The sequence below is a fragment of the Thermobia domestica genome, chromosome 6, assembly GCF_964235325.1.
Source record: "Thermobia domestica chromosome 6, izTheDome1.hap1.1, whole genome shotgun sequence".
NCBI lineage: Eukaryota > Metazoa > Arthropoda > Insecta > Zygentoma > Lepismatidae > Thermobia > Thermobia domestica.
In genome coordinates this window covers 248,370,137-248,514,315 of record NC_137459.1, presented here as the reverse complement: position 1 = coordinate 248,514,315, position 144,179 = coordinate 248,370,137, and the positions used below count along the sequence as shown (strand labels likewise).

General features: G+C 35.9%; 1 protein-coding gene across 2 annotated transcripts; it reads left to right on the top strand.

The window, feature by feature from the left end:
- The first annotated feature begins 41,524 nt into the window (after nucleotides 1-41,524).
- On the top strand, nucleotides 41,525-133,938 carry Crk (Crk proto-oncogene, adaptor protein). 2 transcript variants are annotated; one of them, XM_081762737.1, is made up of 7 exons: nucleotides 41,525-42,204; nucleotides 63,648-63,878; nucleotides 67,287-67,409; nucleotides 73,271-73,475; nucleotides 112,135-112,263; nucleotides 127,031-127,138; nucleotides 132,819-133,938. In XM_081762737.1, exons 3-7 carry the CDS (start codon nucleotides 67,303-67,305, stop codon nucleotides 133,035-133,037), a joined length of 768 nt encoding a protein of 255 aa, XP_081618863.1. In that variant the 5' UTR covers nucleotides 41,525-42,204; nucleotides 63,648-63,878; nucleotides 67,287-67,302; the 3' UTR covers nucleotides 133,038-133,938. The 2 variants fall into 2 exon arrangements, with proteins under 2 accessions (XP_081618863.1, XP_081618862.1); XM_081762736.1 differs by lacking the exon at nucleotides 63,648-63,878 and having other exon boundaries at nucleotides 41,527-42,204.
- The last annotated feature ends 10,241 nt before the right edge of the window (nucleotides 133,939-144,179 follow it).

The window sequence follows — 144,179 nt, the reverse complement described above, 5'->3', positions numbered from 1 at the left end:
TTTTAAACATATGTTTATTTGTATTTTATATTATTTTTGTAAAAAAATTGCTAGAACAACGTGCTAAATTGTCAAAAAAGTGCTCCCCATTCAGAAGGCTATTTTCTTCTTATGTGAATGTTTTGATTTTTCGTGGCTACAGCAGGTCAATGTGGTGATCTACAATTCATTTTCTCTCTTTTCCCCCTTATTTTTAACGTATATTGTATTGTTCAAATGCTTCTCAGTTAACTTGCGAGAAAGTGTAGTCGTCGAATGTTGGATTACTTGTAAAACTGATATTAAAAAATAAATAAAATAATCATCACGGAAACAAATTTTTGTGTTGTATTCAGGAAACAAACAAAAGGTTATTTGCTAAATTGAGGTTCTGAAATTAAAATATCGCAGGCACTCATTGATACAGTACATGTTGGCTCTCAGTCTCCGTAGAACTTGGAGTCGTTTAACATGAGTTTTACGGGAAGAGAAAAGGATATGATTTGGTGCAAATTTATTAGAGTAACTCAAACTCCATCAGATAACAAAACGATCATACGAGCTCGTTGCAAAACGTGTAAGGAAGAAATGGTTGGTTTAGTTCAAAGAATGAAGAATTATAATGAAAAATGCAATGCTGTGAAAAAACTGGAAACCAAAACAAACTGTAAAAGTGTTGATCCGAAAATTGCTTCTGATGATTCAAACGTCAGTGGTGTGGCTGAGATGCAACTGGAAACTTCAGGTAAGAATTAATTTTCTATCGACAATATATTTTTCATTATATTATGAAAATTTTATTTCTTTCCTCTTCCCCACCTCAGTCCCCACTTGGCATAGCTTGTATGAAGGAACCAGGCGAGAAAGCGCAAGGTATGGCAGTCGCCCGGGTAACTAACCATTAAAGTGTGATACTTATTGTAACATTAGTGCCGAACGTCAGTGTCTGGGACAATTTGATCTCAATTTGTTCGTCTGTCTATATGTATGCATCACGCTACAGGACGCAATTTTCGGTCTTTTAATATTAAATGTTGAAGATAGAGGCACGAGACGTCGGATTCTCCTGTATAGATTTTGACTGTGATCTCACGTAACATTTCAAAATTAGTGGTTCGGATCCCACTTTAAACAAAAAGGCCTGTCTCACATAGCCTTGCCACTGATGCAAGACTGTAATCAATCAAACTAAACAAACTAATTTTATGCGTTTCGAAAAAACTTGGATTGCAGGATAAATTTGGCTCCAGCTCAGCTTTTATAAAATATTTTTAGATATGGCGCATTCAGAGCACAAGGGATCCAAGTCCATTTTCAGAAAGGTTCACTTTTGCTCAGCAAACGTAGTATCTTAGTAGCGTAGGGTACGAAATAAATGAAACAAAAAAAAAAAAAAAAAACACGTCAAAGCATAGACTAGAGTTTCATATGACAACCGCTAGACAAGGGCGTTGATGGAATGGAAAGGAAGGTTAATTCTCCCCCTCCTTGTTCATAAATTTAAGATATTAACATTATATTGTGTACGTTGCAGCGTGGAAATGATTAACAAGTCAAACTCCGAATACCATATACCATACTATAGTCAATGATGCATAATTACGTTAAATAAATGCAGGGTGTGTCCGAAAGAATACACCGACGGAAAAAGTCATATTTTCACAACCACGAATTCGAGATGAAAGAAAGAAAAACTACATGACAAGATGCAACCTAGAATTTTAGGATAGGTGCTGATTGCCACGGGTGCTGACTGCCACAGCCAATTATTGGTGCTGACTGCCACGACTGTCGCTGATTGCAAATATGAAGGTGCTGACTGCCACGACGGCGTGCTGACTGCCACTAGCCTGGGAGAAACTGTATTTGAAAATAGAGGAATTAATCCCTCATACTAAATTTATGATTATTAATTAATTTAGTAGGGATTAATTTAGTAATCATCACAGCAAATCTATGTGGCATCCTATAAGTTACAAAGCTCCTCACTAAGTGGAATAACATACACTTGAATGTTTATAAAGGGATTGTCTTTTCTGTTATATGTACAATTTGCACATTTCTTTGTTTATATTAATTGTTTTATTGTATTATTTAATGGATATGAGGGTCTGAAGCCAGCTGACAAGGGAAGTTTGGGAGAAGCACTCGCCTACAGAGAAATAAGCATGTCATTTGAAGGAACAATTCATGCTGATTACAACAGGTAATAAAACTCCTGTACCTTAAGAACTGTTCGAGATATTCAGCTTGGAAATTTATATGAGAAAATGACTGGATGCACGTTTCAATGCGATAAGTATTCTCACCCATGGCGAAGCCTGATGGTTTGAACTTGCTATTCCTTGGTCACTGGGGTCCATTCACAGACAAATTGTCCATTACAAGTTGCATGACGGATGGCAAAGACCTCATGGTTGAGAAGATACCAAAGAATTGCACACGATTTGTGCAATCATTTGATGTGTTTTGATTCCGATCAATCAAAGATTATGGCAGGAGATTTGTACATAGTATGAATCTTCTTCATCTGGACGATATAATGTACCAACGAAACAATCAAATAAAGTTCGTGTCCATACGAATCACTTCCGATCACCGCGATACATTGGATTGTTTCAGTTTGCGTTCTGCAAGTCAGGTTACGAATAAATTATAGGCCTATAACTTTTGAATCACTTGTCGAATTTTCTTTTTGCTTTGGTTCTGCGAACTGTTCTCTTGACGGATGCAACACAATTGCACATATAAAATGTTCATGGTGTAAGGGAGCATTTTACCTGCGTCATTTCTTCATAAAACAGAAGAAATACAGTGATCAATTTTCATCTCTAACCTATGATTATTGTGAACAATGTAATGGCTAATTGTATCTAACAAACCCGTTAGTTATTGCAAAACACATTTTTTTTGTTACTTCCGATAGCTTTCAATTCGTATGTCAATATTCGTTACTAATTATGTTGTACAGTCCGCGGCATAAAATTTGTTACAACAATTCTAAGTCCAAATGAATTACAAACTCTTGCCCAGTTTTCTTATGCATTCCCGCAATACATGTATCAATCGATTAGTTGCTTCTAGTATTTATTCCAACTCCTCCCCGTCCTCCACCTCTCCTTGTCTAAAGCAGTGTGTGTGACGTAGTACACTCTTTCCATTCAGCTGAAAAAGAAACAGGAATCAAGTTTACAACGTTATAGCTTTAAAAGTCTTTTCCATTCGCTTGTTCTGAAATATTTTTAAGAGCCTAAATTAAAGGAAAGTCACGCAATCTTCCCAGAGCTTCATAAATATCTTTAGTTTCATTCTTTTCTTTCTTTAAAGAAGGCAAGCTAGTAAGATGCTCCCTAAGAAATCTATGGAAATTGCCAAGAGCTCTAAAATATCTACGGACAGAAACGAGTTTTATTCAATGATTCATTGAATTTCTTTTCAGTAAGTGCAAGGAAATGTTTCAGGGGCGTCATTTGGGCAGGACAGGAGGGTGTAATTCCCCCTCTCTTGAGCTTCATAAATACGTATTTTTTGATCAAATGTATAGTAATACACTAATAAAAAGTGAAAATCTTATGTCGCCGGAGAATCTCTTCCTCCCCCCCCCCCCCCGAATAAAGTCTAAAGGACACTGGTTTTAACAACAAACCTATAGAGTTACGATAGCACATTGCTAAAGAGCTTACATTTGGTTTCAAGAGTCGAAGGTTTGATCTCAAGCCATATGACTTCCTGGGTGACATTGAGAGAGAGAGAGAGAGAGAGAGAGAGAGAGAGAGAGGGATTCAAGTATGGAGACAGAGAGGGATGATTTGTATACACAGATTTAGAATTGGGGAAAAAATGATCGGACAGCATTCGTATTATGACGAAAATTCTGATTTTATGAAAGATAAGAAGGGAAGTTTTCGAACTGCGAGGATCACATTAGGCAATTGTCGAATTAATGTGGAGAACTCTTTTTAGAGCATCAGATGATTACGAAAGGAGAGAAAGATCTTCAGAACTGAGGAATTAAGATTTAAAAAAAAAATCTGGTTTCGAACCACGAACCTTGTAGTCATCGAACCATGACTTTATCCATTCTGCTACGGAGGATTCTATTACTCGTTCACATACGTTTGCCTTAGCTGCGTTGAAAGCTACCTTAAGGGGATATTCCAAAAGTTGACTCGGTAGATGCGCCGTTCAGTTAGGACGTAAACCTCTTGTAACTTAGTTACAATGTGCAAAATGAACTTTCTCTTCTTCAGGACACTTTTTAAAGCTTTAAAATTTGTTACTATTGTTTTAATTAAGTGACATTTGATAGAACCATCTGATAAAGTAGTGCCAAGCCCTGTGCGTCATTGTCTGTTAGGTGAATGGTTAATGTAAGTTACTTTTAAGTGGATGGTCCGAGCTTCCAATCAAGACCATTCTTATTGATTATTTGATTTGAACTACGCTCATACTGTATATTCCACAAGTTCAAGTTTGAAGTAATGTAGTCACAGCTAGTTTAATTCGAAATAATTTTCCAATATTATATTTGTTACTAAATTTACATGGCACTCCTCACTTGTTTGTAGCCCTGCATAAATGCAAAATTGTTTTAAAAGTATATTTTATTTTCAAGTATATTTATTGATTTTTTTAAAAATTGTCCTTCAAATTTATTTTATAATTATTTTCTATTTCTTAATTATAACATATTTTCTATTTATATTGTATTATATGTTACACGTTTATTATTTACATTTTATGTCTTACCTTTGAAGAGGAGCTCTTGACAATTCAGAGCAGCAGGGACATACACAGGATGCAGGCCTTGGCAATCCAGAGCTTTTGCCCCCACGAAATCACTACTTTTTTGTTTGTATATATATATATATCTAATTTTATAGATGGTGATAGCAGGGGCGGATCCAGGGGAGTGTGTTTGGGGTGATCGCATCCCCCAGAATAGGGAACTTCTTATACTTTTTATTTTAAAAATAAAACATATCCTAAGTATTTTTCATCTTTGTATTATAAACGTAAATTAAAACCTAAAGTAGATAGGCCTTACTTTCTTAAGAAAGTTAATTCTACAGAAGAGCTCTTTCTCATTTTCTATTTTTTCTTTTCTTTCTTTTCTTTTCTTTCTTTCTTTCTTTTTCTTTTCTTTTTTTGCAATCCGCTCTTACCTTGATTTGACTTCGAACGACCGCCCCTCTCAAACAATCATCCTGGATCCGCCCCCGGATGATAGACATTTTAGTAAAATATGCCCTCAATCGCTGAAATAAATTCCTGTCAAGCTTTCGATCGCTGAAATAAATTTCTGTCTACGGCCCTGCAAAACAGTGACGATTTTAGGGAGTGATCAGTTAGTAATGCCTCCCTGGAGCAACGACACTTCCCCAGAAGTCATATCTCCGATAATTCAGAATGTGATTTGTGCATTATCACTTTTCACTCTCAGTGTCTTGAAACGCACCAAAAAGGAACTGTTCTGAAGTATTTACTGGTTCTCCCTATGACTCCATTTCAATATGGCCAACCTTGGACATATACACATCTGAAATATCATCTTTTATGTCAGTGATCCCGAAAACTATCCATTCGACACAAATATAGGATATTTTTGATTCTTTATTCCTTATCACCCTCCCATTGTCAACTCGAAGCCAACCAAGGCTTATTTTGGACTTACGCAGCATCCACAGTGTCACTTTTCATCTTTGCATATGAATTCGACACTAATTTCGTTCGTATTTGACTACTTTTACATGTCACCTTCATCTATTGGTAGGGATTTTTTCAGTATCTCGCCCCCACAACAATGGAGAAATTTCAACCAACTAAGTATAATTATAAATTAACATCTGAAACACAACAGTACGGGTGATCTTTTTCGCAGAGGAATTCATTAACTACTGTTTAAATATCAATGTATTGGCTTTTTTTTGCTGTCCATGCTGAAGATTGCCAAAGGGCTAAACTTCATCTGCACTATTGTGCAATGAATATAGGTTTTAGTGGTTTAATTTACTGAATACTCGCTTAGATGTTGCTCTCGTCACAGAAAAAGTGATATACAGTTATAAAAGAAAAATGAAATGAAATATCTAATTTTTACGTCCCACGATTATGCCGACTATGCTAATGGAGAGAGTAATGGTGAGAAATAAATGAAATTGTTTAATGAAAAAAGTGGGAGGAAACGGGAGAAACCCGAGGACACTCCTGCACACGGTTTTGTCCATAATAAAGTTCATTCGGCGTGAGCTGGGATCGAACCAACAACTCCATGCACCATAGGTAAAGTTATAAAAGAATAGGCGTCTAAACAAATACGGAACACTACTATCAATGAGAGTTATATAAGATTAGATTTTTAGTTATTTCATTCTAAGTTAAAATTTCAATCAATCTTGTTCTTCATTACTGTTCGAAAACTTAAAGTTGTTGCTGCAAGGACGTGATAAATCTTTTCAGTAGACTTCGCAGTCCCCTCCACAGCTTCTTTTTCATGTAAGGCAAAAGTAGTCTCATTTTAGACATCGAGGAAAAATAGTGGAATTACGAATTTTCAATGGGCCCCGTTTTACTCTGGGCTCCCTCAACGCACTGCCGTTAGTTACGTCACTGTTCAGGATGCATGATGCAGCTTCTACTTTTAGGAATACTTTCTAAGGCAGTACGAGTTTTTTTTAACTGCTGTGTGAATTAAGTTGCTAGAAGTGTCGGTTAAAGGAAACTAAAGATCCTACACTCAAACACAAATAATCTCTTTCGAAACTCTAATGGAAAACGAAACGAATCGTCCTAAACATGTTACTCTTTTGAAGAGAAAAAGAGCAAAGCAATGGTTGCACATACGCTTAATGGTGTTTCTTGGATACAAATTTATAACTTACGAAAGTCATGTACACGTCATGGTTTGATAGATGAAGGGTTAGTAAAAGGAATTCTTACGCTGGTGGTCGTGGATTCGAATCTCTGCTCTTCTTGTTACTTTTTTCTCTTAGCTACACTTAGTTTGTGCATTCCAAACCTCGAATTTTGATTTGGATTATTTATGAATGCAGATAGAGAATTAATTGTAGTCGAAATTAGTTTCAAATATGAGATTATAATTACATATTTTGTCTTTAACTTATTACGTATCAATTTTTATATCAAATTTTCCAGTCTTTATTTAATTCATCTTCCGGTGTAATACAATGAACATTTGCAGAGCGACGTGAGTAGGACTAAAGTACTATATTCCATTGTTACTCTAATATACCTAGGTATTTGCTCATATATTTATAAATTGTTTACTAAGTAAAAACTTATGGCAGTCCACATTATGTGTCATATAATAGACCGTACGAAGGCGGACATAGCAGAAGGCGTATTGCAAATATCCCTGGTGATAAAAAGTAGGGGTCTTCTTCACTAGATTCGAACCAGTGTTACAGGCGGTTTTGGTTTACATAGCAAGCATAATACCACTCGGCCACCAAGTCTCGCACGTTAGCTTCTTTATAAATGCAGAACATACTGAGACACTTACATTCACTGGTGTCGCGTAATGTATTTCATAAAATTTTGTTAATAAGTGGGTCGAATTAGGTAGCCCTCAAGAGGGCTGATGGTGTTGTGGGCGAGCATTTATAGTCCCCTTGGGACTCGATTACAGCTGCCATACGCCGTGGCATTGAATCCACCAGGCGAGAGATATAGCGTTGGGTGCAACAGATCGACCACGCATCTTCAACACGCTCCCAAAGATCATTAGATGTTCGTGGAGGATTGTTCGACCAGGTTTCCCGCAATGTTCTTGCAACAGAGGCCCGCATATTTTCAATAGGGTTCAGATCTGCTCCATGAGGAACCCAGTCAACTATTTCGACATCAGGTTGCCTCTGCAACCATGCCTGAACCACATTTGAATTATGTATCGAGCTATTGTCCTGTTGCAAATATAATATGCCGTCACCTACATGAGCTTTTATTTCCGGAAGCGTTTCATCCAGATGTTCCACATACTTGTCGGCGTTTAGGCGACCAGGAATCCTGTGGATTCCTCCGAAATTTGCAGCCTTGCATATCCATGCCCAACAGTGGACAGTTACATGTCCCATTCGACCAGAACGGGAAACGTATTCAGAGGTATACCTTTTTCCAGGGGGGCGGTAAACACGCTTCTGCCCGAAGTTTGCACTGGAAAATATTTTTTCGTCTGTGAAAATGACCTCGTCCCACACACGTGCAATATTTAACTGTGCAAACGCCAGACGGTCAACCATGTGGTCTTCTGTTAGTCTCTCCTTAACAGCTGCTCTGTATGATCTCAAAGGATTTGAGTCTACGACGGACAGTCGTAACATCGCCTGGGAAATTGGTTTCCTCTCGTAACTGTCGGGCAGACATGAAAGGGTGCTCACGGCATTGGGCAATTACACTCTGGTCTTCTTCGGCAGAGGAAACTCTTTGTAGCCCACTTCCTCTTTTACATCTTACATTTCCTGTTTCCTCATATCTCCTCCCCCACCTCCATGCTGTAGCACGGTTAACGCCATATCTCGCGCCTGCCTTGCTATAGTTCGTGCCCGCATGCTCAATTAAAGCAATCACGCTGCTTTTAACAGAAGCTTCGTAGTGATCCATTTTCACACCAGAAGCAAAATGATAGCGTTGCTTAGATGTTTGAACGGAATGTGCTTCATGTGACGTCACGTAACAAGGCGGAGTTCCCTCTCATTGCTGTAGACGATATCGTACGCCCTCTGCTGGGTGTTTCGTGACGGAAAAAGTGCTTTTAAGCAGTTCATGGCGACCGCTTTGAAATCAAATGTAAAGTATAAGAATTAAATTTGTCATATCTGTAGTTTGGTGTAGAGACAAAACAAAATTGGAAACCAAAGGTTTAAGAACAACTCAGATTATTAATATAAAACAAGTCAAAGATTATTAACTTGTATTATCATACAAGAAATGCGAGAATTTTGAAACAAAGAAAAATAACTTAGAAATTTGCAACTGAAGACAAAAAAAACTAACTTAAACACACTAAAGGGTATGAGTAGGGGGATTAATGGGGACGTCAGCAATGAGGCTATATGTCCCCGTCTCGATTAACGCGAGGGATGGATTTTACCATTTCATTTTGACGGAATAACGTAGACGATGGAGAGGAGGGGGAAGATACATAACAGCTATAAATATAAAAATAAAAGTGACAATGTTCGATGGTGAATAACTCTTGAACTACCCGATCGTTCTCAATCACATTTTGAACATAGATGAAATTCGAACCTGGGAAGCTTTTTGTTATTTCATTTTGATATTAGAACTTGCGGAAGAGGAGGGGAGGGTAAATATATGAAAATGAATAAAACTTAATAACTCTTGAACAATCCGACTGATCCCAATCAATCAAACATTCAATATAGATAAGGTTCGGACCTGGGATGTTTTCATTTTTTGCCTTGACGGCACAACGTAGGGGAGGGGAATGGGGGACTATGTAAAAAAATAAAAATAAAATTGCTGTCTTGGTGACTTCATCACGCTTAAACCACCGAACTGATCTTAATCAAATTATCAACATAGATGAGGTTCGGACCTGGGGTGGTTTTTATCATATCCCTTTGATGGTAGAACGTAGGGTAGGAGGAGGGGAGGGGAGATAACTATAAAAATGAATAAAACTTAACAACTCTTGAACCACCTGACCGATCTCGATCTAATTTTCAACATAGACGACGTTCGGGCCTAGAAACTTTTGTTTTAATATTTTCACTTTGACGGTAGAACATAGGAGAGGATAAGAGAAGGGAGATTAATATATAAAAATAAATAGAACAACTCTTGAACCATCCAACAGATTTCGATCAAATTTTCAACGTACATGACATTCGGGCCTTGGATAATTTTTGTCATACCGTGCCCCCAACATGGAGAGGGGAGAGGGATACATAAAATCATCGAAAATGACCAATATCAAAGAGTGCTTTAGTAATAGTAAAACCATAACATATTACTATTTCTCTTTAATTTAGCCCAGCGAAATCGGGGTGCGACTTAGATTCGAGGACGTCTTAAGTTCGAGTAGTTATCGAGAAATAATTAAAGATATTAACGTGTTATTGAATTACTTTGCTGATAATAATAATAATAATAATAATAATAATAATAATAATAATAATAATAACTATTATTATTATTATTATTATTATTATTAGTAGTAGTAGTAGTAGTAGTAGTAGTAGTAGTAGTATTAGTATTATTATTAGTAGTATTATTATTATTGAAGATTTGATCATTCAAAATATTGAAAGATCAAAATATTCATATACCTTAAGACAATTAAACGTGTGTCATCGCCGACTAATGATCACCAAAAATTCTAAATTTAAACAAAATATTCACACATGGTTCCGACTTGAGAACCTCCAGATTATTAGCTAGCGCCTTGAGCACAGATCCACGCTCTATATGCGTTAAATGGTATGTTTTAGTATGTTTAAAATAGATTTACTTGCCTCCAGTTACAAAATTCTAAGTTAGTATTATTCGTTCTTTCAAAATTTCTTTCGATTTTTTTAATCATATAAGTCAATAATCTTTGGCATAGTTTATATTAATAACGTGGTTGTTCTTAAACCTTTCGTTCGCTATTTGGTTTCATCTCCACACCAAACTACAGATATGATATGTTTAATTCTCATACTTGTCATTTGGTTTCAAAGCAGTCACCATTATCTGGTAAAGCAATTTTGTTCGCCACGATTCATGAGTTTTGTAGCAAAACACGTCAAGAAATAAGTTAAATGAAGGCTGCAAGAGTTTATATCAAAGTTGAGTATTGTGAGCTAGTGCCAATCATGTAATAACGTCTCGTATTTGAAAATAATGTTAGCTACTTTTAATTCACTAACTGGTATTAGATTTAATTCAAGCTTAAAGAATTGGAATGAACAAACTCAGTGTAGCTTAAAGAAACAAAACGTAAGAAGAACGGACGAGATTCGAACCCTGGACCACCAGTACAAAAATCCTGTTCACTAACCCCTCACCTAGCAAGCCATCAACTTCTATAAGTTTTAAATTTGCAAGCAAATGATACCATTATACGTTTGTGCAATCAATGTTTTGCTGTTTTCCTCTTCAAGAACGTAACATGTTTACAACGATTCGTTTCGTTTTCCATTAGAGCTTCTAGAGAGATGATTTGTGTTTGAGTATAGGATCTTTTGTTTCCTTTAACCGACAGTTCTAGCAAATACAACTCAATTGAAACCTGTAAAAAAACGTACTGTCTTAGAAAGTATTCCTAAAAGGGATAAACTCCATCGTGCACCCTGAACAGTGACGGGAGTGCGTTGAGCGAGGCCAACAGCAAAATGGGGTCCATTGAAGATTCGTAACTCCACTTTGAAGGATTTTAATTAATTTCACACTTTTTCCTCAATGTCTAAAATGTAACTACTTAGCCTTAGATGAAAAGGAAGTTGTGAAGGAGCTATAGACTGTGAAGTCTACCGAAAAAATTTATCACGCCCTTGCAGCAACTATTTGCAGCAACTATTTCCAGCAAAAGGGAATAAGTACATCAGACCTAAGTTTTCAGAAACGCTAAAAAACCTTCCCGAGGCGTATTTGTATTTGTTTCAACACGTGTATAACTGATTAATTGTAGCAAAAGAACTGAAAAACTCTAAGACAAGAAGAAGAATCTTGTATTGTAGCACTGCAATTGGTGAGAAAAGCTTAAAAGTGGAAAAAATATTTTTATGTACTTATTCCCTTTTTCCAATCAGTGGTTCAATTATGAGCCTATATTTTTGAGGTGTTAAAAATAATAATAATAAGAAGAAAACTTATTAACTGGTAGGTTACGCTGGACTCTTAATTGTGTATATGAAATAATGGAACGTGGGGTTATACAGAGGATTTTGGATTTCTGTTGGCGATCAATTAATCTTTACCCTAGTAGGGAATACTGGTTGGTCCGGATTTCGAACAGTAATGAAGATCAAGATTGATTGAAATATCAACTTAGAATGAAATAAATAAAAATCTAATCTTATACAACTCTCATTGATAGTAGTGTTCAGTAATTTGTTTAGACGCCTATTCTTTTATAACTTTACCTATGGTGCATGGAGTTGTTGGTTAGATCCCAGCTCGCGCTGAATGAACTTTATTATGGACAAACACAGTGTGCATGAGTTTTCTCGGGTTTCTCCAGTTTCCTCCCACTTTCTTCATTAATCGATTTCATTCGTTTCTCACCATCACTGTCTCCATTAGCGTAGTCGGCATAACGTGGGACGTAAAACTTAAATATTTCGTTTCGTTTTTCTTTTATAACTGTATCTCACTTTTCCTGTGACGAGAGCATCCTCTAAGCGAGTATTCAGTGAATTAAACCACTATATTCATAGCACAATAGTGCAGATGAAGTTTAGCCCTTTGGCAATCTTCAGCACGGACAGCAAAAAAAAGCCAATACATTGATATTGAAACAGTAGTTAACGAATTCCTCTGCGAAAAAGATCACCCGTACTGTTGTGTTTCAGATGTTAATTTATAATTATACTTAGTTGGTTGAAATTTCTCCATTGTTGTGGGGGCGAGATACTGAAAAAATCCCTACCAAGAGGTGAAGGTGACATGTAAAAGTAGCAAATACGAACGAAATTAGTGTCGAATTCATATGCAAAGATAAAAAGTGACACTGTGGATGCTGCGTAAGTCCAAAATAAGCCTTGGTTGGCTTCGAGTTGACAATGGGAGAGTGACAGGAATAAAGAATCGAAAATATCCTATATTTGTGTCGAATGGATAGTTTTCGGGATCACTGACATAAAAGGTGATATTTCAGATGTGTATATGTCCAAGGTTGGCCATATTGAAATGGAGTCATAGGGAGAACCAGTAAATACTTCAGAACAGTTCCTTTTTGGTGCGTTTCAAGACACTGAGAGTGAAAAGTGATAATGCACAAATCACATTCTGAATTATCGGAGATATGACTTCTGGGGAAGTGTCGTTGCTCCAGGGAGGCATTACTAACTGATCACTCCCTAAAATCGTCACTGTTTTGCAGGGCCGTAGACAGAAATTTATTTCAGCGATCGAAAGCTTGACAGGAATTTATTTCAGCGATTGAGGGCATATTTTACTAAAATGTCTATCATCCGGGGGCGGATCCAGGATGATTGTTTGAGAGGGGCGGTCGTTCGAAGTCAAATCAAGGTAAGAGCGGATTGCAAAAAAAGAAAAGAAAAAGAAAGAAAGAAAGAAAAGAAAAGAAAGAAAAGAAAAAATAGAAAATGAGAAAGAGCTCTTCTGTAGAATTAACTTTCTTAAGAAAGTAAGGCCTATCTACTTTAGGTTTTAATTTACGTTTATAATACAAAGATGAAAAATACTTAGGATATGTTTTATTTTTAAAATAAAAAGTATAAGAAGTTCCCTATTCTGGGGGATGCGATCACCCCAAACACACTCCCCTGGATCCGCCCCTGCTATCACCATCTATAAAATTAGATATATATATATACAAACAAAAAAGTAGTGATTTCGTGGGGGCAAAAGCTCTGGATTGCCAAGGCCTGCATCCTGTGTATGTCCCTGCTGCTCTGAATTGTCAAGAGCTCCTCTTCAAAGGTAAGACATAAAATGTAAATAATAAACGTGTAACATATAATACAATATAAATAGAAAATATGTTATAATTAAGAAATAGAAAATAATTATAAAATAAATTTGAAGGACAATTTTTAAAAAAATCAATAAATATACTTGAAAATAAAATATACTTTTAAAACAATTTTGCATTTATGCAGGGCTACAAACAAGTGAGGAGTGCCATGTAAATTTAGTAACAAATATAATATTGGAAAATTATTTCGAATTAAACTAGCTGCGACTACATTACTTCAAACTTGAACTTGTGGAATATACAGTATGAGCGTAGTTCAAATCAAATAATCAATAAGAATGGTCTTGATTGGAAGCTCGGACCATCCACGTAAAAGTAACTTACATTAACCATTCACCTAACAGACAATGACGCACAGGGCTTGGCACTACTTTATCAGATGGTTCTATCAAATGTCACTTAATTAAAACAATAGTAACAAATTTTAAAGCTTTAAAAGTGTCCTGAAGAAGAGAAAGTTCATTTTGCACATTGTAACTAAGTTACAAGAGGTTTACGTCCTAACTGAACGGCGCATCTACCGAGTCAACTTTTGGAATATCCCCTTAAGGTAGCTTTCAACGCAGCTAAGGGAAACGTATGTGAACGAGTAATAGAATCCTCCGTAGCAGAATGGATAAAGTCATGGTTCGATGACTACAAGGTTCGTGGTTCGAAACCCGTCGCCGAAACCAGATTTTTTTAAATCTTAATTCCTCAGTTCTGAAGATCTTTCTCTCCTTTCGTAATCATCTGATGCTCTAAAAAGAGTTCTCCACATTAATTCGACAATTGCCTAATGTGATCCTCGCAGTTCGAAAACTTCCCTTCTTATCTTTCATAAAATCAGAATTTTCGTCATAATACGAATGCTGTCCGATCATTTTTTCCCCAATTCTAAATCTGTGTATACAAATCATCCCTCTCTGTCTCCATACTTGAATCCCTCTCTCTCTCTCTCTCTCTCTCTCTTCAAAGGTTCAAAAATTTCCGGAAATTTGACAACACTAGTTCAGACATACTTGTACTTTGCCCAGCATTAAACTCTGATCTTTGTTCCGACGCAGTTCGCCGCCTGTTCTGTTTTACCAGTCTGCCCAGCCTACGACGTTCGACATCTGTAATGAGGTGGGGCACCCAACCCCTCGACATTTGGACGTCTTTTCCCCTTGGTTTCGCCACTTGCTGAAGACAATCACCATAGCACTCCTCGAACACCTGACAAGTCCTGCAGTTTCCGAAATTCTTGTGCCGAGTGTTTCTGATCGAGCACTTTCTTCAAAATAATATTAAAAATTATAGAAAAATTTTCGAGACATTCGAGTCGAGTCGAGATTTTTACCAGCTGTCTCGACTCGACTCGAGTCTCGACTCGAAAATTCGAGTCGAGAAATGCGTTTGTCTCGACTCGTCTCGAATTTTACAAAGTGTGTCTCGACTCGAATCTCGACTCGAATTCGAGTCGAGTCGAGTCGAGATTCGAGACATGTCTCGACTCGAGCGCATCCCTATCTATGATAAGAACCCTTTGTAAAGAAGTCAACTATATACTATTCACTTCGCACATATGATGATCAATAATAATAAGATGAAGTCCAGTTTCACGTAAAAGTCTTTTGTTCTAGGTAATACTTCAATAAATTGCAGTTTCACTGAAATTATTCTGTATGTATTTTGCCATTCTCCATAGTGTCAATAAACATTACGAAACGATGTGTTAATCATGCGTGATAAGTTAGAAAGTAATCGTATTACAAAGGAAGTTTTTCCACACACACACTTGGTCTAGCAACAATACATGAAAAGGGATGTTTCCATGTCGTATCCATGTTAAGAAGTATGACAATTCCTTCTTCTAACATACATTTATAAAGGTCCATATTACACTGAGAAAAAAAATGTAGGTGGCGTACTTAAAAACGTAGGTTACATTCGTAATTCCTGTAGTTTTTGGACTTAATGTACAACCGTATATAACGTCCTGCAGCAAACGTATAGCTGAAAAAGTATGTATTATACGTTCTCTCCGCATAAGTGCAATGACGTCATTCGTGTAACGTCATCTGCAGTAACAAGTATACGGAGGTGATGTCTAGCTTTGTGATGTCAGGACCGTATGTAACATGTGGGTTAATAATGACGACACACACTGACTATCAGGACGGAGGATAATTTCAAGAAGTATGCAATATACGTTCTGTACGCATCTTTCCTGCGTTCAACCCCCAGACAGCATCTATATTGTACTTGTGCCCCGTACGTACGACTTGATACAGAATACGTATTGTACGTATGTATTATACAGATTTTCCTTATGTCGCACACAGCTTGTCCAGATACAGCATAAGAATATTCGTATGCACCATACAGAGTGCACATATGTAGCTTACAGACTCTCTGCATGCACCATATAGATCAACGTTTCCCAACCGGTGTGCCGCGAATAAGTCGCTGGTGTGCCGCGAGGAAATCGAAACAAAAGTGTTAATTCTATAGGAATCAAATTGCAAGACATAAGGAAAACTGTATATTTGTATTTCACATTACTATGAACCTCTACTATGAATCTACAAAGGTTTCATACTGTGTTACTTTACTGTACGTTTTTAACCTTGAGAAAAGTTTTTGTTATCATTGTCATGACCATTATTGCTTCATTGTTGTTGCAGTTTATTTCGTAACTTGAAATTTTAAAATATCATTCAATCCTTTTGACAAAGCAAACATGCGTAAAAATTACCTTCATTTGTATTTTAAAAGTACAAGAGATTTGTTTATTAGTTCATTATTTAGTGATCTTCCTTTTTAGTGAAAGATTGGATACAGTTTTCGAAAGAGAAAGTGGATTTTTAAAAAAACCCGTGTCCTATATTTCACTGCAATTGTTTACTATTTTTATATTAGAATGAACAATAAGCATAATGATTCACCACAAAGGAGAACCAGTCATCAAGCTTCCTTCTCTCTGAGAAGATCAGTAGGCCTAATAACAGAAAAAAATCACGGTATTTCATACATAATAATAATAATAATAATAGCTATATATATATATATGAGTCTGTCGCGAGAATTCAAGTTACACTTGTAGTGTGCCGCAAGTTGAAAAAGGTTGGGAAACTCTGATATAGATTATACGTATGTCGCGTACAGGCTGGCCATATGTAATGTATGGATTGGATGTATGTAGCTTATATATTGTCCATATGAAATATACGGATTTTACCTGTACCACATACGTATTGCCTTGTTGTAATATATGGACTGGACATATGCAGGATCTAGATTGCACGTATAGTGCACCATTATTGAAATGCTGCAACATACGAGAAATGCATGACACATTCTTACTGTAATGTTGTCACATATTGTTTTTCTCTGTATGAAAACAAAAATAGCTTAATATATGCTTGATCTCCTTTGTGCCAATAATAATAAAACAACAATATTACACTTTTCAAATCTTAGTTTGGAGCAGTGAAACTGTTCAGAGAAATGTATTTACCTGCAGGGTGTCCTAAAAGTTTGGACTTCCTGCTAATTCGTTGGAAAGCTACTGCAAAGCCGTGTTGAAAAGTGACACAAGCGTTAATTTTAAAATTATTGGCACAAAGGAGGTTAACCATATGTTAAACTATTTTCGTTTTCATACAAAGTAAATCAATATGTGACATATTACTGCAAGAATTTATCATATGTTTTGCAATAAGTTGCAGCACTTCAATAATAATGCGCAATGCACAGCCATGTAAGTCCTATATTGAAACACAAACAAGATTTACGTACAGTCATTTATTAAGCTGTTATCATCTATTGCTTGTACTATATAAAGATGATTTTACCTCATTCTTTTCCTTAATAGTATTCTCCTCCAAAGTGCAGAAGTTGTTACCACAAGAGGCCTGAATAGGATTTTCCAGAAATAACTTCTCTGTACGTTTTAATTAACAGATAACTTATTTTTTAGGGTAGCTGCGCCAAAGTTCTCAGGCCGATACCTAATAGCAAGTGTAGAATATGCTTAAACTTACCGCTGTATTAGCTGTCACAACGTGGCGACAGCGGAGCAAAACTAGCGACAGACAGTGGCCTGCAGTGTTTCTTCCAGATCTGTTTTTCGAGGGGTACTGCCCCCACGGAGCTCGGAGAGTGTCCCCGGAGCAGACCAAAATAATTCGTTTATAGCATAATTATAAATAGAATAATAGTATCAGCTGTTCCCCCCCGGAGTACTAAGTGTGCCCCCCCCCCGGAACATTATTTCTGAAAGAAACACTGGTGGCCTGAAGCCCAACACTGACAGCCAGAACGACTGCAACAAAGCGAGGCATCGAGAGGATATTCTCTCCTGGTATGAGAGCCATGCGTCTTCGATCCAATGTCACAGCTCATCAACTGTAGCTAGCGGAGTTCGCAGGATGAAAACCATCGACCAAACATATTTATCCTTCCCTGCTCTACACATTCTGCAAATTTGGACTTTCCTGGATGTCTCCTTCTTAGTGCACCATTTTAAGCAACGAGCAGTGTAACAGTCTCATACATTACTTAAAGAAAGAGCGATGATTCTAAGAATTGTAAGAATTTCAAGTTTACAATTACATATATATATATATATATATATATATATATATATATATATATATATATATATATATATATATATACAGATGGTGATCAGAAAAATGGAAACACCTGAACGAAATTGCAACTTACCAGATTAATATGGTGTCGGGCCACCTTTCGCCTTCAGAACACCCTTGATGCGACGTGGGATGGAGGCATAGAGGTCGTGAATGGTAGCAAGTGGAATTTTACACCATTCCTCGTGCAGGGCATCGGCCAGTTCTGTGAGAGAGGATGGAGGTGGAAATCGTCGCCGGAGTCGTGTTTCCAAGACGGACCACACATGTTCAATTATGTTGAGATCTGGGGATTGGGCGGGCCAGGGGAGGTGTTGAACTTCATCCCGATGTTCCTCAAACCACGCTGCAACAACGCCAGCTGTGTGAATGGGTGCATTATCATCCTGGAAGATGGCGTCATTGTCCGGGAACAACATCCGGACCATAGCATGCAAATGGTCTCCTAAAATTGCGACATAATCGTTGGCAGTGATTCGTTTGCTAAGTGTGACCACAGGACCCAATGAAAACCATGATATGGCGGCCCACAGCATCACCGAGCCGCCGTCATGTTTCACAGTTGGGCGGAGACACTGAAGATCATAAGCCTCTTTGGGCGTTCTCCACACATAAACACGGCCCGTAGTTGGGAATAGGGTGAAGGATGACTCATCCAACCATATCACACGTTTCCAGTCCTCAACGGTCCAAGTTGCATGCGGCGTGCGAAAGCGTTATGGTCCCTGATGAGCGGTTTGGCCCGTGCAACACGACCCCGTAAGTTCTTGTCATGTAATTCGCGGCGGACTGTGATTGTCGAAACAGGGTGGGGGAGGTGCTGATTGAGTTCCTCCGTCACTTGCTCCGCAGTGGCACGACGGTTCTGCGTGTCAATGCGCTTTAATACCCGGCGTGGCCTGTCACTCATGATTTTCTTCCGCCCACTGTTCCGCTTTCCCGATGTAGTTTTCCCGTGTGTTGTGTAGGCCGTCATCACCTTCGACACTGTCCCACGCGACACACATAACACAGTAGCTACTGCCGTCACACTCACTCCACATAACCGCGCACCAACAATTTGCCCCCTTTGAAAATCTGAGAGGTCTCCCATTTTACACTATCTCCGTCTGCTGCATCCACTGGACACTGCTGTTCCACTGCGAATGACGTAGTATGGAGACTGACCTAACACACCACCACCAGCGATCCGGCGCTGCGGGCGCCACGGTACCACTGCCAACCCCTACATCTGACGTGTTGCCAACTACAGGTGTTTCCATTTTTCTGATCACCATCTGTATATATACAATAATTGAAAACGGTTATATCAAACTTTGTGATTCAGAGCACGAAAAGAAGTATAGCTAACGGAACACTGATTTTGATCAGATAATAACTAGTAAATTCAACCGCACTCAGTACCGTTAGTTGCTTGGTATTGTCCATGTGTCAGAGATCATCGCATCTCATTTCGTGTAGATTTTTGCATTTGTTTAGCGCTAAAAATATATTTTGTCGCTAATCGAACCCAGTACCATATATATACCGACAGGACTACGTTAATCACAAGGTTACATGAGTGAAACACTAAACTATTCGATCGACAACTGCGGCCTTGTCAACACTAGAGAAACGGAGCATAGTTCACACAAAGTATAGCGATGTATGAAGACTCCTTTTCATACGATTTGGATAAAGATACATCTGAAGAAAGCAACATAGAAATATATAATGACTTCTCTGGATAATTTGGATTAGTCCAGAACTCAAACAAAAATAATCTTAAAATATGTTCTGTACACATATTATGTTGGTAAGTCAAACATTTGTTTTTTGTTTCTTCCTTGCTTCGGATTCCCAATAAAGTTAATACTGAAAAGCTGAGTTATAGATTCTGTGCTAAAACAACACCCTCACCAGTCATGGTCAGTATACACATTGTCACATATACAGAACAATACATTAGTTATTAATGCATGTCAGAAATCAGAGTGCTTAGTACAGAATTTTACTTTATCCATTCGGAATTGCACAATGATAAAAAAAAATATTGAGAGGGATAATGTTCTTTTTTATAGAGAAAAAGAGTTGAAAGGACTTAACACTAACATTTTCTTTAAACAGACATAATATTTTATTTTAATTTATGAAACAAAGAAATTTGTAGTGCAGTATCATTATTAAAGTTACATATTCGTACAAAAGAATGTAAATACAATGGGGTCGGTCTTCAGAAAGGACGTCCTTTTAGCCACAAATTACACTGCTTCTTTTCGCTGTCTTCCAAGCACAATCCTGGTTTCGTTTTGATGCACGAAATATCTGAAACAAAAATCCAAAAATATTTAAAATGTTGCATTCAGTATGCTTAACTTGGTTGTACTTAACGAAATAAAGAATCGTAACATATTTGAGACAAAATGGACAAAATCTGTTCGGTCAGGTGTGGACTTTTGGGTTTTGGGTAGAAAAACGATGAATTTTGGAAAAGTTTTTATTGATGCTGAACAACTCAAATAGTATTACTATGCAAAAGTAAGTGGGTACCCCAATGGCGTTCGGGGGTACCATGGGGTCCTAATGTCTGCATTCTTAGATAAATGGAAATATATATCTCTAAAATGTAAACAACTGATATATGTTTACCGAAAACCGCAACTCGGTAAGCCTTATGGATACCGAGATATAGGAAAATAAAGACTGACACCATAGAAGTGTGGGGTTTGCGCACTAGATGATGCAGTTTCGAAAACGTAATTACTGATGGGTAACAACAACTTCGAAAGTAGTTTCAATTCAATACACTACACACACGGCCTTATGGGGTTTTGGGTACCATGGCATTCGCAGAACTCCCATTTCTAAACATTCTAAAATATGTCTTAATAAAGTTTTAAAGAACGTTATAGGTGTGTGTTTACCGAAACCGCAAGTTGGTACACCTAACAGTTACCGAAATATGGTGAAATAAAGAGCGACACCATAGGTCTGTGGGATTTGCATACTAGACAGTACAATTTAGAAAATTAATTAGAATATGACTAACGGCTATCAAGACATTGTCAAATAAAGGGAGGATCCATACAGTTATGGGGTTTTCGTGTTAAGTGGTAAAAGTTCCGAAACCGGTCATGGAATGTTAATAGGCACCAGTAGTAATTTCATCCTAAAGAAATTAGGTATTTCCATGGAGTTTTAGAACATCATGGGGTCTACCAAGGTTCAATTTTAAAAGCTTTGAAAAATATATCTTTACATTTGTTAAGAGTATTAGAAATATGTGTTTACCCAAAACTTCCAACCAGTACATCTAACATCTAGAGAGACACCGTAAAATAAAAGCGTATTACATCTTGAAATTTCAGAAAACAATTATTGGTTCCAACATGGTACTTCTATGGGTTAAGCGAGTACCTCACACTCGTCAGTACAATTTCGATCGAAAGATTAGATCAGCTCTAAGTTCTCTTCGGGCAATTCCAAGCGTTCACCGAGCTCTGAAAAAGAGTGTAAATTCTTTATCAATATGTAATATAGAAACCGAGATATAAGGAGTTATATATTTTATGACGTCGTAAATATAGAGACCCACATGGATTTTTACTTTTGGATCTTTACTGTAAGAAGAAGAAATTTCAGAAAACTACTGTATATACCTTAATAGACAACTAAATGGGCGGGGGCACAGTAGCTTAGTGGTAGAGTGCTTACCTCTGGTATATTGGGTTCCTGGTTCGATCCGCGGCCAAGTCAGTTTGAAGTGGAGATCGTATTCGTGGATTTTCTCGGGGTACTCCCGTTTCCTCCCACCTTTGCATTCCATCAATTCTGTCATCAGGATTCACTTGCCTTAATCATCGTCTCCCTTGGACTAAAAGGAATTATCGTGGATCACAACACTGAAATATTTCCTTTTATTTCATTTTAAAATTAAATGGGTAGTTAAGTATGATCATATCATTATGGATTAAGTGAATACTCCAGTATAGTTTCTGCAAAAGAAGACTAAGTAAACACCCTACCACTAAGCTGCTGTGCCCCGCCCATTTAATTGCCTATTAAGGTAAATACAATACTTTTCTGAATATTTTCTTCTTATAGCAAAGACCCAAAAGTACAAATCCATAAAGGTCTCTATTTATACGCCATAAAATATATAATTCCTTGTATCTTGGTTACTAGATTAGATATTGACAGGGAATTTTTACTCTTTTACACAGCTCGATGATCCTTGGAATTACCCGAAGAAAACCTAGAACTGAACTAATCTTTCGACCGAAATTGTACTGAGGTTCTCATTTAACCCATAGAAGTACCATCTTATTTAATTTTGTTGGGGCCAATAATTGCTTCTGAAATTTTAAGATCTCATACGCTTTTATTTCACGGTGTTTCTCTAAATGTTAGATGTACCTGCTGGAAGTTTTGGGTAAATACATATTTCTAATACTCTTTACAAATATCAAGTTATATTTTCAAAAGCTTTTAATATTTAATCTTGGTAGACTCCAAGATGTTCTAACACCCCATGGAGATATCTAATTACTTTAGGATGAAATTGCTACTGGTGCTTATTAACTTTCCATGACCGATTTCGGAAATTTTACCATCTACCACGAAGACCCCATAACTGTATTGGTCCTCCCTTTATTTGACAATATCTTAATGGCCGTTAGTCATGTTTTAATTCATTTTCCAAATTGTACAGTCAAGTATACAAGCCCCACATACCTATGGTGTCGCTCTTTATTTTCCCATACCTCGGTATTCATAAGACTTACCGAGTTGCAGTTCTCGGTAAACAAATATCAGTTCTTTACATTTTAGAGATGTATTTGCATATATCTAAAATACAGAAATTAGGTACCGCATGGTACCCCTGAACCCCATTCGGGTACCCCTTACTTTCGCATAGTAGAGTAAAAACATCAGTGGTCGTCACTTTAAGGTTGAAAACTTACTCTTTTGTCTCTTCTGTGAGCATCGTGAATCTGTCGGAGATGTACCATAGTTGGAAAGACACACTGATCATTATTATATAGGATGTTTCAAAACAACGCCGACAACGTTTGGGAGGTGGTTCCTAACACCAAGATAAGACAAAAAGCATAGACCAACCTGGTGCACAAATGCTTCCTTTCGAAGTTATAGGCTGCCGAAAATATGGAAAAATGAACTTTTAAAGTCCATAGCACCAAAACTATTGGACCTAGCGTAGTCGGGTGAAGACTTCACTTAGAAACTAATATGTGTGCTATCCAAAAATACATGTTTCAGAATCGTGCGACACTCACGCAACAATTTTTATGGAAGATGTTTGGCAACGGGCATATGACTTGAAATACCATCAACTACCTCTATAAAAACTGTTGCGGAAGTGTCGCAGTATTCTGAAACTTGGGTATTTGGATAGGGCACATATTAGTTCCTAAGTGAAGTCTTGATCCCACTACGGTAGGTTACACGGTTTTGGAGCTATGAACCTTTCAAATTTATTTTGTCATGTTTTCGGCAGCCTATAACTCCCAAAAGGAATCATTTGTGCACCCAGGTTGGTCTAAACTTTTCGCCTTTTCTTGGTGTCAGGAATCACTCCCAAACGTTGTCGGTGTTGTTTTGAAACATCCTGTATATGACCATGTAGTCAGAATTCAAAATTGAGTAGCCCTTGAAGGAAAAACAATATTTTTAAATCCCTTGTATTGCACCAGTAGTCGTCACCCCAAAATCGAAATGCTCTAGTTGTCGTCAAGGTTTTGTACCAGTGTTCGCAACTCAAATAACTTGACATAATTTATACAAAAACGCACTGTTTATCAGTTGAAGGTTAAGAATAGAGTATAAAGTACTAAGCTTAATAACTGTGCATCACTTTTAGCACTCAAGAAAGAAAATAAAAACGTTTTCACATACTTTCTAAAGCAATTTCAGAAAGAAAATAGTAACTGAATTCAAAAGTTAACTGTATATCACTTTAACGTTAAAAGTACAATATTAAATTCTATGTTTAATAACTATACACCACTTTAAGACTCAACAACAAAAATAAACATGATTGTACATACGTTTTTAAAACACTTTTTTAGGAACAAAAACAGTTAACTGAATTCAAAATTTAATTGCACATCACCTTAAGCATAAGAATACACTATAAAATACTGAGATTAATAATAATGCATTACTTTAATTTTTTTTTTTTTTTTTTTTTTTTTTTTGATAACACGATCTGGCCTAAGGATGCGTACGAGAAAAAATTTGAGGCTATGCCGCGAAAGTTATGTCTCATCTCAAAAAATGTATCTGTTTCTATTGGAAGAGCTCTGTCTCGTCTCGAATTTCGTAACAAAAATTCTGTCTCGTATCGTCTCGTGCGCATTTCTAATCAGGCCCGTAGCCAAGAACTTCATTTCAGAGGGGATTCGATAGGTCTTTGCGATATCCGAATTTAGATATAGATAACCCATATCGACAAACTATTGAAACTTGTTTGAAATATCGAAAAATACACCAATATCGAAATATAAGCAATATCAAAAATCGAAAATATAGAAATATGAAAAACATCGAAAATATCGATATATCGAGCAAACATTTCGGTTCGTTATTTTGATATTTGAAAATATCAATCGTTCGATCGAAACATCGCACAGCCCTAGGCTCCAACTGTGGCCACCTTTAAAATTAATGTGAAAATTGCTAAGTAATCTTCTTTAAGTACCGTAAGATTTTGAGGATCAACTTTGCACAAAATACGAAAAAAATTGCACAGTCCTCTGTCGGGGGACTGTAAGGAGAAAGTTTCAACTGCCAACGTCAGATAGAACATCTAACTGGAGTTTGGTTATAATGTTTGCGGTTAACATCAGTTTTAATTACCTGAAGGTTTTCTTGTATGGTATGGAAAGCAGTCACTGTAAAGGCCGACAAAATGTGAAAGATATCACCTACAAGAATTTCCGTCAAAGTTAAGTCGGTTTCGTAAAATATTACTGTGTGTAATGGGACTTTTACGCAATAGTTGAAACGGAAGTGTGAAACGTTTTAAAGTCACGTATGAAATAAAACTGGCAGAAGGCTGTTTGAGCCTCTAATCGGGGTTACTTTCACCGGTCCAAAGTAACCCTTGTAGAAGGAATGTTAGGATAGATCAAGGCCCGCTTCTTCTTCGTGGAAATTCCCTTCTTGACGGAAGGAACCATACAAAAATAACAGTCTCTGATGTGGTCGCTTGGCTCCCTCCAAATCATGGGCACTGCAAAAGGCATTGAGCGCCCCTTCCCATTAATCCAATTTCTTAGATTGCTGGCACAAGTGTTACACACAATGTGGGGTGCCCAAGATTTATCTTGGTTTCCAATTTTACAACCAAAGTAATATTGATAGGCTTTTCTTATTAGTGGTGTTATAGTCTGCTTTTGTGAGGAAAATGTCACTTCCCCACACACGTAGCAGAAGCTATCCGCACTGTTTACACAATTTCGCGGCATTTTTGTTTATTCAAATCCTCAAAATGACACTTGAAATAGTTCCGACAACTATTTAAAAATATACATTCGAAATACCAGTATTTTTGCGTACTTGTAGTTGTATTTTTATGTCCTACACTACACAAACGTCACACCCAAAACTGAACTAAACCTGTCTTTTCTAACAATAGCAGAACACTACTGAGTACTGAGATAAGGAACACAATGAAACCAAGCGTTCATATAGTTTCTCCAGTGTTGCCGGATCAGTGTAACATTTTACCCCAAACGAAGCGAATATATTTATTTTTAAAGCGTTATTATTAGACATGCCTGTAAAACAAAAAGTAGAGCTAATATTCGAAAATAACTTTCAAATTCGTGATCAGCACCACAAAATCAATAAAAATTAGCTGATTTTGTTCAATTTACATTTTCGTTGTTGAACAGTGTAATCAATTATTTAAATTACAAAATAGCACTTAAAATGCAATGTAAACTTGAATTATTCCTTATTAATTGTGTCGTACTTTATTAGTGTGAAGTGAAGTGAATATAATGAGATTAGGAACAGAGGTGAATGTAATAACAAACTGGATATACTGAAGTAAGTGTAGAAATAAAACAACAAATAACTGGATAATTAGTGTAATTGAATTTTCTATATAAATTTTATGAAGTCTTTAGTGAAAATTCCATTTTTCCATTTCTCGCACGAAGTCAAGGGGGTAGAAAAAATATATTTTCTTGTTTTTTACTTGATTATGTAGGCTGTTTTATAATGTTCAAGTTACTTTCTACACAAAGAGCTACAAAGTTTGTAGTTCTAAATAGCTATTTCTAATATTACTGTGTACTGCAACACTAGAACTGGATTTTTAAAAATATAATTTTAATTTTCTCGTTTCCAAGTGATTTAAGCAGCTTTAAGATTCTTTAATAGTGTCCGTGTGACCTTGTCCAATACAGTTAAAGATATGTACCAGTATATAAAATGGTAAAAATTGTACTTACAAATAGTCATTGTGAGCAGTACAAATTTTACAATTTTATATGTTTTAATTCTGATTTCAGTGGTTGAAAATTTCTTCACCAGACCAAAATTCAGCACAGAACTGACACGGGATTAATTAATCTAAAGATGTAAACTAAGATTCCTCTCAGATGGAAATTTCACTCTCACGAAACTGTTTACACCTTCATTGTATTATTTTTATTATTATTATTATTATTATTATTATTATTATTATTATTATTATTATTATTATTATTATTATTATTATTATTATTATTATTATTATTAACCAATCAAATAAAATTATTGTTACATTACAAACATATTATCTTACCTATGTTACATTCCCGTGTCTATTTTCAAGGCAGCAGTTTGCCCCCCCTCCCAGCTGAAAAATACTTCCGACGCCACTGATAGTATGAATACAATATTTACCAACAAAGAATAGAAGTCTTCTTCTACCTAGATCAAGTCTATAGGCCTAACGCCTAAATGCTTCATTAAACTGGTAATTTTTCCTAAGTTCCTCGCTCGTTATTCCTGCTTCATCTATTGTCAAATTTTCATCTAAATTTACAAACAAATCTCCTTCTTCATTCATAAAAAGTAGCTTAGACATTAAATCTTGGTTTAACGAATACCTTAATCTATTCTTAATAATTTCAAGTTTTGAAAAGGTCCTTTCGCAGGTTACCTGCATACAAGGCGAAGTTAATATAAACTTGTAAACTGTATACAGATAGGTAAAAACAATGTTCAAGGCACATGCTATGTATCTAGAAAATTTTTTCTTCACTGAGCAGTTAACATAGTTCTCTTCGACTTCTTCTGACTCTGAACCGCCATTGTCTTTTTCGTCTTCATTTAAGTTATTAACATATTCTATTTCATCATTTTGATTCTTCTCAGACTTAACAAAACTGTCGTACTTCTCAGCAAACTGTTTCAGTTCTATCATCCTCTTCAGTGTCACTAGTAGAACAACATACTTTTGTCTTGTAATTTTTTTTTTTTAATTTTCGTAATGCTTTCGTTCCATATATGTAAAGAATAAGAGAAATTACATTTTTTTTTTTTTTTGCACAGAGTGATGATAATCATATGTGCCCTATAGGACACATTGGAACTCTACCAATGAAAAGTGAGAAACGATGTTCTGGTAGAGGTCTGTCCCCCTTTGCTCGCCACTACATACGTCTATGTGTATCTATACAATGCAATAACAATATCCAATACCTAAAACATGGTCACATCTTCATAAAACAAAAGTGAAGAGATTGAAAACATGAGATATCTCTAGATTATAGATAATCATCTTTTGTAACGATGGTTTTCGTAGTGTCGTATACGACACATGCTAAAACAAAAGGTCTCCATTTTCCCCTATACAATAGAAGAGCAAAATAATGAAGTTTGTATCTATTTCCAAGGCTTTAAAAAATACTAAATCAACATATATCACAAAAAATAACGCGTTAAAGAAAGAGAAGTAGAAGACTTAAGTAATTGTGTCATTTTTCTGTTTCTGATGTATTTTCTAACCTCCAAAAACCCTACATAGTACCAACCGAAAGTATTCTTCAATTGTCAAGCTTTTGACAAATGCAGCGTCTACTTTGGCGACAAGGAAGAGAAGCAAAATACGCGTGTCTTATGTGCCATATTGATGCTCTATCAGAACAAACAATGCCAGTTTTGTGTGTCGTATAAGGCACTCGGCGTCCAAAGAGGTTATAAGAACACCTCTATCAATTTTGGTTAGGTGACAAATGGTGTGTAAGACTTTTGTTAGAAATTCGTCAATATCTGCGATTTCAGGGGACTTTTTTTGGATGAAGCTATAAGCAATCTTTCAAAATATCATTGTTTGGATTAAATCTTTTTTCAATACTTGACCTAACACATTTGATAATACGGAAATATATTAGTTTAAGTTTTTGAACTGGTGTAAGTACTTAATTTCTGAAACTTCGTCTTTAACTTTTCCACTTTTTCTTCTTCGAAATTCTCTTCTCATCGAAGTCTAGTGAAACTTTTATATTATCCACATCCTCTAAAGCACTATTTATAGCAATTGCTTACTTTTTTGATTTGTCAAGGAGAAATTCGAAGTGCTCTGAATTCCTTTAGCAGTGATTAGTTGTAACAAAGTTTGCAGCAAATTCTAAACTGTACAGCAATCAATTTCTGTAATCTGTACGTATTTGAAACAAGGGATGTGACCAGCAAAATATCGAACATGACAAAGGACATGAGAACATTTTCGAATTTGGACTATTGATTTATCATATTTCTGCCCGCGAACTTTAATTTGCAATCGAAGCTTCCATTCTGTATTTCCCCATCTTGAGTCGAACTCGGGACCATGCGCAGTGTAGGCACGCGCGATAATTATTCAGCTAAACACAATACTAATCAGTGAAAATATTTTTAATTTTCAACGTTACTTGTATTTTCACTATTGAAAGGGGGCCTTCCTAAACAGAAAAAAATGGTACCAAAATTCCTAGTAGTCTAAAATTTCACAATAATTCTTTCTCACACACAAGAAATGAATGAAAATATAAATATTCAGTACGGAATAATAAACGGGCTCAGTAGGGGCCCCGGTGCGTTCCAACGCTTACATTGTCGCTATTCTTTACTGAGCACCACTAAGTTATACAAGTTTCACATTTTAGGTCTACATTTCATCAGTCCACCAGAATTGCTCTCTTTCAGAACATCAAACAAATCTGTGTACCGCAAGGTAAGTTTATATTAAAGCTTCTTACAAACATGAGTTAGTGCGATCGAGGTATAGCCCTACAACTTTGAAATAATTTTCACACATCCTATGCTTGAATGCAATGAAATGGTATCTAAATGTATGTAAACGTTTTAAATAACATCATAAAATTATCGTTTTGTTACTGGGGGCCCCAGAGTTCCGGGGCCCTCGGCGATTGCCGACCTGCAACCTGGCCAGACCGCCCCTGTGCATAACATCTCTAGTTACATAATGTGTAAAAGCTTTTGTGAATGCTTATGTAGCAGTCACATTTACATCGTGTTTACAAATTAATAACGTATTGTTGTAGTTGATTCAATCCATCTGAGGTGGTCCAAAGATGTGGAAAATAGTTGCTCGGCCATCTACGAAAATTATAAAAATTCCAGTGTGATGAACCTTGTGTATGAGAAGGTCAACAACACTATTCACGTTGTCGTATGTACAAGTGTTCCTGAATGGCGACCATCTTTGTTGTCGGTAGAGTGCCATTTTTTGCATTTACAAGCGTGTAAGAAAACTGCAGTTGCTCAGGACGTACGCATCAGACGAACTCCAAGAAAAAACGAATGTTTAGAGGAGAGACTGAGGTACACGGAGAACATTACTCTTGCTTCTAAATAGATACACAGAGTTGCAAAAAATACATGAAATCACCAGAAAAAGTATAGAAAAGTACACTTTTAAAGAGGCTGCAATTTTGGAATGGCATAAAATAGGGGCTCTTAAGTTTTGTGCTGCATACTATTGCGTGCAGATAATCTGTAGAAATATCCACAGCTATGAAACTACTGGCACCATAAATTTATGGAGTCAGAAAGTTGAAGTTTGAGATTTTGATGCCATGTTTGGGGCGTAATATCTCAGGAGGGCAAAGTACTAAAAATTGCTGCTTAGGCCACAAAGTAATTCTGTATGTGAAAAAACTATTGCAAAAAAATTATGACTGATATTACATGGAGAAAAAAAATGAGGACATGGTAAAAACGCGAAGAAAGCACGCGCGTGACAATGGTCGTAGCCCGGAAAAATTTAAATGTTTTGATATGTTTCATGTTAGATCTCACGCTCCTCTCCTGGATCCGCCCCTGAGCATTGCCATGTCTATATGGTAAGGGAATTAACTCCCCCTTCCACCCACGACACCCATCGTCGAACTGGACCGCTTTATTAAAACACTTAATGCATCAGTAAAGTATCATTGAAATCCAATCCCAATTACGAAAGTTAATATGTTCACAAAGTTGCGTTGGACCTATCTATGATATTCTACTGAAAATGGCATATTTGTGGAAAATATTTAAAATGATTGTTGTTTCTCTTCTCTTCTATAGCATTACAGTAATAGCTTTTAGTAGCTGTAATTACAACACGTTCTCGCAATTACACGATTTAAGCAGTGTTGCAAACTTCAGCAATATTTATCATATTTCCGGAACGGTTTGAGATATCAAAATGCTCTAAACGGCAAAATAATTTACACATCAATTCCAAACCATACAGGTAACTAAAGCGTTTTTCACAGTCCTTTGCATCTTTCAAAAACAAACCGCGTAACTTGATGTTGTATCACTGCGCGCACGACTATTTGCTGATTGGTGAAGAGGAAATTGTTTCGTCTGTTTCCCGCAATATTTCTGCTGCAGCACGTGCATGTATTTCTGCTACTGCGATGTGCATTACTCGTCTCACTCTCACACCATTGCCGTGATACAGGGCAAAATACCCAATACTATATAATCCCCCCTCCTTTAAGAGCAACTGAACATTGTTATTTTTCTCCAAACTAATTATAGATGAAATTACAATGAGTTATGTCAAATTATCAACTGAACGATAAAGAGATGGCGCTGGTATGTAACAACAAGCATATTTATCATTATGGGAGATTATTTCTTTTTCACCTATTACCGGTACCTAAATCATTAAGCATATCCATGAAAAACATATGGTACTTTTCCCCCTTTAGTTCAATTTATTGATGTGCTTTCTTAGCATGCGAATGTACAAATACTAACTTCAGTACTACAAAGTAAGTAAATAAATATTCTATGAGAACATGAAAATTAGCCATTATAGGTCTTAATTTTCTTCAAGTGAATTGAACAACGTTGATATCGTTTGATAAAGTATTTGCTTTTCTTCTACACTTACGGGTTTGCCTTGTTTATGTTTAACAGAATAACTCGGAGCAGCAGGTAATCTGCTGGCTTCCTTGAGCGACATCTTTAAATTGTGGCGCTCACTTTTTGTGTTTTGTCATTTGTTGTAACAGTTTTCCCTTACAAATTCGATTTTGGTTCAATATTTCGATCCCATATAGATACATACTTTGAGTCGAAACCTACGAAGTAATATGAGGCTAATTTTTTCAGTTATAATTTGTATATCGCCTTTTTAAAATGAGATCAGAATAAATGACCATTTAAAAGATGCAAAAACCGAATATTCGGTGCCAGAAATGAAATAATGTACAGAGGAATCTTCAACATTTAAGAATTTTTATAATATTGGATAGGAATGTTCATAACTTTTGAGTCTTATTTTTTTCTGGCTGCAGTGAAATTAAGAAGAGGTAGTATGTGCATGTTAAATAGTGTGTCTTTATTCCTATGTAGAATCTAAAAAGTTTCTTGGAATTTGTTGAATAAGATGTCGATAGAGTCTTCATACTCTGATGGCTAATATTAGTTTATGGCGTAACTTTTCTGTTAGATATCAAATGAAAGGATAAGTCACGAGAATTCAAAATATATTTTATAGGTATTTTATTACATATAACAAAGGAAATAAAATAATAAATTCTCTATCAGGGGCGGATCCAGGACCGACTTCTGGGGGGGCGGTGGGTTGTCATACTGTTACTTTTAAGGGCTCCAAACTTTGGGATGGGTTTTATTTATATATATAAAATAAGAAAGTTTCCTCTTTTGGGGGGGCCGACCGGGGCAATCACCCCCCCACACTGGATCCTCTCCCGTTCTCTATTCAATAAATAAGTAAGCTCAGTAGTTTTTAAGTTCTTGCAGAATGAACAATTGCTTGTTCCAAACACTCGCTCGCCTATAATGGAAACGTACAAGGAGCTCAATTTTGAAATGAAATGAAATAAAATGAATTTTTTCGAGTTTTACGTCCTACGATTATGCAGGCTAGGCTAAAGGAGACGGTGATGATGAAAACATGAATGAAATGTTGGAATGAGGAAAGTGGGAGGAAACTGAAGGACACAGAGGAAGCCCACGCACACGGTGTTTTTCTACCACAAGGTTCACTTGGTGCGAACTGGGATCGAACCAGGAACCCCATGTGCCAGAGGTGAACGCTCTACCACTGAGCCACCGCGGCCCCCCAAGAGCTCAATTTCGAATAGAAGTCGTGAGTACAACTGCACATGTTTCTAGATCTGATAATTAACTCCTTTGTGGCTATATGATCCGCGTACTCGTCGTCGGGCGAGAGACCCGCGTTCGATTTCCAGAGGAAGTTCATGTAGTTCGGATCACTCGTTCGGCTGTAGGTCCAAATCTTATAGAACCTTGTTGTTGAAGGGGACTATAAACTTTAATCCATCCATCCAACCATAGATCTGCTAGTAGGAACACTAAGTCATCATGTAATAGTGGCTCTGAATCCTAACATTTTAGGTAGATTTTCAGTTAGAGGAAACGTTAGGAGTGGCAGTGGGGATAGTAAGTTTTAGTTGTAATTTACACTGGTAGAAGAAATTCAACATTCTACCCTTCTTCCTCCTGATGCGTGTATGCGCTTATACAGTAGTTCAAAGATTCAGGAGAGCAGTGCGTACGCCACTGCAAACGAGAGAAAATGGTTCCTGATTCTCTTATCACAAGCCCATGGCATTTTATTTTAAAACTCATTGTTTTCCCCCTTCAGTTTGTTTATTCATTTCTTAGCACAAAATGCATATAACATTTTTTGTTTAATTAGTTGGCAATATTTGTGCACTGCAGTCTGCATTGTTTACAAGAGGTGCAAAGCTTCGTGAAAATCAGATTAGATATTATAGTTATCTCAGTGTTTTTTCAAAATAAATGCTTTCAGAAAAATAAATACAATTCTCAAGCTCTCGTAACTTCGTTCCTATTCATTCCAAACAAGTCATACAATGGACATGGTATCAAACACTAAAGTACTTTCGATGTGAATTATCCTGTGCATCTCCATTATGCTGAGGCTTCCGAACTTTGGATGTTTGTGATGCTATAGCATCAATAGTTTGCAACACTGAATAATAAAAGTGGTATTTTAGGTTTACGTTTGACAAGTTGATTTGAAATGTGTAATAATCAGACATAATGCCGTTTGAAAAAAATATAACTTTATATTGGGTTCGCAACACTGTTTATTGAGTCTTTCTGTTTAATACATACGAAGATGTCTTCCTTCTTATAGTTGCTTAGTGCAAAGTTTCGCTTTTGTCTCTCTTTTGGTTTGTCCGTTATAGCGGATAGTCAAGATAAATCAGTGGTGCCCACCCCCCTCATATCCATAACGCACCCCCCATCAATTGTTTATCCGTAGGTGTTCTTCCATGAAAAAAAATCTATTCGATTAATTTTTACACCCCCTCAAACATATTTATATAGATTTTTAACCCCCCAAATATTTCAATGACGCAGTTTGCGTCATAGCCCCCCTTTGTGGGCACCCCTGAGATAAATAGTCCACTCTGTAGACGTAGCAATGATCATGGAGCTAGAAAGATGGAACAAACGCCACTCGCAAGCTTTCGCACAACTGAACACAAACAAAAGCAAGACAAATTTCTGAACCATGCGTAGTTTTTGAGATCTAACATGAAACATATCAAAATATTTAAATTTTTTCGGGCTACGACCATTGTCATGCACTTGCTTTCTTCGAGTTTTTAAAATGTCCTCGATTTTTTGTCCATTTAATATCAGTCATAATCTTTTTGCAAGAGTATATTCACATGCAGAATTACTTTGTGGCCTAAGAAACAATTTTTAGCACTTTACCCTACTGAGATATTACGTCCCAAACATGGCATCAAAATCAGAAACTTCAACTTTCGGACCCCATAAACTTATGGTGCCATTAGTATTATAACTGTTTACATTTCTACAGACTATTTACATGCAATAGTATTCAGCACAAAACTTAATGCCACATTATGCCATTCCAAAATACAGTCCGTTCAAAAGTGTAATTTTCTGCACTTTTTCTGGTGATTTCATGTATTCGTTTGCAACCCTGTATATTTATTTAGAAGCAAGAGTATATGTTATCCTTGTATTTCAGTAGTGTTGGGTAAGTTACTTGTAAAAATGTAACGCGTTACAAGTTAAGTACTTTACTTTCTCTTAAAATGTAACGCGTTAGTAATGCGTTACTTGCCCCCAAAAAGTAACTGTTACTTTACTTCGAAAGTAACGCGTTACTAACGCGTTACTTTTAGGTCCGAAACTAAAAATGTGAAAAAAAAATTAATGACTTCAATTTTCCGTACTACTATTACTACTGCTATTATTATTATTATTATTATTATTATTATTATTATTATTATTATTATTATTATTATTATTATTATTATTATTATTATTATTATTATTATTATTATTATTATTGCACTTTCTGAATTGCTTTATGTAAATGCAAGGACAAATTTTTACTTGATATATGAACATTTTCATATAATGTAACATTGATAAAATGCCATACTGCGTTACTCGTTCGTAGGGATGGACAGGAGCGAGTTCGAGCGAGTTTTCTTTGACACTCGATTCGACTAGAAACAGACATCTTTGAGCTCGACCCGAGAACTCGACTCGAAAAGTTTCCTCCAACTCGACTCGAATTGGAGCCGAGTTTCCAGTCGACTAGAGCCAAATCCGGTGTGTAGTTTCGAGTACATTCTTCAAGTATATTACATAAGCAGTATAATTATTATCAATGACACTACTACAACTTATTATCATTATTATTATTATTATTATTATTATTATTAATAATAATAATAATAATAATAATAATAATAATAATAATAATAATAATAATAATAATAATAATAATAACAACACTGTATATAAAAAGAAAGATAGGCGGTTTGTATTTGAATACTAAAAAGCTAGTTGATTGAACCTCGGTAGTCGTGAAGTCTAGGAGTCAAGGACATTGTTCACGAGCTTCTGAATTTGGGTTGAGGGTCTAGGTTGAGTATTCGGGCTCGAGCCGAACACTGTTAAAAGTTATAGGGCACTGGCCAAATATCTTCAAAACTTCTCGGCGCGGGTTTAGAATTGTCAACGACTCGAGCAGCTCGGCTCACAGCTCATTCACTATCGACCAGAACCGAGAAGTGAGTCGAGCCAACAGCTCACCCAACCGACTCGGCTAGAGCCTCGGCTCAGTTGAGCCGAATCGAGCAAATGGCTCATCCCTACCAAGCCAGCTCGAGTCGATGGTTCACCCCAAGTGAGCCAGCTCAAGCCATCTTCTCAGTTGAGCCGAGCCGAGCTGAGCTTGCTATAAAAAATCTATTGTGGTCTCGCTATCGAGACGAGACGAGATGCAAGCAGTGTCCCATCACGTGAGCAACACTAAAAGTATTCCATATTACTGTTTAGCTTACATTTCTCATGGCTTTCGTTTTCCAGTGTAATCAGGCCATGATTTCAAGACGACTTAAAATGAACGAGCCATTTATCAAACTCGACTGGACTCGAAACTCGACTTGAATTCGATACGAGTCGAATTTTAGCTTGACTCGTGCTCATCTCTCAGCGTTAGAAAAAATGGTTGCTTATAATTATTCTGCTAAACTAATTATATAATAATAACAATGTTATGTAAAATTAAAAATAAAGAATATAGAGAAACATTACACTACTCTTTAATCAACGGGACTCTAGGATAAGCAAACTGATCTGAAAGAACTCCAATCTTACATACCATCAGCAAACTATTGTCTAGTAATAAAGTAGGCCTGCTCATCAAAACAGTTTATTCATATTAACCCCTTACTGTAAATCGTTAATTATGGCACCCTAGTTGTTGATAAATATTTTCCGCCGCGGCACTTCAGACACTTTACTTTTAAATTCTGTCCACCATCATCCTCAGCTCTTAAGAAAAAAGTATTCTTTCAAATGGTCGAACAGTAAAATATTTTCGTTCTCCATCTTTATAAAAACAACACCAATCAAAGTAAAATAGACTACTGGTGCACTCCTAGTTCACTCACTGAATGTGTTGATTTGGAGCTGTCAAAATCTACGACAAAATCTTCCAGGTGATTGCAATCAGTACACGTGATTTCCCAAAGGCTGTCCTCATCTTCAAAAAACAGCAAGTGGCACTACGAACTTATCTGTTTCTCTGTGTGTCTGTGACTGTCGGTCACTGACATACGTAGTTCATGCTCGATTGTTTCATTCTGAGAAATTCACTTACAGGAAAGAAACATTTGTTTCCGAAAAAAAAATACATATATTGTAGTTACTCATCCGAAATGTAACGCGAAAAAAGTAACGCAAACTAAGTACGTTACTTAAAACTTTGTAACGCGTTACCGTTACAGTTACTTTGGAAAAAAACGTAACTCGTTACTAGGAAACGTTACTTAAAAAGTAACGCGTTACTTGCGTTACGTTACTTCCCAACACTGTATTTCAGTCCCTCCTCTAAACATTCGTTTTTGCTTGGAGTTCGTCTGATACGTACGTCCTGACCAACTGTAGTTTTCGTACATGCTTGCAAATGCAAAAATGCCTCTTTTTTAAAATGTTTTAAATAAAAAAAAGAAAAATATTTTTTTCTGTATGTCGTCCCTTTTCTCCACTGGAACGTTGTACAACAAAGATGGCTGCCATTCAGGAACACTTGTACATGCGAGAACGCGAATAGTGTTATTGGCCTTCTCATACACAAGGTTTGTCACACTCAAAGTTTTATAATTTTCGGAGATTGTCGAACAACAACCTCTGGACCACTTCATATGGATTGACTCAGTTATAGAGTTGGTGCTTGCTTAACTGTTTGTCTTAGAAATTACCCTTTCATTGTAAAATTCTAAATTTTTGCTCTTTAAATTTCCATTTTTATTCTCCACTATTCGCAATGTGCACCGATTTCTCGTTTGTTATGGAAATTTTGCTATGGCACAATTTTGTCTAATCAAAGTTAGGTTCTCTTGTATTGGCTTTCAGAGACAAAGGGCCTTGGGCGCAGAGTCATTCTGACGTGTAAGTACTACCATACTAAATAGATCGACTAACATGTTTCATGCAGTAGTCATGCCTTTAGTATGAGCTAATCATACATCAAAACGACTCTGCATAAGGCCCTTAATTACTAAAGTAGAATATTTAGGGATCATTTCGCAATGGTCTCTTCAAAATTTGCAATTTTAAAGCAACGCAAATGCTGCAACCAGTCATTATATCTATCATGTCGACAATCACAAACTAAAACTCATATATATATATATATATATATATATATATATATATATATATATATATATATATATATATATATATATTGAGTTGATAGAAACTGCTACGAAATAAGACCCTGGACATCATTTCTTATCGCTCTAAGCCAAATTGCCGATCGCAAAGATACGCAAAAAATAATTTTAAAAAATGTAATTGCTATACAGATTTCCTGAATCGGAAACGCAAATTTTCCTTTGTGTTTCAAATCTGTCTTTGCAAAATTCTGTGTACGCAAAACAAAAAATGCGAAATCATAATAAATGCTATTAAGAATATTGCAAAATAAATCGCAAATTTTGCGTTACGTTGACGCAAACCGCATGGGTTTCCTTTCTTGAAGCGATTTGTCATTACGTCAGTCAGTATGACATTGTTCCATCATATAGAGTTATTTTCATATGTTGGTAGCAACATGTATCGTATGAGACGTACTGAAACCCGAAATATTTATTATGTTTTTATATCATTTGCACTCTGTGTTTATGTCAATACCTTCCCTGACTCCGTGTTCAGATAGCTTCGACTGAGTTCATAAAAAAACAATGAAATCACTAATATTTCATTGTTTCATGCTCCGAAAATATGATGCTCTTTTAGTCTATTAGTAAATTGTGTTTTTGAATAATGTGGTTTAAGGTAGTTCTAGTAAGAAATCTTGTTGAGATCTTCACTAGATACCATCGCTTATGCTTTGAAACAAATAGCAGACCGCTTTTTGCCATACAAGTGGAAAACAAATGACTGTTCAATTGGCAACGCGCTTGGTTATCTTATAACTCTATGGGCAGTGATGCCAATTTAGCCTATTTTTGGCTAAATCTAGCGTATTTGGAGATGCATTTAGCCACACCAACATACGAAATATTTCTAGCCTTAAATTATTCTATGAAACTATTTTGTCATTTTTCTTTTTTATTAGACGTTAAATTAATTCTAAAAATATTTTTCGTTTGAAAATAAAGCGTTTTTTAATAGCCTATTTATCATTACATATTTTCGTATTAATTAATTTCTCTAGACAGAGGGTGTTTTATTACGCAACAAAAGGGCGGACTGGCCCGGGCAGGAAGGCGGTTATTCTCGCCTGGGCCCCTTGAGTAAATAATAATAATAATAATAATAATAATAATAATAATAATAATAATAATAATAATAATAATAATAATAATAATAATAATAATAATAAGGAGAAGAAGAATTTCCACATTCTAACATTGAAGAAGAAATAATTCTATGCGTACAGATATGTATGATGGGGGCCCCTCCCCTCGTGTATGGCCATGGCTACATGAGCCCTTATAATTTGTTTTATCAAGAGCCTGGCTACGCTGTTCTAAAAAGAAATACACCAATAACAACAGGACTTCAATTTTTCATGCGAAATTCAGTGACCTATTTTAAGAAGAATGAATCTCATAATGCAAAACTGCCATAACGTCATATTTATTATGTATATTGAATGCAGCTGTATTAAGTCACTCAACACCCGATTACGGGACCATGAAGGGTAGCCAGGACCCTTCCCAAATTTCCTAAAATAGAAGTCCGTTGAAATGATAATCGATTAATGATATTATTTACCGGGTTTGATCAGTAGCGACTGTTCAGATTTTGGACTCTCCATCATAAGATTTTGAGCCACCTTGACAGGAACGTAATTTCAGAAAATTGAAGGGGAGGAAAAGAAAGGGGGTCTGGAGGTGCAACACATCCGCGGGGTTACAAGGAACAGAGCATGTGGTTGGGAGTCTAATCCCCCAGAGACTGTCGGATTTACTGAAGTCTAGCACATTTGGCAAGAAGGTCCCTTAAACCTCATTCTAGATACTAGGGACTCATGCAATATAATTCTAAAGTAGTGCCCCCGAATCCTTACTCTGTAAGATCCGTAGTTGGAGTCCTATAATTTTGCACTTGAATTGGGCTTCTCAGTTCTCATGTGTTCCATACTTGGAAGGAGGCAAAAAGAATTAAAATTGAACGCTTCTGGGATGCTTCGCTCCGCTAGACCACTGCCCAAAGTAATGGTCTTGGTATCGCTCAGCTAGGAAAAGGTCCAAGTGGGACTATCTTTAGCCTCCCCCCCCCACACACATACAAATTCCGCCTTTGCGAGGCAGTAGCGCCGCCTCTGGTTTTGTTGCTTATGCCTTAACAGTTAAAGTGTTATGGTAATGTTTTTGCCTAAACAGCGAATCCTATCTTGGAAAAGAATGATATACTCTCGTGTTACGCTCCCGTGCAATGCTTTACCAACTTAACCACGGCCGCTCTGTATCGGTATAGTTTACATTATATAATTAATTCGGTTCTTCAGATCAGGATTTTCTCTAATCATGGACACTTGGATAATGATGGATACTTGTATCATGCAAACGAATCATCAGAATCACATGACGGCAGATTTTTTTTAAGTGTTCCTATCAGCTGCTCGTTTTAGGTAGTGTATATTTACAACGAAGGGGGGTTGCAAGTGCAGTCCCTAAATCCAGCCCTATATATACAGATCCCGTGTGTTGGTACGTGTGTGTATGTATGGAGAGAGAGAGTCTTCCATGATTAATCCCGCCTGGGACCTTTATGTCGAAGTCCACCACTGGCAAAACACTTGTTTTCCATTCTTCTTCTCTCACTTCACCCACAGATTAACAACTACTTAACAATACTTAACGATTCAGAAAGAATTTTTACGTCACTCACGTAACGGCCCCCTTTGCTACTTTTTAATTATTATAATTTTCGAATTTCAATGGAAAAATGAAAGTTTTCTAATACAATTTTAGTAAACTGTTCGGTTCTTCAAGTCACAGACATTTGTTTTAGTTTATTAAAGGAAACACATAGGACATATATTTAGCTTGAAAACTTTCAATGCAATCATGATTGTGGGTGTACGGAGAAATAAGAAATGTTCGTAAGGACTTTGACCTGCAAAATGAAGTATTACTGAGAATTGGGACAATAGCAGTCTACACAAACACAAACAATACACAAACGATGGTGCATCCAGTTCCAGCACCTCGGCTGGCTGCGACGAGATCGATGATGACTTATTTCAATTGAACTGATAATATGGCTGCTGACTTTCACAAATCAGATGAGTTCTTGATGGATTTTATTGCAATTTTAAGTCATGTATGTTGCTTATTAGTCTTCAGCGAATACAATTCAACATTTCAAATTTTACTGTAACTCACTTATAATCATTCACACAACAAAGGGGTTTAAAATATGCAATGTGGGTCATAGGTTAGCGGTACAAAATCTAGCCATTTTTGCGTAAAGAAATCTTGGGCCTTATGCAGAGTCGTTTTGAAGCGCGATTAGTGCCATACTAAAGAGTTCGACTAACATAAGTCTCCTGCAGTAGTCAGTGTTTTAGTATGATGCTAATCACACGTCGAAACAACTCTGCATAAGGCGGCTTATTTCTGAAGGCCGTCTAGGCTATTTTCTTCGGACGTTGTTGGCAACACTGTGCATGGGCTCAATGGCTGCCCAAACTATGTACTTCCTACACTAGTGACATCTGTTGTTTATCATCAGTAGTAACTTTTAATAATGGAAGCCATATTGAAGATACTGGTAGTTTAAAGCAAAGAGGTCAGGAAAAGTTAAATTATACGGTCAAGATGTGTGCCGTTGCAGTAGAAAAGTGCATCAACTGCAAATTGCTTTCTTGTTTGAGAGGATGATGTACTCGGACTGTAGCTTTATATTATATAATGAATTTTTCTCGTATATGCATAAGAAAATTGCCGGTATTGGAAGCCACCTAAGTTGCCACTTGTTGCAAATTAATTTCATTAAGTGTTAATTATGTTTAATGCTATTTATACGTGATGTGTGATATGGCTTTAGATATTGACAATTATCATGTGTTAACTTCACACGAATTACTGCTGACTGATTAAGGTGGGACTAAAATAAATAACTTCGTATGGCTCTAACGTATGGTGAACTGGACAAATTCTGTGATCAGTAGATATATAAATTATTATGAATCACTTAAGTTCAAGTACCTGTTACGAGTGATGCAAATAGGAAAATGGTTTACAGTAATATTTGAAGAATATAATAAGTACAGAAACGAAATACCGCTTCAACGAATATCAAAGTACGTGTTAAACAATTACCACCCGCTTGGGTTTGTACAGCTGAAATCGGAAGAATGGCAGCAACATTTGATGCCCATGACAGGTCAAGGTAAGTGAAGTGCCCAGAAGAGCAGGACAAGTCTTACAATTTTGCATGTAAACCGCGGTTTGCTAGGGGCATACAGAAATTACTGTTGGAATGCGTTGTTTGTTTTTAAAGTCTATGTAAATTGGAAAATTGTATTTATGAATAAAATAATACCTCCCATTGGTATTAAGTCATAATACTAATAAAAAAAAAAAAAAACATTGATTGTCTTTCTGCTTTAAGAGTGTTTGTCTTCGTATTTATAGTCCATAAATTGGGCTATATTCAGATACCCGTACGTGCACATTGAACATACACATTTTCTGAGGCATTACAAATTCTATGCTACAAGATTTGTAATTAGTGATCTCCCTGCCTAATTTGGAAATTCTGGTAAAATGTCTAAATATGATTAAGCCGAACAATGATGTGAGTTCACATATCGAACATTCTATGAACTTCAGTGTAGAAAGCTTCCTAAACTGAGGTGTATGTCAGTTCCTATTCATTTATTACTATGCATAAGCCTATACACACTTTAGTGTTTCAAACACACATGATAGAGAGAAGTGAAGTATAAAAGGAAATGAATGCATAGTCTTGACACAATGAACTCTTGTATCAAAACATTCTGTGGGTATAAATGTAGAGTTTTCTGAATTGAGGTGTGTTCAGTTGCTGCTCTTTTATACCTATATAAATCCGTCTTCAATTACAAGCGTACGCATTTTGCTATTTCAAGTAACACAGATTTAGTAGATAGGAAATAGGCAATGAAAAGAATACACGGACTTAAAATAATATGTATTTCCCCAATTTTTCAAAACAAAATCTAGAAGTTAGAGAACAAAACTAATTTCTGTTCATTCATGGATTCAGTCAAAAATTCTTTTTAAATATAAACACACGAATAAACGAAGAAAATCAGATGAAAGTTGGATCTGAAATACCTCATAATTATTCAGCTAGTAATGTTCTTTGTTAATTTTTTCTGCAGTATTTCGAGTGAGACCCTCGGTCGCTGGAAGCTAGTTTTTTTTCTTTCTTTCTTAAAAAATATATTGACTAAAGTAAGTGCATGTTTATCGAATGGCTATGTTCTTCAAGGAATTGTAGGAAATACTTCACAACTAAATATCATAGGACTTCTTTTAAGTAGGTTCAAGGATGTTCAGTGTGCATAAATTGGGAGATAGCTCAGTGAAAGGGTATATTGTCATTTCATTACATAATCAGTACAAGTTCAAACTATCGATTAATATTTAGGTAATAGTATACATGAGAACCCCCTGATCTGCGTTTCTTCTGTGTTCTATTACTACTTCTACATGAAATACCATAAATTTTCTATTTAGTGCAATAGTAAGAAGTATCCATGTGCACAAGAATGCGATATGCGTTAAATCCCTCACACACACACACACACACATAGTCAAAGATAAAGTGCAAGGGCACTACACATGCAGATATAAAGTACAGGTACGTTTTTTTTTTATTTACGTATCAGTTGATAAGTAAATAAAAGTCGCTTTGTTACCCCCTTTGTAAGTTCGTACATACTCAATGAATAATCCCTAAAAGTATGAGCGTCCTGCTCCTTCGGGAACTGATGCAGCTTCATGTATACTATATCCAATATTTATACGGTACAATTTTCGCTACTACGATTCAGAAAGCATCAAGGCTACTTTTTCTTGTATTCAGCAATAAGTTGTCAAAAGGTCCATTAATTAACTTGTACAAAATTATTAGGACTTAAAAGTGCATGTACGTAGGGATCCAAGTGGTAAAATGTTAATTCGATGTTATGTTTCTATGACAAATTGTTTTTCCTCATGTGTGGATTTTAGTAGGGAGTTATGTTCCTTGTAGATCTACGTATTTTTACAGTTACCTCCACTCTGGAGAAAATGTTTCTTGGATCACTGCTATTACAATTTCTTGTAAAAAGTCACTGTTTCTTCTTGTTTCCCCAAAAAGAACAGAGCAACCAATACCTATGTTGTAAGTAGTCATTTAACAAAATTGCATCTTTTAAAAATTCTAGTGTTTTTAGGTTTTAACACAAATGTCACATATCCTATTAACCTTGAACCGAGAACTGATACATACCACGCATTTCATCATTAAACAATTGTACAAAATTGTTTATCCATCCGATTTCTGTTTTTTAGTTATTATATCGTAATGAGTTTCTCGACAGATCATTCAATTTTAATTGCTACCTTCTGAATTGAATTGCCATTTCTTCCAACAAATCTTATATTGAAAATAATAATAATAATAATAATATGAAATGTAGAAGTACAATTGAAGACTCGCTGTAGAAAACAAAGTAAGTGCCACCTTGCAATTGTCTTACTTTTTTTTATTTTTTTAAATACGTTTATGCCTTAGATTTTCATACTTAGTTATATGCTAGGTTATTTTGTAAGCAATAATATTTTTTATTTTGGGACGCTTGGGCACGGTTTATTGCAAGATTACAGTTCTCGAATCAATGTGTTCATTAATAATCCTTTGAAATTCTAGGCTTGTAAAGCTGAAGGAATGCCCTTTCAATAAAATATAGGTGTAGACTATTTCTGTTATTTTTTGGAGTCAAGGTCACACACTGTGACCTTTGATCTCAAATATCTTAAAAAATACATTTTTGATTTTTGTCAAAAAGAATGTTGTGTAGTGTCATGATGTCTACCTGTTGGGTAAATTTCATGTTGGGGTGGCTACGGGAACAGGAGTTACAAATTAATGAACCTAACAGACTTTAATAAAAATGCCATATTAAATGGGTGAATATGATGTAAGAATCTTTCAAGTGTGATATAAATCCCCTTGAAACAAGTAAATGTTTGCACATTTCAAAATGGCACTCACCTACAGGTGAAGATGGTGTTCTATCCTTTACATGGTGCTTTATCCTTTGCATTCTCTCCTGTGTGGTAATAACGTCTGTAGCTGGTAAATTATATGTGCGACCAGTAGCTGTGCACGGGTCCACTGAAGCCAGAATATTAGTGCTTGAAACAGTCACAACATCAGGAGGTTTGGGATAAACATACGATGGTCATGAACCATGGGGATGAAGGAAGTTAATAAGAACTTTCCGTGTGTAACCATTTACAGTCGTCACATGTCCTAAGCACCATGCATAATCACAAACACATGTCACAAATCCTTTCGCTTCCTCCAGTGAAACTGATTTTTGTAAAATGTTGATGTGGTGCACTACACTTTCTGCTGCTGTAGAATATCATTTCACAACTAGCTTGTCAGCTGGTACTGGTCGTGCAGTCAGAACTTTATCTGCAGCAGTAACTTCTTGGTGGGTAACATACGCAAATTTCATGTTGTGCACATTCTTCTCTGCCTAATCAAACAGCTGCTGTGGAGTAATTATTTGGTCTAAGGTGTGTGCAGCAATCCTGCTCTAGCGGCTAGCGTCTTTATTGCCCCTCTAAGCCCACCACGGACACTTGCCATGGGAAATGACAAAGAAGTGCCACTCAGCATGGATTCCAAAGTCATCGTAGTGATGTAGCAAATTTGTTAAATTTTTGCTGTTCTTGTACTGTGCACCACTGCCATCAGAAAAATAATATATCTTAGATACTGCGTTGATTTTTTTTTTTTTTTTTTTTAAAATATAATCAGTCTCTTCAGAAGCACACGTGCAGCAGTAGTGTTATTTTACATGCAGTCTGAAATCGTGATAAGGTTAGTGTGTGCGATTCCACCTGCAAGGTTTCGTAGAAATAAACAGCAAAACGGATGAACAGTGGCTTGTGCATTGTTCCAATAGAAATCTGGGACCTCGTCTTGCGAAATGAAGTCCGCAAAGTCACACTACTGCATGTGAAGTCCGCACATATAACAACTACTGCACCTACTGTTAACCTATATTTAGTGTCCTTCATATACCTTGCCTGTTGGGTTGCAATAAAAGCATGTGCCTGCAAGTGTGTTAATTTAGAAAAAAAAAGTCAACAGATTCGTCCGTTGCCTTCACTAATGTCTCAAGGGCACGTGTATTAGAAGTAACCCACTGTTTGAAGGTAACATGTTCAATCGCATTCTGTTGTAGAACATTATCCAGAATGCCCCTCACCTTGTCAGATCCTGGGCATTTAGTGCAGAGCTGGAAGAAGCACTGCTCTTGAGGTGGGATGCACATCATAATTGACAGACAATGGCAGTACGTTGATAAACAGACCTCCACATTTTCCAGCAACTTACCCAGCTTACATCCATCAAGTAAGTTTTATGTTCTGATGTGCTGCACGCACGCACACACACGCACTGTGCGTACCACTTGCCAGAACACGCGGTTTGGGGCGAAGGGAAGCAAACTTCGAACATCCTATCTTCATATCCTGGTGGAGTTGTTTAAAGTGCTTGTATAATTCTCTCAGGTTGTTCAGGATCAGCCTTTTTTTGTCTGTGGCCTTTGGTCTCCCCTGTTGTAACTGTCCCAAAGTCTTTCTTCCCTGGCATCATTTTACTCACACTATCATCACAGTAAAACTCCTCCACAATTTTCACTGTTTCTGGCCTTAAGCTCCTTCCTGGTTGTAGATTCGGTGATGTCAACAAACCTGATTCTGCCACCAAGTGTTTAGCTTCCCGTATAATGTATTCATTGGTATGAGGGAACTCATCGTGCACTTTCCTGATGCTCCAGTCCTTCGGCAGGAGGGTCAACAATGTTCCTTTCACACTTGCATCAGTTGTTTGTTCAAACCTTACCATTATTTGCTGCAGCATTTTACCTTCACAGCACTCATGCTTTGGCACGGATTCATTACGTAGCACTGGGAAGATTTTCTCTTGCACAGCCTTTGTGATTTTCTGCACTTTTCCTTTCCTATACTTTCCAGATTCCATTTTTTGTTGCTTTATAGCTGATTCACTAACACTTTGCAGACTTTCATTCAAGGCTTCGATTGCTGCTTGTCTTCTCACTGCATGAGGATCCGTGTCCGTTTCAGAGCCATTTGATTCACATTGTGCACTCTGTTCTCTCACATCTGTACATGCACTGGTTGCACTAGGGAAGTCCTTCATCTTTTGGTCAGTTACCAGATGTGGGAATTTCTGTGTCATCCATAGCAGAATCTTTCGTAATTGTTTCACTCTATTCCTCTGATCTTCTATACCAAATGGATTACAACACCTTGTAGCTACGTATTTACTTTTCATTCTCACATACCTTTCAATTTCCCAGACCACCTCACACTGACAAAGTCACCTCCAACATAGAATTATTTGTCATTAATCAACAGTTTGCAATAGACTTCGTCGTCAACTCTGTTATACAAAGCAAATACAATCCAGCACAAACTGCACAGCTTCACAACTGACCCAGCACTGAACACACAAAGAGGGCAAGTTTCAACTTGTTCTGTAGGCACATTTAGTGCAAGAACACCCTAAGTCCATGAAAGGAAAAATAGAGTCTTTTGTAACTTCTGTTCCCGTAGCCAGCCCAACATGAAATTTACAGGTGGACATTATGACACTACACAACTTTTATTTATTTATTTTTTTTATAACAAAAATCAAAACTGCACCTTTCAGATATTTTGAGGTCAAGTGTCACAGTGTGTGACCTCGATTCCAAAAAAATAACAGAAATGGTCTACGCCTATTTTTTATTGAAAGGGCATTCCTTGAGCTTTACAACAAGCCCAACGTGACGTTCCTATCTAAATTAGGAGTGAAGTTACGATTATCTTTTATTTTATTTTATTTTATTTATTTATTTATTTATTTATTTTTCATTTAGGATGTTTGCGAAAAATGGCACATTTTTGTCAGTTTTACTGCTGTCTGACTACTTGTCACTCGAGCTTATAACTTGGCAAATGTTGTTTACTCCACAAGCTCTTGCTTTTCACCAACTTTCATTACAATCTGAGATCGTGAGGTTAAAAAGCCTTTTTGTTGTTGTTGTTGTTATTGGTTATTAACGCAGATTGACCCTACATCAATATACAAAGGTCAGTATGAAATACATCCTTTCCTACAAATTCCTTTCATACAAATGAAATACATCAATGAATCACCAGTTCGACGACGTTCGAAATAGTCAATACATACATTAAGCAAGCGATTTTGCATATTAGCAAACAACTTTTCAACACTTTTTTGCTGGATCTGAGCCGTAGAGCATATTGCTGTATTCTACCTGCATTCACTGAATTTTCTTATCAACCTCTAATTTGAAGGATGTTAAATCTACTGTGTGCGAACGCCTCTGATTCCAACCCTCGCATATATTATTAGTCCTTGTATAGTTCGAAAGAGTTGTATCATGAACGTTCCACATTGATGGGAGAACCACGAGATGTGTCTCTACCTTGCGTTTCTTCTATTATTTCCCAATCACAGATAAGTCCCGTTAAAAAAGTGAAGTAAAATAGTCCAGCAACTCAGCACCTTGTTGAAGGACAATTTCACATGGATATTGCATCACATTTTCTATGAGATAACGTCTGAGTTCAATGGATTTGATCGTGCGGTATGCATGTACTTCGTGTAGGGGGTAGAAACACCTTTGCGGGGTAATGTTTTCTCCCAGAAGAGTATTTTCTGCCTGCATTGCAGCTATTTCAAAATCCAACACCATTTCGTGCACATTAGGGGGAAAATCGGTGTATACTTCTTAGTGAAAACCCTGAAAAGTTTATCTTAAATTTCCTTGTTTGTGTTTTCCATCAACGTATACACGGCCACTTCTGACTGAATACCAGTCACACATAATTTAACTATCTGTGCAAAGCTAAAAGTTGCCATTGACCAAGTTATTGATTCAGCCCGCTGATGGAGGGAAATATCTCTCTGGATCTGGTCCAGCTGTTAACATTTATCGCGGGGTCACTTTTTCCTACATTCAAACCCATCTACGACATTACAAAATGACTGGTGAATTAATTGAATAATGATAGTAGTTTTCTGTATGTCAAATTAAATTTAATTGATTTTTAAGTTACTGAAAGTTGCACTTAAGTTACTGAAATTTAGATTAAGTTCAAAAACTCATCCGTTTGGCAGAAGGTGCATTTTGTCCAGAGATCTCCCAAATAAGATTATATCCATAACGAGCCTATAATTTTGTGTTTCTTAGTAATGTGTCCTTACATTCACATACATCAGGTTAAACTAGCCAAGGCTCGGTTAACTTCACGTGATACCTTGGATGGCCGTCTTCTAGACTTAGCCCAATTAAACTGTTTTAAAATCGTTTTATTCCTTTGAAAATCTATTCTTTTGAGTGAAAAAATATCCTTCATCAGTGAAATGTATTTCTGGACTCACTGTAGTTATGTTAGAAGTTAAAATGGCATACATTGATTACATCCCAGGCTAGTCCAGATCAATTCAGTCAGAATATATATATATATATATATATATATATAGTCTCGGATGTTGTGGAGTTTACAGATGTTAAAATTCAGGCCAAAGTAAGAAACCCGTCTTTTTGCACCCCCCCCCCCAAAAAAAATAACTAATTGTGGTCCCGGATAAAGGCTGCCAAATATGGCGGAACTTAGCACGTGCGAATTTCGGCAAAATATTAAAAATGATATTTCTCTGGAACGGTTCAAGATATTTTGTTCCTCTTTTTTTAATTTTATTTTTATTTTTTATTTGAAAGATAAAAATAACTCACTGATTCAAATACCCTCCGTTTGAAACTATGTGTCCAAGTTCTCGTCTGTAGTCTTTTGAAGTTTATTTATTTTATTTTTTCCCCTTCAAAAATGACAATCCCAAAAATTTTTATTTCGTGGCTGTTGATGAGTGCCATACAGTCGTACATTCCCTTAGTAGAACTTCCACGTTTTAGTAAATCAAGATTTATAAACAGTTGAAAATTGCCATACATAAAATTAGTTTCCGTTATCACATTCCCACGTATTGTTCTTATGAAATCAGAATCTATTCTTATTTGACATGGCATTTTAATTTTGCATAAAGATAAGTAACAGACACACCTTTCAAACATATTATAGCTTTCAAAATATAAGCACAATTCCCGAAACACATTACAGGGTCCAAAACACACAACTTTGTGCACTCCGCTTAGAAATGAAATTAGCAATTCAATGAACTAAAAATGTGTTCAACTGCAACAGTATCTTCCTTTGATATTGGCTGAAGCCTTCCCAGTTGAATCAATAGGAACCGGGGCACACACAATCTGTAAAAATCTCGAATTGGAAGTGAGAACTGGTGGTGATGTGCTGTCTTCCAGGTGGAAATTATATCCAGCAACCGGTTGTTCGTGGGGTAGCATAAAAATCACGACTATTTCATTTAACTCTCAATTGATATCTATAGCGTCTGCAAGCCACCAGTCACATACACACAGCCAACATACATCCCTCTTTGTAGGCTGTGAATCTGAATGTTCTTCTGCCGTTTTTGAGATCTTGATCAAATGAAATTTGTTCTTTCTAGTTCTTTAGAGTTCACCCATCACTGTGAGTCCAAACATGCGACATCCTTTCACAGGCGTAGTTCAGTTGGACCAATTTTCTATTTTTGCTGGCGGAATTCTTCAACTTGGGCAACTCGATGAGGGATGTTGATGTGTATGACTTGACCACTCTTCCTCGGCATTCAGAATTGCAGCTGTACTTTGGTTGGAAAGATAGTTTTGTAGCGTGGTGCTTCAGTAGGACCCTTACACTATAGCAAGACCCCTTCCCATGATTATCAGCACTCTATATCCACTCTATTGGCACAAGCGACTTCATCAATTCAAACAGTTGGTAATGATTTTTGAAGTGGCTGGGAGCACCATCAGAAATAATGATAATCTTTTCTTCCTATAACTGAAAACTGCGTATTTCCAACAATGCATGCACTGAGTCATGTCCTGTCATCACTTATAGCTGTAACCTTTTTTATTATGTGACTTGTGTGTGAAAATTGAAACGTGGTCATTATTCCAGTGATACCCTTGTACTTCTTGTGACAGAATCACAGAGCAGTTCTCAGGAAAGTCACAATGAAGCACTAAACATACACGTCCCTTCACTTTTACAATGTGTTATTGCAATTTCTTCATATGTTGGTATGAACAACCACTGTCCATTTTCCAACTTCGTAAATGAAGGTATCAATGGCAAGAGTTTTCTTAATGAATTTATTTTCGTCCCATATTGCATATGTAACATCAGAAGAGTCATCTGGTATGTTTTTCTAACCAAGTGTCTGTAAGGCGAGTCCTTTTTTCCCAGGGCAGTCACCACATTCCTGGAATAAATAAGTCTCTCATTGTACATCACAAACTACTAACGACTTCATACGTCCAACGAAGTTGTCATACGTCACTTCTTCAAGTAAGTTCTTCAAATTTAGCACGCAAAGTTGAAAATTGACACATTACACACATAAACTGACATCTCTAGATGGGTATGAAATACCCACTTAAGTCGTGGTGCATAAAATGGTGATGTTCCACATTGGAATAGTGAAATGTTCCTTCTTATATATGGCGAAAGTTTCTTTAACACTGCGAGTGATGCATCTTCTCACTTTCACTACTTTTCCTCCTGTAACTGCTAGCAATTTGGCGAGAACAGTCCCATGTATCTTCCAGATATAATGACTGCAATTTGAACATGTGTTTCATTCACAGGATGATGCACACTAATTACATGAAAAAAATATTTTTGCATCATCGGTCGACTAATTGTAGATCATTTTCTCTTAATGACTTCATGCGGAAAAATGCGAGTAGCCATCAAATAGTCTACCAGGTCGTGTCCTGAAGCTCCCTATTGCGACTTAATTTAAAATAGTGAAGACTGCTGCTTCGAAGATATTTCGGTTTTTTCTTTCTATCCATAACTTGGATAAAGTGAAAGGTTTATTACAATTTTGAGTACATGTGAGGAATATTGGTTGACCAACAAAAATATTCGTTCGTATTCATTAATTAAAATTTCCGATATTGTTCAGTTTTGCTTTCGAAATTTCATTCACAGTTTTGCTTGTTTGTTTTTCTACTACTTCTACAGAATAGGACTTTTAACCCCCTACATGTTCTCTGAAATGTTACGTTTGCGGACTCGGAGACAAAGGACGCTTACTTCTGACGCTAGTTCGACGTCTGGGATTCACCTTATACTGGTAACATAATATCCATGTGTTTTCTCTGAGTTCTGTTCCATTCTCGCTTTCCATTCTACTGTTTTCTTCATAATCACTCACTTGCATTTGTCGTTTTGGGTTGTAAATGTATAATTTCGAAGAAAATTAAATTGTTTTCACTCTTTTTATATTTAACTTGTGTGTACAACTTAACTGATTAATCAATCTCTAATGTATCGTATCGTAAACGGAACAACCATGGACAAGCCTGAATGTCGTCTGAAAAATCAACTCCAATTTATTGTTAATAAATACCACCGATACACTTGAAATGCTTTAAACAGATGACATGCGATGTCCATAAAAATTAAACTTTATGCAGAGTTGAAACCCAATGAAACATTAACTTGAAACATAGGCTAAATAATTCACTTACTGCCTTCATTAATATTACGTAGCAACCTAACCTAACTACAAATAAATAAAACAGATTACTTGCAATAAGGTTGACTCTTAATTTCAAGAGGACTTTCTGCCCACCTACAACTTTCCGCTTTTAAGTGCAATTCATCCCTACATTCAGCCCATTCTTTGCAAAGAAAAATTACAACTACTCCCCCTTTTTTTTAAGTTAGCTGTACTTCTTATGTTTCTTTTTATGCTCTTTACTTTTCTTCAATTTTGATAGTCAAAATTCCAAAATATTTTCCCGCTAAATGTTGAAACTTTTATACAAAATTCAAAACTCTTTTGCATTATTTCCTTTATATTTCTTCTGTCATTCCTTCTGTTCATTTTCTGTCAGACTCGTAACTTTCACTTATCAATGCCTCTTCATCATCATCTGCCGATTAGTCATAATCGTAATTATCCGATTCTTTAACGCTTGCCCTCCTCCATGTGTATAATACGTAAATGTGAACTATTTGTACGTTTGGGTGTAATGTGTGAGGATGGATCCTGAACAAATGTTGATTGCAGAGAAATAACAATATCCTTGTTTGTATAATCCCAGGAATCGGAATCATGCCAAGAAACTAGAGGTACAACGTCTTCCAAGTTAAATACCTCCTGATGTTGCACTGGTTTAACCTGCTCATTCTCATTGATCACGGATTTACTGAAAATGTGCAATACGTGTAACATACTTTGTTGATCGATGCATTGTCGGAATTTGCATTAACTATATTCTCTACTAAGGGTGAGTTGCTCTGCACCGAGGTGAAGTTTTTTCTTTCCTTTGGACTTACCACAAGCGAAACAGATCTTCCCTTTTGCTTGACATCCACCTGATATATGAAAAAGAACACAATTGGAACAGTGGGTTACATCCCTGGATTTATCTGACGGCTTAGAAAAGTCTTATTTAACAGAGCACAGTTTGAACAGTGAACTACTATTTTGGACTTGTCCGTATCTTGAGAAAAAGTCTTGTTGTACTTTCCTGCTAAAAGTTGTGTACCGTAGCCGATCTGATTCACATCGTTATACTCAGTTTTATGAAACACTCTCATCTGCTGATCAGTTTGTTCCATTCTAAATGCAAGATCTAGATATATTTGGAAGGTTAGATCCTTTAGTATTAACATTGCCTACGAGCGGTATCATATCGTACACCAAACACAAACTGATCCCTTAGCATATTGTTGGCTGGATCCCTATACTCACAGCGAGCAGCTTGTTTCCATAATCCCACCACATATTGAGAAACAGATTGTGATTCCTTTTGCACCATTTGGTGAAAAGTGTACCTTTCGATGATCTTATTAAACTTTTATCGCAATACTGGTTTGTCAAAATCCTAAGGTTTGATCTATTTTAAGTTAGTTATGGTTGAAGGTGCCTCCAGTACGTAAATCGGGTCCATGACATTTGGGCGGAAAACCTTTTATCCAAATAGGTTTACCTACCTATATATGTCATAGTGAATTTCATAACTAGATACCGGGTGTTTAGGCACTGGAAATTTCGAAACACTTCTACAAATAACTTTGCAAAAACTAAAAATTAACATCTTTAATACAACAAAGTTTCTGCACATCATGCGCAACTTGTCTCTACGAGTTGAAAAGAAATAGGAAGGAACTGCAGCAGACTCTGGACTATCCGGATCGCGATATCCCTACTCCATACTATGTGGCTGAGTTTTAAAAGAATATTTGTTTTGTACAATACTGTACATATTTACATTTTTGCGCTTTCATTTTCTATAATAAATTATTAAAATGCATGTTACAAAAAGAGCAGCATTATTTCCAATAAGAATGTAGAATCTGTAAGGCAGTTCTCAATGACCATAATCAAGAACGAACACCACGCCGAAGCAGCTCATCGTGGGCTGCAATCAGAGCTTCAAATGGGCCATCCGTCAATTTGGCGCTTTTTTGTTGCACTTAGAAAAAAATACACAAAAAAGTTGGACTAAGTGTACGAGGCAATGCTTCGAGGAGAAGTGTCGCCCAAGATGAAAAGAGGGCAGATGAAAGAATTCGCCTACTGTACAGAATTTTAAAACTGTTGACATTGTAGAATATTTGTGGGGTTTGGTCCATAATTAAATCATGGAATGATAATGTCATGATAAGTGTAACGTAAGAGAAAAATAAATTATTCAATATCTATATTGTATTTCACTGTTGTTTCCTTTCAAATTATCTCTGTTGCAAATATAGTAATAAACAGTAATATGTTGTGAATAGCTATGAAGTTATGTATATCCAAAATGCGTATTTCTTTACGTTAGAGATGCTATAAAGGTAACTTCACGGAAGTTTATTTTGGGGTGTCATAGGATGCCTACAGCAAAATTTTATTTTAGTTCAATAAAAATTCATGCTGAAAAAAAAATATCTGCGGATCATGATCTCTGATTTTCCTGAAATTAGGATATATTATTCTAGAAATAAAATAATTAGACCCGTATATATTTTTTTTTCTTTCTGCGTTATACAAAAGTTTACTGGAACCAAACCAAGCGTTTAATGCAACTGAGACTTTCAGTGACTGTGTACCATAGGATATACTATACCGTAACGAAAATTGAGAGTTTTTAAAGAAAGCTTTTTTAAGAAAATTGGGATGAAATTTCATCTTCCTGAATATTTTTAAGTTGTGCAGTTATTTGTTTATCTTTGTTATATTAGTGCCTATTTTCAAGGCTTTTAGTGCGTAGACATCCGGGTTCCAGGTATGGAATACATTATAACCCATTTAAGTAAATTATCCTATTCAGATATACGACTTTGTGCCCAAACGTCTGCGCCAAAACGTCCTGCTCTGCGTAAATCTTCGTACACTTTATCTCCAATCATAGTCAAGGTCAGTAGTTCTACCGTTTCTTTACAGCTGCCAGACACATTTATTCGGGGCGATCAAGATAGCTTTTGATTTACCAAATTTAACATCAAGTGCTTTAAAAACACTTAAATAAGCCATAATGAAGATGTGGAAACTTCTGCCTTCCTGCACCAAACTGAAGAAAATAAAATTGCGTTCGCTCCATTTATATTTAACTTGTGTATACAACTTAACTTATACCGATGGGAGCTCACGTGGTACGGATTCCATGTTAATCAGTAGGTTCCATCTCATATAGCCTCGCTGCTTGAAAGGAATGTTAAATTCAACTCAACTCAACAACTTAACTTATTAGTGAATCTGTAATTGCAATTGTAGTCATATCACTACCGTGAATGGATCAACCATAGACAAGCCAGAATGTTGTCTTAAAAATCAACTTCAATTTATTATTAATAAATGTCACAACATACTTGAGACATGGTGTAAGTATATGACGTTCAATGTCAAATTTAAACCTTATACAGAGTTTATCTCCAGTTAAAAAATAACTTGAAAAGGAAGTTAAATAATACACCTACTTAGTGTCTTCGCTAATATTACGTAGGAACCCAACCTACCAACAAATAAACAAAACAGACTACTTGCAGTAAGTTTCAGTCTTAATTTCAAAAGCACTTCCTGCCCAGCTCAACTTTCCGTTTTGAAGTACCTACTGTCCCTACACATTTGGGGGTATAATGTCTTTAGTGACCCATTTATCACAAACTTCATTCGTTGGAAGGTTAAATCGAAATTATTAAATTCTACGGAACAATTACAGGTAGGAAGATTTCTGTAGATACTGTATTTGTAGACGTGAAATCTTTCGTGTTTCAAACTTCTATTGGAACCCATTTTGCGAAAATACAGTTATTATTGTTGAGTAAAAGTCTCTAAAGGAGGCGACTGGACAACTTTTTCTTGACATGACTGTACATTTTTTTAATTTTTTTAAATTTTATTTATTTTATTTTTTTATTTTATTTTATTTTATTTATTTATTTATTTATTTATTTTTGTAAGCGCTATGGAAATTTGAAATTCGAGGTTCTTTTGAGGTATGCTTTATATTCGTTCAAACATAGCTCGTAGAGTATTAGAAAGAAAAAGAAACATATCTTAAATGCAAATGCAATATGTTTCTTCAGACAACACGGAGTGAAGCGGTTGGTTGGTTACATTCTTGTACAGAATTCTTTTTCTGGCACGTTATTTTGCTGTCTGGCTATTTTGTATGGATAGTACAAATCAAGCCAAGTACCAAGGGAGTATTGTCGGACTGACACTGCTTTGTTAAAGAAGCGCCGAGAGCTTGAAAATGGTTTTCTCGATAAAAGTAAAATTGTTTAAACGGTTATTTTATAGATTTCTCTCTAAAACTTATTGAAAATATTATGCTAACATTGTATTTTCAGAAACGAGGGCGAAAGTGTCCGACGAGTCTGCACGTAATTTTCTTATCACCTTTAATCAGGATTATATATATATATATATATATGTGTGAAACAGGCCAGTGGGTCTTATTAGGTAGTATATTAAATTTTGTAGGTACATTTAAAGCCATACTTAAAACACCATTTAAGCATTTATGTTCTATTGTATACATGAAACTGTGGAGGGGTCACGGTGGCTCAGTTATAGAGCGATCACGTCTTGCGCGTGGTGTTCCTGGTTCGATTCTAGCTCCGGCCAAGTGGGCTTTGTGATGGACCAACAACGTGTGGCTTTCTCGGAGTTCTCCCACTTTCGTTATCCCACATTATTATCCGCCTCATCATTACCAACTCCCTTAGGATCGATACATAATGTGGGATGTTAAACAAAACACACGCGCGCACACAAAAAGAAAAAAGATAAAGAAATCTATGAAATTCACTTGTTACAGAAAGGGAACTCGTGAAACCCCTTCCGCATTTCGTGGGACAGATTTTGCACCATTGGCACTCACTTATATTTCGATTTCTAGAAAGAAGGAAATAGAAATTTTGTAGAGTAACGAAGAGGTAGAATAGGACCCCTAGGACAGCTGCTCCGACTAATGATTCCTTTTATTTCTCTCGAAGCACACCAAGCCAAACACGGGAATAGTATTTCGAAGTTAGGAGGCAGAGATGAAGAAAGAGAAACAGCTTTATTAAATTGACATTTTTAAAATAAGGAAGTCCGCTTGTTTTTTAATTTCATTCCCAGTGGCCAGTTTACTTTGTTACAATAGATTTCACGAGAAAAGGGATTTTGTAATATATTTTGTTCGTACTATTTGTACATCACACTCTACAGATACGCAGGAAAAATTCGATAGTTCTCCGATCTCGTTTCTAATGAAAATCTTTTCCGTTTTTATGTGATGTGTGTCGTTATCCGAATGTCGTGTTGAAAAAATAGATGTAGATCTTTAGTAATTTCCCGCTTTAAGTGTAGTGTCTTTAATTCAAATTATGGTATTACAAAAAGAAATCTGATTTGTGCATTTGTAATTAACATAAAAGATTTTTTTCCCATTTTAATGCATTTTTTTCCTTTCGTTTATATATGTGTAATTATTCAAATAGGAGCTTACCTTTAGTAATTTCGGTTTTTAAGGGAAGAGTTTTCTATTTGTAATTAAATTGACACATGGAGAAAGAAATGTTATTTGTTTGTGTACTAATACACGAGAATGTACTACAGAAAGAAAATGTAGTCACATTGCTTTTTATTCCAATTACAGTTGAATATTGATACAAGAAATTTGATTGAGCGCGAAAAAAAAAAAAAAAATCGCTAGTCATGACTCCCAAACATATTTTTGTTTTCTTTGCTATTCTGTTTTGGAGATACCTCTGGATAAATAAACATTTGAAGCTAATTCTAAACAAGGCGTGTACTGATAGCATGATTGAAGAAAGTAATTATAATCACATTAAGGTTATAATTTCGATCGAAGTTTTGAAGTGTAATTTTGGAGGTTGGCTTTTTGGGTTTTATTGTGTTTTCTTTTTCTGTGGGTTTAATTCCCCCCCCCCCCCCCCCGAAAAAACCACTGTACTTCTGGGCTGGGGAAAATTCCAACAACCCTTGGCAATAATGTGTTTGGTTAGAGAAGAATACAGAAGTAAGAATGTAGTGGTGATAGAGATCCAGTCTAAGTGTAGAAAGTTACATGACGTTTTTAAAAATTAAATTAGAATGAAAATCATGGTCAATATAAAGTTCAGATTTTAACAGGGTGTTCAGCGTACGAAAAAAGTGAGAATTATACAGGAATTTGAGTGTGTTGAAAAAAAATAATAATAAAATAAACTGGAGTTGCACAAGAATTCCGTTATGAAACTGAAATTATACAGGTAGCCGTTTGCCTGTCGCGTTAGTTTTAAATGTAACGTAAATAATGCCAAAGATTAAACACTAAGTACAATAATATCCATTAATGCCGGTAGATGGATATTTTACGATCAATTTATAACCTCTTCAAATATATCCCTTCTAAAAGAGGAAACTTCACTGCCATAACTGGATCCAGACCTACTTTCAATAAAGGCTTGTTCAGTTAGCACAAAAAGAAATGGGCGTTTTGCCTCACCTAGTGAAGTACGTGAACGAAGTGAAAGGAACCAAAATGTCTCAGTTTCTCTTTTGAAAATAGTTAAGAAACAAATGGTTAAAAGTTGAATTTTTTTGCCCTTGGCTGAAGAAGTTGCTCCTTATTAAGAAAATTTCAGATGAATGACCTGCTAACGCATTTTCTTTACGATTCTCTTTTTACATTGTTAAAAAAAAAAAAAACTAACGCATCTTAAAGACAGATGTTTTAAACAAAACATCTCGTCCTAAAATTTATCTTCATAAAGGTGAATGTCTTTTGTGTGCCAAAGTAGTAGCTATTGACTTTTGTACAAGACAAGCATTAGGAAGTTGTACCAAGATGTCTGACAAGGATGTCCTTCTATTTAGAATTGAGTACAGAAGCTGCTTAAATGCTTTTGCAACCAAGATTGTGGAGAAATCACCTTTGAAATATGAATTGATCTGAAGTGTGTAAATCCAGAGAATACAAGATCCTCTCCTAATGGTAGTGAAAAGAACTTATGTTCTTACTTGGACATCTTTGTTAAAAATAACAAAATGCGACGCCCTGTGGCTGATAAAGTTGCACAAGAATATAAAACACTGTGTTCGAAACCTGGAGTTAAAGAAGTCATAAAATCATTTACTAGGAAAGAACATATTTTAGACATACTCTAGTTTGATATCAACACAAGAGTGATCTTGAGAATCTTTGTAATTTTGTTAAAATGATGTTGGTATTGTAATATGACAATGCCAATCTAGAGCGTGTATTCTCGATTAATAATGAGTGTTTGATTCCGAAACAAAATGAGCGCTCTTTGATATCATTGCGACATATTATTGCAGTAGTGAATAGTGTAGGCGGTGTGGAGAAAGATAGATGTAACAAAGGAAATGGTTCAGGCATTTCAAAACTTACACACACGCTACAAAGAGACTTGGAAAGCGGATCTTGAGCGAAAACAAGGAGGGAGGGCGAAAATAAGAAATAGGCTACAACAATCAAAAAGCTGGAGAAAGAAAAGTGAAGGTATTGATCGGAACGATCCGGCAAGTAGCATGAAGACAAGTGTTAATGGAGGATTTGAAAAAGAGAAATAAGGTAGAATGACAGCACAAATTTAAAATTGCATGACTGGTCTTACTAGGACTTGTAGTAAATGTACAGAGTTCTGGTGATATGCCATATTTTGTATCAAAAACCTCAAAGAGTTGGTAGTATTGACTGTTAGTTGTTAATGCCAACCGTATCATCTTGATAACAAGCTCAATGTAATACTGTTCAGTGTAACTCAGTATTTTTATGTGCCTTATAGCAGTAAGCTTTGGTCTTATGAGAGCATGAACAAAACTTCAGTGATGTGAAAATCTGGCAGTATTTAACACTGAGAAATTCGAAAAATGTACGAGAAAAAGCAAGAATTTCAAAAATCTTATCGCTGAACCCACTGGCATTTGGTGATGAAATTAATAGTAATAATAAAAATAATTACTAAAACTGAAAACGACATTGAATGTGGCAACAATGATTCATATTTTTTTTTTTTTTTATTGGTTTAACGTTTTTTATTTATTTATTTATTTTATTTTCACTCCCTACAGTAATAAATAGACGTGGACAACATCGTGTCCGTAATTTTTCTCAATGCTTTCCCGCTTCCACCTGTATTCTCATTTCACTAACTCTTCCATAAATCATTCACTTTCGCTAAACACTCTTCACCCTTAACGTACATACTCATTGGGCGTTACGTACATATTCCTAAACTCAAAGATAAACGTTCAGCTTGCAGTGGAATGCATATTGTTTCATGTTCTTGTGTGTGTGTAGCATATCAGTAAATTTTATTTTGATTTGTACACGATAACTTTATAATAAGCAGATAACTTTTATTTGAATGATGTCCTACGGCTTTCAGATTATGCTGTAATAAATTGCGAATTAAAAGTTTCGCGTATTATTAGGATGTGTGTGTGTGAGAGAGGGAGTGTATTTAGTCAATAAAAGAAAGCTACTAAGACGTATTGAGATTCACTGTTGTTAAGAATTCCTTCTTAGACCACTTTGTTTTTGAGTTGGTTGTAAGTGTACTTTTAGGTGGACACGATTACCTGTACTATTTAATGATCCTAGAGAACCGCGCGGTGAGAAATATAAAGTTAAAACATTCCTCTGTATTTGCGAAGTGAAATACAATTTCCTATTTCTAGTATTTTGGTGTTCTTAGCAACATATTCATGTGAAAATTGGACTCTTACTCAAAATCAGTTGTACGTAAATATGCTGATTTTTAGTCTAATTTTATTTTAAATATTCAGCTAAATCTCTTATGGGAAAAACCAAGGCATCAGATGCGCACAAGTATTAGCTACTTAGCCATTGGTTTTAGTTTCGCCTAGACTAGCTTATAGGAGATAGAAACGGCGTTTGTCCCACTTTTATCTATATACTTTGTGAATTTGCTCTTACATTTTTTGTCTGACAAAATTTGTAGACGAACGAGATAGTAATAGTTTCCTACGAAAATGACCATTTCTGAGATGAATAATGTAAGTTTGTCATTAAGACATTATGTATGTTCACACAACTCTACAAATTGCATTATTCTAAATAAAATAATGGTAAATTATATTGTATAATCGTAGTTGAAATACACTGAGTGAATTATTGACATATTAATGATTAGAATACGTTCTAGTTATTATAAATTTTCCAAGTCAAACCACAAAGTAATAGCTCGTAAACTGTTTAGTATCAATACATTGTTCATATTCAAGATTTGGTACTTCAGTGTCTTTAGTAACAAAATATATTGTAAAACTTTGTCTCATATAGGTTGTAGGTAGAGCATTTAATAAAAAGAGCGTCCGGAATCGACTCCCACTACCAGCTTTATTATAAAAGCTTCCACTATAAAAATATTTTCACAAAATACTATACAAAATAATCTCTCTAATATGAAAGGCTAGAAATAGGTAGTCTTTAACCGTAAGGTCGAAGACAGGATCTCCACAGAGTCCCGTAGCAGGCTAAACCAGGAGATAGGATAGGCGTAATCCCGTAGCAGACTAGAGGAGGGTCACCAGAAAACTTGTCTTGGGTTGTCTTCGTCCAGCCAATTTATAGGGTCCTTTGGGTGTCGGTGGCGCTGCTGCTCCGATGTCGTCTTCTGCTCCGTGGGAAGGGCCAGAAGCCGTCGTCTGCATGTGACGGGGTATCCCCTTGCCGAACCACGTGGTGGTGTTTGTAAACACTGATGCGTGGAATTGTTTGTTTGCAACATCACATAGGATATTACAATATTTATCCAAAGGAACCACGTCTAAAATTTGAGTATAGTCCAGTAAATTTAAGCCAAAAATATGGTGGATATGAAACAAATTCATAATTAGCAGAAATTTGCAGGATTAGCTCCTAGAGATGTGTAGAACGAATCCTGAAGAGTCCCCTAATTTTCAATGTCCGCTTCCATCCAAAGTGGCGGATCAAAGATGGCCGCCAAACACTACTCATCCTAGTGAAGTTTTCCTTCATATCTTAGTCAAAAAACATTTTTATATTGTGTAAAAGCTTGTGTACTCTGCAAGGATGACTGTCATGATTACCCAATAGAAGAATTGTAAATAAGCTGTATGCCTAGTATAGATTGATATTTAACGTGAAAATGTGAAATTTTTCGGTTTACAATTTAATGTTAATCTGTTTAGTCTTATAACTTTGAAACAATTGGCAAATCATAAGAAGTGATTCGAAAGTTCTTTGTATATTGGTTTTCGGATGAATGTTCCAAAAACCTAGGCTGCACTGAAAAATAGCTGAAATATTTGATTCTTACTGAAACGGTCATTGTGATCTCAAAGTTTACATTTTTGTATACAGTTAGGTACTTGATAGATAACTCTAAATGTTTCTACGTTACTTTTCCATATATCAGTTCTGATTGAAGTGGCTTCCTAAACAACATTAATTAAATAAATTCTAAAAATATCGCAGCCCCATTTATCACTCACATTGCAGTTCCGTCACTGTTTACATCGTGCTATCTATTCTAGTAAAACAGGCTCTGTTTTGTAGTTGTTCAAGAAGCGCTCCACGATAAGTGATATATTAATTGGTTTCCAAGTTTTCTGGGGTGTCTGCGATGTGTTCATATTATCTATAAATGTTTCGTGTATATTCTAGTGAAAACTGCATCTACTTTGAACAAACTGATTGAACTACAAGTAAATATCTACTTTTTTTAAATTTCCCATAAGAAGAACATCGGTTGCAAACAGTGCAGAATTATTAGTTTATACTGAAGTGAATTTAAGTTTGTGCGACAACTTGTAGTGTATTTTAATAATTATAGTGCACGTGCTTTTGTATTTTTTACAAGTTACCATATCAAAATAGATTAAAATACTGAATTTAATCAGTTTACGACTTTTGTTTGCGATGCCATTAATGTAGTTGCTCTATTTTATTTCAGACTTCGAGGAATCTGGTTGTGTCATATCTCCGGTGAAACATTTAACCGGGTTAAGTAGGAATACAATCTATTCAACACTGGTTTATGCAGCAGAAGAATGTTAGAAAAAAACCTAGGACAAAAGACATGCATGCATAATGACTTAGGATCAACCATTGTTTTGAAAAGCTATGAAAACCGTTACCACAGAAGAACCAGGGACTGATCTGTTAAATATTGCTGTTCGGCTTGGTGGGTTCCACTTGCTAATATCTTACCTAGGCACTATTGGGTACCTAATGTCCAATGTGGGATTTGTTGTATTCGAATAATACAGTTGGGAAAATGGTGAACGGTCATGCTTATTCCAAAGCCCTAAGAGCTCATTTTGTGACATTCATTATTCTGTATGTGATACTTCTTGGACATTGTCTGAAAGAATTGAATGAGGAAACCCGACAAATACAAAACCTATTGAAGATCTTCAAGGGAACATCAGCATCAAACAACTAATCGACAGTGTAGAAAGGGCTGTAGAAAACAAACTTCTCGAGAACTGACAGGTTGTGATTACAGTATATAGAACAGGTCAAACTTACCCTTCTGTACATTTAAGCAGATCTAGTTGGGCCTAAGAACTACGTTTGTATTGTATTAAATCAATGATGCCTTACCTTCACGCAGCAGTTTCATTTTTTTTAATTCCAAATGTGCCCATTTATATGTACAACAAATGGAAGAGTCGAATGGAAAAATGAACAACGCTTAATTCAGAAAATTTACTGAAGGTTATTTTACTATTCGAAGAAAAGACAAAGTATGGAGTGGAGTATCGCCAGATATGATAATAGAACAGTGTCTTATGTAATCCATGAAAGTAACCGGGGTAGTAACACAAAGTCGAGTAATGGCTGATTCTATTTTATCAAGATGGGTTTCCTCATGACCTATGAACATGAAAGTACCAGAATTTTTGGAAGACTTTTGTGAAAAACGTTTTGTATCCTCAGAACAACATATTGAATTTCGGCCATCCAGACAGTCACGAGATGACTCTGATCTGACAAAGCTACTGCTTCACAATCCTTTCAACGACATTGTCCTAGACACTTATTGATAAACATAGCTACCGGGTTGGTTGCTGATGATAAAACGAATTGTGACAGTGCAAAAAAGTTGGTGAAAAACTACTATCCTCTATTGCAGGAGGTTCCTTTGGGAAAGTTAAACTTCAGAGGAAAAAAGAATTATGCCAATATCTGCCGCAAGCAATACATTGATTGTTAGGAATGAAAGTGTAGAATTCAATCCTTCGTAGATGTTTATCAGGATTGCTGCTGTGCTCAAGTCAAATAAAAATTTACAAGATTATCTCAAATATGAACTAGCAGCTCGATCACCCTCCCTCTTTGATGATGTTTCCTTGAGGAAGAATGTAAAATCAGCTTTAGCAGCTATCATTGAATCAGTTCAGCCATGTTTTAAGGCACCATCAACCTACTCGTCCATTGTAGGTGGAGGATTTCTTCTGCACGCATTGGCATGGAGTGAATCTGACCCCTACAGATATATATGCCTGAAATATGTTAGATTTGTGCAGAGACGCTTCTGTCCATGTGAGGAAATATTTTCTGTTGGATATACCTGCGCCTTATCAACTAAAAGTGTGAAGAGGCTAAGAAGGATTATGTCAAAAATGTTTGACGAAAACATGGTGGCAAATACTAAACAAGTGTTTTTCGAAATTGCGAGAACAAATCAAGACTAGTTCAAACGATGATGGGCTATTTCCAATCTGAAGGAATAACTGTTTTGGAAGTGGATGAAGACGCAGATTCACTAATGTGCTCAACTCCAATAAATGCAAGTCAGACCAGTGCCAGATCAGTCGCAGTAATAGGTACTGACACAGATCTCTTACAATTCTAATTGGACGAAGTATCCCAGGAACATCCATGTATTTTTTATTACCCCAATGTACTAAGTACGATGAAACATGCTATGGTATAACAAAAGCACAAGAAGCACTGGGGTCGATGAAGGACGTCCTTCCCTTCCTGCACGCAGCCACTGGATGTGACACTACGTCCGCAATATACAGTAAGAGGAAATCTATAGCTTTCAAGTTGATAAAGCAAAATGACGAACTGCGTTCTTTGATTTCATAGTTCAATATTCCTCAACTTGATCACCAAAAGCTAATTAAAAATTGGGGGAACATCTTTTTGAAGGAAAACAATTTATGGATGACCTGCAATACATCCGGTGCAATAAGGAAGTAACCAAAACTCTTTCTTCCAAATTTAACTTGACAACTCTTCCACCAAGAAGTGCAACAATTTCACAACATTCATTTCGAGTTTATCTTAAAGTTCAGCAGAAGCTAGGAAACAAGCTGGGCCCTACTGAAAGGGGATGGTTCATGAAGAAAGGTAGACTGAACCCAGTACCTTCAACGCTTCCTGTAGCTTCCGGAGAACTTCTAGCACTAAAATCTTGTAATTGCAAAGTAATAGCAAGAAGGGAGTGTTACGAAACGTGCCGATGCAAAAAGGCAGACATGCATTGCTCCAAGTTTTGTACTTCTTGCTTAGGAGAGATCTGTAAAAATTCAGCTCCTCCCTCTTACGGCTTCGATGATAATGATGATGTTGAATGAGTGGCCAATATTTTTCGTGTATAAAGCGTAAAAGAAGCCTTACAAGAAAAGTTTTAATAACATTTTTTTCGATTTATAAATGTACCCAACTTATAAGTTGAGCTAAAACTTAGCACAAAAATGTTGCCTTTCGGCATCAATAAAATTAATATATACACGCATGGAATTATTTTGTTGGTCATTTTATGGTATATATCGAAGTAGTAATTCTTGTACAGTATATAGGGTTTTTCATAATTGAAATATGTTTATTTTTAACTTAGATATGTGAAAAAATATCAAACAAGACAAAAGTGTTGGCGGCCATCTTTGATCCATCATTTTAAATGGAAGCGGACATGGAAAATTAGGGGACTTTTCAGGATTCGTTCTGCATGTAAAGAGGAACTAATTCTGAAATTTCCAGCTAATTATGAATTATTTTCACATAAATACTTAAATTTACTGGGCTAGTAGTAGTGCTTCGCGGCACCTCATGTCACTTATCTCCTCGCACCAATATTTCATTGTTAATTTATTCGAGATAGTGATTGGTTGAATAATACGGAGTAACAATGCTCTCGTCGAAGTTTCGTTTTTAATCTAATGTGTCCTCAGTGGTTAATAGGTATACGGGCTCAATCTGTAGGTCTGTTGCTCATATTTGTGGCAGATTTTGGATTTTAATGTTAAACAGAAACAAACAAAAAATTCTTATATATAACTGCAACTGGAGTATTTAAGAAACTTGATTTATAATTTCTACAATATTAGCGTTTAACCAAAATAAATAAGTAAAAAAAAAGAAAAATAGAAATACTCAAAGACGAGACATATACCAATTGATACATCTCATAGAGCTGAAGAAATTGGTATGAGAATGTAAAAGCTCATGCGTAGTTTTCGAAAAAATGGAGAAAAATGAATTGTCTTGTACATGTTACTTTTTAAAAATCAAGAATCAAAATATATATTTATAGTAGTATGTGACTTATATCTGTTATGGAATTTATCTATTTCAGCTGGTATTTTGGACAAATGTCCAGGCAAGATGCAACAGACCTACTTATGGGCGAAAGAGAAGGTGGCGTGTTTCTTGTTCGAGATAGCACAACGATACCTGGCGACTATGTTCTTTGTGTAAGGTAAGCTAACGTCAGTAGTATTGCTTTTTTTTTAAAAAAAAAATCATTTATTGATTTTTTTGTATAATGTGAACAGTTTTTTGCTCAGGTTGGTCTACTGTCGACTGACTGGCATAGCTTCTCGTTTTGCTTGTAGATAAGTACATCCATTATCGTCAGTGCTTCAGAGATTTTTGAGCGAAGTCCTCTAGCTCATTTCGTCGATTTTAATAAGATTCAACATATTCATATTTACTTCTATAAGGCAAATATGTCTAACGATAGCACATATAATGTTCAAATTTAGGAATTAATACTTCTTACAAGGTATTACATTGAAGCTCACATAATGCCAATGTTGAGTACTAAATATACTTGTTTAATTCTCATAATAATAATAATAATAATAAAAAGCTGATCGCTGTACAGTACTCAGATAAGATTTCCGTAAGGGGTCATAATTAACGAGACTATTTTGAGACGTATAGACGGGTAAAACATGACGTGATTCCAGTTTTATATATTCTCTGTACGTTCCAAAGAAGTGTGCTACATGTGAAAGTTACAAAGTTCACATATGTTTTGTACTGAATTATAAACATTATAATGGAAGAGAGAATTGCTATTTCGCCTACATTTCCGAAAAAAAATAAGAATGGATAGATTAAAGGCAAGAAGTGTCTGCATGAAAATAGAGTGAAACATTCACCGCCGTATGCGTTCTTTACTTTGCAAATGTATTGTTTCGAACCGAAAAACTGATTTTACGAGCCTTGTACTTTTATTGACAGCGGAAGTGACGAAATTACGTAACTTATTCATTGATACCAAAATTAGTAGCAGCAGTTAACAATTGCTATTTCTTTTGGTCTAGCCTGCCATCATAACTCGTTATGAAATTTCAGTTTATAACTAAATCTTCGGTAATATTGGCACTGCAGTAAATTGTACTAAGTGAGGTGTTGCATAAATGTGAACAGACATTTTTATAGTATCGGCAAAGAAGTCTCAACCATAAGTTGCTATTTCTTTTCCTCTTCTAATATCAGAGATTGAGTGTGAGATTTTTGAGCTTTTAAGGCGAAATCCGTCAATTCTTCAAGGATGTATATATATAATTAATTCCTGAAATAATTAGTAAACAATTATGCCATTGAAAATACTTCCAATGGATATTATATTGTGCCTCAGATCGAAAATTTGTCCTAGCTTGTAAGTTAATAGTAACAAAGCTTTAGAAGTTCGTATTCCAGTCGGTGAATGGCAAAGTTCCAACACCAAATTCAGTATATTTACAAACATATATAGTTATTAAAATAATGAAACACTCTTGTACTGTAGTACGTAATCTTTCATAGCTGCGCTCAACCTTCTTTTACTGCGACGCAGTATTGGGTGATATTAAATAGTACGTGATGCTCTGTAATACCTATTGTTACATGTAATAAGTCAGACGTGCTGGTGCATAATTGAAGAACCCTATGATTTTTAAAGAGGGCAAATAGTGCATGCGCAGTTAATTGGATCAACTGTATATAAAACTAGCAATGTATTGTATATATCAGCCAGTGTCTAGGGTGATGCAATACAGATCTCATGGCAAGACATCGTTAGAGAAGAGGAAGATTGGGGTCGCCGAACATTGACGAGGATTGTCACAAAGAATCGCTGATCTAATCCGGCACAATTGATTGCAGAGTTCAGGAGGAATCTGAAATCACTTGTTTGTACAGTTACATTGCGACGAGATCTCCATAACCACAACATCCGCGAGTGGCCCCGCGTAGCGTAGATGCTAACCTTCGGTGCGACCGGTTCCGGGTTCGATTCCCGGTGGGGGTACTCGGTCGAACAAGTGTAAAACGCTTTCTCAGGTGAGCCTTGCTGGGTTTTCCTTATTCATACCGGGCAAATGCCAGGGTGGTACCTAACTTATAGGTCCCAAGCCGCTTCCTTCCCTCCCCAGTCCTTTCTCCCTTTCATATCCCCGGTTCGTATGCTCACCGAGGGACGTCATCCTTCAATACGTGACGGGCTAAATGGCCATAGATGCCGAAAGCCCAGAAACCTAAATCCTAAACCCTAATCAGCGTCTGCGATTAGGTTGCGTTATCGAAACTGATCACCGCCGCCAACGTGGGAGTGCGAAAAAGATTCTGTCGAGAATACCGAATGTGGGCCGCCAATGATTGGAAGAGAGTAATATGGACACATCATTCTCCTCACTTTATATAATAGGTCGAGTTTATGTATAGCGAACGTCAAATAGCAGATTGCCTGCTTCGTACAAGTAGTGACTGTGTGTTGGTATGGGTTGCACTTTCATGGTACTCTGCTGGTTCTATTTTTATCCGCAAACGAGTTAGTGTTTATGTGGACATTTTAGATGACCAGTTGCGTCTTATAAACATTGTTTTCTTAACAGTGCCTTAGTCTTGCAAGCGCCAATCATTATAGGGGATGCAGTAGGGGCGTTTGGAGGGCCGACGCTGTATGGTATATGAACATGGAGCATATTGGCAGAGTTAGAGAAGGCCGAGAGCGTGAGAACGGTAAGTTCGAAGCGGTAGATATCGAAAACCAATAAGTTCAGAGATGGTGGTCTAGAAAGTCTAGAGGTGGCGCTTGTGTTCAAAACGCTACAGTACAAGAGTACGGTCATTGTGGTGCAAATGTTGAATAGGACAAATGGCAGTGCTCGACTAAAACATGGTGCGTTATTCAAACCGCGAACAGGCCGACATGGTATTCATTTACGGTCGTACAAATGGCAATGGGCGTGAAGCACTACGATTCTATCAAGAGCGTTTCCCTAACAGACGCCAACCATCATACAAGGTTTTTGGAGCAATTTATCGACGCATGTATGAAACATTGACCCACCCATGTGGATGATGGTCGAATCCCGTCTTGTACGAACACCAGTTATGGACGTGTGTTAGACAATGAGTCAGGGGAACTTAGCCATGAATTGCATGTTAGTCACATAACTGTGGAGTGCGTTACATGAAAATGCCTTGTACCCATTCAACCTGCAAAGTGTACAAGGACTGACGTAGCGGATTTCCAACCACGTGAAGCATTATGCCAGTGGTTCATTGAACATACCACTACCGTCATGCTGTTTCAGGCATGACTATTATTCACTGACGAAGCCACGTTTCGAAGGAATGGTATCGTCAACATACATAACACATACACACATCTACGGGGATGTGGGGGGGATGGTACGGTTGTCACTTATAATCAACACCAATTTGAACTCAGTGTATGATCAACAGATCGGCCCATACATGCTAATAAGTGGTGTTAGTGTCAACATCTATCAACTTTAACTGCCATCTGGAAAGGACAAATGTAACTATTTAGTAGATTGGTAGGTTTACTTGATGGTTCTTTATTTCTAACGTTGCCACATAGTGCCAATTTGCCTCTCGAGACTAAGACCCGAAAGGTATACGATTATATATATATATATATGTATAATATGTGTGTGTGATGCTTGTATGAAAATAAAAATTTGTGTATCGTATCTGAGCTTTTGAGATGACTTCCATCCTCCCGTCTTTCTGACACTGGCGCAATAAACAACTAGGTCTATTGAGACTTGGTTTGAGAAACATCAGGATGAACTTCAGCACCTCCCATTGCCGACTCTTTTCCCTCAGTTGAACATTATTGTACACCTGTTGTCAGTTTCAGATCAGGGAGTCCGACGCTGATTTCCTCCTCCGTCGTCGTTGATAGTACTAACTACTACTTTACTACATGCTTCCATTGTTTCCCCCAAAATAACTCATGAGTCACATATCTCAATTCCCCGACGAATACAAGGTATACTACAGGCTAAAGGGGGAGCAAACGCAGTATTTATCGCTCGCATTTTTTTTTTAATAAAGGATCAATCTAAAAAGCAAAAGGTCATTAGAAAATATGTTTTTTTTACTATTCTGGATAGTGTTTTAAATATTGTAATGAAAGAAATAATGAACAATATCGATATTTGTTATAGTGTTTTCTTCTCTCTTGGTTTTATGAAATACTTTCTCAACATTTTAAAGATTTTCTTGTTTGCAATCTTAGATTTCAGAGCAGGTCAAAATTACATAAAATGTATTTTAGTATAAAGCTTCATATGTACTAGTGTATATGTTAGTATAGTTCAGCTGTGGTTAAGAAATATCATTTTTTGAAATATTTAAAAAGCCATTTGAAGATGTTTCTTTTTCCTGTTAACATTAGTATGATAATGTCATTGTCAACTTTTTTAGAGATTGTAACCATGAACCCAGAAGATGTAAACGATTAAATTTAATCCGTGTTCACTTCTTTATTTCTCGTTTACATCTTGAAATATGTAGTATGCTCGAAATATTATAAATTACCACGTCCTTACGCTTGCAATCAAGTTTTAGAGAAGGGATTTGGTGCCACATCTTGTGGGCTGCAAGCCACCAGTTGGACACACTGCCACAATGACGTGATTTCTTTTGATTATTGATAGCATTCCAACTGTACAACATGTGATAGCTTCTGTATTGGAAACTGTTAGATCCAATAAATTCGTTTGATTTCAGTTAACCCTTATTTTTTGTTTTCCGTTTCATACAGTCACATTTTTATGATTTGATTCTTCCAGGTTTCATTATCGTAGTTACTATTTCTATCTAGATAACCATCTCTTCTAATCAGTTTCACTCATACAGTAATCTGCTAACTTTCCTGCACTATATATATATATATATATATATATATATATATATATACTTCCATTTTCTCAAATGAAATTGGTAATGAGTAATCGAGCTGTGCGCCTAATGTTGGCAATATTTAATTCATGAGCGTCCAATAACGTGTTCTTGTCAGCTCATTAGTAACTAATGTTTACTCAATAGCATATGTAAAAAGAAAACCTCGTATTTAGAAAATTGTTTCTTGTTTGCATTAATACATATAATATTAACCAATAACAAGAGAATGGCATGAACTGTACATTTATATCACCAACGAAAAGTGTAACAGTTCTTGAGTTTCAGAATTTTAAAATCATATTCTGCCCAATGTGCTTTTTCAGTTTCATTAAACCTTTAAATCAATGTGGTGTGAATTCACATTGCAAATTATTTAGTAACAGAGAGAATTTTTTGGTGGGACTCCAATCTACATTAGCCCACATGACTCAAGCGTGCGATACAAAACTTCGCGTAGTAGTATTCATTCTAAAAGTTGAACGAAATTTGTTTAATTATCTATATATATAAAAGAGAACGTACAAATCCTTTGTCCGCTCATCACGCTAATACGGCTGAACCAATTTCTTTTATTTTTGGGGGGTTATTAGGATTTGGACCCTAGATGGTTTTTATCATATCACTTTAATTTTCAGTTACCAGTGTCTTGAGATAATTGACCATTCAGGTGTCCATTACGTACAAATCCTTTGTTAGTTCATCATAGGTATAAAAATAAACGTATTTATATGCAACCCGCATGACCGTGTCACTCGGCGGGTTAACATAAATGACAGGCGTTATAATGGTTTTTATCATATCACTTGAAAGCGAAAAAGTAAAAATTATCTAAGTAACAAAGTTTATTGCGTTCGGGGGTGACCGCAGCGAAGCGGGGCGGGTTAACATAAATGACAGGCGATATAATGTTAACATTTACTGCAATCTTCTATGGTTTTTATCATATCACTTGAAAGCGAAAAAGTAAAAATTATCTAAGTAACAAAGTTTATTGCGTTCCGGGGTGACCGCAGCGAAGCGGGGTGAACGCTGCTAGTAAATAATATTAATTGAAAAGTTGAATACAGTAGTTTTAAAGTAGGTCCTATAATTTATAGAACTATGTTAACTGATCTATTTTTCTTTGCACAGAGAGGACAGCAAAGTCAGCCATTACATCATTAACAAAATCCAACAAGGCGAACAGACGCGCTACCGGATTGGGGATCAAATGTTCTCGGATTTACCAGCTCTCCTTGCTTTCTACAAGCTCCACTATTTGGATACTACACCATTAATTAGGCCTGCACCAAGACGAATTGAAAAAGTCGTAGCTAAATATGATTTTGATGGAAGTGTGAGTATTTAATTAGCTACACTTTTTATCTTTAATTCTCTGTCTCCAGCATGTAGTTTGACATTTAATAGAAGGTAACTACATGAAAATCATGTGACCTCAATTTTCGTAATCAGCGCCTATAGTATTCATAGTGTTTCGTCGTAATGATATTCATACTTGAATACGTTGTTATTGTATTAGAATTTTCCACAGTCGTTTGTGATAAGCTCAGTGTTTTTAAATATAAATGTGTGGGATATTTCGTGTACAAACTTTCGTTGAACCTTTTCGTCTTCTACATTAAAGAAAATTGTGTCAAATGTGTAACATATTCATAAGCCAGATTATAGTTTGTACAGTCATGTTCAAAAAACCTGAATTTCCATTTTTGTCACACCTGCACAGTAGTAGTTTCTGTACAAGATCGTCGGAAAAAAAAAAAACTCCTAGTATTCTACTCTTTGAAAGATTTGCTGGTAGCCTATGCATTAAGAGCTATTGCTTTTGGGAGCAAATAAAGAGTTTTCTAAGGAAAGGTGGAAATTCATTGTGTTTTTTGACATGTGGCTGTACTTTGAGGTAAATTTGAGCTGAATTTGAAGAAAGTTGTAGTGACCTTAGCTTCACTATAGATTACTTAATTATAACAGAAATCCTGAAAATAATAATAACTGCGCATAGCTTGATCTAGGTATTTGATCACTATCCTGTATAACAAATTTTGATGGAAGTACTATTGTTCGGACGATATCTGAATCAGTTCGACTGGCTGAGACTTTTTAGAATATTTATTCTGTTAAACCGGACGATACAGAAGGTAAGTAATGTCCTGTGCCCTCATAGGTTCTACAAAATACTTAATTGCTCCATGATATGAGAATAATTCAATTTAAAACTTTTGCGTTCCCCTTTGTCCTTTTGTAAGGCTTATATGCGGGATTTTAGTGTTCGAGGCTTTTTTCGTTAGTCAGGCCTGTAATAACATATTAAACAATATTTACGAGTCATTAGTGGTAGTTTCGAAGATTTCCAATTTTCATGGTGCTTTTACATTTTAATGCATAAATATCCATTTTCTCGGTCATTCTATATAAGCTGGTTTCATATTTACATCGTATAATGGATTAGAAGAGAGGATGAAAATGCTTATTCTTGCCTTTGTTCCTGCTTTATAATGATTTTTCCATGTGGAGTCAAAAGGACAAAGCGAGGAAGGGCATAGAGGGACGAAGGAATAATGTAGTAATGGTTCCTGTTTCCCTCTTATTGAGCATGATCAGAACAGAAGCATTTCGAAGGTCTGTTCTTCAAGTGTGATTTCAGGTGGTCATCTATTCTACCATTTTATATATACCAATGTACATATTGCAGTTTCCTTCTCTTAATGACTTAGTTCTTTCAGTGTATGCGATTAAAGATATTAACCAAATATAAAAGCTGTTATTTTGTACTGTTTAACGATTTAACATCCATGCAATGTTAATATACGCCCCATTTTTTTATTTCAATTAATGGTCAAGTCTTAGGCATTTTTTTTCTTTTGCTACGATTTTGAAGCACCAGCGGAAGTGTATTTATTTATTTATTTTAAATAGTGTATACAGTCATTGAGTGTATATATGATATATATAGATGATTCTTTTTAATTAGATTTTAGAAATGTAAGCGAGACAAAAATTCAAGTACAGGTATAGGTTGTTACCAATGTAGACTTCCTTTCCGTATTATTGTGTAACTTCAGAGTATTTGTACATGAAACTGTTTTCCTACGCTAATATTCCTTTACTAATCTACATATTACCAATCCCGTTACATCTGATATATATATATATATATATATATATATATACCTAACATTATCACTTCGTTTCATGAAGGACAGAGCTTTATCCGTGATATTAAAACTGTATTACTATAATTATATTAATGAACGGAGGAAAAACCTGATTTTTTACACACAAAATCCTCTACAAGTGCGAATTCAATGATACACAAAAAATGAAAACTGCATGCCTGGACCGTGACTTAAACCCAGGATCTACGACGTACTGTGCCGAGGCGTTAACTACTATGCAACCCAGTCGCTCCCAGAACAGCCATACACCCTCTCACCCTTGAAGGCGATTTCTTCACGTAGACCACATGGTTTGTACCACAACTTGCTGTTGTGTTTGGGCAATCCGGTGCCCATATTGAGAACAACTCTGACGGTTGTATTATCTTTATATTAATAAAGGAGGAAACAGTCGATTTTTAAGACACCAAATTCTGTATGGGTGCGAATTCACTGATGCACAAGGAGCGAAAAAGGGCATGACTGGACTGGAATCTTTGCCGTGCCGTGCCGGTGCGTTAACCGTTACGCTACCAGTCCGCTCCCAAAACAGCCATACACCCTCTCACCTTGGAGTCGGTGCTCTTTCACTGCGTAGCGTAGTGGTTAAGTCATCAGCATAGTACGCCGAAGATCCCGAGTTTGACTCTCGGTCCAGTTATGCACATTTTCACTCTTTGTGTATCATTGAATTTGCGTCTATAAAGGATTTGTTGTGTTAAAATCGGTTGTTTCCTCCTTTCATTAATATAATGATAATAGAATCATCAGAGTTGTTCTGAATATGGACACTGGATTGTCGAAGCACAACAGGAAGTTGTGGTATAAACCATGTGGTTTAAGTGAAAGAACACTGACTTCTAGGGTGAGAGGGTGTATGGCTATTCTGGCAGCGAACTGGTTAACGTAGCGGTTAACGCATCGGCACGGTCCGCCAAAGATACCGGATTCGAATCACGTTCCAGTAATGCACTTTTTCACTTTGTGTATCATTATGTTACTTTGCTTTATGCACGTAAAAGCATATTCAGAGAGTAGTTGTGTAGGTTATTGCTCTGCAGTTTGTTCTATAGTTCAGGAAATGTTCATTAAAACAAATTGACACAGTTTTCTGTTTTATATTCGTGTTTCCTGTTCAAATGGTTTTGTATGAAAAGTATTTTCTATGTTCACCTCAAGTCTTGAGAAAGAATTCTGTGTTTAAATTCAAACGGTTCAGCTAAAGGTTAATGATGATCTGTTAAAAGCGATGGTTAGTTTCGTTACACAATATAGTCGTGCTCTCATACTTTAAATATTTATCACTCATGCTTTTGGTATCGGCGAGCTAAATTCAAAACCCAGTGAGATAGCATTTGGTTGCATTATTCAGAGAAAATTTTTCGTAATTTCTACCAGAGATAGCTGACAGCATAGAGATTCGTCTCGAGCTTTGCAAATTGACAGAAATCTGTGTAGTGTGATTGTCATTGAGTACCCATTCTTGTTCTGTAAGGTCGATTTACGGTCGTGTTCGTCATTGGTGCGTAGTAAAATTGCTAATTTGTTTCTTATTCAACATTCTTGGGCCATATTTTTATTTTTATTGATATTATTATGTATTTTTCTTTCACTAATTGTTTCTTGTCCTCTTACTCAGCATGCACAATTCGTGAAATATTATATTTTACTGTAATGAAGTAGTTGGTAATATTTAGAAACCATTTGTAAAGATCGAAATTAACGTAATTTTAATGCGTTCATGTTTTTATCCACGTGCTGAATTCTGCCATATGGAATGATACTGCCTTGAAATACCTACAGTAACTTCAAATTACTCATACACTTACGAAAATAATATTTCAAGAAAGAAAATTAAAAGTAAATAAATAAGTAGCTACTAGGATATATTTTTTTAAACTATTGTTACTACTAAATGATATCCTAACTAGGTATAAAACTACATGAACGGACATAAAATAACGGGTTATTTCCGGTTGACATGGAAAGTTGAAATTTGGCATGATTGTAGCTTTTCGGGACTGGCGGACACGTTTAGTGGGTCTAAAGGCGAGATGAAATTCCCATGTTATTTAAATGGGCCTTTAATCTATGTTTTAGCTACTTGGAATTGGAATAAAAACTTGAAATTCGATATGCTTGTACTTTTTTTTATAGTATTATTTAACAAAATCACTAAAATAAAAATAAAAAATCCAACTTTAAAGTGGTTTTACGTGTAACTGAAAAATCCTTCATATGTTATTTATATGGGACATCTTTTAGCCCCCAAAATTATTGGTCACGTTCTGTAGGATTACCATGATGAAATTTGGCATAATTGTAGCTTTTCGGGGCTAACCCATAGAAAAATTGCCAAAAGTAAATATTTTTAATTTTTAGTGGGTCTAAATGGGGGGATGGATAAATTATCTTTGTTATTTAAACGGGCGTTTTCGTGGGATACAAAATCTTTTTTAGATACCGGTAGTTGAAATAGAAAAAGAAATTTGGTAGAATTGTGGGTTTAAGAGTTGCGAGGGCATAGGCGAGCAAACGCTGGGGTCTGGGAGCGAAGCCCCCAGGCTAGCCGGAGGCTAGTTTACTTCATATAACTGAAATATATATATCCATCGACTCTTGTTATAATCCAACCTCAGAATTCACTTCAAGTACAACTCGTTGGTTATAATGAGGGCATGGTATTCGTGTTAACTATAAAAGTGGGGTAAATCCTAATGCCAGTTCATGTTACATCAAACACAATAGTTCTGTCTGGACATAGTCATTTACAGACAAGCGTTATATTGAACCAAATGTAGCATGTACGTTATCATTTGTCTCTTCCTGGAGTAGAACTCGATAATTGACTGTTATAGTCAGAAAGTTGTCCAAAAGTATGGAAACACCCAAGTATAACGTAGGAGTTTAATAGAATTGCAAAAGTAACACTGTAGGTTAGTAGTAGAGGCACGGGAAAAACTTTTAGGACGTGATGTCGATGGTCGCCATCTTGAAATCTGCTATTTTGAATTCACTTTCATTTTCTTAAGTGAAAATCATATGTTAGTACTTTGTTTTCATCTGAAATTTCTCAGGAATTCAATGTTATGTTTGTTTTTGCTTTATCACTAACCATAACGAAGTTATCACTTTTTTGGTTTTCATAACAGTCACATACCACATATTTCTCCCGTTAAAGGACGTGTTCGATGTGTTTTCCATGCCATTGAATTGTCAGTCATCTTTTTTATTCCATTCATTCAAAACATTGTTCAAAGTGCTTTCAGGTATGCATTCACACGCGTTTGTTACGCGTTCCTTTAGGTGGTCAATATCCTGAATTTTCATTGAATACAAAATGATCTTGAATTGTTCCCAAAGATAAAAACCTAGTGGAGTGAGGTCAGGGTAACATGGTGATCACTCCACAGCACCGCGTTTACTGACGCACGAGGTGGGACACTGCACATCAGATATTTACGAACACAGTTTCCATAATGCGGAGGGTCATCATCGTGTTAGTAGAATGTACGTAATGTCCCTTCTTCAGATAAGAGAGATGGCATGATATCTTCTTCCAACATTCGACGATAGTCGATTCTCTTAAGGTACCGTTGATAAACAAAGAACCCAAAACACGGGCCCCCAGACATCACACCATATTACTGTATTGCGTTCACTCCAGACCAGTTTTTATAAAGTATTCGTCACTACTTAGTTAACACAGCAGAGCTCCGCCCTTCATCTCATCTTCCAAATAGTCGGTATCGGACTAATAAGAAAGCGTTGTGAGACTTCTCAATCTCAGCGGATTTTCACAAAGTAGTGATCCACTGGGGAAGTAAATCCAGTTGAGTTGAGTTGATTTTAGTTTAGCGTCCCGTTCAGCAGCGAGGCTATATGAGACGTGGACCTACTGATTAACGTGGAATCCGAACCACATGAGCTCCCGCCGGGGGAAGTAAATCCAATACTGCAATGCTAAGGTACGGGACTTAGCAACCGAGAAAGGTCTAGTGGTTAGTAAGAAGAGAATAGGTAATGTAATAAATAAATGCAACATTTAATACTATCATGCCTTCTCAGAATAGGCTGTTTACTTAATGTAATTCAAATTAAAATGTACAATCTGTCCATACCTGTTTATTAGATATTATTACAAATCATACCTCATTACATTCTCAATCTACATACGTGTTTCACTCATAGCTCGATTATTTAAGAGTCTTCTATGAGTCCCACTCGCGTAAAAACTGTTCACGTCACGTTTCTCTAACACGAAATAAGACACGAATCGAAGTACATATTGAACAACTTTATATTTCAAAGTGTTCACATGTTCGTGGAGTTTCTAACAAATATTCAATAACATTTATCTTAATAGAAAGTGGTGTTCTTTGTTCCACAGGAAAATTTCACATACGTGCCTATATTCTATCATTGCCTATCACATAATGAAGCGCCAAAATTTAATGACTCTTGACACACACTTACTTTCTGTAGACTTTTGCCGAGTTTCTTTTCTTTTGTAGATTACGTCACTAAGCAAAAACAAGTATTTGTTATTTACAGTAAAACGACTGTTCACTTTAACTTGGTTTGTTCAACACATTATGAGTTTAATCACTTTATTTTTAATGAATTTAAATATCTTTCCATCTTTAGGACCGAGAGTAACTTAACGCCAAAACATATTTTTGGAAATGATTTGCAACTTTTGTAATTTGTCACTGTTGAAAATCACACTATACACCTTGTAAACAGAAGCGTTACTTCACCCTTGTTCTTCCTTTTCTTCTGTTAACTTTCGTCTCCAAATGACAGTACGATAGGAATAACAGAACACTATCACACGGTATTTTATACAGAGACTTTTTAGGAAAGCAGTTTGGTTCACTAAATTTCCACTTTCATGGACGAAAGAAATTTAGGTGTAAATCAGATCAGTTACAACTATACCATCACTTTTTAGGGATGCCAGCAGATGCTTCACGTCAATGAAGATTGGTATCCATCCAGTAGCGAAAATTCTGTGTGTTCACCTCAGCAGAAATGTAAAAGTCCTCATCTGTGAATAAGAGGTCGTAAGCGAAACTGGGATTTTCACGTATTTGCTCTGTTGTCCATTTCGAGAATTCCAAGCTCCGATCGGGATGATCTAACAGGTGCTTGATGCACTTGTAACTTGTACGGGAACCACTAAGCAGAGACAAAACATTCATATTGGATGTGCGACTAACCAGAGACAAATGACGAGTGCTTCGATTCGGACTCTTGCTAAATGCTTCCAGCACTGCTATTGACGTTGTTTCGTCAGTCGACGTGCATGTCCTGCCTGATTTTGGTTTGTTGGCCATTGACAAAAGAGAAATATTAACTTAAGCGTGGCATTTCATAGCGTGCTGCACTGTTCAATTCATTCTTTTTACTTCCTTCATATTTTTATTTTTTCTCTTGTCATTTTCCTTGATCAAGGCTCCAGAGGAGAGCTGAAAACTTGGAAGTGTAAGATATTTTCAGAAATTATAAGTACAAGTAAGTGAAAAGATCCTTATAATGAATTACAGATATATATTGCGTGAAGCAAAATGCTCTCGTATACCAAGACCATATCCAACAGATACAATTAAACATTCGCCAACATTATTTCTAGAACTGATGTCACTTATGGTCACGAATGTCACAAGCTCACAAGTCTACGAGTGCATAGTACGTAGTGTGCGAAGATGTAGACTACGTTAGTACACTCGTGTACTTAAAATGACGGTTCCTCTAAGTATGAACAACGATACTGTCAGAATGACTTCTAAATAATAATTAAAAAAAAAAAAAAACTTAATATTTTTTGTTGAGGTGAATATTTATTTTTGTTACCTGATCTTATAATAATATCTTTGAAAAATATGCTAATTAGTAATTCAATAAGTAGAATATCAAAATGTTACTAACTGATCTCTTAGTATATAATAGAATTTAAAATAGTGTAGCAAAAGTAACTAAATAATATCTTGAGTAATGCTTTAACAATATTTGTGCATAAAATATAACATGTAGTGCATATAATTTGATCGTGATAATTAAACTATCGGTACTGCAGTATGAACGATAAAATAGATCAATGAATATTTATATTGTTCATTACTCTGTGTGAACAGCTACAGCTGCAAATGGTAATTCGTAGTTCACTAGTAAGGCACAGTTTACTAATTTTGATCCTAAACAAAAAAGTATTTTACGAAGTTACTATATTCCTTGCACTTCGTCTGTGGCAAGCATCGTAATATACCAATTAAGTACAGTTTAGAGTTTTTGACACACGATCAGAAGTGAAATACTGCTGGAAAGCTTTCTTTCTATAACTTTTTACCAAAGTTTTCACAAATTCCTCTTATTTTGTATAATCACATCATTACACCCACTAGGAAACGATGATAATAATCCCTTCCATGTAGTTGAACAATATGAGACCCATTACATAACATACATACTGCACTTTTCTTAAAACAGTCTCCCAATTGTCATAAAATTCTTATTATATTAGCGATTTGTATTTATGCTGATTATACTGGGACGAGGGGGAATTTGATTCGCAGCTGAGTAACCATTTTCGCAATTGGGAACATGAGAAGGAAAGTAGATATAGAAAGCGCGTCCAGACGATAGCCAGTCGGGATACTGAATTTAGCACAATGAAGCCGTCATGAAGTTTGTGATACCTTTGGAAGAAGAAAAAGCTAAACGTTGCCATACGTAGTGCCTTTCTTTCCCTCGCCCCATTTTCTTTCTCCCTCTTTCTCTTCCATCCATATTTCAACGGTGTATGTGGTCGGGAGGGGGGGGATGTTGTGTCAAAGAAAAAGGATCATTGACAAAGATTTGGCAACACGTCGCGTTCAGTTTATTGCCTGTCAGTTACTTTTCAAGGGAGAGGAAAACCAAACAGGACAGTATGAAAAGAAACCGCACACTGGGGCGGCATCGCCTTGAGAGCAATTGGCTGTCTTTAGACTGAGGCTACTATATGTACCAACAGGTCTCAGGCTCCGAACGCTCTTCATTTGCTGTGGCTCAGAGTATTATAGTAAAGTGTATGTAAGTATTGGACAGGGTTGTTTGATTTAAATCAAATTGATTTAAATCACATGATTTTTTTTTTAAATCAATGATTTAAATCAAATTTATTTTTCCTTAAATTGAAACAAAATGCAGTACTTTTGAACATTCTGAAACTCTAATCCAATTTAAATCTAAAATTCGTATCTTAATCCGTACTGTGTAGCGGCAGTGATGCCAGTTAATAGGATAATCAAAAGGAATGTTCTTAATAGATTACTTGGTTTATGTGTAGTGATGATAGTTTATGATTCAAGTAAGATACTTACTGAGCTATTAAGATCCGATTTCCGTACTTCTTGGAATGCCATATTATTGATAATTAAATAATGTGACGAATTATAATCACTAATCGTGATTGTTTCTTTATTAGTAGATAGCTGTCAAACGATACCTTATTAGGAATCTAAAATTAACATTTAGCCAACCTCGTCATTGCTGTTCCGTTTACTAATTCGTAGCTCATATATTTTAAGATCAGGTAGAATGCAAGTTTAAACCAAATACTTTCGTTTTTAAAAAAATAAAATTCCTGGGCCAAGAATTCTGACAATATAGAATTCATTGTCAGTGACAATGAATAATTTAAAATTTAATATTGACAATTTTCAGTTCAGAATTTTACATACCATGTTTGCTAATATGTATATATCACATACATTTTTTTTTTTTACCATAACTGCAAAATTATTAATAAGAATATTGAAAAATATATTTTTAAGAAATGGTATTTTTGATTAGAAAGTACAAGCTGTTCGTTTATGGCAGTGTCTACGTCCTGTGCTAAGCTACTTTCTACTAACTACTAAACCATCTTACATAGTGTTGTATTATGTTGGTCATACTCAGTGTAGATAACTTGATATACAAGTTTACCTTGAATACATTTACAGTTTTTAAGTGAGAGATAGTGATGTGTAACAAAATAAAATTAAATATTTACCTATACAATACATCTAGTGATTATTCCTCTTCCATAGGTAAATGTAAATGCGTACAAGAAATATGAACACATGGCATTATATAAAATGACCCTGATTAACATTATATAAAAAGATACTGATATTTATTACGATATAATAAAAATAGAAGAGTGTAAAAAATTATTCATTTTATAAACAAAAATATAAAATAGGCTATATACTCGCTCTGCAGTGCTATGCAAATTTTTCTAAACACCTGCATAATTGGCTTCATATTTCCATGTCAAGCATAATTGCTTTTGATTTCCACCATTCAATGGCTGTTGTACCTTGTAGAACTTAGTCGGTGAAAATCACGCTAGAGAAAAGAGGAGACTTCGATTGAAATTTAATTACCATGGGCAGTAGAGAAGTACCACCATAAGCTTCTTCTGCAAATTTCAAAGTTAAATAATTTTCTTCGGCAGTTAATTTGAATTTTCGCTGTTTCGGATCGAGAAGGTAGGCCAAGAAATACGGAGGCGTTAATGCTTCCGTATACCTGTTTTCATATTTATTTTCTATTTCCTCGTCTTTTAGATACTTCCATATTCCTGCAGCGTCAGATATTGTTGTTTCGTTTCTTTGAATTCTGTCCAATGCAACAGAGATCGACTTGAGAGTTTGGAGCACGTGTCCTACATTTCTTTTAATAGTTACACTTTTCGCTTTCTGTTGTATAGTTTTGTCTATTTTTGATTGATTTTTCGCATACATTAAACAAAACTGGCCAATTTTTAATGTCACTCTCGTCACCCCTAGAATCTTCCACTAGTTCTTCTGCTTTGCACACTTCTAAATGTTTCTTCAGCAGGATAATAAAATCTTGCATTTCTGAGCCACAACCTTGCATTTTGCATGAAATCCTTTCACGTTTGCAGTTGTAATTCGGATTATATATATATATATATATATATATATATATATATATATATATATATATATGTACCTTGTCTTTCTTTCGTTCAATCATTCAGATTTGAACTCCTGAGATCAAGGTGACCATCCACTGTTACAAGTTAGGAGAACAGTGATGTACTACTCCTGACTAATTGTCGCGTATGAAAAACACCTTTCAGAAAATACACCATAACTATCGGGAAACCCCCAATTTTGCTTTTCAGTCTAACTAAAAGAAACTGGGAAACCTCCGTAACTTACCAAAAACAAAATAACAAAAATGAACAATTATATTTTAATGTTAAAAAAAAAAAAAACAATCAACTATTAGTGATTTAAATAAAAAACATCAACAAAAGTGATTTTTTTAAACCCTGGTATTGGAGTTTGTATACAATGTACAGGGCTTCATTTAGGGAGGATTATATAAGACAATAATCTTACTTTCTTGTTATTTTTACTATATTACTTTAACTAGAGGTATCCGAGCTGCATAAATGTGTTCCTTATACTTTGGCATTTCATAGTGATCTAATGAATTTTACCTGCAAATTTTGCAAATTTTGGTTCTCATATTGTTCAGATCCACCACTTATTTTCTTGTCATCCTTGTAGATATTAACGTTTCAGGCAGATTAGAAATATGGAGAGACTATTTTTGAAGATTTACGGGTAAAATCTACAGATTCACAATGAAAGAGTAAGATCTAAGGAACTTAAAGAATTTGCGTAGCAGAATAGGAATAACACATCTAGTGTATCTCTAACTAAATAATATGGTAGAAATTAAGGTAAGTATCATAGCCGTGTAATCCACTGTAGAGGAAGCAGCTATACACAATATGAACCCTCTAAGACCTTATACATTATGCCTTTCCCGAGGTAGCTTTGTGTCGCATTCACTGTAAATGCCGCTCTCCTTAGTACCTTCGGCACCCTAGCGGTCTTTCTATTTGCCTCCCTCTACTCGCAATGAACTTTCTAAGTTACTTTTATGGATTACAAAGTTGAGTCACATTGCTTGTAAATAGCACTCGCAGCAGTGTTCTAATGCTCAATGGGTTCTTCCAGTGGATTATGAAGTATTCCCTCACTTAGTCATGCCTAATGAAATGGGAAGTCGACAGTAGTTTGGCGGTTTTTATTTTACACGCCTATTACGAGTTTATTTTGTGCATAACACTATATATATATATATAGTCATTTCTCCGCTTTTGTTAATCTGCACGTCGGATATGCGAACTCATAAATATTTGTATATGAGACGACCGAATACAACCTCTGATGCTGATGGCACAGAAGTTACTGTTTGAAATGGGGGCTGGTCATCGACACAGAGTAAAACAAAATAACTTCATTCACTTATGTTGTGGGTCCAGGTAAAGGCAACGTTGCATTTTCATTTAACATTGGGTGCATAACGAGTGTACAGCCCAAACGGGTCGTCCGATTAAAAAAAAATAAAATAAAAAAAAAATAAACTTTAGATTGAAAACAACAAATTAGGAGATGGTTTTTCCTCTTACATATTGTTGTAACTCTGATAACAGTTACCCTATGTCAGGGAACTTTCGAGATACCCTGTGTATGAGATGCATACCAAAAGTACTTCCTAATTTCCGTTCTAATGCCCTTTCGTTCTAATTTCCAAGAACAAAGAAATACAAAAAAATAACTTGTGTTCTCATTTTTAGCTCTAGAGCATCACCAATCTCTTGCATTGTGACACGCCTGTTCCATTATGAAGTTTTCAGCATGGGCAATCTTAGCGTTAGTTGATACTGTTTGGACTTCCAGACCTCTGCTCATCTTTCACACTCGTTCGCACTGCTTTGAACACACGTACCCACTTCCTAACAGTGTTTCCTGCAAGAGCACTATCACCACACACTCTCTTCAGTTGGCAATGACTATCGGCTGCAAACGTCCAGCTGCGGTGCGGAATTCCACAATTACCCTTGCTCTTCAACCGAAAATTCCATGTTCCTGCATAGTATCAGAAACACATCTTACTCCTTCAAGCACTGTGACTCTATTGCTACCACCTAGTAAACAAAACATGCAGTGCTTAGAGACGGAGGATGGAGGTCTTCAACGTCGCAGTTGCTTTCCTGAAATGATGAAAAATTTGGACTTTAGAACAAAACGTACTTTTGGTAGGCACCACATGTGACCAAATTTAGCATTGACCATGCTACAGAGATGGAGTCACTTTTAAAAAAGTCGCTATACGACAAACATATTTTTAAAAAAATCGTCGTGATGAGCTAGGGTGAATCTTTCGTATCATGTGTTCTGTTCAGAAATCAACTTATTTAATTAAATCAGAAAATATTTTATAATTTTCTCGCTATGAATGTGATGAAAAATATTAACATTTCTGTACTTTCTGACAGTCGATGTCCGTATGGTATATTAAAGTTATGACAGAACTAGTTATAAATCCTATTACTATGTGCACGAAATTGGAGCTAGTGAGTTTGTCGTATGTGTGTCTTTCGTGTACGTGTCTTCCGCGTGAAATGTTCTATAATACATTTCAAACGGGTAAACCATTTTCCGTGATACGACTACAGTCAACAGACACTGTTGATTCTAATGTAGCAAAAATTTATAGAAATTGCCTTTTCCCTCCTTAAACAGGAATTTGGAAAATACTGGGTTGGTTACCTGTCCGCTTATTTGTAATGAGGAATATGTATACGGGGTTAATTTTCCTAATTTCAGAGCTCGTGGGATGCTCTAGTTTTCGCATTAATTTTGAACCCCTTAAGATACTCTCTTTAGCCCTTAACAGGAAACATGTGTCTGTCAGACACGTATGGTTTTTCTTTGTATTACATTGGCAACACTGATTCACTCAATGTATCGGTTTTCTCAGTACCTTCCTATTATTTAGTTGTACGTGTGTTGCAGTAGTTCATTGTTGGCGTTAATGTCTGAGTGAACATTTATAGATGATTTTAGAAAACCTACGGTGTCTGAGAGGCACGCATTTCCGTTATCGTCTATATTTTTGCGTGTTTATTGGACACACATTTCCTGAAGAGACAGTTTTTCTTTCAAAAGGTAATGTGGTTGACTTTCATTTACCATGAAAGAGAAGCTATAGAACTCTTTAAACATACTATTTTGTTTGTATGAGATTTTATGTATTTTCAAAATATAGACCTAGTACTTCGAGAAACAAATGTAAGAAAGAAACTGTAAATACAGCAGATCGTTATTCTACGGCAAAAATTCCAAAAATGCTGAAAGTGGAAGAGGAATTTATGTTACTGTCTTCAGTAGATTCTGATTAAGACCCCTCATTTTTTCCTGAAAGTCAAGAATTACCTACTGACAGTGAGGGCGATACTAAATCTGATACAGTGCAAGGTGTGAGATCAAGTAGTAACAGAAGTGTCAATGTGAGCAGCCCTACTCAAGTTTCATGTGATAATGAAAGCCTTAGATACAGAGGTAAAAACAGTTTTGTTTGGAATTCAAATGAACCACTAAAAAACCGAAGGGTTCTTCATCAAAACGTAGTAAGAGGGATGCCTGGTATAGCCACCCATTTAAGAAATTTGGGGAAAAAATCCTAGCAAAGTTGATGTTTGGTCTACCTTATGTGATGATATAATTGAAAAGATTTCAACATGAAGTTGGAAGAAGGTCGAAACAAATTTGAAATAGAATAAAGTCAAACTACAGATCTACTGAAATATCTGAAAATAAAGCCCTTCTTGCTCTCCTAATGTTCTGTTCTATTTGTAAATCAGGATATGAAGACATGTATTCACCATTTTCAAAACACTTTCGGACGACCTCTATTTAGAGCTACCATGTCCGTCAAACGTTTCCAAGCTCTTTTGGACAAATAGCACATTTGGACAGGGTAACTACATGTGGACAAATAGCATATTTGCATGGTAGTAATGTGTAGAATTATACTAACTTAAAATTTGTCACTTTTTAAATTTATGTACTATTTTTATTTAGATATTGAAATATTTTCTGAATTTATATGCCAATAGAACCGAATTAATGTATGTAATTCTTGTTTATCATATTTTCCTCGCAGTACAAAATATAAAGTTTAATTAATCTACATTACACATATGATTTTTTAAAAAGATATTGCTTTATACATGTCCGTGTCCCACAGACACACATTTCCTGTAAGCGAGAAAAAATTACGTTTCCTGTTAAGGGTTAGTAAAAGGGGCCGCGGTGGCTTAGTGGTAGAGCGTTCACCTCTGGTGCTTGGGGTCCTGGGTTCGATCCCAGCCCCCGCCAAGTGAACCTTGTGGTGCACAAACACCGTGTGCGTGGGTTTCCTCGGGGTTCTCCCGTTTCCTCCCACTTTCTTCAATCCACCATTTCATTCATTCCTCATCATCACAGTCTCCTTTAGCCTAACCGGTATAACCGTGGGAAGATTTCATTTCATTTCTCTTTAGTAAAAGTAATGATTTGAATCCGTGTTCGAGGTAGGTAGGAATTTCTTTCGAAGTTTCCAGCCATTTTCCCATGATGGGAGCACAGACAACAGAAACTTCATTTTCAATGCGGAAAAAGGAAGAAAGAAAAGAAAAAAAACACATCGTAAACCCTGAGACCCGTGTTCCCCTATTTTTAATGAAGAGTTTATATGCCGTGTTTCATTTCCCGAACTTCAGAGATTCATATAGTACTCTGTTCTAGGCAAAATATTTCAAAACCTTTTTTATTCGTTACTCTCGTTAAAACAAAACAAAAAAAGGGGGGGGAAATAAAATAAAAGTGAAACAACTGTCCAAATCTCACGTTTCTAGATATATTAGTATGGCTCAGGCGTCTGCAAGTGAGTTACGTTCCCTCTTTCATATAATACAGATAGCAGTCCTTTCCCCATTCACAAGGGACGTATGCGAAACATGACAGCTAGATATTTATGAAAATTGGTACCTTGACTAATCGTGGATCTCTAATCGTCGTGGTGGTATTTGCTTGGTGCGGAAATACCTTGTTTACCCGCGACGTATAATACATATACCAATCAGTGACCGGGTGAGGCTGTGCCGAGTTTTACCGCAAAAACACCGGAAAAAGGCAGGAAATGACAAATGTATGCAGGTAACCTGATACTTACCGGAGGGAGACACGCGACCAAGAACACAGCAGTAGTGTCACGAAGGCAGTATTACCATTCCAACACAAACTTAAAGCTTTTCAAATAGAACGTACATCATTTTATGGCATTAAAACAATTGACATAAAACGTGAAAGAAAATAAGCAAAAAAAGTGGGTTATCAGTGTTGCCAAATAAGGGAGATATTAGAAGTTCAGAAATTATGGAATACGTATAATGAAACGAACAAATGTATAACAACAACAAGATTGCAGAAGGACCAAATGTACAGTAGAGAATAAACCACAGCATCCAGTGAATAACGGCCTTGATACGTCATGTTGAGTGTGCGAAATGTACGTATTTTGCCATACTATCGGTGGCTTTTCTGTTGTATGTATTCGTGATTTATATTAAAATATTTTGCACCTGTATATTACTGGTAACCTGAATGCAGTGTGTTTTATCTTTTTCGTTGTCTAACATATTAACTATATGTTTCCTATACTTTCGATTGACGCGTATCACAGCTCATTAATCTTCGCGAATCGTTTCTGACGTTCTTTCTTGTCACAGATTTGTTACCTTTCATGCCACTGCTTTTCTCTACTCTTTTCAGGTGCTACGTCTTCGTTTCTGTGGTTTCGAAGGCATGCAGGATTTTATACAGTGTTGCACCCCCAAGACAGTTCGTTTTATAGCTCCCGGGAATGGTTCGAGATATCGATTCCACACAAACGCCATTGGAGTTGCTGCGCTACAGGAAAATTTGTTGTTCACATTTCCTCATAATGGCTCATGGAACTTCTTATTTTTACGGCAACTCTACAATGTGCCCTTTTTGGGTGAATTCTGTATCAAGTCCGTTAGTCACTGGATGCTGTAATTTACTCTGTACTGTACATTTGGTCCTTCTGAGGTCTTCTTCTTGTACATCGTTCATTTCTCTGTACGGACCTCATAATTTCTCAATTTTAGAGACTTATATTCTCTTATTTGGCAATAATGATAATCCGACTTTTGCTTATTTTCTTTCACGTTTGATGCCAATTGTTTTAATGCCATAAAATGGTATAAGTTCTATCTGAAAAAAAAACTATAAATTTGTATTGGGATGGCAACACTGTTTGTGTGACACTGCTGCCGTGTTTTTGGTCACACGTCACGCTGCCGTAGGTATCTGCTTACCTGCATACATTTGTCATTTTCTGCGTTTTCCGGCGTTTCTGGGGTATAACTTGGCACAGCCTCACCCAACCACTGCTTGGTGGGTAAACAAGGCATTTCCGCACCGAATGACTATCACCACAATGATTAGCGATCCACAATTAGTCAGGGTGCGGATTTTCATAAATATTTAGCTGTCACGGTTCGCATACATCCCTTGTCAGAAGCAGAATGATGTTCGGAAACGCTCAATTACGTGTTTTCTTATTTTTATGAAGAGTTCAGATAAAATATTTCTCAATTCCAACTTAAGTGAATAATTGCATTATGCATTTTCTGATTATAAATAGTGGGGAACCTTAATATCGTAGGACCCCCTTCCCCATGTAGAAGTGGAATTTTCGCAGGCGCTGAAATACGTATTCCCTTATTTTTATTTAAGAATTTATATACTGATTTTTACATCTTAACTGATTAAAGTTCTCACATTGGGCACTTCCTCAATAAAGACAGAAAAATTTGGATATTATGGATGTAACCCTCTTAGCAGCGGAATTTTCGAAAATGCTGAAGCACGTGTTCCATTACTTTTAATTGAGTTCGTATACCGAAAATCTTGAAGTTTTACATCCCACGATTATGCCCGCTAGGCTAAAGGAAACGGTGATGATGAGAAATGAACGACATGGTGGAATGAAGAAAGTGGGAGAACCCCGAGAAAACCCCCACACATGTTTGTCCACCACAAAGTTCACTTGGCGTGAGCTGGGATCGAACCCAGGACCTCATGCACCAGAGGTGAATGCTCTACTACTAAGCCACCGCGGCCCGTAACCAAATTTCACGTATCCAAGTTAAGTGAATCCCCGCATTGGGCACTTTGTTAATACATAAAGGGAAATTTCAGTGATGTAGGAGTTTCTCCCTTTCCTCCCTTAGAGATGTAATTTTAGAGAATGGAGAATCAAGTCTTCAGTTATTTTTAAGAAACTGAAATGCCCGTTTCTCGCAGGGGGAGAATAGGTTTACAGAAAATATTTGAACCCTATTTCCCCCTTACGGTTCGCATTCCATTGAAAATGTAATTTTTAAAAAACTTACTCCATTTTTGGCATAAATTCTTAACATTCCTACCCGCTTAAGATACGCCTATTAATCATTGTGACATGATAAAATCCTTGAGGTAGGAATTATCCATGTTCCAAGATACATTTCAAACGGATAAGGCGTCTTCCGTGATACGATCGCAAACAACAAACAACGTCGATTCTAGTGATCCGAAAAATATAGAAATTGCGCCTAACCTCCTCCCTCTTCTCAAATCCGGAATTTTGGGAAATGCTGGGTCACGTGTCCGCTTATTTTAGTAAGGAGTTTGTATGCTGAGTTGCATCTTCCTAACTTCAGGGGGTTTTGTGGTATGCTATTCTGAGCAAAACATTTGAATCCTCTTTACCTCCACTAAATTCTCTTCATGTGGTTGAAAAAAATATTCTTTTTTATTCATTGCTCTCGTAACAAAAGGAGTTTTCTGTCCAAATCTCACTGTTCTAGATTTATTAATATGGCCTGAATTTTCAACAAATCACATTCACTTTTGCAAATAATCACGTCTCTAACTTAAGCTAATCCTTACATATGGCATTTTGGGAATAAATAAAGTGAATTTCTATATTATAAAGATATTATCTCTTTTCTTAGGAGCGGAATTTTCAAAATTGGTGAAACCTATATTCTCTTATTTTTGACCAAGAGTTTATAAACCAAATTTCATACCTCCAACTTAAGCAAATCCTCACATTGGAACTTTTTCGATAAAGAGAGGGAAATTTGGATGTTGTAGGATTGACCCCAGTTTTCCGTCTTATGAGCGAAATTTTTGAAAACTCTGAAATATGATTCTCCTTATTTTTGTATGACTTTATATACTGAATGTCATATCTTCAGTTAAACGAATCCTCACATTTAGCACTTTGTGGATAAATAAAGAGGAATTTCGATATTGTAGAGATTGGCCCTTTTCATTCCTTACATACAGAGTTTTTGAGAACATTGAAGTACGTATTCTCGTAATTTTTAGTTAAGAGTTCATGAAACAAATTTCATAACTCCAACTTAAGCGAATCCCCACACTTGGCAGCTTGTTAATAAAGGGAAATACCAATATTGAAATTGTCCCCTTTCCCTCCTTAGGAGCAAAATTATAGAAAACGCGGAAACATGTATTGCCTTATTTTTATTCAAGAGTATATATACCGAAGTTTATATGCCCAACATAAGCGAATTTTCACATTGAACACTTTCTAAATAAATAAAGGTAAAAAAATTCCATATGATTGAAATTAGCCTTTCATCTTTACAGCGGAATTACCAGAAAAACTGAAATACTTGTTTCCTTATTTTTAATTTAAAGTCTATATATCGAATTTCACTCCTACAACTGAAACAAAATTCTCACAGTCGGCACCTTCTAATTAAAAAAAAAAGGAAACCTTAGTGTTTTATAAATTTTCCCGTTTAGGAGCAAAATTTTCGAAAACGCTGGGGCACGTTTTCTCTTATTTTTAATGAAGATTCAAGATTGTTAATAAAACTTCAACTGACCAAACAGTGTATATATATATATATATATATATATATATATATATATATATATATATATATATTAAGAGTATATATCTGTGTTACAGTTTCGGCTATGTAACATAGCCTTCCTCAGACGCATTATGAGAGAAATATCCAATTTTGACAGCTTATATAGAATTGGAATGCAAGACACGCCCACTTTCTCTTTACAAAACGTAAACTTTTAATTGGCTCTAAAAAGTAAATTTTTAATTAGGTGTAGTCGCTTTCTCTTTTTGCGCACCTGTTTATAAACTTTTACACTTGTTATGAAACGTTTAAGAACTAAACTCTTAATAAGGTGTTTGTCACTTACTACTGTCCACCTGCTGTTCTTCACACCTCTTTTGATTCTTCCTTTCTATTTTGTTTATCATCTCTTTATCCAACGTATTAGCTTATATTTTTAATTTTTAGGGGATCTAAAGAGGAGATGAAGAATTTCGCTGTGTTATTTAAATAGGCAATTTTTCGGACCTATAATCTCATATTTTTGGTACTTGAAATTGGAATAAAAACTTGAAATACGGTATACTTATACGTTTTAGTTAGCATTACCTAAGAGAATCATCAGAAATAAAAATTTCCAACTGTAGAGTGGTTTTATGGGGAACTGAAACATCTTTCCCATGTTATTTATATGGGACATTTTCTATACCCCAAAATGTTTAGGCACTTCCGGCAGGATTAGAATGATGAAATTTCGCATGATTTAGCCTTCCGGGACTAACCTACAGGAAAATTGCCAAAAGTGAATATTTTTAATTTTTAAGGGGTCTAAGGGAGGATGAAGAAATTCCTATGTTATTTAAATGGGCGATTTCTTGGGATACAAAATCTTATCTTTTAAATAGTTGAAATAGGAAAAGGAACTTAAAATGCCTTAGAATTCTGGTTTAAGAGGTGCGAGGCTGTGGGCCGAGCAAAGGCACGGGTGTGGGGGCGAAGTCCCCAGCTGGGCAAATTCAGAAAATATGAAGAGCAAATGCACGAAATTCACTGTTGATGCAAAGGCTGATACATAAAAGATGCGAGGCCGTAGGCCGATCAAACGCGGGGGCTTGGGGGTGAAGCCCCCAGCTAGCCAAAGGCTAGTTAGCTTATAAAATCTTTCTACTTGTTATCGTGTTACTTCTACAAATTTGCCACAAACTCACTCTAACATATATATATACATAGCAGTTCACGTCCTTTGTGAGTCTCCTATCCTTTACTTGTGTGAGTAAGGAGACATGCACAATGGGAACGAGATTCATGCTCATGACAGAACGATGCCCTGAGTGGACAGCGCAGGTTCTGCTAGTCTACACAAAATTTGGAATCAACCAGTGAAAACGGCACGTTTCTAGCGCTTACGGTTTTCGAGATCTCATTGTCGAAAGGATTAGAGACAAACATATAAGCCTAGCATTTTAATATATAGACTAGCTGAACCTGCGCAGTCTACTCAGCGCATCGTTGTTATGACCATGAATCTCCTTCCCATTGTGCATTTCTCCTTATCAAGTGGAAATATTTTTTCTAATAAATCCACATCCGTCCGAGTACGCCTCCCTCTCTCTCTCTTGAGGCCCTTGAAGTTGCCATTAAGCAAAGTGCCTGCAATGTCCGTCAATCTGCTATACGTAACTTCTCTGACACACAATCATAGTCATACGTCTTGCAAATAAAATCAGAAAAATAAACACACTGCTGAACAAGACTGCACTTGTTTAATATAAAAACACATTTACACGTGACGTTTCGATCTTCTAGCCAAGATCCTCATCAGACGTACACTGAGTGATATAAAAAACTACTCAAGTATATATACACAATTCATCTCCCTATCTGCTCTCTCATTGGCCCGTTCAAACAGCCAATCAGAAGCGTGGAAATCTATCTGAACTGACCAATGGGAAAACAATAACATTCTACCAGAAAGAAACAACAAGGAGCAAACAATCATTGCATACATTAATTCACATACATTTTTCTGTATTTATAAATAATATTTCTCCATTCTTTATTAATGCTGATACCTTTGGAAGAAAGAATAAATTATAGAAGAATTAAAAGAAGATTGTAAAAGGAAGGGACTTAAGAAATGGATGAATGAAGATGGAAGAGTGCCTTTGTTAATGGGTTTTCCAAAAACACACAAAAAGGATGTAAAGCTTAGGCTAGTTAAGGACTGTAGGAATAATTATTTGGAACCACTAGAAAGTGAATTGAAACCAATGTTAGAGTGGGTAAGAGACAGACAAGAGACTTTGGCAGTTAAAGACTATGGAGAAGTAATAAACTACACCAGTAATGCTAAAATTAATAATGATTGTATTGTGTTTAGTTTAGATGTTAAAGCCATGTTCCCTAGTCTAAAGAGAAGTGCTATACTTGATACGATTAAGAGAGTTATGGGGGGAGAATGTGTTAAAGGCTGGAAATGGCAGAAAGTTAGAAAAGCCCTCAACTTAATATGGGAGTTTGGTTTCTGTAAAGTTAAGAATGACGTATAGTATTAAGGATGATTTAAGTATAGGATCTAAGATAAGTCCAGTAGTGTCTGATATCATTATGAATTTGTGGGAGAAGGATGTGGTAGAAAAGGGGAAAGAAAAGATTCGATTTTTATGTAGATACGTTGATGATTGTTTTGGGATATGGGAAGGATCAAAAGAAGAGTTGATAGAGTTCGTTGGTAGTATTGAAGATAAGGAGAAGGGAATAGAATTAGAACTAGAGACAGAGCAGGGAGGTGTATTATGTTATCTTGACATTTTAATGAGTAAGGAAGGGAAGAGCATTAAGACTCAATGGTATCGAAAAGAATGTAATGCTGGTATTGTAATAAGAAAAGTAATGTAGATAAAAACACAAAAGTTAATTTCATAAGAAATATGTTAGAAAGAATTACCAAAATTTGTAACAAGAATGTAGAAATCTTTAAAGAAGAGCTGTATGAGAATGGTTATAGTAAAACGGATATCGTTAAAGCATCTGTGGTCTCTGGGAAAGGTAAAAGTGAGGAGAAAAATGAGGGGGTATGGAAAGGCATTGTAGGGCTAGGAGAAGATACCGAGGTTTTTAAAAAAGATGTTAAGAAAGCAAGGGATCAAAGTGTATAGAAAAGGTAGCAGAACGTTGTTGGACATGGTCAAAAGCAAAGGGAGGAGAAAAGAAAAAAAGAGATCAGAAAGGTGTCATTTATTGTATAAATTGTAAGGATTGTGATACGAAATATATTGGGGAGACGGTGAAATTATTGAAAGAAAGAATTAAACAACATAAGATGTCATAAACAACAAGTGATGTGAAATATGGCAGAGAAACTAACGCAATCTTTAAACACGTAAAAGAAAAAGGACATGATGTGAGCTGGGAAGAAGTTATTGTGCTGGAAAGGAGAAAAAAGGTTATGGCCGACAAAATGGAAAGAGGCTTGGTGGACAGAAAAGGAAGGAGATGTAAACTTAATGAATTGGAGCAAAGGTATCAGCATTAATGAAGAATGGAGAAATATTATAAATACAGAAAAATGTATGTAAATTAAGTATTCAATGATTGTTTGCTCCTTGTTGTTTCTTTCTGGTAGAATGTTATTTTCCCATTGGTCAGTTCAGATAGATTTCCACGCTTCTGATTGGCTGTTTGAACGGGCCAATGAGAGAGCAGATAGGGAGATGAGTTGTGTATATATACTTGAGTAGTTTTTTGTATCACTTAGTGTACGTCTGATGAGGATCTTGGTTAGAAGATCGAAACGTCACGTGTAAACGTGTTTTTATATTAAATAAGTACAGTCTTGTTCAGCAGTGTGTTTATTTTTCTGTAACTTCTCTACTGGTTGCCTAACACCGTAGTTTCGGCCTGCAACAATGTTAGTATTACGGGCTCGAAACGGCCCCAAAAATATTGAATAGAACAATAACGACACGGTTTTTAAAAATTTGAATGAGAACTGGATAATTTATACAAAACTTGGAATCGACCAGTGAAAACGGCACGTTTCTAGACTTGTGGTTTTCGAAATCTCATTGTCGAAAGGGGGGCCGCGGTGGCTCAGTGGTAGAGCGTTCACCTCTGGTGCTAGGGGTCTCGGGTTCAAACCCTGCTCCCGCCAAGTGAACTATGTGGTGGACAAACACCGTGTGCGTGGGTTTTCTCGGTGTTCTCCCGTTTCCTCCCACTTTCTTCATTCCACCATTTCATTCATTATTCATTATCACCGTCTCCTTTAGCCCAACCGGCATAACCGTGGGACGTAAAACTCAAAATTTCATTTCATTTTATTCATTGTCGAAAGGCTTGGAGACAAACATATAAACCTAGCATCTTAATATATAGACTAGCTGAACCTGCGCTCTCTACACAGCGCATCAGTCACACATGAGCATGAATCTCCTTGTCATTCCTCACATCTGTACATGTCCTTGTACAGACACAAATGAAAGACGTATTGGTGATTAAAAAAAAAAAGGCCAAGGGGTATCATAAGGGGAAGGTTTTTTCGACTATTTTTTCTGAATATCTCGCACCGTTTGCAAGATTTGAGCCTACTTCCGGTTGGAGTTTCTAATTCATATATGACCACTGTTTTCTTTCTTCTTCATGCAGTATGTAATAAGCAAATACATTACATACACTATTAATTATAGTGTCAGTTATATATGGTGTTCATTGGGCAAAACAGTTCAAAAATAAAGGTTCATCTTAGAGAAATGGTTATCCTTCCTTTTTCATTATTATTTGGCGATGAAACAAACGCCTGATACATATACAACCCCTATATACAACAATGTGGTGTTGTAATGTATAATGCGTAGGATGTGATGCTTTTTTTAACGTATGGTGAAAAAAATTGCAACATTGCAAACCCTGGCAACAGTGGACCGTGGCACACGATATGAACTATGCAGGAAGGTTAGTATATCTGTCGTGCATTAGCGAGGGCAGGAGAAGAATGACGCACAACAAAATGAGTTTGGCGCTAAATGAGGAACAGCATCGTAAAAATAATCGTGCAATATTGGAAAAACAATCCGAATGTTAAAAAGTCAGACTTTGTGACACACTTCCAGAGTATGCGAGATTCAAGACAAACGGTGTATAATATTATGTCGAAAGTAGAGAAGGGTATGAACGTGAAAGGGAAGGTCGGCAGTGGACGAAAATCGACATTAAGTGATCCCAAGTTGTTGAGACAACTTCGACGAGCTACTGCAGGTAACGTGGCAAAATCGTACCGAGAACTAGGTAGGAAATTTCACTGTGGTAAAAATACAGTGATGGATGCTTTACAGAAAATGGGAATTACCAGACGTAAACGGAAAGCTATGCCGAAAGAAACAACATTTAAGAACGCTGGTCACCAAAATGTTCACTGCTGCAAATGATGTACTGTGCATCATGGACGATGAGACCTATTTTACATTATATGGTGACGAGTGGCAGCCTAAATCGTACTACGATCTAGGAACTGTTGATGTGCCCTATTTAGTGCGTTTTTCTCCGAAATCAAAATATCCATAAAAGGTGTTCCTATGGCTTCCGATGAGTGAAAAGTAACTCTCTAAACCGCAGTTTTTCAGCACCGGGCTTGCGCTAAACACTGAACGGTATTTGGAGTTCTGTCTGACGAAAGTTAAACAGTTTATCAACACTTATCATCGTAGAGACAATGTGGTGTTTTCGCCAAATTTAGCCAGCTGCCACAACACTACAGCAAAGTCTTGCAGCCATGGCACACTATGGTATACGCTACATACCCAAAGATCAAAATCCTTCTAATGTTCCTACTTTGGCCTATTGACAACTTTTGGACAAATTTAAAGACAAGTGTATGCCAATAATTATCAGCCTACATCCGTTGCAGGTTTTATCCGACGGATCCGTAGATGCTTGAATGAAATTGATACGTCGTGTTGCGTGTCATCCATGCAAGAAGTTCCCTGCAATTGTCGCAAGGCCAGCAGATATGGCGTAAATGTGTTTTTATATTAAAGTTTAGATGTCACTCTTGTTTAACAATCAGACAATAAAATTGCGGATGTTCAGTGTGGCAAACGAATTATTATTTTGAGCAAATTTTTTCCACCATACGTTAATTTCAACACTTCCAGTGTACCCGTAAAAATGTAATAAAGAAATAGTGTCCATGTTTTTTTTTTTTTTTTTTTTTAAATCAATTACAACTGGACAATCTACATGAAATTTGCAATCGATCAGTGAAAACGTCATCTTTTTAAATCCTGTAGTTTCCGAGATCTCATTGTCGAAAGGATTGGCCACAAACATTTAAACGTCCATAAACATATAGTTGAAAGGACTCCAAAGATGGCAGCACAATTCATTTGCATTGATGTTGGATAAGGCTTATTAAAATACAAAAGCTTTGAACAATAGCTTTAAAACAAACTTATAAAAAAAGATGTAAAATAATAATTTATTTAAAGTACACATACTTTAAAATATTGTCTTTGTTAAACGTGAAATCACAAATAACCTTAAGTCAAAGGTTTAAAATCCAAAGTTAGAGGTTGGAGTTCAGGCGTTTTTATAGCATTTGTAGCATTTTAATAGATAGATAATATAGATTGGAGAGGGGAGAAGATTACATAAATGCCAAGCCATAACTAATTTCTCTTTATTTGTACACAATCATTTTTTTCCTACAAATAAGATGGTTCTTCAGAATCTTACTTCAAATCGAACTGATGTTGATGACTGAACGTCTTTGAAACCGTCTGAAGAAAGTCATTATTCATACGTTTGCTTTGGCTTAGTGCTGGACTTCATTGAATTTACATCCTATTGTTTTGTTAAGCATACCATTACTTTGATTATCCTCGTGCTTAACAATCACAATTAAATTATCGATTTACAAAGGTTTACTTCAATAATAACCCAGTGGCTAAAGAGTGTCGTCATTCTGTTCCGAAAATAGTGAACTATACACTGTCCGATACTATCCGACCTTCCCCTAAAACTACATGAACTGACATAAAATAAAGAGTACTTCTGGGTTATGTGGAAAGATGAAATTTTACATGATTGTAGCTTTCCTTGACTAACTCACAGGAAAATTGCCAAAAGTGAATATTTTATATTTTTAGAAAGTCTAAAGGGGGCATGAAGAAATTCCCCATGTTATTTAAATTAGTCCTTTTTTGGACCTATAATCTCATGTTTTAAGTACTTAAAATTGGAATAAAAGCTTGAAATTCGATATGCTTGTACGTTTTCGTTAGAGTTACCTAAGTAAATCCTAAAAATAAAAATTTCGAAGTGTAGAGTGGTTTTATTGGGAACTGGAAAATCTTCCCCATGTTATTACCTTTTACACCTCCAAATTATTGGGCACTTCTTGTAGGGCTACATTAATTAAATTTAACATGATTGTAGCTTTTCGGAACTAACCAACAGGAAAATTGCGAAAAGTGAATATTTTTGTTTTAGTCGGCCTAAAGGGGCCATGAAAAAAATCCCAATGTTATTTAAATGGGCCTTTTTGGGACATATTTTAGGTATTTGGGCTTGGAATAAAAACTTGAAATTCGGTATGCTTATAAGTTTTCATTAGCGTTAACTAAGTAAATCGCCAGAAATAAAAAATTCCAGCTGTAGAGTGGTTTTATGGGGAACTGAAAAATCTTTCCCATTTATTTATATGACATCTTCTACACCCCAAAATGTTTAGGCACTTCCGGCAGGATTAGAATAATGAAATTTGGCATTATTGTAGCCTTCCGGAACTAACCCACAGGAAAATTGCCAAAATTGAATATTTTTAGTTTTTAAGAGTCTAAACAAATTCCCATGATATTTAAATGGGCGTTTTTTTTTTGGGGGGGGATTAAAAATCTTATATTTTAGTTAATTGAAATAGGAAAAGAAACTTAAAATTCGGTGGAATTGTGGGTTTAAGTAGTGCGAGGCCGTAGGCCGAGCAATGGTTGGGGGTTTGGAGGCAAAGCATCCAGCTGGCCGAATTCAGGAAATTTTAAGAGCAAATGCACTCCCCAAGAATAGAGAAAGGAAATTCACTGTTGATGCAAAGTGTGATACATAACAGATGGGAGGCCGTAGGCTGAGCAAACACGCGGGTCTGGAGGCGGAACCTCCAGCTAGCCAAAAGTTAGTCCATCATATGAGGGGTAAATTTGGATAAGGGCGTAACTTTCAATTTTTCAGGGGATCAGAAAAACAAGGCCCTTATCCAATTAACCAAGTATTCACACACTATTTTTGGAGACAAGCGGTCGCTACGGAGCAGAGATATTACCTTAACAGCACCTAAACACATACTGACATGCTCAAACTTGCAGAAAATATATGTATCTCATTTTACCGGAAATAGGTCGATACGCCCTTATCCAAATTACTCCTTCATATATAGCCGACGATTTTCTTTTACTTGTATCTTTAATTTCGAACGAACGACGTCTGTTCATCGTTTTTGCGAACCCAGAACACGCTGAAAGTAAAGACAAATATAGATTCATTGTTATTGTAATAATAATAATTTTAATAACGGAATCACTCTCCTTCCACAATCTGGTAAATTTGTTAGAATCTGCGGATGCAGGGGACCATTCCATTATCTTCCCAGCTGTTAGGCTTTTCGGGAGTGGAGACCCAAAAATACACGCATTTATTTTGGCTGCTACTCGAAACCCTTTAGATTCCTTATCTCCTTCTGCTCAAAAACTAGCATAAATTCACACAAACAGTACCAGATATTTAACCTGTACGGAAGTGGGAATTATCATCTCGCTTTCAAATCATATGTCTCGCATCTGACACTTGTACGGAACTGGAAAAGATTTTGACATGTACGGAAGTGGGAATGTACGCAAGTGGGAAGTCACCGGAATATGAATACTACCACGTACAGTATATTCTCATTTTTTATGGTCAACATTGTTCGAAACAGCTATACTTTCTGTACTACAGTTTTCGTGATAAATGTTTCCCAGTTTCACAGTATTTGAGCTGGAGCTTTCTTGTGGCTAAAGCTTGGGTTCAATATCCATTGAGAACACATGTCGGTCGAATCCCGCGTTAAGCTGTAGGTCCATGTCTCATAGTTCATACTGAAAGGGACGTTAGACTCCAAATCAACTAACCAATAGTTATTGAACCGAGCTAGTTAAATTCTTAATGGTTCACTTGTGCGTTTATCACAATACTCATCGTAGACTTTCGTGCAGACCTAGTTTAATCCTAGCCAGACCTACTTAGACTTCATGAAACCAATTTTTACCAAAATCTATTGTTATCTGATTCTCTTGACACACAGATAAGTTGAAGTATATTTACAAGTACCATCCCGGCTTCGCTAAGTAGAAGTGAGGAAAAACTTGTCATGATGGCCGACAACCGAATTTGTATCCAAGTAAAACAATGAAGCTGTCACTTTTTCCAAGTAATTTTCTTAGTTGTTTTATGTGACTTCGTTCCGTGATTTCGACTCACATACAAGAAATACATTGTACGATTTCTTGTCAAAAGAATGTCATTTGTCGTTAACGTGTACAACATAAGAATATATCTTGCGCAATACAAAGAATAAGAATATACAGCACAGTGAATTATTTCAGTTTTAAGGACATATCTTTGCAACCTTGAAACTTGAGGAAAAAGAGGAGCGACAGCTACAAAATCTGAATGTCAAAGCTTACGTCACGTTCCGCTCAGAATGGAAATAGTTCATTGATCCGTCTATGTTCTTATTTTTATAATGTGTACCAAACTTGATGGAAAAAAAAATTCTTTTTTCTTCTGGAGGTAAAGGTTTTATTTCCATATAAAGTCAGCTATTTTTAGGGGGAAGAATGTATTAACTATTTTTTCCTTTTTAATGTTGTTAACCACCACCTTTGTTTTGTTGCATTGAATTCTATGATTGACAAAGTGTCTTTACAATATACAGTAATTGTGAGTCATTTGTTCAATCCAGGTTAGCTGTCTTTTGATGTGCATTTAAACTAACATTGTATTGCTTGCCTGCAAGGGTAAGTAATGCAGATCAGCCTGTCACTGGTGTCGATTTGTTTACATAACAATGTTATCAGTCCGTGAAAGTTATACATCTTATTATATGTGTTCGTGTTGCTTAAATTCAAACTGGCAGAAGAAAATATTAACATGAACAAACAACCTATACAAGACAATTTTTGTTTTGGTATAAAATTACGCTCACATCCCCTTCGTTTCTGGAACATTTTACCGTGAGGATTCGCTTAAATTAACAAGTGTGAGCTACAAGTATTTTCTTAGAAACATCTGAGTTCAGTTTGCAAAATTATTGTCATGAACAGGCAATTTGGACATGATGATGATCTTTCAATGGAAAACTTAAGGATAATGTTTTTAAATTTCTTCTCGAATTTTAACTTTCTTCTCGAATTTTAACGACCTCCACAGACCATATATAATATATATATATATATATATATATATATATATATATATATATATATATATATATATATATGTGTGTGTGTGTGTGTGTGTGTGTGTGCAGCGCAGTTTACGTTCCCACATAAAATGTGTCTTTAGCTCCTAAAACACATTACTAACTTAAGTGTTCAATTGTATAAATTTCAAATGCTAGTTGAATGGAAAAAAATCTAACCATTAATTTTTTTCAGTCCGGTTATTGCTAATACTATTAATATTTTTCTCGAACATTAATCTAATATCTCCACAAGGAATTCGTTGGAATTAGATAATCCGCTGCGTCTATCGATTTGCTCTTTTTCTTTCTTCAGAATACAGTAATTAAATGTTTTTGTATGTGTATCATAATGGGAAAACAAATGTAAAATGTAGTTATTTCTTCATTAAAATTGAAACGTCAAGAAATCTTAGGCAGAAAACTATAGAAAAAAGCTTTTTTTTTTAATTTCAAAAAAGCCTTTTTGCAGCCCTGTCACAGCTTGTATTAACTCTATTAGTATTTGATATATGGTGATTATAAATGATTCATTGTATTTGGCAGAGGTTATTAAAAATGTGTAACACAATAACGAATTACACATAAAAATGTACAGAAATTGTCTGTTTCAAACGTTACTAACTCTATTGCCTATGGAACTCGGAAGGTCAATGCCATGTTCACAAAAGCTCTCCATTGACTTCTGTCCTTAGCCAACTGGATCCAGTTTCTATTTTGTATTCCTATTTGTGCAAGATCCATCTTAATATTGCCCTTTCATCTGCGCCTAGTTCTTCCTAATGCTCGTTCTGCGATTGGATTTCCAGTTAAGACTGTGAAAGCGTTGCTACTTTCTTCCATTCTGGCTACATGATAGGTCCACCTGAGCCACCTAGACTTGGAACCTTAAGAGTATTTGCACACGTCCCCGGCAATGCCGGATCCGGCACCGACAATGCCGGAACCGGAACCGGGGCTGCTTTGCACACGCAGCCGGCAAAACCGGAGCCGGATCCGGCAATGTCTGGGCCGGCGCTGCTTTGCACACACATCCCGGTAATGCCGGTGCCGAAAGGTAGTTTGAGTTTGAACGTGAAGGAGAGAACATGAGTCCGTTTTATACATTATATGAAAAGCTGCGTACATATGATTCGAAATTTTTTTATTAATTACTTTCGCATGTCTAAACAAACGTTCGATTTCTTAGTACAACGAATTAGTAATCATATTCAGCGCTGTTCAGATTTTTTTTTTTTTTTTTTTTTTTTTTTTGCAAGAGCCGTGTAATATTACAGACTGACTTGAATAAATGGAAGGGTCGTTCAATATCTGAGAAATAGCTCAATGCAAAGAACAAGGTTAATTGTATTACGTCAATCAAGTGACGTAGGAGCATTAACGTCTAAATCCCCAAATATCTTTTCTTTAGTACACAAAGGTATATTTGCTCTTTGTGTGTGTGGATGTGTGCGCACGAGGTATATGGTCTTCTTTTGGTTTCTTTCTCTTTTTTTCACTTTTGTTGCCATAATTTTAACATCTATTTAAATTTCTCAAAATTGAAACATGCTGAGATCAAGCTATTTAAAATAATAATAATAATAATAATAAGCTCTACAAATGCAACATTGCGGCTGCCTATTCATTCAGTATACAATCGTTCTATGGAACAAATACCAGACAAGACAGAGTACATATTTTTATTACGATCTATAAGGTAAAACAGTATGCAACCACAAGAATAGAAATTTTCTTGTTCTGTTTGTGCATTTTCAGTTCTTTCTGTAGCTGTGTTGTAGTTTTTATTTACTTTAATTTTATTTACAACCTTTGTTATGCTTGAAAATGCCTACTTCTACGATTATGATGGATATTTATATCGTACATACTGGGTTGCATAATTAACAGGATAAGCACTGGACAACTATCCTAGATTCATAATTTCTTCGTATCTCCATTTTGTTCATTTCCGCCAAGTTGATTTTTTAAAAATTATGACTTCATATATGCTAAGACATATTCTCTATCAAAACGAATCCAACGACCCCTTTGTTTAAATCGTTTAAGTAAGTTTCAGCTGTAGAAGATAACAAATTAATATACATACATACATGTGTGAAACTCACTTTACGCGTTGCCGTAGTTGGATAATTCAAACAAGATCCGAATTTCCCTTGCTGAGAATTTATGTAAATAGCAAGCCACTATATCTGTGGTACCTCACAGCCATTTTTATTATTTCATTCTTCATTATATATTCATATGATGTGAAAAAAAGAAAATAACAAAAAACCTGAAGTAAACAAAAAATCCAAATACAGGAAAAGAAACAAGAATACACAACGCCTTGCCACTCACTCACTGTAGCTAGATTGAAGAAACCTATCAACAAGCCGGCTCCGTCTTTGCCGGCTGCGTGTGCATCTACGCATAATAAAACATTGCCGCCGACAAAACCGGAGCCGGCACCGACATGTCGGCGGCTAGTCCGGCTGCATTTGCCGGAGCCGGGAGTTCCACCGGCTTTTTTGCCGGGTCGGAAAGCGTGTGCCAGCTACCATTTGATTACATTGCCGCCGACTCCATCGCCGGCATTGTCGGAACCGGATCCGGCATTGCCGGGGACGTGTGCAAACGCTGTAACAGTGTTTAGTAAATGGTATAAATTATGCAGTTTCTAGTTGTGAGGTTTCCATCAGTCCCCATTCCCGACTCTTTTGTGTCCGAATATTTGCTTCAGGCAGGGACGTACGCAAGGGGTGGGTCCTGGCCGTCCGCCCCCCCCCCCCAAATTTCGACTTTTGTGTAAATTTAGCCTAATTTTAAGGTCAATTCTAGAAATTTTGAAATAAAATACCCTCATATTGAGTTTGGACCCCTCCCGACATAAATTCCTGCGTACGCTACTGGCCTCAGGATTCTCAAATACTTTCAGTCTGCGTTCTTCTCTCAAAGTAAGAGACCATGTTTCGCAGCCATACAGAATAACATACATCACTCTAGTTTTTAATTTTAAGTTTCAAATTCTTCGATAAAATTCGCGAAGACAAAAGATGTTGGACTGAATAATAACATTAATTCCTCGCTTTCAGTCGACGTTTAATTTCTTCGGGATGTGGTTTCCAAGTTTCAAGCATACTGTTACAGTTGTTTCATGTGACATCCTTTCGTCATACGATACGCATCTTTGCGGTAGTCCAGTTCACCGCACACATGCTCTAGCATACTCCTGCTGGTGGTCGTAAATACAGCTGTGATGCGTTCTGGAGCTTACCCAAAGTTATTGGTAGTAGAGGTGATACATACACTGTGTTTTTCACATGTTCCCAAAGGAAAAAAGTAAATGTTAGCTCCTGAGATCCAGGAGGTCATGGGAAAAGCGCCATCATCTTCACCACATTCTCCAATCCAACGGCGTGGGAGTTCTTTGTTCAGATAGCGACGCTATTCAATGCGGCAGTCCCCCCCACCTTGTTCGAATATGAAGTTATTGGAATCATTTTTCACTTCTGGAAACAATCACAACTGTAGCATATCAAGGAATGACATGCCCGCCACAGTGTTCTCCGCTAAGGAAAATATACCATACACGTTTGATTAAGACATGCAAGCAGATACGTTCACTTTTACCTTTATACAGGCAGCGAGTGCCCTTAAACTATTGATACCATCTCAGAATGATTTCGTGACCTGCCGATGCAGTTGCAAACTGTCTACGGAATTCAGACAATGCGGTAACAATGAAAAAAAATAAAATAAAAATAAAACACTTATATTCCAAAACACAGAATGCTTTCTGCCGTATAGACACCTTTTTTTGGAAAATTGGTTTATGCTGTCATCTGCCGCGACGGGTTAAGATTGCGAATATGAGAAATTAAACTTTCAGATGTTTATATCTTATTTAATATAAATAAAATAAAGAGTGTTTGTGTGTTTGTTTGTCTGTCTGTTTGCGGCCTGGGGACCAGACGAGTGGATCGAGAGTTACCAAAATTTGGTCACGGGTTCATTGGTCCAGGGCCCAGATCAAGGCGAGCGTTTTTGTCAAAATTCGAACCAGGGGAGTGTCAGGAAGGTATTTACCGGGACATGTAAAAGTAGTAGAAAATGACTGATATTAGTGTCGAATTCATAGTTTTCGCTGTCGCTGAGATCAGTGGTGACACTTCCATTAGCGATGACTTGCAAATTCAGCTACCATTGAATGGAGGCGGGCGGGAGGTCAGCGGGGGAGAGGATACCGAGGCATGTAAAAATAGCCCAAAATGACCGATATTAGTGTCAAATTCATAGTTTTCGCGGTCGCTGAAATGAACGGTGATACTCCCACAGGCGTTGACTTCCAAATGCAGCCCCCATGCGAAGAATGGTATATTCAGCTAGTAAATGGCCTACCAGTAATGCTCCTTCTATATGATTTTCTTTTAAGCCTATATTTCAGTTGAAGTATTGAAACCTAGATTTCAATTGAACTAGCAGTCATTCTTCTTCAGAGCACAGGGCTTAAAACAACATCCTTATATGATGTGTCCACAACCAGTTATTTATCTTGCTAATTAATAGCTTTTAATAATACTCTAAATCTTTTCTTTTTTTTAATATGTTTCATACGTTCATTAAGTAATTTCAAGTGTGTGCTTTCATTACGTCATTAATGACGTATTGTACTAATAGTTTTCGACGTACGTCACTTTAAATCCGATGCACCCTGTAATTTGTACAATTGCCAGGAATAACGCATGACCCAAAGCTATATATACATATATATATATATATATATATATATATATATATATATATATATATATATATATATATATATAAAATATGCGCTTATATTATAAAGGAGTAGAAGTCAATGATTCATTATCGCCCAGGCCATACTACTAAAGGTACATGAAACTAATAAGGAAGAATATTTGGGGGGAAATTGCATCCTAGGCAAGTATGTATATATATATATATATATATATACACACGAATCCCCGAAGTTAGGAAGATATACTAGGTATATAAACTTAGTGTTAAAAATAACTGAACATGTTTCTCAGCTTTTCTAACGAGACCGTCCCTAAATAGGAGAGGGGCAATTTCTACAATATTAAAATATTGGTTCGCAACCTGGTTTAGCTGACGCCCCCTTCCTACCTTTGCATACCTTACGCCCCTCCTGCCTATGACAAAATATCACATACGTAGCGTTTGTGAAATTCGTTCAAGCTGAATTGTTAATGGTAATTACATAGATTATTTCTATCAGTAGCTAGCGCCCATCTCACTTGTTCTTTACGCACCCTAGATTGGGAACTACTGTATGTAAATTTCTCATTTCTTGTCTTTCTTTCAGAAAATGCCAAATGTAAGGATTCACTGAAATTTAAAAATGTGTAATTTGGAATTGAAACTCTTAGATAAACATAAGCAAATGCGTGATTCAGAGCTTTCGAAAATTCTGCTGCTAAGGGCACAGTTTCAATAATATTAAAATTTTCCAATATTTATTCAAAAAGTCTCAAATACAAGGATTCACTTTAGTTGGAGATGTATGATTTGCCATTTAAAATCTTAACTAAAAACGATGGAATACCCTTTTCAGCATTTCCGAAAATTCCACTCCTAATTGGGGAAAGAGGGACAGTGTCTTCGATATTAAAATTTCCTATTATTTACGCAGATAATACCACATGTAAGGAATTCCTTAAGTTTGAGGTGTAAAGTTTGGCACTTGTCGTCTTAACTAAAAATAATTGAATGTGTGTATCAGCTTTCCGAGATCTCCACTCCTATAGAAGGAAAAAGGAGGCAATTTCAATAATATTAAAATTTCATACTATTTATTTAGAAAGTGGTAAAAGCATTGATTCCTTTAAGTTTAAGGAGTAAAATTCAGTATATAAACTTTAAACTAAAAACAATGGAATATGTATTTCGGAGTTTTCGAAATTTCCCTTTTAAATAATAGAAGGGGAAATTTAATTCTTTCTCTACATTCAATTCGACATACTCACTCTCTCATCATCACGAAAAGGTGGCTGAACTGTTCTTAATTAATTACTGCACACGGCGCTATTCTAGAGTCGGGTTTTTATCAAACTTCCATCAAAATGAAGTCGGTAGGAGCTTAAATTTTATGCCAAAAATGTAGGTCTAAAGAGCTCCTCATGGTAGGGAAATGAAACTTAGTATATAAATTCCATATCAAAAGCAAGTGGACACGTGCTCCAGCGTTTTCGAAAATTCCTCGCCTAAGTTTGTTCCTCGCTTGCTCACACAAGATTTGGATATTTGGGCTCTCACGAGTAGACTATTGTTCCCTACCCTCCGTATTTGCCAGGCCGTATATATAACTTAGAAATGTATATGTGTTTTCCACTAGCGGTGTACAATAATTCATGCACATTATCTTTTACTTTCCCTTGTGCTGTGGAATATCATATTGGTGAATCATCAACAAAATGCAGTTGCATCAGCAATACAATGGTAAATTCATTTTCGACGCACGCATAATTCTAACCTTTTTCTCTTTTCCGTTTTAATTTCGATTTTACCAGAACTGTCCTTATTAAGTGAGTGTAACTTATCACACAAATGAAAAGATTTTGAAATACGGTTACTCGTATTTTAGCTTCTGTATTTTCTTTGTAATGTATTTGAATTCACAAATAGATTTACTTCGGAAATGCTTATGAGTTTACGAAAATTTCTGATAAAATTGCGTATCAGCGTATGCGTTGCATAGTCGGACTAATTTCATCGGATTCTTTACTTTTAAACATTCGATACGTCCTTAAATACCAAAATGTACTTTTTGCTTTGTGCTTATAATGCAGTATTTATTCTTATACATTGTTTGTTTAAATCAACGTTGTATCTCAAATACATAACTTGTAATAAAATATATCTGAAGTTGGTGTAGTTATTGTGGTGTTACTTATAATATGAACTGTTGGATGATAGTACTTTTGCTGATGACTGCTTTTGTAAGTAAAGGTGCATACTTGGCTACATTTATGTTCTTTACCAATAACTTTGGAACGAATAGAAGAAGACTGTTTTTGGTGGAATTACGTTTTCTCTGTACCATAGAATGTACTCAAATAGGCGCTAACTTTTTAGTGATTGACAAAAGAACAGTTAGGGGAAAGTACACACTTTTGTTGTCGACCCACATAATAAAATATATTATAGTACCATAGCGAAACTTCGAAACTTGGAGCGGAAAAAAAAAAGTGTTAAGGTGAAATTAATATTTTATTCCTTAAAATGGGTCATGTTACTCGTGGAAGTTATTGTTTAAACCTAAATACCTGAAATAAAATTCCATGTACGTTTTATACTTGCAGTACCATCGCCTTTTAGAAAAACCTTCACAAACTAAATAGTGTGATATTTAGAGAAAATTTCAGTTCTAATTTTTATATTATTGTAGTTAAAAAACTCTGGTATTAAGCCAATGAATGGTTTAGACCAGCCTGATTGCTTTTAGCTGGATAGTGTGTAGTGCGGACATTGACTTCTGTCGTCCTTATGTCTTGCTTTCTAGGTCAAAGTTTTCTGCTTTTTAAGAGGGTCTCCAATTTCATCGCGATTCTGGATTATCAAAAATATTGTGCCTCCAACGCGAGGCAAACCCAGCTGGAGCATACAGTTACGTTGTTGTCAAGTGTATTTTTTAAATAATATGCAATTTTCGTATGGTTGGGTCCAAAGTTTATACAAAGTAGAAGAAAATGGAATTAAAATTTGTTATTAAACTTGTATATACATGGCTTTGTTGACAAGAATTTGGTGCAGTAAAGTACTGGTAAAAGAGACTTGCCACCATTACCAGCAAAAGAAAATACGAACGCCATTTACATTCTTTTCTTAATCTCCAGTAAGAGGAAATATTTAATTTCTGACTTCAGTAACCGAGACATATTAATTTGGTTTTTACGCTGTTTTTTGACTAATTGCATAGTCGACGCGAACGTTTTTATACACCCAGTTGTGTTTGTTGGATCTGAAATATTAGTTTAACTACACAGTACTTGCCTTTGAAACATAGGGCCTTGAATTGTATTGTAAAACGTGATAATTGTCATTATAAAATGGACATGGTTTCTGATCGATCTCGTAAACACTCTGCAAAAATGTGTGATCACCTTAACCAGAAGCAACGAAATCTCATTCTACCAGTAACCAGCCAACTAACGAGTTCTCCTAGCTGAATCATTTGTTAATCTATTCCTGAAGTATGTGAACAATATCAGATTTCTAAAATAACCTCTCTTTTGTTTTCAAATTGATTTGTTTCATTTGAGTCCATAAAACTCAACAAATTGAGTCATAAGGATTACGTCTGAACTAACCTAGATAGCTGATTAGAACGTTGTGTTTATACTTTGTTCTTTCCAGAATTGCGTATTATCATTCAAGAACCGTCCGAAGTGATGCGAGAAGTACGTATTTTAGGTTATGGCTGATTTGCATGTTTGAAAATATTGAGTGTATTCTGATGTTTATAAATTTGATTTAATATTAATCTTCGCGCAATATTGTCATGTAAGAAAAATTGTGTTCTTTCCCTTTTTAGGATCCAGACGACTTACCTTTCAAGAAAGGTGAAATTTTGACAGTTGTGTCAAAGGATGAAGATCAGTGGTGGACCGCTAGAAACAGTTTGGGTCAAACCGGATCGATACCAGTGCCATATGTACAGAAGGTAAATTGTAGTTTGTATGTCGCTTATTCTAGCCCAGTATCTAACCAAACAAAAATCTAATCAATCAGTTATTTGTGTTACAGTTCCGATAATATATCGTTTCATTCATCACACATATCTCAAATAATCGTCTTATAAATGGTTTGATGAAGGTCCTATATTTTGCCGAAACTGTAACGCAATATGTTTACTTTGCTCAGATTTTGGATTTTAAGTTAAAGCGAGTTGTAATGTTTCGTAGCATGTTTCATGAATAAAAAGAGACTAATGCAAGAATTAAAAATACATTGAAAAGTAATATTCTTTATGTGGAATCTGTTGAAGTAACTTTGGAGTATATACTTCAGCAATGTTCTGAACGGTATAATTAAAGATTATTTATATTTCAACTTATTTGGAGCAGTGGCGGTATCCTATAGACAGGAGATGCATTATTCATTAGAGGAATATTTTGAAACCATATATTTAAATTTAGAACCTTAATGCTTCGACTTGAATATTATTTTCTGTCAAAATTCAATGCCCCATCTTTAAAGTGAAGAAGGCTGACTGATTTTGATTTTATATATATATATATATATATATATATATCGGGTGTTCCAAAAATGACGCCTCCGGACCACAGAGCCCTATTCTACAGGCCAAAATAAAGCAAAATTGTTATGCAAGCTTCCTTCAGCCGCTATGGGGAATTAAATTTTCAGAATGTGGCAACGTCGCAGATTAACTTGGAGCCATTAGCATTACTCTACGAATACAACAGCAGTTGAATTAGTTCTACACTAACAAATAATGCTAGTGCCTATCAGTATCGATTTTAGTTGTTATCTGGAACGAATAAATATAACTATTTGATAGATTGGTAGATCTAATCTATGGTTCTTTATTTGCAACGTTGCCACATAGTCAGTGGCGAATGGTCGTAAGAGGTCAGGCCTACTCATTTACTGTCAGAAATTATAATTTATAATTAATTCATTCTCCGTGCATAGAATGTATGATAGTTTTCTAAGTTGAAAAAGAAAAAAAACTATTGTTAGATAAAGAAATCGAGGTTAGCACCACTGCTGGGAGACTCACCGAGCAGTGCCTCGGGCGGCAGAACTACCGCCAAGCTACTCAGAAAATCCCGCGAGAGAACGTGTTGGTAATAGCCTGTGGAAGAGACCGGCCTCAACGCTGATCGACTTTCGTTTCTACATAAAGCGTTTTTCTCGAGACTTTCGATTTCGATTCCGATTCGATATGTCAGATAAATAAAGAGCAAGAGAACGTAGGGTCCCATCAAGAATGTTATAAAATAGAGGATCTGCCCATACGTATCTTCATCATATGAACTCAATGAAGAAGAAAAAAAAACGAGCATCGTCTGAGCCGACACGTCTGATTGGCTACTCTCGTTTCCGCCATTATTGTTGGCTCGAAACATTGCGATATTAGTAGCGCCGAGTGGGCAGAGTAGGTGTGGCGAAGCTGTGACGTATGGTTTCACGATTTTCTTGTATGGGCAGATCCTCTATTTTATAACATCCTTGGGTCCCATTCCTTACAAACTTTGCTTAATTTTGCGGACTCTAACACAATGCAAAAGCTAGAACAAGCAATTCTAAAGGTGCTACGCTTATTATCGCAAACTAATTCCTCTTTATTCCGTTACGTTGGCGCATATCTGTACGAAATCAGACTCGTTGAGTTCATTAGAATTGAGAAGAGAGTACGTGTTTTTGAGATATTGTGAACGACATATTTTTCCTTAACATTTGCAAAAGTGAGTGAGAGAAAATGTCAATAAGTGGAGAATATGAACATGATATAATTCCTATTAAAGAATCTATGTCAGTGGTCTTTTGAAAATTAATGTGTTATTAAGGAACGAATACCAACTCCTGTGTTGAAAATAGAACAAACAGAGGGCAAGAGAGTTCTGCATGTATCGGTACAAAAAAAAAAAAAAAAAAAAAAAAAAAGTAGTTGTTGAAATAAAGAGCAGCGTATGAAAAAATAATTCTGATTCTGTTTTTAAAGGGGAATTAAGTTACACACAAAATGACTTGATTGAATGTTTTGAACAATATAATTAAATACGAAACTTTCAAGCAGAGTTTGTTTCAGTACAACTAGACTAAACTACATATGTTTCTTGTAAAGCGCAGATAATGTGATAGTCCATCTTCCCCACCCGATCACGCCCAATTAAAACAACTAAATTGCATTACGGCGAATTAAGATCAGCTGAGTCATATACGTGAATTTCATTATGAAAATTGAGATCCGGATCGAACAAGTGCTGTCGATGGACTACAGTTACATTAAATTTATGTGAATTTGTCTTCTTGTGTTTCTGTAGTAAAATGTTTGTCTGTTCTCTTCATTTTATTTATTATTATTATTATTATTATTAGTAGTAGTAGTAGTAGTAGTAGTAGTAGTAGTAGTAGTAGAACAACAACAACATCATTGGGCCTACCCTCTTGAAACTATTACCCTTCGCCACTGCACATAGTACAATTTGTGTCTCCAGACGAGGACTCGAGAGGTATATATATATATATATATATATATATATATATATGTATATATATATATATATGCTTTATCTTGACTTGTTGAATATTGCTCTGTGGTTCGTGGGCGCCATTTTTAGAACACCCGATATATATACCGGGTGGACAGCTTATTTTGATCATCCACTTTAACGGAGAAACCAGAAGAGAGAGAGAAGCAAAACTTTGTACGAAACAGCTATAAGGAGGGGAACATCTTTGTATGTATTATACAGAAAGCCATAACAAACAGTGTTTCCAACCCAATAAAAAGTTATTTTTTTTTCAAATGGCACTACGTCAGGTTATTACATATTTCAAATTAACATGTCAAACGTAAACTTAAAATACCACTTTTATTAATCAGTGTTGCAAACTAAGGATGTTATAGTATCACAAACATCCAAAGTTCGGAAGCCTGTAACGCACATACAGCACAACGGAGATGCAAAACATAATGCACATCAAAAGTACGTTAGTATTGGGTATTATGGTCATGGTATGACTTGTTTCGAATGAATAGGAACGAATTTACCAGGGCTCGAAAATTTTAATGTTTTTAAAAGCCTTTATTTCGAAAAAATGCTGAGATAAATATCATATCTAGTTACTTGTATGGTTTGAAATGAATGTGTAAATTATTTTGCCGTTTACAGCACTTCGATATCTCAAACCGTTTCGGAGATTTATTGATAAAGTTCGCAACACTGCTGAAAATGGAGTATTTGTGGCAAATATTTAAAATGATTGTTGTTTCCCTTCTCTTGTATAGCATTACAGCAATAGCTTTCAGTAGCTGTAATTACAACAAGTTTTCGCACATGCACGATGTGACACGCTTCTAATAAGGAATAAAGTAAAACGCCCATTCAGGTTATTAATTATTTGATGGGCATGAATCTAGTGAGTGGATTCACGGAAAAATACAAATTAGTCACGCTGATTACAACAATACCTTCCACAACGTCATCCGTCGAAAGATCGTTCTCGTCGTTGAAGAGAATCCATACATTCTGCCGCTCTGCTCAAAGTGAGCCTGGAATGACTAATTTAAGCCTAATTTTCATCGAAAAAGAGCTGCTTTCCAACTTATAAGAGGAAAACGAATCAAAATTCCAATATATTATCTCCTTATTGTCCACTCTCTTATACTGTCTTTTTTAAAGTCAATATTCTTCCCTTAAGTCAGTCAGTCTCTCTCGCTCGGGGGGAAACAGCGTCTTCAGTATATTATAGTCTTATTTCTTTTTAATACCATGCCATGTTGCTTGCTTTCTGTATATCCAAATTCTGTGAAGCAGTGATCCAGAGGTTCCTGCAGAATGGAAGACCACTCAAGCTGGAAATGAAGTAATTGTTAATATTTTGTTCTCTTGTTTCATTGTTGATATTTTGTTTCAAATTTCGAAGGTTTATATTTTGTATACATAATAATTTTAATTGAAGTTATTACTTATGTAATAACTTTCTCCTTGGTTCATTTGTACTAGTTTACACGTTAAATTGTTAAGCGAGATTTTTTATTTAGAGGTTGCGGGAATTAACAGATTTTTTCTTTATTGCCAACGCCCTAAATTCGAAATCAGGAGGCGCCACTGCTCTAGAAGTGTGATAAGTTATAACCTGGAAAAAATCAAATTCTTCCCTTCATGTGCTATTATTCTCAATCTATTCAAAATGATTTCCACGGATATCACCAACTTGGCCAGCTTGGTGAATATTCGTGCTAATACGAAACTATTCATACCCTAACTTGTGAAGTGATCAACATGTAAAATAAAGACGTGAATACTATTAACACGAAGGTTCACCGATTGATGAAGATGGCATCTCCGTTTCAAATAGATTTAGAATAACTTAGCATTGATGTAATCACTTTGTCTTCATAATTAATAGCATGTACCAGGTGGGTATTCTCACTTAAGGACACCTGTATATTCCGTTCAGAAGTAGTTTATTTTGTGACACCTTCTGAGTTCGCTACTTAATATAGTACTCTCTGACTGCAAAAAAATTACTATATCTCTTACCTTCTTTGCTATTCTTTTGATTATCTTTCCTCTAGGAACACACTCAATTAACTTACGTGGCGGAAATGTGGAACATTAAAAAATAAAATATTCAAATCGGTCCATTAGTACAAAAGTTATAGCCTCAGTTTACCAAAGACTGTGATTTTTTAAAATTTAATTTATTTTTATTTATTTATGTATTTTGATGTTGCTGTACTGATCATGAAAGTTTTTTTTTTTTTTTTTTTTTTTTCAAAACCATGGAGAAAACAGTTCTTTTATGAACATTATATTATACAGGGTGTAACAGAATACATGTTACATCATTTAGGAGATGATTATACATACAAAAATAAAGAAAAAAAGTCCACGCGACTCAGTGAAATGCAGCGTCATAACGAAGATATGACCTGTCGCAAATGTTGGAAAATGACATGTGACATCGGTTTGCTGACAAACAAGAGGTGCGACAAGAAGCTGTTCCAAACATTTTGAAGATAGTAATACCTGATTGACAAAAGTAGAGTAGTAGGGACGCGGCGCAAGGATTTGCGCAGAGGACAGGGATCCGGTATGTGTGTGCACTGATCTGGGCAGATTATCACGCAATAACGGAACAGAAGGGCGATAAACGGCGGGTCATACATGTGCAGTGTATAACGACCGGGCGTGGTCAGTGGTATTACTACAAATCGATTCAGCGTCCCAGAAACAGATTCTGTGTTCTCCATTAACCCTCTATTCAAAAAAGAAGTAATTAAAATTAATCATTTCGGGTTTCAATATTTATCGCCTCATGGTCTCAAGAGTATATATATATATCACAACCTTCAACACACGATCGAGATCGGAAATGATTCAATTTACAGTACTTCTGGTTTCAATACAGATTTTCATAGAGCAAGAACTGTAAAAGATATTGAGAAGTACTTTTTTTGCAATCGATTCAGCGTCCCAAGAATAGGTTCTATACCCTTCCTTAACCTCTATTCAAACTGAAAAAGGTTCAAATTAACGATTTGGAAGGATTGGATAATGGAATTAACGATTTGGATAATGGAAGGATTGGTGGAATGAGAAAATGGCAGGGAAGGGAAGTATCCTGAGAAAACCTACGGACACGATGTTGTCCACCACAAGCTTATTTAGCTGGGAATTGAACCAGGGACCCTACGCACCAGAAGTAAGCTTTCCACCACTAAGCCACCGTTTAAGAAAAAGGATTCACGAAGCAAAACAGTATTCTTCATTCACAATACAGAAGCCTAAAAGCATAACACAGAATTGAAATTTAGTTTAAATGTACCGGTAGTTATCGGTGCATCCCCCTCAGAAAATCCTGGGTCTTGCCAAATGGATTCAGGAACAGGTTCTTTCTTTGATATTGTTCCTCTATTACATCCAGTAGTTCTAGATGTAACCGACTACTTCGAAGCTTGAGTATTGTATTCAGACGCTTGGGAAGTCTTCCGTAGTTTCAAAATTCACTTGTCTTGATTTAATCTAGAAGTTAGGGAGCCGCAGTGGCTCAGTGGTAGAGCGTTCACCTCTGGTGCTTGGGGTCCCGGGTTCGATCCCCAGCCCCCGCCAAGTGAACTTTGTGGTGGACAAACACCGTGTGCGTGGGTTTTCTCGGGTTCTCCCGTTTCCTCCCACTTTCTTCATTCCACCATTTCATTCATTTCTCATCATCAGCGCCTCCTTTAGCCTAACCGGCATAACCATGGGACATAACACTCAAAGATTTTATCTGGAAGTTATCAGAGTCCTTCAGCGTAAAGAGAGGTTCATGAAGGGAGTGATATTTATGATTGGAGTATATGGTTTAATGACTTGCGTATCTTTAAAAAATTAAACTAGAGTTGCCCGCCAGACTCTTGAAATTTATCTTCTCATCTCGAAAATGAGATGAGAATTGTCATTTTTCTAATCTCATCTCGAATTTACAAAATACTTATCATCTCGGAGGCAACACTAAGTCTGATACTATATATCTTAACAATAAATTACGCTTAATTAGCCGTGTAGGAAAGACGTAGAATTAAAGCAACACTAGGAAAAACTCTAGGGCAGCGTTTCCCAACCGGTGTGCCGCGGCACAGTGGTGTGCCGCGAATGGGTCGCTGGTGTGCCGCGAGGAAATCGGAACAAAATTATTAATTCTATAGCAATCAAATTGCAAGACATACAGAAAAAGGTATATTTGTATTTCAAATTACTACTATGAATCTAAAATTTAAAGTTTCATACTGTGTTACTTTTCTGTAGAACATTTTTCTGTACATTTCTAATTTTGAAAAAAAAAAGTATTTGTTATCATTGTTATGACCATTATTGCTTCTTTATTGTTGCAGACTATTTCGTAACTTGAAATTTTAAAATATTATTCAATCCTTCCGGCAAAGTAAACATGCATACGAATTACCTATATTTGTGTTTTAAAAGTAAAAGAGATTCGTTTGTTCGTTCGTTATTTAGTGATCCTCCTTCTTAATGAAAGGTTGAATACAGTTTTCGAAAAAAAAAAAGTGTATTTTTAACAACTTGAGCCCTATATCTGATTGTAATTGTTTTCTATTTTTAAATTAAAATGAAAAATAAGCATAATGATTTACCACGGGGAAAAAACAGTGGCCTAGCTTTCTTCTCTGTGAGAAGGATGTCAGTAATCAGAAAAAACTACTACAGTATTTTATATTTTCAAATAATAATAATAATAATAATAATAATAATATGTGTGCCGCGAGAATTCAAGTTACCCTGAAGTGTGCCGCAAGTTGAAAAAGGTTGGGAAACGCTGCTCTAGGGACTAGTGAAAAAAATATAAAATAAAAAGTTTCAGTATCATTTGGCAGAAATATAAATTAGAAATAAACATTACGTGAATTCATATTATTGTATTTTTGTTATAATTATGAAGGTTTATATCCTGATCCGCTTGTTTCTTAAAATCATTTCGGATTTAATAGTTAATTAAAAAAAAATCATAGGTGCTAATTTAAAACCTGCTTAGGCAATCTGTAGGACAAAGGTAATATTTAAATAATAATAATTATTATTATCCCTTGCTAACCACTTTTATATATATTAGCAGTTTCGCAAGCGTTTCATCGTATTGAGTTTGGTGACATCCTCCACCACCCGCGGTGTGTCGGCATCGGACAGCAACTGTATACGAGGAAAGCGAACAGGCTATACGCTAACCGCTTAGCCATGAAGGAGCTCCTAGATGCACTTCGATTCTCGCAAACATGGTGTGTGCTGGCTTGGGACAATCGGGAAAGCGTTCCGCATACAAGAACTGGCAGTTCGTCTATTTTCATCAACATTCGCCGTAGACCAGGAGCGTATCGGTGTACTCACTAAACGTATACGGTGCCATTGTACCGTTGCACAAGATTGTCTGAACACACTGCAGTGACAACGTTTGTGAGGTATAGCCGGGTTTGTGAGGTATGCCTATGTACAAGGCGAACGAATCACACCACGAAGCGTTGTTTGTCAAAATGTGCTGCTTGGCATATCACCTCCTGAACGGTAGGATGAGTATGTTGTGCTTACGCTGGCATCATGACTACGGATTTTGTGTGTAGTCAATTCAAATATACTAGGCGAAGCTCTTCAAAGGTATGCGAGATGAAAGAAAGAGGTAGAGCGTATGTTTTCTTTCTATCTTGTTTTTATGCTGTTTGATTTCTTTCCTTTATTTTCTTTCTTTCTTGCGTTTCAAAAGTGGTAATCTCCGTTAAGATACTTAAAAATCCTAGTACGAAGGGCTGATTGGCTGAATTTACCACTATGCGTACTAGGCCTGGGCGTACGGCCGAACATTCTACGAAAATATAATAAGCAATACAAGAAAGCTTTGAAGTTTAGTAATAAAAAGACGAGGAGGAAAAAGGCGATGAAAACATGCTTAAAGTCGGAATAAACGCCTTTCAAGTAATCATGCATTTAGCGAGTCGATTGACTTCAATTACTGGTGGTTCGAGTAGAATTGTACAAATATTGAAAGTGTGCGTAGATTGAAAAAATGATTTAATCTCTTGTACTATAATCATATTCTGTTACAGTAGAATAAAATAGCCAACAAGTCAATTACGTATTTTATTCGTATTTCAAGTGTTTGAATATTCACAATATTACGAACGAATATTGGCAAATGTTTTGTATTATTTGTACTATTGCGTATTACAAAAAAAAGAAGAAGAAGAAAAAGAAAGAAAGAAAGAAAGAAACATAATTCTCCGTACGTCTTTTTTAAATAAAGAACGTAAATTTGTAAATTCAGATCTTTCCAGCAGATTCAAAATTTCAATTCATCGGTATTTACACAAAAGCTTTGCAACAAAAATATGCGTAAGATAATTGATATTACGTTGTGCTACAAGTTGGTACGTTGGGGATGAGAGGCAGTGGAAACCTTTTAGTCTAGGGGCGGTAAACCAATAAATTTGTCCCTGTGGCTATGCAAGACGAAACAGTGTCTAGGTGGTAACACCGTGCCGTGGGAGACTGCCCAATCTTGACTTGTTTGTCTTTTCCCTCCCCTCCTCCCAGATAAATAATACCCCTGCAGATTGACAATTTGATGGAAACGCTGCGTTAAAGATGTGACAAGGAGGCAGCCAAAACACTGTGTTGAAGGTGTCATCCTATCATTCATCTGCTGGGACTGTGAATACATTAAGAGAAACCCCAGTCAGAAACGAAAGCAAGGTAATTCTAAAACGACTTTCCCAGTGTTTCTGGCCAGTACTCCAGTGTATATTAAAGTGCCATATGCTATGACAGTGCCCCTGGTGCATGAATGGATAACTTCATCCCCTTGTAATCAAGGGGTGTCCATGTACTCAGGATTCGATTCCCCATAGGGATACCAATGGTTCGGATTCTACTGTAAATTGTAGGTTCCTTCGCTAGGACATCATCATTCTATGGAAAGCAATGGCAAACCACCATGGGTTCACCTTGGCCAGGGATCTTCGGGCAGGCGTAATACAATCTTAAAAGATTACTTAATTCCTTTCCATTAAGCACACAACTGTCACAATTTCAGCAATCTGGAAAGAGTCGGCTTTGCTGTTTCCGTCTATTGGCATCGACGACGCTTGTCTGGAGGAAAACACCTGCGTTCTGATAGGAGTTCAGACATTTCTGGTCAGAGGCGGTGTTAGGTTTCGCGGGGCCTTAGGCGAGACCCTAAAGCGAGGCCCCGTAAAAAAAAACGTCCCATGTTGCATACGTTTCAGGCGAAAATTGTACTGGTTCATGGCCAGCTTTAACTAACAGTGTTAGTTAAAGCAGGCCATGACTGGTTACATAAGTTCCAGGCAAAGTATAACGTGTGTTTAACAACAGTTGCGCACCCACAAGTTTTGGTTTCGGAAGAATCTGTTCGGGTTGTATAAGCTCTAGACGAAACCCAACGTGTTCTTAATAATAACATGCAATATTTAAATAAAGCCACTAACATATGTTTACACATACCAATACACTTAAGTAGAAACTTATCTTTATTCTGTTTAATCATCCATCGTGTCTCTCTTCCTACTGTTCTAGGGAAACGTTTTCGCCCAAGATCTTCCTAGTCCTTTTATACGAGTAAGATTTATACAAACCAGTTTTTCCTTAAAAGCCTTTCATTTCTTGTTGTTTTCCAAAATATCCCATTCACTTGCATGTCACGACTTTTTACTTTTTTTTTTTCCCCAAAAAGAGAGATTTTTCTATATTTTAATAAGATGGCAAAATCACTTTCAAATATGCACTTTAGGGTTAAGATGTATGGAGCTATGCTTTTCAACTTATATATTCAAAAGTAACTAATATTACAGACACTAATCCAGAATAAAAATTATATATTGCTACCTACCGTCTCCCCTGGGTATTGGCTTTTAGAGTATTTTTTAAAGAAACAGTTGATAACAATTTAGGCTAGAGCTCGTGTCCTGTTTGTAATGAGTAGCCTTAGTGGTTTGGGAACTTAGGTTTAATTATACTTACTTTTGTGTATATATTTGCATATATACGATTGGCAAGCTGACGATTCATAAGTATTTGCATACATACAAATAAAAAAGAGAATATTGCCTCGGATGAACTCCTATTTATTGAATAGATATATGCATGTACGAAGTAAACGAAAAGATATTAACAACACACAAAATTTTTACTTTATATAGCATGGATGCTTGAATAAATGAAATTACGCACACAAACTGAACGAATGAAATTGAAAAAGATAAAACACAATATCACGAAAATATACGTAGATATGTATATGGTAGATGAAAACACTAAGAATATAGCCCTTTAGTTATATTGTAAATACTTGCACTAAATCACGATTCACGTTGACGTTGGGCTTTCACTGCGAAGTAGGGACAATGAGTGTGGGAATTGGAGGGAACATTAACTTTTGAAGAGGCTCCGAAACTCTGAAGATGCTGTACTTTAGGAGATAATTATTGGAACATCACTTTGTTCACTTTTCCAGTTGATACTGCAATAATAGTTTTACCACATACTTAATAACTTTTCATAGTCGTCCCGTATTAACATGTAGGTAAATTTATCCGCAGGAAACTTTTCGTTTCTTTTTTACTCAATGCTAAGCGCCAACTCCTCGCTCCTGCCAACACTTGGGAAAATCCCGGTCATCGTGCCTCTGGTTGGCAGTATATTGTAAAAATAAATAGGAGAAATGCCAAAGTTTGTATATCCCTACATAATACAAATATAGTGGTGGTAGATTTAATAGCTCTGGCAACACGTGTTTTAGTTTCGTGGGAACGAAAACTTGGAGATTGCAATTAAACAAGTGTTGCAGACCAACTTTGAAGGTTCAGTTCATGACTGATGGATTTTCCACCGTATAGTTCGATGCAAAGCAGTTCAGTAAAAAAGAATGCACATTGGCAATTATGTGCCTTTACCATTCTGCCTGCGACTTATGCAGGCTGCGAGCATTTTCCCACGAAAGGTGGGATGACGAAACGTTAATGCATGGGAATGCAATGTTTAACGCGCACTTGTTTACATTGTAACAACTTCGTGTTTAAAAAGATTTCCAAACTTTAATTGTTGTTATGAAAAATATATACAAAACAGTTTCAGTAGCGAAAACCTTTAGTTGGTAACTTTACTCAAGGAAAGAAAAAAAGTTTGCTGTTTTAAAGCACTTTGCTAATGAGATAAGAGTTTGGTTTAGAAACAACGATTTCTTTGTATTATCGTGAGAGACGATAAGACTGAGGAACACCTGCGGGTAAAGAAAGAACAGAGTTTCTCACCATCTCGGAACCGTTCATAGCCAAGCAAGTAAAATAACTTCACCTTTTCCGTGAATAAAATAATAATTTTGCATGATGAATAAACTTAAGAAAATACACAGTCTGTTCAAAAGTGTAACCTTGTGGCCATGCTGACGGTCAAGATCTTTACAATTAGCCAGCAGTTTCTCTTCTGTCAAACTTTTTAGAGAAGCAACATCATATAAAAATCCAAATATCTCATGATACTTCCTTAGCACTTGAAATCGAGGTTCACAACTTTGTGCCAAAGTATTAATAACAACATAGAAATATTCAATTTTGAATTTGTCTTCACTTGACCTATTACCTCATCCTGCGCTTCGTATGTGAACATCCTTTTCTTTTTATGTGTAACAACTTCTTTGAATTTTGACTCGATGCCAATACCACTCGCTAATTCACTTGCTGTGACCTGAACTGACTGAAAACCTTGATCTCTGTACGTCTGAAGCCACTGTTGAAAACCAATCACATGCTTTAAAGCAACATCTACTGTATCTGGGAATCTACTCTTTGCTAAACTTTACTGATAGTGTTAATCTGTACCAAAATGTCATACCAAATAATAAGAGAAACAATGAATTCATAAGTCTTACTTCCTTGATGAGGGATTGACATTCACTTGCCTCAAAACAGTCACTTCAGTTATCACTTAAACTTACTAAAGCCTCACAAACTTCTTTCAGTTGGTATCTCACGGCTTTCACACTTTCCACTCTGCACTCCCACCTAGTTTCACAGAAAAGTTTCAGAGTTAATTCGACTTTGGCTTTCAGAACTTCCCATCTGGCGCTTGAACCAGAGAACAAAGTAAAAAGTCTCTGTAAAATACCAAAGAATAATTTGGCTCCAATGCAAGAAGCTGCAGCATCTCCAAATATTAAATTCCAGCTGTGAGCACCGCAAGGTACAAAGCAATTTCAATATCAGCATGTTCGGCAAGTCAGATTATTTCTGAGAAATCTTCGAGAGCTTTAACACATCTTCCTTTAAGATTAAGAATAAGGGTATTTTTTTTATTACAAGTGCCGATGCGGGGCCCTAGGCGATTGCCTACTTTGCCTATGCCTAACGCCACTTCTGTTTCTGGTGTTTCCAGTCTCCTCAAATAAACTGTTCCAGATTAGGTCATTCGTCTCCCGTTGGAAAGGGGAGGTGGTAGATACTTCTTGGTTTCTGTGTAGTAAATGCGCTGATCACGTCCGGTCGTTATGTATTGCACATGCATAGTTCGCAGTTTATCCGCCCTTTTGTTCCCTTATTGTGTTTAAGTCTATCCAGGTCAGTGCATACACACACCGAATCCTTGTCCTTTCTTTGTGCAAATCCTTGTGGCGCGTCCCTACTACTCTCCCTTTGTCAGTCAGGTGTTACTTCCTTCCAAGTGTGTGGAATCGCTCCTTGTCGCACCTCTCATTTGTCTGAAATCCGATATTACATGCATTTTCCAACATTTGCGACAGTTCATAACTCGGTTACGACGTCGGATTTCACTATGAATCACATGAACTTCTTTCTTTGTTTCCATGTATAGAATCATCTCCCAAGCCTTGTAACATGTATTCTGTTACACTCTGTATATACTCTTTTATCCATCAAAGACTACTCAAGTTGATCCTGTAATTCCAAAGTTGACCAAAGACCATTTAGAGGATGAGGATGTAGCTTTGCAACATCCGCCAAAGTATTCTAAAGCATACTTAAAAAAAAATAAAATAAAATAAAAATAAAATAAGAACAGTTCAAGTGCACTATGTGAATTGTAATTGCCTTCTAGTGCAATTTTTCCATGAAGTGATTAATCTCACATGTTTGACAGAGTGAGATGTTGAGACTTAACTGCAAACAGTGCATACAACTCTATATTATTAGCAGACTAGATTTATGTGTCCGTACATGAAACAAGCTACCACTTATTTGAATCCGTTCTCGTGCTGTCAAAAGAGTTCCTAAAGATAATTAAATAATAGGTTATGGAGCTAGTATTTGGACATAACATAAAAGCAACTTAAGTTAGTCCAATATATGTAACGGTGTTATGCCTAGTTTGGGAGAAAATATGAAAATTGGATCTTGATTTTAATAAATGGTCTAGAAATGTTAATGTTGGAAATCGAATCATAGGTCAGTAATTTCCATAAATTTAATGTTATTAGCAGTAGCCACAGTTAAGAATGCAACAATATTAAGGATATTCAGTTACTGTGTGCATTTGACGCCTAGCAAGAGAATGTGGGTACTGAAGATTCTATAGTTTACTATAATCACGTATTCCCTTTGGAAGCGTCTTATCTAACCTTGCAACTGTCTTTGGTATACCTATTTCTAATGTTGAATTCCATTAATTTGTGACACTGTGAAGCTTACGGAATATGTCAATTCAAGACTCAGTTAAGTAAAAATAACGAAACTAAATTTGCATGCCTATTACGTAATTTCGAAGATTAAGCTTAAGATCAAGGAAACTGCAAAATATCCTAGTTTCAACCTTCTGATCTCTTTGAGTCGGCATACGGTTAATTGTAGACTTTATTTCTTTGAATCGAAAGAAAGAAAAATGAGACATAAGCAAGTGCAAAAAGTAATCCTGTGTGCAATGAATGATTACATATCCGTTTTCTTGTCCCTATCTGTTATATCCGTATTTACCCTGCTTTTAATCACATAAAAAATACTGGAGAAAACCTTATATTTATGCTTTTTAATTCCAGTCTTTTACTTATTTATGTATTATATTTGAATGTAAAGGAGAAGTGGTGCTTAGGGCCACGTATGATCAATTGGGATAGTGCGTGAAAACTTGATCCACCACGAGTGATACATTAACTTTACAAACATTAAGTATGCCTTGTAAACTCTAGTTTTTTATTGGTCAGAAACTCGTTTGTGCTTTTAGTGTGAAGATAGTCAGCACTGTGTAACGGACGGAATTCGACCCAGTTCAGGAGGGGGAAACGTAGTAACCCAGCAGCAAGAGGCATCAATTCGAAGAACTAATATTCAAGTAAGTAAATTAATTGTATCTTAGTAGCACATTTAAGTTCACTGCATTACAATCTAGTGTCCGATTAAAGCTCAAATTTTATTACTTTTTAAAAATAAGTTTTGATGTGTTAAATGTAATATACTACATACGTATAATTAAATGTGGAACACAGCATTCCATCAATTGCCCGTGCGATCCTGTTGCCACATACTTGATCTTTCGATGAAATTTACGAGTACATGTTATCGTAATACTTTTCAATTTACGTAATGGTGCCTCGAATTTTTTCCTCAAACTGGCGAATTGTTCGCTTGTTTGTATATGCGGGAGCTTTAGCAAAACTCCAAAGATAGAATTCACAATCCTACTGACGTACTACGTCTGACCGCCTCATAATTTTCCAACTATATCATCTATTTGTAATGTTTGTATTACTTTCGATTCCTCCGTCTGATTTTGGATGGAATGGTTCATATTTGTGGTCCGCAGCTCTTATTACTGTGTGAGTTTTTTTGTAATTCCTGATATTGATTAGTCCTCGTCCTCCTTCCTTTCTTTACAGTGATATTGTTTCTACAGCCTCTTGTGGGAGTAGTATTCTATTCTTTGTCAATATTTTTCTGTTTTTTCTTTCAGGTGCTGCTAGTTCATTCTCTGTCCATTTTATTATTCCGAACAAATATGTTAGAACTTATGCACCAAATGTATTAATAGCTTATCTAAATTCTTACTGTTGAGATTTGATTTGCGTATATCTCTCCGTCTCCGTTGGTAATTTTGTGTTGTTTTCTCTGTTCTACCCTTCTCGATTGATTGAAACTTAGGTACTTGTAATACTTTTTTTCGGCTTCATAGATTCCATTCTCTCTTCTGTGGTTACCTTCTGTTCTTTGATTGTTTGTTTGCCTTGATTAACCTCTAGTGTTTTACATTTCTCTATTCCAAATTCCATCGTTATATGTGTCGAGAACAGTTCAGTGTTCTTCAACAGATTTCTGAGTTGGTTTTCCGTGCTCGCGTACAGTTTGGTATCATCCATAAGCATTAGGTTTGTTATTTTTAATTCTGTTTATTTGGTTACTTTTATGCTGAATCATACTTCGTGTTATCCAATAATTCAGAGAGTAAGTTGAGTCCTACACAGAAAAGGATTGGACTCAGGCTTTTGAAATATTTCTCTCCTAATTTATACATTTTCTATCTAGTTCTGCCTGATTATCTTTCAAGTATAGTTTTGTATTCTCTCTGTCCATGTTGTTTTGTACAAAGTGCATCAATTTCTTATTTATTTCATAGTTTTTTTTTTTTTTTTTTAATAACTGTGCAAGAATCAGAAATTTGGTATTCAGTCGTATGCTTTCTAGTAGTCTATGTACGCTGTGTATATAGTGTGGTCCTATGTTTATCATAAACTTGGTTTGTTATTACCTCGTCTGTTATTAAGTGTTCTCTGTACCCCTGAGAGAATTTTCTGCAACCTTTTTATCTGTTTTGCTATTATTATAAGTTTTATTATTTAAGAGTTGAAAACTCAGTGTTTCACCTAAAAGCGCAGAAAGGAGCAGACGAAAACCTATGGCCAAGGAGCTGAGAGAAGGGAGACGTAAAGTGTACATAATTTACGAAAATAGGGGATGCGAGCTAAACAAGGTCGGGAACCATTGTTGCAGGCAGTAGTATTGTCTAGTATCAAAAAAAGATTTTTCTCACGTTGTTTTGTAGATTGTTCTTAGAATAACGAAACTGTGTTCATAGTTTTTATATATCTTTACCGTATTCATGTTGTAGAACACTTAGAGAATCAACAGTTCTTAACTTTTGCATTACCAAAATGTTCCTCATGTACAAGCTTCCCACTAAATTGAATAGACCCACCACCCATAAAAATATCTGGTCTGCCTTGCCAAAATCGAATTGTAAACATCGCTATACATATTTTCTGCACTTTTATTGTACTTGCCATCTGTTATTGTTATGCACTATATTTGGAACTTACTACTGGTTGCTTATTTTCAGGACTTAAAAATAGAGAAAGAACTAAACAAGTAAAATAATATTACGCACTTTAGCTCTAAACTTAACGATGATATTGGAGAGCACTATAGTTAAAACATAATCTAATACCGTGTATATGAATTTTATTTTGTATCTGTTAATACATATTTACGCACGTATTTCTGTGGTGTTTAGTGCGTATAAGTTCGCTGTTTATTTACGTTTAGAACTGAGGGTCATGCATTTGCTTTTCGCATTACAACTTTTCTCGATTGTGAAACTTACTTCACAGATCAGTCGATTCATGAGATGTCCAGAATGTTTCCCCATTTCTTAGTGCATGGTGTTCTTTTGTTGGGTGTCACCCTATGAAGGAAATAGTTCTGTTTAGATATATGACATTTTAATGTACTGTAGTGTTTGCTGGCAGCGTAAAATCAGTTTCGAAGCAAGTCTTTTCATATTGCTTTGCATAGAGAAATTGGTGGGAGCTTTATTTTACAAAAATCTACTAATTTGTTGAATTAAAGATACTCCCTGTTAAGATATTTGTTCTCATCTATTCCTCACGAATTCTATGCAATTTCATTTTTTAACTAAATAGTACAATTATCAGTTAAACATTTGAATTATTTATATATTCATGCGATTTTGAAAACTACTTTGTTTTTGCATCGCAACAGTTTCAAGTATAAATTGCATGTGGTTTGCTAAAAGATGGGTAAAACTTGCAATTCCATTTTATCTGACTCCGAAGAAGCAATCTAAGCTATAAATCTTTAGCTGTCAGACTCTTAAAGTATTGTTCCTTGTTTTTGTTGATAAGAAGTTGTTTTCCACAGTGTCCTATAAACGTGCACTGCATATATTGATCACTTACTATCCTTTCAAAAATTGCAATTAACGACTGCTCTGATTTGGTAGCAAGTTTAAAAGCCTGTGAGGTGGCATAATGAGAAATTACTAGATTAAAGTTCCCTGAGCAGCAGTAACATTGCTGAAAACAATATACCAAATTCTTGAAACAACTTTTTTACTGCCATATTTAATAATGGTCTGTAGGTGGTAGACCATAATCATCTTGGTAAAAATTCATAATGAGTTTCACTACCTGAAAAGTAAATTTAATTCGCTTTGATTTTCAGTTCAGTGTCCCTTTCAGCAGCGAGGCTATGTCAGACCTGGACCTACAGCTTAAAGGGGAATCCAAACCACATGAGCTCCCGCCGAAAAATATAAAGATTATCAAAAAGTTACATAGTATTTGTAACTTAAACTAGAAGTACAAATCACTGAACAAATCAACGTTTATTTTAAAATAATAATTGTGTAACAGCTTCGCCAACTGAACATATTGGCTTCATGACATTTCAATCGCACCAACTCATTTGAGAATATCATGGTGCAGCTGTGTATGAATTGTTTTGCAACATATAGCTGCATCAAAATCGGTTTAAAGAGTTGAGACTAGATATTAATGATAATAAGGTGTACATGTTGGCGTTCTACATCAACTTCTTACAATCTGGAGAAGGAAGAACTTACGTAACTTACATAAGATTTCGTTAGCATGTGTTTACATTCAAGAGTAGTGGAAGCCATTAACAGTCAATATTGAAACCTTAATAGAAAGCAGTTAGGTTAACTGTTTGTAAATAATAATCATGTATATTTTTAGACAACTTTCTGCCTTAAGTAGGCAATCACAGAACTCAGTAAACCGATAACAAAATTGCAGTAAGTTTTTTTTTTTTTTTTTTCTTTTCATAAAGGTGTTGTGACCTATAAAAGTTGCATAAATTGACGTAAGAGGTTTTCAAGTAGGGCGCATCTCAGAATAACGCATCTTGGAATCAGACTCAATTTAAACTCAATAGGCGAGCGTTTCTTCTTAATCTCGTGCTATAAATCGTGTGCTGTTAATTTGTGAGGTCGCAGATTCAAATCCTGGTGGGATTAAAAACTTGAAGTCAATACTGCTTTCATTTCAATATTGACTTCCTTCTTTGACCTTACTACTAGAAAATGACATAAATAACAACCCTAATGTGATTTCACATCACCTACAAACATTTAAAAGTAATACGAATGGATTCCATTGTTATCTTCTGTCAAGAAGGAGTTAAGGTTCGACTCTTCCTTTCCCATTCTTTAATATGAAATGAAATGATTACATGTGGTGAACAGTTGATGCTATATAATAACATTGACACGGTATATTTGGTGGAATATAAGTGATGTTTATAAGAGTTGCTTGTGTTTCAATTTAGCACAGTGATACGAAATGTTAGTCTAAATCGAGTATTTCAAGTTTTGTAAAAAGTTGTGGTGTACTTGCTTAATTTACATATATATTCAAATAGAAAGTAAAATTCCTGTAGTAAAATTGTGGACAATTTTTCCACGGCGGGCAAAAATTTAAATTACAATAAAATCTATATTTTAACCACCATCGGATTCTCTTTAAAAGATTCATCATCAACATAGACAGGTGACAAATTCACATAAAAGAAGTCCATTTCGAGGCAAAATCTATTTTAGACTGTAGCGTATGAATTTCTGATGCAGAAATTAGTTATGTAATGTAGGAAAGATGTTTTTGTAATATAAAATGTTGCAAATAATAGATATTGTATCTATCTAAGTGTGGCATTCGTTCACTGTGATTTAAATAATGTATTCCAGCATTCCAATTACGTATAGAACGCTACATATATTATTTCTTTTTTATCCCGCCTGCCTATGTTTCGGAAAATCTATACTGTTCCATCCCTGTTAAGCAGCGGAACATCAAAAATGCCCCACTAATTCTGCATTTCTTTTATTAATGGGGTTTGACAAGCAAGCAGCGGATGTGACAAGAGCTTGAGCCGTTACTTTTTATTATTATTATTGTTACGTTGTGCAACATTAATCCTGTCTCATTTGTTAGCATAGTCGTTCTGCAGAAAGAAAATGCTTCGAATAGTGGGAAAAACCGAGAGCATGTTTGCTTATGTAGCTGAGTAAATCCGTCTGTACTGAAGTATCAAATATCTGGAAATTGTAAAATATGAATGGGAATTCCTAATGGTAACGATCTGTTAATACATTGTTGGCAGTAGACATAATAGTAATAAACAGTTCCATCGCCTCTTGTATTTTGGGACAAGTTACACTCAGTGAACAAGTTTCTCCCTTTCTTCCTTGGGTTTATTGAAAGATCGTTCCAAAACAAGAAAGACTGTTTAAAGAATGAAAAGTTCATGTATACTGTTGAATATTCAGTACTAAGTGTCCTACATACAGAGGTGAATTTAACATTAGCAGCGTAAGAATAAAGTTCGTTAAATGAGGCAAATTCCAATATAAACAGGTGACCAACTTACAGAGTAATAAATAATGCATATGTTATAAGAAAATAGTCTCTACAGGAATAAGGCAAGTTCGGCAATGGTAATAGTGATGTTGTTGTTCATCAGACTCTGTCAAGTTCTAGGAATGGTAATGAATGCTGTGGACGTTATTTTAAAATTTTGTGCAGAAGATTATGTAGAAATGTAATTCTTTCTCAGCGATACATGAAAGTTAAAATATTATCATAGAAATTACAATGTGCTGTTGAATGTGTTCATTTATGTATTGAGTCTTTGTGTTATATTATGTTCTGAATTTGTTCTTTGTTTCTTGTTTTGACTTTGTTTTTTTTCTTTCTTTCCCTTAGAGAAAGCTTCCGGCCTATGCCCGTGTAAAACAGGCCAGAGTTCCAAATGCCTATGATAAAACTGCTTTAAAGTTGGAAGTAGGGGACATAATAAAAGTAACGAAGATGAACATCAATGGTCAGTGGGAAGGCGAACTTAATGGAAAAGTAGGACATTTCCCATTTACGCACGTCGAATTCGTCGATTCTGAAAATAACGATGGCGCAGAAGAAAGCTAAAGCTTCTAATATTTCTAGATAAGACGAGAAATTTTAAGTCTGACATAATGCTTAATTTTGCAAGTGGCGGACTATTTTTGGTTGTATATACACGAGGAAGAGGAAGGCATAATAATAATAATAAAACTGTTCCTGTGCATTGTGGAATTTTCACAATTTACAGTTGTGTTGCTTGTATAATATTAAATTTGTACCACTGCTCAATTAATCCCATTATTTCCAGCTGAATTCGGTTCTATTTTAGTGAACAAACGATAATCCTGCTGTAGAAACGCTAATTATGCTTTTATTATGAACAGCTGGAGGTTTGGGATTAGCTTCATCGTAATAAATTGACGAATGCAGTTGTGATTTTTCACCCCCTGCAGCTGAGTCTCTTGGTAGTGAACCTCTCTGATGAAATTCCATAATGAAAATGACAAATATCCCAAATATATATATATTCTATATATATACATATAAAGAGACATCTTGTCATTTATATGAGGTTTGGTTGTACAATATAATTTACAGCGTCAGTGCTCGTTTCGTGTGTGTCATGCTTATGTGAATAAGTTAACAATATATTGTTTTAGATTCATTCTGTGTTGAGTTCACAGAAATTAATTTTATTAAATTGACTGGTTTGAACAATATATGCATGTGCATGTTCCTTTCTTACAGTTCATGTAAGCTTTGAGAATTAGCCAGCAGGCACATAACGTGCACTGCTAAATAATGTACATTTTGAAGAATAAATTATTATGAAATATATATATAAGGTTCACAAAATACGAACGTAATCTCTTTGCGGGTTGTTTGGATTGGTAAATTGTGCAGCATTTGTTCAATGAATTATGAGAACTTTGGCAGGTTTCAGGGTTAATGATTGTGTGATGGAAATAAATATCTGTTCAAAGTTCTTTCGTTTTAGTTTATTTCAATGTTGATCCTGTTTGTATATACCGTATGTGTGTGTGTGTGCATAAGGAAAGGGAAGAAACAATTTATGACATACTTCCAATAGAATAACAGAAAGCAATCTTTAGGAACTGTTTACTGTTGCTTTTTTATTTTATTAGTTTATGCTTGTATTCAATAGAATAAATGTTTAGGCATGTACATTTAAACATACAGTAATCTTGTTTTCTGAGAGCTCAAATTTAAATAGTGTTTGCAGTTTGCTACCGAATGTTCAGTAATTAAATTTTAGTATTGCATCTATTATAGATGAATTGTAATTAAGCAGCAGCATCTCACATCAAAGTACTTAACTTTCCTTTTTTTTTTTTTCGTTGCTTCTCCTCCTCGAGAGTTTCTTCCTTTTGAATTCCAGTAATGACTTCTACACAGAAAGTTATGCACGCTCTACTTCTACGTACTTTCGAATCCTGCCTTCGGTTCTGGTAGTTCATTCGTCAGCAGCACCGGGAGAAGACAGTATACCTGGGAAATAGTGCAGAAAGTCTTTTTATTCTTAAAAATGAAATAAGAAACACGTTAATAGGGTAGAAATATTCTAAGAAATAAATAGAAATATTTTCATTTTATTTTCATATCCATTGAAATATTCTATAATAACACACTGTCAAGAAAGAACACTTGACTAACCTGTACATACAACTACATTCAATACAAAATACATCTTTCTGAAGATCTTATCTCCTGACACATTTCTTTTGTTAATATCCCTGGAGTAAAATTATTTACACACATTCTCAGTTAATAACGGAAGCAACTTGACGATACGGGTCGGCTCATTGAGTCCAAATCTACGAAAAGAAACCCCCTTTCCAGATTGAGCTATCCAAAAGTCACAATAATTTGATAATATAATAGAATTCTAACGTACTAGATACGTATAGAAGCATTATATTGATTTTATTCTGACATCTAGAAAAATGAACTATTTACAAAACACACAGCAGTTAAATTTGTTATTAAAACCACAAATAGAAAGGATAGACCGATATTACTATCCCTACTGTAATGTGAAGCCACTAGGGGACGATATGAGGTGCATGGAGAACAACAGATAAGTGATAGAAAAATGGCAGTTCCTTTCTCTTTCTTTTTTATCTTTTCTTTTTCCCTCGTGGAATTGTTACTCCTAAATATCAAGCGCTTGTCACAGTATTACATTAATTTCTAAATTTACAGGAATTTTTTAATATTAACATGGGCACCTTGAAGTGTGAAATTTTTATCACAATCAAAGTGAAAATGCATCGCCAACAATTAATATGATAAATGATTGATTGTCGTTTGCGTTTCATATCTTATATTTGTTATCCAACTATTTATTCCCGTGCTCGTGGGTTTTCTCGGGGTTCTCCCGTTTCTTCCCACTTTCTTCATTCCACCATTTTTCACTCATCTCTCATAATCACCGTCTCCTTTAGCCTAACCGGCATAACCGTGGGACGTAAAACTCAAAGATTTCATTTCATTTTCAACTATTTATTCTCTAGAAATTCTTGCTTCTCATGTTCAGTGATATATTTTTATTTTCTTATTTTCTCCCATTACTGGCAGTTATTTATATTCTTAGGTGACAATTGACGCTGGCGTTTGGTAACTTTTTTTTTTTTTTTTTTTGCCAAACCTGTGATTTTGATAATTTCCTTGAGAAAGTATGTATTTATATATTTGCATTCCATGTAATTTATTTTCGCAATTTATATTATGCACTGGAAAATGAAGTTGTTCTAAAAGGTTGAACATGGACGTAAATGAAATTCCCAAAACTTGCGTTACTGTTCCTTTGATTTTTTTCTGATAGAATAAGCTGCAAGGAGCCGTATCATTGTTTTTAAGTCATACCATTATAATAGAGAAGAATGACCTATTTTATTGTTTAAAATACTTTATTGGTTTATTTTTTAAATATACTAGAATAGCGCAGGCTAAACAAGCATTCAATAGGAAAGAGGACTACTAACATCAAGAAATGTTGGACGCTCGAAGACCCTGATATGGAGCGTGGCTCTTTACGAATCGGAGACGTGGACATTGAGAAAAGCTGAAATATTCAAACTGGAAGTATTTGAAATGTGGTGTTGGCGCAGAATGCTGCGCATATCATGGACCGAAAGAAAAAGAAATGAAGGTGTACTAAGGGAAGTTAACGAAGGACGACAGATCATGAACATAATAGAAAAAAGAAGAAACAGCATGCTTGGCCATCTTATTCGGCACTCCGATTGAATCACAGTGTTGATAGAGAGAAAGGCAGAAGGAAAACCAGGAAGAGAAAGAATAGAATATCTAGATGCAGTTACAGAGAAGAGACCTTATCACAGTATAAAACAGTTCTACCAAGGGAGAGAAAAATTTTAAAATTTTCATGTTGCCTACCAACCTATGGTTAAGGTGAACAAGATGATACTCTGTGGCAGTAATTTTATCAGACGATAAACGAGAAGCACATTTAGATGCAATCTGTCGTAGTTTCTGGAATATACATAGCACATATAGATTATTAAATGTAAAGACATTCATTTAGGAATAAAATAAAATAAAATAAAATAAAGAGCTACTTCCTACAATATTTTCTGTAGTCAGTGATGTGTTAAAGCTCTACGGTGAGACTGCCAAAAAGAAAAACTAGAGTAATCATTGTATTGTAAAATATTTTATAACAAAGCATATTCCAGAAATTAACTCTCAGAAATGTTTATATCATCACCTAATGGGAGCTATAAGTGATCCAATACTAATATAAACTTACCTAATATTAGCTATCTATATGAATATTCTGTTAATAGATTTCATACATTAACTGAGAAGTTTGTTTCCAAAAGATAGCATGTATATTCATAGAAGCTCTGCAGACATGAAAACTTAACGTGTATTTTGAAACAGAAAGAAGAAATAGAATTTTAAAGTTCGTAAGTAATCAGAATGATAACCAGCGGTAACAAATATCTTAAATGTTCGTCATATATGAGAATAAGTTTTTCATGTTCCGCAAATGTATGAATGAGCATGCCAACTTCTGAAAGTTAACTTCTCAGTTGTGATGAGATATGGTAGTTTAGTGAGTTGGAGCTAAACAACAATTCAGTTAATAAGTAGTATACAAGCACTGAAGGTTTCACTAATGCACAGTGGGCCAGGAACTCTGAAAACCTGGCCAAAACCCCAAAAATGAAAGTTCATGGAAGGATCTATCACCTAACGCATATGATCAAGGAAGGTTCCAATCGCACAGAGATATAACTGTTACTGACATATGTTCACTGGTTTGGTCAGGAGAAAAAGCCAAATCTAAACTTTATAAATGTTCTGTATTCATGTGTATTTTCTGTTAGAGAAGGTTAATTTTGCGATATTTTTACGGATATTAGCGTCATATCCACGAGTGGGTATCTATTGTTTATTTAATCTGTATATATTATAATCCAATGATAAACATCTATTTTTGACGCTATATGTAATTTATCAATTCTATGGATGCTTATGAAGAAGTACGTTGTAAATCAGAAAGAAAAACATTTTTTACAGTTTCATAGGTTTTTAATCCGGGAAAAGCGGATACAATTTTTGTTATTGTTAATATGGTACTTCAATTATTTAGGTTTCTGGAACAGTGAACCAATTTTGCCCGTTTAAATTGTAAGGGCATATTTACTGCGAAAGATGTGTGAAATTTTCTAACCAAAATACAGCATTTAATAGCAATTTTGTTCTCTTTTCAGTGAAATGCCACATAAAATAACTAGAAGGCTATTTGAGTTTCTGAAGAATGCAAAAGGGAACAGAGAAGCCAATAGCAGCAGCTCCTGCGCTTTGTGGAAGATGAAATATCAGATGGAGATATGTTATGTAGTGCTGACTAAAACACAGTAGTCGCCTTTTCCTGTCAGATGTTCCGGTAGCTCGACAAATGCAATCGCGAGTACGGTAAAGTAGAGGAAAAGTATGGGGACTGGCTGGCTACTGATATTAATCTGAGTGATAGTGAACCACAACCATCGACCTTGGCGAAAGTCGGATGCCCACAGGTAGACTTTGCTGAAAGCAGTAAAAGATAAAAGTGGAGGAAGACTGACGCATTTCGGTCAGCCGAGAGTGGAACCACTCTTGCTTACTCAGCCGCGATGAAGTACAGAGATCAAAGAGAACTTGACAAGTCAAAAATACTAGAAGAAATCGAGGCAAATCCTACTAGAACGACCAAGATTAGGAAGTCCTGGACACAATCTGAAAACACTCTGCAATGTCGTGCGATTCAGATAAGGTTCTAGCATTATTTCTGGATACCAATCTAACTAAACACCAATACCAACTTCTTAGGAGTGAAGTGAAGGAACTGGGCCATGATATTTATCCCACTTATAATCATATACGAGGCGCAAAGAAGAAGTGCTACCCAGAGGGCATACAAGTGAGGGAGTCGTTGTCGGAAGTGCTACTTCAGTACCTACTAGATCACACTGTGAAAAGGCTTTTGCAGGTTCAAGAACCAGTCTTCGAGAGCATGCCACGGATACACCGTATGTGTCTAACGTTGATCAGCAAGTGAGGCTGTGATGGGTCTAGTGGTCAGGCCCAAAACAAGCAGTCAGTAAGTAAAGCTGGGTTTCAGGATTCAGAAATTTTCTTCATTTCATGTGTGTCATTGCAGCTGTTTTTCGACAAGAAAGGTGAAAGAATTGTAGTGTGGCAGAATCCCCACCCATCACCACCAAGATTCCAGTTCGGCTCCAATTCAAGAAAGAAACCGAGGAGCTGGCACGAGAAGAGGTGCAGCGAGTACAAGAACAAATGTCAGCCGTTCGTTGAAGATATGGCGTTTCAAGTCCAACACAACCTCCATTTGACAATGGTAGACGGCAAAGTCTGCAACGCTATCATCCATACAAAGTCTGCACAAACATGTTATGTATGCGACACAAAACCTAAAGATATGAACAGTTACAAGAAGACCTCAATCAGCAAACCTGAAATCAGACAGCACGTTTAAAAAAGAATTAACATGGGAAATAGGTGGGGTACCAAAACATAATTTATAAAGACAATTCGCACAGAAAAGACACTATTTTGTGATATAAATCATAAATCATACATATTTTTGCAATTTGTGACCGCCATATTGTATCCACCATTTTGAATTTTACCCTTTTGGTATCCAATTCGTACTGAGCGACTTTCTAAACCTATGTATACCAACTTTCATAAAAATGAAAACACAACTTCCAATTTTGGCCAGGTTTTCGGGGTTCCTGGCCCACTGTGTAATGGTTTGAAAACATGCGTAATATAATGTAACTAATCATTAATGTTCGCAGCAGAATTGTGTATCTTTTTTCTACAGAACGCGAGGTTTCTTGACAACCTTCTTAGCAGACAACTTCTTTCGGAGAAAAAGTTCACCAACTAAAACGTCAACAAAGGTAAAAATACAGTATCTCTATTTTAACTCTTATCATTTTCTACACGTGTTAGTGTGCATACAATTTATGATATCTGACAGAACTTATCGAACGAAGAATACTAATTACCAAATGATATTGTGTGATATATATTTTAAGTGTACCTACAGAAACAGCAATACAAGTAAATGGGAGATCATGCACGAGAAGAAAATTGATTTCCCATTAGAAGAGTAACATAGACTTCCTCAATACTGCTTTATAACTATGTACAGTCTTGTTCAAAAAATCTCTGTCACCATTTTGCTTTACAAGGCATATTCTGGCAACCATACATAAGAAATTCTTATACTTTGGCTCTAAATAATCTCAGCTTGCCAAAGAAAATCCACATTTGTTTGATTTAATTCCAACTGTAGGTAAGAGTACAAGGCTTTTTAACTTGAGATGGTTAGCCAGTTTTTTAATAAGACTGAACACTTAAACGCACTGCTTTGCAAGAGACTTGGTAGATTGTAGTACGGCCAAAAGAGGCATTGTTGGTTAGAGTCGCGCAAGCGCAGTACGTTCGCAAGTTCTTCTTCCGTTCTACAAGAATTCTTACTGGCTGTACTCAAAAACATTTTAAACTGTGATCGCCTAACGTTTTTCAATTTGTTGAAGTCTGTGTTGAACCTGCCAATTCCTCATTTGAAGTTCAGGGAAACCCATTATACCTGACTATGCTGATGTCATATCGACAGCAATCGGTAGTTGGATTATAAAGTCCAGAATTATCCTTACTTGAAGGGTTGAGTGCCAGCGTAGCTTCTGTGACACATACATAACTTTGAGAAATTTGGACTTAATATCAAGCTTCTCCATAAGTTTAACAGGTAACAAAAAATCACCGCGCCGTCCTAGCACTGAATGAGTCATATTTCTCGATAGGTTAAGTCTCTCTGGGTAGAGTTGCATCTAGGGGGCGGTTCGTGGGCCTAACTGAGAAATTTCTATTTCAGCTCGAAGGCGACTCAACCTTCCAATTTATAGATATCTGTGTGTTTTGAGTGTTGTGTGAATACCTGTCAAGAAGTACCTAGAAATACATCCTGTGTATGTACTGAAACTGTTTTGCCTATTCTAACACAATATCTACTTCATTAAAAGTTGGTAATTTGTATCTCATGAAAGAGTAAAGTTTTGGTTAGTTGATTTGAACTTTAGCGTCCATTTCAGCATCAAGGCTATATGAGACGTGGGCGTGCAGGTTAACGTTGAATCCAAACCACATTACTTCCCAACCGAGAAGGAATAAGGTTTTATTTGTGTGTAGGAGTTTAATGTTCCTTTCCAGCACCGAGGCTATGAGGTGGAATTCGAACCACCGTAATGCGTTCAAATGCTCTCCCGCCGGAAATTGAACCCGGAACCTCGTGCACCAAAGGCATACACACTATCCACCAACGGGGAGGACTAATGTATTCAGTAGAACAAAGTATTCTTTTTAGTGAGAATACGTTTATGACTCCCGAAAATACTGTGACTGCAAGTTTGTTCTGGGTAAGTGCTTTTATATTATTTAAGTAACGTAGTTCTGTACAGCTTTCAAACGACTTTCCACTCGAAATGCCAGTGATATGGATATAAAAGGTAGAATATAACGCAGTGAACTTTCTTAAATTATATTGTATCATGCTGTAGTTGCTGCAACCTTTATTTTGAAGTATGAACACAGTTATAATAAGCGTTTTCGAAAAATATCGTGTGACGAAAATTCACCTCCAAGAGTAAACTACCTTTTGTTTTTTTAGGAGAAATTATGTACGCCACATTGTAGGGTCAGTGAAGCATTTATTTTTAAAATATGAACAAAATCACTTCAGTCGTTTTTGAGAAAATGGCTGAAAATCTTATTCCATAGGGTAAAATGCCTCTTCTGGATCTCCCCCACCCCTAAAAAAAGACGTAGCATATGACAAGGCTGTTAATAAAATTCCAGTTTATGAATTTCTTAAACCATTTTCGAGAAATTAGCGTCTTTTTTGTTTTAATTTACACCCTCCATTAAAGTATACTTATTTTGGGGGATATGAAGAAAATCGAAAAAAAAAGAGAGAGAGAAATTTGCAGAAACCGTAAGTTTAAAATTTGGTCCGGATATATAGAACACTATAGCCTCTAGACGAGTGCAAGGCGGGACGAACACATAGACAGACACACTACAAAAATCACTTTTTTCGGTTTGTAGGTGCCAAGAAGCATGTTAATCTGCTGACATCTACAATTGGACTTGTTTTTCCCGATTTCCACACTTCTCTCCTATCGTCACTCGTAAGTAAAACTGAAAAGGAGTGTCTACTTTTAAAGGTTCCATCACACCATTGCCTGTTGATGCTGAGGAAAACCGTGGAAAAACTTGGTGGGATGGGCTTGTACCTCGTACTTAGAATTCGTGCCTCGGGACCTGACCCCGAACCGAGAACATTAATTCATGTTCAACGTTCTTAGTCAACTTGCACAGTGATTCAATAAAGGTGCCTACTACCACATTTGACATATTTCCTTATTCACAGTGAATTCAGTGGATAGCTGATAATCAGCTTGTATGCATTCATATATGGGTATATGTATGTTAATGATTTGCTTAATAGTATAGTTTTTACTTTTGTGCGATGATGGGAGAGAAGAAAGTAGTGATCATGAGGGGAAAAAAAAGTTTGACATTCCCACTCATTTACATGTTTCACGGCTTCTCTATACTGTAAAAGTGATTTTTCGATGTCTGTTCGTCCGCTTGTCCTGATGTAAATGTTCGACGTATCCGCACCAAAAGATTTTACAAGATTCCCGAGGAAGCTTTACCGAATTTCCTTTCTACAGCCAAAATAAAGGGTAGTTTGCTGAAGGGTGAAAATTTAACATTGCGATTTTGTCGAAAACGGTTCTAACGATTTTGTTTAAATTTTACATATTTCATTAACAAGCCAATGCTGTGGTGTAAGGCATTTCTCAGGTTAGATTTGAATTCTTTTAGAACGATTTTCTCAAAAACAACTCAAAGCGATATTGTATATGTATCATAAATACACATTTCATTAGTATACACCTAACTCATTTATCCTGCAAATATGTCTAAAGGGTAGTTTACTCTTGAGGGTGTTTTTTTCTTGGAAGATTTTCTGGAAAACAACTGAGACCATTTTGTTCATATTTCATAAATAAATATGGCATTACTAACCTCATAATGTGGCATAACTCGTTTCTAAAAAAAACTCAAGCGATAGTTTATTACTCTTAGCCTCAGTTTTTTCGGACAATTTTCTCAAAAAGCAGTTAAGATAATTTTATATATACTTCGTAAATAAATATTTAATATATATCCTAATAATGTGGCATTACTCTTTCTTACATAAAACTCCACAGCGGGCAGTTTACTCTTGAAGTTGTTTTTTCGGCTGATTCTGTCAAAAACGTCTCAGTTAATAATTTTTACATTTCTTAAGTGTTTCATTAATAACCACAATTCACTATATGCCATTCTTCATGAAGCAGTGCAACAAGGAGTAGTTTACTATTGAGAATGAGTTCCTTTTTGGACTTTTTTTTTTTTTTTTTTTTTTTTTTCAAAAACGACTCAGAAGATTTTCTCCATTTCATGAATAAATATTTTAGTATAACCTAAAATATGTAAATTATTTCTTATGAAAACATCGACAAGGGGTAGTTTGATTTTGGATATTAGTTTTCTTCGGTTCAAACATCCTTGAAAAATTCCTGTAATTTTGTTCGTATTTCACCAATTAATGTTTCGGGCAAATACATGACTAAAGTATGACGTGATTTAGTTTCAGAAATTGGAGCGAGAAAATTGGTCTTGTGGCCTGTACCTTTTATTTTAAAAGTAAAGAGGATTATAGTTATATACAAGTAGGTGAGGTATGATGGTGTACTCTTGGTCCAGAAACCTATACCGTCTTGCAGTGTTCCCTCAGAAAAATTAGCCTAGATACTTTTGAGTTCCTACAAATCTGCGTACAGGATTGGTACCTAGCGAACAGCCATAAATAAATAAATTTATACTATTATGTGAAAAGAGTAGACCGTACTACTGTAGGTAGAAACGTAAAGTTTGACAGAGTACTTGTTTTGTCACGAAAGTAAAGATTAAAGAAAGACTTTGAAAATGCTCATTTTGAGGGAGGTTCAAATTATTTGCCAAGGACAGTATCTCTCATGAATCCGTGAAGTACAGAAATGAAATTTGGCATATAAACTCATTAAAAATAAAGGAATAAGTGTTCGTATGTTTTGAAAATTCTGCTCCTAAAAGGAGGAAACGGAATCATTTCTAAAATACAGGGCTAACAGAAATTATTCACTCATTTTGAAAAGGCTATATTTCTAAAAGTTTACACGTATACACATGAAAGCTATATGAAAAGAACCACAAACTCACCAAGTTTATACACACACTACAAATGTTCAATGTGTGTCCATTTGGTGACACGACACACGTCCAGACGATACTCGAGGTCATTCCATACATTTTGTAGCATAATCTTGTCAATTGTCTGCAATGCAGCACTGATGCGTTCTTTAAGCCCGACTAAGGATTGAGGTAGTGGAGGTACGTAAACAAGGTCCTTAACGTACCCCACAGAAAGAAGTCGCAGGGCGTTGAATCAGGGGATCTGGGAGGCCAGGTGCTTTTCCCTTTACACAAGCAACCCGTGTCCTTGAATTACCGATACCATCGAGAAATGCTTTGTTTATATGGTGGTTCTTTTCCGTATTATCTTCTGAA

Bases quoted from the DNA above. Each gene is read 5' to 3' on its own strand.
- Crk (XM_081762736.1), top strand. From the start codon at position 42,170: ATGGCAGCAACATTTGATGCCCATGACAGGTCAAG. The intron at 67,410-73,270 runs GTAAGCTAACGT...TTCTTTGCACAG, and splicing joins GACTATGTTCTTTGTGTAAG to AGAGGACAGCAAAGTCAGCC. The intron at 73,476-112,134 runs GTGAGTATTTAA...TTCCCTTTTTAG, and splicing joins AATATGATTTTGATGGAAGT to GATCCAGACGACTTACCTTT.